The sequence below is a fragment of the Thamnophis elegans genome, chromosome 8 (genome assembly GCF_009769535.1).
Source record: "Thamnophis elegans isolate rThaEle1 chromosome 8, rThaEle1.pri, whole genome shotgun sequence".
Taxonomy (NCBI): domain Eukaryota; kingdom Metazoa; phylum Chordata; class Lepidosauria; order Squamata; family Colubridae; genus Thamnophis; species Thamnophis elegans.
Genome location: NC_045548.1, coordinates 70,876,061 through 71,020,239, shown reverse-complemented (window position 1 = coordinate 71,020,239; position 144,179 = coordinate 70,876,061). Strand labels below are relative to the sequence as shown.

Genomic DNA, 144,179 nt, shown 5'->3' with positions numbered 1-144,179 from the left:
TGTGGAATGTACAGTTTACTAGATATATTAACGGTCGAGGCTTTTGAACTATGGTGCTGGATAAGACTCCTGTGAGTCCCTTGGACTGCAAGGAGATCAAACCGGTCAGTCCTAGAGGAGATCAACCCTGACTGCTCTTTAGAAGGCCAGATCCTGAAGAGGAAACTCAAATATTTTGGCCACATAATGATAAGGAAGGACTCCCTGGAGGAGAGCCTCATGCTGGGAAAGTTTGAGGGCAAAAGAAGAAGGGACAACAGAGAAGGAAGTGGCTGGATGGAGTCACCGAAGCAGTCAGCATGAGCTTAAATGGACTCAGGGGGCGGTAGAGGACAGGAAGGCCTGGAAGAACATTGTCCATGGGTCACAATGGGTCAGACACAACTTCGCAACTAACAACAAATAAATGATTGGGGAATTCTGGGAGTCGAAGTTCATACATCTTGAAGTGGCTGTGTAGTTGAGAAGATGGGGACACACTACCTTAGAGGTGTTCAATGTACAATCGCTCGACATAATCATGACTGGGAAATTATGGGAGTTGAAGTTTACATGTTTTAACATTGCCAAGGTTGAGAAACGCCAATTTGAACAACACAGGGAGCATTTTAACAGAATAACAGAGTTAGAAGTGACCTTGGAAGTCTTCTAGTCTAATGCCCTGCCCAAGCAGGAAACCCTATTCCATTTCAGACAACTAGTTCTCCAATCTCTTCTTAAAACCTTTAGTTTCTCCCCTCTAATTTTCCTCTAATCCAGGATGTTTCCATAATCAAAGAAGTTCCATTTAAAATAGTTTTCTAAAACCTTGCATTCATAAAAGAAGAGGTAGAATTTCCCTGGGTTTCACTTTCCCTTCCTGGATGAAGCCTGTTTGTGCATAGATGCCATGCACTTTGAATGCAGATTTACAGATTGCAGATTAACAGAGTTGGAAGGGACCTTGTAGGTTATCTACTCCAACCCCCCCATCCAAGCAGGAGACCCTACACCATCTCCAACAAACGGCAGTCCAATCTCTTCTTGAAAGCTTCCAGTGATGAAGCTGCCACAACCTCCGAAGGCAACTTCTGTTCCATGGGTTGGTTGCTCTCACTGTCAGAAAATCCCTCCTTATTTCCAGGTTGAATCTCTCCTTATCCAGTTTCCATCCATTATTCCTTGTCCGGCCTTCAGGTGAGACATCTATTTGGAAAATAGCTTGACCCTTCGTCTCTGTGGCACCACCTCAAATATTGGAACCCTGCTGTCATGTCTCCCCTGGTCCTTCCCTTCACTAGGCGAGGAGTCAAATATTTCCCATTTTATTATTTGGTGCCTATACATTGTGGGGTTTCTTCTTGATCACTAGCCAGGAAACAAGGCAGGTCTTAATTTTTCCTTCCCTGGAGTTCATGCACTTGCTTGTAATGAAGTGTAAACTTGACTCAAAGACCAAATGAAGCAGAAATGCAGTTTGCCATTATAACAGCACTGAAAAAAAAAAGTGATACGACCATTTTTCACACAACCGTTGCAAGCATCCCATGGTCACATGATCAAAATCCAGACCCTTGGCAACTGGCGTGTATTTGTGACCGTTGCAATGCCCCGGGGTCGTGTGATCGCCTTTTGTGACTTTCTGACAAGCAAAGTCAATGGGGAAGCCAGATTCACTTAACAACTGGGTTACTATCTTAACAGCCGCAGTGATTTAGTTAACCATTGTGGTAAAATGGGGCCAAACTCATTGAACAACTATCTTGTTTAGCGTCTGAAACTTAAGGCTCAATACAGAGGTGGGTTCCTACCAGTTCGCACCTATTCGGTAGAACCGGTTCATCAAATCTACCGAACCGGTTAGAAGAGGTTCCACCAGTGGACCCGGAAAGCAGGCCACACCTACAGAAGAGCTTCCAAAAATTTCTGAAACCCACCACTGGTCCTTGGATATGATTATTCTACACTATCATGCTCATATTTATAAAACTCAGTGCCTTTGTGAAAGGTATGCATGCCAGTGCTGTGTGTTAGGTAATTTAAGGTGGTTCTGACAAGTGTCGTCGGCATCTTCATATCCGGTCACATGGGTGGCAAGCCACTCCCATCCGGTCACATGGGCGGCAAGCCACTCCCACAAAGAAGGCCACACCCACAGAGTAGGTTCGAACAATTTTTGAAACCCACCACTGGCTCAATAATAGTCATAAGTCAAGGATTGTCTGTGTGTGACGGGTTTCCTTATTTGTTAAGGGAACAAACATTAAATGTGTAGGCTTAGTATAGGGGAATGGATTGCTCAATAATGACAGGGGGTGAAAAAAGATCCTTAAAATTAGCACTCCTCTGCAAATAAAACGTGAAATATATAATTCTTGATTTTTCTATCAAATATGGGCAAAGACAGTTTTAGGCTGCATCAGAAGAAGAAGCCACGATAAAGTCATGTGTGACGTGATATTGTTACAGAAATGATATGAATCATGGATGTGCCCCATTTTGCACCACCTGGACACTTTCAGGTGTGAAAGACATGGTTCACATGTGAAGGTCTCATTAAACTGATGTATTGCTAAATATAGACAGGAATCTTCTCAACTAATGGTTAGCACCTGCTTGAAAGATAGATAAGGATCCATGGAATTCAAGGGAAGTTGGACTTCATCTGCTTGTGGCTATGTGGGGGATTCTAGGCTAATCCCTGTTTTAACTCCATCCCCAGCTTCTGCCATTCCTTCTCCTACAGACATACAATAGCAATAGCAATAGCAGTTAGACTTATATACCGCTTCATAGGGCTTTCAGCCCTCTAAGCGGTTTACAGAGTCAGCATATTGCCCCCAACAACAATCCGGGTGCTCATTTACCCACCTCGGAAGGATGGAAGGCTGAGTCAACCTTGAGCCAGTGAGATTTGAACAGCCGAACTGCAGAACTGCAGTCAGCTGAAGTAGCCTGCAGTGCTGCATTTAACCACTGCGCCTCCTCGGCTCTATACAACAATCACTCCCCATCCTCTGTCAATGCCTCTCCATCAACTGACTGAAGTATATGTTCCAATCCTAGCTGTTGACAGTTGTGTTCTTCTTTGACCCAACTTCTCACTTGAAGGACTTGCCCAATTCTTATCTTATAAATTCTTATGAAGGACTAGCTGATAACCCGCTGTTGCCCTGGTATTTATATATGGGAGAAAAATGTTCAGATTAAACATAATTTCTAATGTTGGATTTTCTCTCTTACCAGAGGGAGCCCCCTTGTGGATTACTATGAAACTGTTACCATGGAAACTCCACTGTACAGTAGAAGCCATTTTATGGCAGTACAGTTAGAAGCCATTTTAAGACACAACAGGCTGTATCTTAACAGAACACAAACCCCACAGTATTTTTTTTTCTGGAGAGTAAAGTCATCTGTGCACCAAGTTTGGTTGAAATTTCTCAAGACATTCCAGAGTTATGATGGAACATACACACACACAGCTCTCTCTCTCTCTTTCTCTTTCTCTTTCTCTCTCTCTCTCTCTCTCTCTCTCTCTCTCTCTACCTACCTACCTACCTACCTACCTACCTACCTACCTACCTACCTACCTACCTACCTACCTACCTATAGATTTAGAGGAAATGAAGAAGGGCAGGCAAGGTCCAGGAGACTAATTCAGGACTAAAAACGAAATGGACATGTTTGTACATGGTGGCTACAAGAACCTTCTAGAGAAGGTCAAAACTTGGTGTCCCTCATCCAAGAATGGAGAAAAAGAAATAATGCATCTAAGTTATAGGAAAGCTGCTCTTGAATGAATACAAGAACAAAATTTCCCACCTATAAGGGAGTTTGAAGCCAATGCCATTGACCCAGAATGTTGCCGGGCAATTCCTTCTCTAAATATCCTAGGAAAAATACATCTGCTTTGTGGCTTTTCAGGGAGGTGCAACATTCACAACTCCCACTTGCTCCGAGATGCCTTTCTGAGCCTGGATTTGAAGTACCCCACAGCCCAAATGGATAAAAACTGTGAGTCAGCTGCGTGCGTCATAGCTGCTAAAAGGAGAAGCGTGTTTTTAGGTTGCATCAAGACAAGGAAGGTTACCAAAGGGAAAAAAAACCCAATTTCACTGGTAGTGAGTAGCATGGGGATGGCAATAATAATATCACTTAAACTTACATGTCGCTTCACAGTACTTTACAGCCTGCTCTAAGCAGTTTACAGAGTCTGCAAGTTGCTCACAACAATCTGGGTCCTCATTTCACAGACCTCGGAAGGATGGAAGGCTGAATCAACCTTGACATGGTCAGGATCGAGCTCCTGGCTGTGAGCAGAGTTGCCTGCAATACTGCATTCTAACCACTGCACCACCAGGGCTATTGATACACAGTACTACTTCCAAGTGTTTGATGGGATTGCCTGACACAAAAAGTTCTTTTTCTCTCAAAGTCCCTACACATCAAGACATCAAAATCATGAAGATGGGTCGGAATCAATAAATAGCATGCCAACGGGTATCGCATATTGGCATTTGTGACATATATTTTGAGTGACAGGGAGCCACAGCAGAGGGATGAAAGAGCCACATGTGGCTCCAGAGCCATGGGCTGCAGAAATTTATATCAATCCATTATATGCAATGGGTGCTTTTTTTCCAGAAATTGGAAGCAAATGATGGTGAAAAATTGTGATTATGAGACTCTGGGCTTCTTGGTTGGTCTTTCTTTTTTTTGGCAGATGTTTCATTAGCCAAGGTAGGTAACACAATCAGTGCTAGAAGGGAGAGGAGCAAGCTATTTGTATACAAACCCAGAGCAAACCCCACTCCCTTCTAGCACTGATAATGTTAACTAGCTGAGTAGTGAAACGTCTTCAAGAAACCAACCAAACTCAGAGAACATCAAGGACCGCACAGATCAACCCTGAGCTTCTATTGGTTACATGATTGTGGGGTACTGCAAATGGCTTTAAACGCGGGCCAGTTGCCAAGATCCCAGAGTGAGATCACCTGATCATGTTGAGGAGGGGGTGTGTGTTGCTGTTGGAAGTTCAAAGCTGGGTTGTAAGTCGCCCTAAGGACATCAGTCTTAACTTCAAATGTTCACAAAGCAGCCGGTCGTAAGTCAAAGACTACCTGTATATTTTGTGTGGATATTATCTCAGACATTAATTTTGGGGGAAATGGAAGGAAAAAAAAGAGAGGATAACCATGGGTGCTCTATGGGGAAGAGGTGAAAAAATCAGTTTGGAGGACAAATTGTCCTGGATAAAATATTTATGTTTGTTAAGAACTGACATCAATTTGATGGCAACCTAATCAAACAAGAAAAAAATCAAATCTATTAGGAACAACTTTTAATAAATATTCAATCTTCGTATTTGATATTTTTTCATCTATTCCAGTTCTTGTTGTGTTCATTTTTCTACTTCCTGCAATCCTCCCTATGCAACCCACATTTGAAACCACCAATTCAATGAAAAATGTATTGTAGTTTTGTAGTGTGTTGTGATAATAAATGTTAGCAGCGAGCAGTAAGACCATAATTGGTTTTCCTTTGTCACGTTGATTTATATGCATTAAGGAACATCGACAAGGAACCGAAGGCAATCTTTATGATAACAATAGTTTGGCAATCTTCTCAATTCCTTCTAAACTGTCAGTCAAAACCATGAAATTATGGGCACTGCCACCATAGTCTATAATCTGTACCATTATGTTTACACCTCATCCTTCTACCTCAACTGTTGAAATGTTAGAATACGGAATATAGAATACACATAGTAAGCATTAATACATTAATAAATTAATAAAGCATTAAGGGAAGAAAGGTTAAGAAATTAGAAAATAATTACAAAATCGCATAAATGAAGAAGATAAAAAATGTAAGATGCATTGTAGATTGATGAAAGAAATGTCCTTCTGGGTTTGGCTCCAAGTGGGGAAAAAGACACTGGAGACATGGAGGCTGCTTGGAAAGATGGTTTATTGGTGGACAGGACCACATGCCTTGAGCCCTGAATAGAAAAGGTGATCACATGCTTCAATGTTGGTGGAGAAGAAGAGAAGGGCTGAAGGAGGGGCTTGCTAGGCTTTTTATAACCTGTTTAGTCCCACCTCTCTGTTTCCTGTTCCTGTGTAAGAAATGTATTCTAATTGGTTGTCAGACTCCCATAGGGCCATGCAAGGGCAACTCTCTGGGCTGTGTTTGAATCCAGGTTTAGTTGAGTTCTCAGATGCCATGTGGTCAGTTGAGTAAAGGGCCAATATTATCATGCCTTTACTCCCATCCCCCCTGGGGCTGCAGTGGAGGAGTCTTATTATGTAAAGGGACTAGCTTGGCCTTCTTAATGGCCCATTAACAGTGGGGATAGGCAGGAAGCTACAGGAAGCTATTCTGTCTTTTAAAACATGTTTCTTTCTTTCATATCCAGAGAAATATTCTGCCTTTTCAATATTTCCTAGGATATTTCATTTTTCTGGGAGAGGGCGGGTGATAATTTCCTACAATATGAAACAGTATACTAAGGGATTACTATGTATATATGTTACACATAGATAGAAAAGATGTATTCTATATAAATTAGTGCATTGATAGAGTAATAAGTATAAAGGAAGTATAAATACATATGTCTGGGCATCAAAGGTATTGTAGGTAAAATAATATATAAATAGACTATCATGTATTAAAACACGTACACATGTAGGATAAAAATGGTACAAGGGAGGTACACTGATGGGGAAACATTGCAAAGATGATAATTGTGTTAAAAAACTGTTCAATAAAAATTTTTTGAAAAAAAAAGAATATAGAATACACACACACACACAGAGAGTTATAAACACAAACGGTTCAGATGAAAACTGAATTTTTTCTCCCCAGTTAAAAAGTCTTCTGTTTTATTTCCAACAAAACGTAACTCTCTGCCGTTCAAGAGCAAATTCATCTAATTTCTCTTTGCTGCTTCACAGAGTATTTCTCTTCTAACCAGCGCACTTTGTTTCCCCCCCCCTTAATAGAAGAACAGTTGGAATCACTTCCTTGATTCCACCATTCTTCCTCTGTAGCATTTGACTGAATCATCCCTTGTCTCTTGAATTTAAAAAGAGGCAAGCTAAAATTATAGCCCTGAGAAAGTGCTCGGCTCGCATTCATTTGAGCTGGGCTGTCATAGAATGTGCACTGTTCATCTCATCATGCTTTGTGGTCCCTGGATGGAATCAAACAATGCTGCAATTTAGCCAAGCATTGTTGAGCGCAAAGAGGAAGCTATCAAGGGCAAAACTGGGAATCCTGCTGAATGTCAGATGATCTCCTCATCCAGACATCAAACCGGTTAGGACAAGGGTCAGAAACCCTTGTCTTGATTATATTTCTCAATTATAAGGATTCATAATTATCCGGCTCATTCCACTGGGAGAGGACAAACAGGCCGCCATGGATAACTGAAACCTTCAAGGGGGTATCTTAACATTTGACAGATTTGGCTTCCAAGGTACATTTTAGACAGATGAAAGTGCTTGATCAAAGAATATTGTTTGGCCTGGGATGGCACCCACCCCACCAACCGAGCAAATGGTGTAAAGAATACGAGCAAAGGATAACAGAGTTGCAACGAGACCTTGGAGGTCTCTAGTCCAACCCTTTGGTCAAGCAGGTGGACCCCTATACCAGTGTTGGCAAACCTTTTTGGCGCTGAGTGCTATCCGTGCCATCCCCAGTTCGGAACACTAGAATTGGGAACTTATTTACGCCAGGAATGCAACAATGGCCTACACTGGTTTTCCATATGTAACAGAATGGAAGGGACCTTTAGAGTTTCTTCTAGTCCAACCCCCTGCTCAGGCAGGAAACCCTGCACCATTCAGACAACTGATTGTACAATCTCTTCTTAAAATCCTTCAGGGTTGGAACACCCCACAATTTTTTGGAGGGAAGCCGTTCCACTGATTAATTGTTCTGTTAGGAAATTCCTCCTCAGTTCTAGTGCTCTCTCCTTGATCGTTTCCACACATTGCTTCTTGTCCTGCCCTCGGGTGCTTTGGAGAATAGCTTGACTCCCTCTTCTTTGGGGCAGCCCCTGAGATATTGGAACATTGCTATCATGTCACCTCTAGTTCTTCCCCCCTCCCCATCAAACTAGACATATCCAGTTCCTGAAACCATTCTTCATATGTTTTGGCCTCCAGTCATGGAATGGAATGGAATGGAATAGAATAGAATAGAATAACAGTTGGACCATGGTGGTCTTCTAGTCCAACCCCCTGCTTAGGCAGGAAACTGTCAGCCTCTGCTTTGCTGCTGCTTCAGCTGCCATTGAAATGGGGTGGGGGGCATGGTATTTGGGAGGGGAATCATTATGTGCTGGAAGAAGATTCTAGATGCTGGCCTGACCATCTCATTGCGCATGTGGAGGAAGGGAGTTTCCCAGCAAGGTTAACTGTCCAGCATTCCATCCTGGTGATGTTTTTTGAAGATATCTCCCACCTGACATTTTGGGTGAATTATAATTGGACTATGGACTGGGGTGCCAAGGGGAGGGGATTGAACTATACATGATATTCTTTGCTTTCGCGCCTAATTAACCAGACTCAGCTTAGCTTTGCTACTATTCTTTTGTAATTAGTAAAAGTACACTTAATTTCTAACAAATGGAGTTGAGTGGTTTCTTTCTTGATTATTAAATGAAGCAGAAACCCTATACTATTTCAGACAAGACTAGAAGACCTTGAAGGTCCCTTCTATTATTCTATATTGACAAATGGCAGCCCAGTCACTTCTTAACCACTTCCACTGTTGAAGAATTCACAACTTTTGGAGGCAAGTTGTTCCACTGATTACTTGTTCTAACTCTCGGGAAATTTCTCCTTAGTGTTAGGTTCTCCCTTCTTTCTCCTCCCTCCTGCCTTCCTTCCCTCCCCCCTCTCCTTTCCTTCCTTCCTTCCTTCCCTTCTTCCTTCCTTCCTTCCTTCCTTCCACCAGACAGATTTTCCTTTCTTGTGGAAGCTGGAGAAGATGGTAGATTGCTGGATTAGGTCTACTTGGAATTATGTCTGCAGAAGGACATAAAGGATGTTTTGGATGCAAAAGAAAGCCATGGCATGGCAAAACTCTTTTTCCCATGGTCACCATCTGGCTCTCCAAAGTGATGACATGCAGGAGACGCTGTCTCTTTAACCAGTGGGGAAAAAGAAGCTACCCAATTCTATTTTTCAGGGAAGGGAATAGCAGCCAAAACCTGGTTTCAGGGTGCCATTAAGAGAGTCAATCAAGTTGGTGCCACAAGCATATTGCTCGCTGGCAGATACCTTTCAAAACTTCTTCTGCATCCTTTTTGGGTGACATGCTGTGCTCAGAAACACCCACTTTTTTTTTCATTTAGAAGATTATCAAACTCACTGGTTTTTAGCCTGGTCCTCTTTCATCCCCTAGTTCTCCTGCTGATATACGACGTGTGCAAGAATTTGTCAACAGCAGTTCACAACCGCAAAGCCAGGTAAGCTGAAACTGAAAAGATTTGGAGATAGGATAGAAGAAAAGGAAGGGGGAAAAAAAGCTCTAAGCCAGCATGATTTCAAATATATGTAACTGTGCCTTGAAAGTTCCCCAGATTCTAAATATATGCCGTGGAGACTATTAAGTATTTATTTATATACATATATATTCCATGCTTCTTAGCAGCCCATCTCCCTTGGAGGGGGGCTCTGGGTGGCATAGAATTTAAACAAATATATCAATTTTAGGTCAATTTTAACGCGACCTCCTTAAATTCTAGGATCTGTTGAGATGAAATAAAATAGAACCATGTTCTAGAAGTTTGTTGGTGATGCTTCTTTCCATCTGCCTTTTTTGAAACAGACCTGAAATGGGGGCAGCTTAATATCAAAACAGGACAGATCAAAATAAGATGGGGAAGTTGGCAGAGAAGATCCTTCTCACTACCGCCTGTAATTTTACTATAGTTTCCTGGCTTGTTATGAGACATACCGTCGCCGCTTCTAACGCGAAGATACCACTGAACACAATTCATGGTTTGTTACACTGATCGGTTTGCTGAGTCACAACGATGAAAAAAGCAATAAATCCCAATTGAAATTAATCCCTGTATCTTAATTCAAACGGCTAAAGAGGTAGCCGAAGGAAATAGAACCAGATTAAACAGAACCATTCCCCGGAGAAGTTAACGGGCAAAAACCGTTGATGCTTAAAAGTGCTGAACTTTCTTTATAACTGGATTAAAGCAGATTCGTTCCTTGAAGAAGTTAATGGGCCAAACTGTTAACACTTTAAAAAGCATTTGGAATTTTTCCAAAAAGTGGGTTAAAACAGATTCTTTCCTTGATGAAATTGAGGGCAAAATTATTATTATTATTATTATTCTTTTTAAAGATTATTTTCTCTTTCAAGTTCATTCACAAGTATACACTCTTATAATTACTATTAACATTTATCTATTCATCATTAATCTTTATCGCTATTTTCTTACAAATTATAGAACACAGTTTGGGTCACTTTCTTGCCACCCCATGGCTCCATCTTATTTTGCAACAACCCTACTTCTCAAGCTATCTTCTCTGCCTTCTTTCCTCTTTTCCTTCCTCCCTTCTTCTTCCCCTCTCTTTCCCCCCTTCCTCTCTTCTCCTCCTTCTTTCCCTCTCTCCTACTCTTATTTCCTTTCCCTTCCTGCCTCTGCTTTACCCTTTCTTCCTTTCCCTCCTCATCCTTCCTCCTTTCTATTGTTAGGGCAAAATTATTGATGCCAAAACTATTGGCGTTTATCTTAAACTGGATTAAAGCAGATTCCTCCCTTGAAGAAGTGAATGGGTAAAAAAACTGTTTAATTCTGAAAAGTATTGAAATTGATTTAAAACGGGGAAGGGAAAAACAGACAAGAGGAGGGTCATCTAGTTTACTTTTTTAAAACTAGAATTCTGGTTTAAACTAACACAACGAATGCAGGAGAAAGTGAGTTGGTAGAGCTGGCTCTAATATACACAGTAACATCTTACAAACTATAGCTGCATACAGAAGTGGAAATTTGATTCTGACTAGGTAGATCCAGGATTCCCTAACAAAAGACATTTTTATTTTTATGTATTTATTTATTTATTTCATCGAGCATGAATTAGATGAGAGATATAAGTAGAAACATGATTATGAATACATGAAATGGATAGAAATACAAGGGAATATTAGTACAGGGACAGTAGGCACACTGGTGCGCTTATGCAGTCTAAAGTTAAAGTTTTGGGGGTTTGGGGAAGAGACTGCAGAGTCAGGTAAAGCATTCCAGGCGTTGACCACTCTGTTACTGAAGTCGTATTTTCTGCAATCAAGTTTGGAGCAGTTTACGTTAAGTTTGTATCTATTGTGTGCTCATGTGTTGTTGTGGTTGAAGCTGAAATAGTCATTGACAGGTAGGACATTGTAGCAGACAATTTTATGTACTACGCTTAGTATAAATACATTCCTTTACACAGAGAAGTAATTTTTAAAAGAAAATCATGCTCTTTTTTTCTTATAATTTTTTTAAAATTTTTGTTACATAGACAACATATACACACACAAAAGAAAAGAAAAAGAAAAAAGAAAAGAGCAAAAAAACACACACAAAGAAAAAAACAAACAAAGCCCATCATCACATTCAGTATGTCGTTTGGTTACAGGTGTTTTAACATTTATCATTCTTGTACATTTATTATTTCATTTAATAGGTTATAATTTAGTATCGTTTCTTATTCCCCTACCTGTGACAATCCATCCCAACTACATTTCCCCCCACATACACCCCATATTTTATATATATTTAATACACACAATAAAAAAAATAAAAAAAAATCATGCTCTTCAAACAAAGAACATTTGAACTAAGTGAATGGCGCATAGCCAGCTCCAGCAGAGTATTTTTCATACTTCATATTCACCATGAATGACTTAAACAGCCACATTGGTTTTCTTAGTAAATAAATGAAACAATATTTTTCCGTTTCCCCTTGGTATATTTCAACTACTGTGAGTTAGAAACTCTAGAAGATTTATTGGAAGTTATGTAGAAATCCTCCAGTATTTTCAGATCGGCTTTTTGGTCATTGCTTCCTTTTCTCCAAGAATATTCATCTTAAAGAAAAATTATAGAATGCCATTGAAATCCAGTGCATAGCAACCAAACCACCTTGGGATATTCCATTTTAACTAGGTTGATTAATTGCTATTCCTGTAAGGAGGTGGGATTTCAAAACCATTTTAAAATAGTACCAATATTGTTTGTTTTCTAATCATCATTACCTATTAAAATACACCTTGAGATGTTTGGTTTGGAAACACGAAACATCTTTTTTTTAAATGTTTTATTTTATTTTATCAATTTCATATATACATTCACAATTATATGATCTCATAACTGTTATTAATAATATGTATTTATAACAATTTTTTCCCTACAGTTGACAATATACTTGAAGATTGCTTTCTTACCATACCATAGATCCATTATCTTACAACGGTCCTACTTCTTCTTCCCTCCCTCCCTCTTTCCTTCCCTCGTTTTTCTCTCCTACTCTCCTTCCTTCCCTCCTTCCTTCCTCCCTCCTTTCCCCTTCCCTCCTTCTCTCCTTCCCTCCTAACTTCCTTCCCTCCTTTCTTCTCTCCTTCTCTCCTTCCTTTCCTCCTTCCTTTCCTCCTTCCTTCCCCCTTCCTTCTCTCCTACATTCCCTCCTTCCTTCCCTCCTTTCTTCTCTCCTTCTCTCCTTCCTTCCCTCCTTGCTTCCCTCCTTGCTTCCCTCTCCTTCCCTCCCTCCTTCCTACCCCCCTTTTTCTCTTTCGTCTCTCCTTCCTTCCTTCCTTCCTTCCTTCCTTCCTTCCTTCCTTCCTTCCTCCTCTCCTTTCCCTTCTCTCCTTCCCCTTCCTCCCCTTTACCCTTCCCCTCTTCTTCCCATTCCTCCCCTCTTTCCTACTCTTACATTCCCTCCCATTCTTCCTCTGCTTTTCCCTTTCTCCTATTCCTCTCTCTTCTCCTAACACGAAGCATCTTACTGATGCTGATTTAAAAAAAAAAAACATGAAAATTGTTACTTTGAAAGGAAATTGGGGACTTTTATGTATAAAGAGCAGTATTATATCTTGATATATTACTTCCTTTCTGTTTCCACTGGTTGCTATTGAGTTAAGTTTGTTAAGGTTTCTATTTAAAGAGAGAAGCATTGGTGGCTAGGATTTTTTTTTAAAAAAATATCACCCATACTTCTAAATCAGTGTTAAAGGTTGATTTGACAAAAGCTAACAAACAAGACTTAAAAAGGAGAAAAGATAAGAGGATTTGGCAGACTTGGGAGTGGATTATCAGCAAAAAATAGTGAAGTTGGAAATAATGGCTGGGTCGAATATATAATATGAAAGATTAGATTAAGACCCAAGGGAGGAGTATGGGAAGCGAGTTAAAGAAAAGACGTAAAAATTCTAAGAGGGAGAGAGACGATGGATAGTAAGGATCTTTTTTTTTGTTAAAACAGACTGGCTGCATTAGGAATTAGAGTAGATTAAGAAATTAGGAAGAGGGGGAATATTGTTATGCATATTTTTGCATAGTACATTTAAAGTGAAAGGTAGAGGTTAAGATCAGATTTTAAAAAAGGTGTTATCAGGTCTGCTGAGGAATATGGGTGTAGCAAATATGAATAACTGAAGAATGAACGATTACCACATTTTTTGGAGTATAAGACGCACCAGAGTATAAGACGCACCAAGATTTTGATGAGGCAAATTTAAAAAAAAAAGGTTTTTGCACTCTGCAGACTTCCCAAAAACAGCCCCCTCCTTTTTTGGTGCAAAAATGGGCCCGTTTTTCATCAAAAAAGGGGCATGCATAGCCTTTAGAAGGCTTATAGAGTGCTCCTGGGATGGGAGGGGGGGGAAATGAGCAAAAAATATCCCATTTTTCAGAAGACGGGCCCGTTTTTGTCAAAAAAAAGGGCATGCATAGCCTTTAGGAGGCTTATAGAATGCTTTGGGGGGGGGAGGGGGAGGGAAATGAGCAAAAAATGGGCAAAAAACAGGAGCCTCTGGAAGCCTCTAAAGGCTATGAACAGCCATTTGGTGAAGAGGGTGGGGTTTCGATGCTGTATTCAGTGTATAAGACACACCCAATAGCAATAATTGCTATTCCTGTAAGGAGGTGGGATTTCAAAACCTTCTTTTTGAGGGAAAAACGTGCATCTTATAGGCCAAAAATATGGTATGTGTTGACATAAATATGTAATAACATTAGAACCACATAAGTTTGATTAATGTATTATTTCATGTGTATCAATATTATTTTGTATCAAAATGAATGACACTAAGATGCCACACTGTCCTTGAATAAGTTGATGTATATTTAAAATATAGGGACGGGGTGGCTCAGTGGCTAAGGCTCTGAGCTTGTCGATCAGAAAGGTTGGCAGTTTGGAGGTTTGTATTTCTGCATCGCATAACGGAGTGAGGTTCTGTTACTTGTCCCAGCTTCTGCCAACCTAGCAGTTCGAAAGCACATAAAAATGCAAGTAGAAAATTGGGATCACCTTTGGTGGGAAGGTAACAGTGTTCCATGCGCCTTCGGCATTTAGTTATGCCGGCCACAGAACCACAGAGACGTCTTCGGACAGCGCTGGCTCTTCGGCTTTGAAATGGAGATGAGCACTGCCCCCTAGAGTCAGAAACGACTAGCACATATGTCCGAGGGGAACCTTACCTATTTAAAATAAAAAAAAACTTTATGCAAAAAAAAAATAAATTAAAAAGGAAACCTTCTGCATCTGAAATAATTCTCTCAAAATAAATAATTTCAGAAATTGAATGGAAAAATGAGTTCAAGAAATAATACTCTTGAAATAAACAATGATCTTGCTTCTTGAAATAATTTCAAACCTACCGTAACTTTTATAAGAAAGGGTTTGAGTGGAAAATAGGAAAACTTTTGAAGTCTTGCAAAAAGCCCCAAGGTGAAATCAATTCTTACTCATTTACAACAGCTATTTTTTTTTATCTAGAAGTTTGGGAAGTATAAATGATTGCTGCCTGCATTTTACAGCTCAAGAACCAATTGTACTCATTTCTGAACAAAGAGTGGGTTTTAATAAAACAAATTCTGTTAGATTCCCTGGAGGGAAATATGGACTGAACGATGGCTTAAAACATTCTTCCTTAACAATAACATAAAAAGAGATGATTTGTGTATCCATCTCTTAAATTTCATTATGTTTACTGGAGGAGCAAAACATGCTGCACTCAACAAGGATGCAAAAGCATCCATTAAAATACCAAATGGGGTTTCTACTTGATAATTTAAATATATTTCTGGGATGGGGGGGGGAAGTGACTGGGGAATTCTGGGAGTTGAAGTCATTGTCAAGATTGAAAATACTAATCTAACTCCGTAAGAAATCTGTATCCTGGTGGCCTCCCATCTTTCTCCCTCATTCTCCAAAACGGCTTATCAGAAGCTCTAACTGAACTCTGAGGACCAGCCATGAATCCCTATCTTCTAACTTTCGATGGTCACTTAATGAATGGTCATCATTCGAGGACTATCTGTATCATAAAAATGATAATACTTTTGAATGATGTTTATGTCATTTCAAGATATATCTATCTGTCTGTCTGTCTGTCTATCGTCTGTCTATCGTCTATCTATCTATCTATATCTATCTATCTATATCTATCTATCTATCATTTCTAACTACAGTACATACCTATTATCTTTTTTCTTTCTTTCTTTCTTTCTTTCTTTCTTTCTTTCTTTCTTTCTTTTTCTTTCTCTTTCTTTTCTTTTCCCTAACTACATCCATCCATCCATCCATCCATCCATCCATCGTCCCCGTCCGTCCGTGTCGTGTCTGTCTGTCTGTCTGTCTGTCTGTCTGTCTATCTTCGGCAGCCGACCCACAACCATAGAGTACACTCGCAGAGTGGCCATTACCGGAAGACTCGGCAGGACCTCCGGGATTTGGAAGGCGGAGAAGAAGCCATGCTGGATGGTGATGGCAGTGGGGGTGTCAGTGGTGGCATCCTGGCCCTGTGGGGGAGCTGGGCCCAGGCATGATGAGGCTGGGAGGCGTGAACAGGCGCACACACAATCCCCTTCTCCAGTCAGGAAGAGTGCCATTCACCAACCTAGGAGTATCCTGAAGGCGCCAAGCTGGGGGAGCTGGGGGGGGGACGGGGAACAGGCGCTCTCGTGGCTTGGCACCTTTGGGATACCCCTAGGTCAGTGAGTGGTGCTCTGCCCGGCTGGAAAGGGAGGTTGCGGGTGGCTGCTTGTGAGCATGGTCACCTCCCATTATAACATCTGTTTGCCCTTGAGGCTGTGCCCGGCTCTTAGGGAGCCACTTGCAAGAGAGCAGCTGCCTGCAACCCCCCTCTCCAGCTGGGCACAGCCACCACTCACCGACCTAGCAATATCCCGAAGGTGCCAAGCAACATTAGCCCTTTGTCCCCCTGGCTCCCGTGGCTTGTCGCCTTCGGAATACGCTAGGTCAGTGAGTGGCGCTGTGCCGGGTGTGTTGTCAAGGGGCTTATTTTCAGGGGGGCTTATACTTTTGCCACCGAAAAATATGGCAAGGCCTTATTTTCAGGACATGTCATATTTTCGGGGAAACACAGTAATAACTTCTTATTTAATACTAATATAAAGTAACCATTGCTATAACAACAAACTTACCTAATCGGTAAAAAAAACCCTCCCAAAGTATTTTTCCCCCACCTCAAGCACAAAGTCCAGAAGACTTGGTAATTTCTTGAAATGACATAAATTTCCCTGGGTAATTTCCAGAGTTCTCTCAGAACTGGTCTGGTCTGTATATCTAATTAAGATCAATAGATATCACCCCTTTTGGCAGAAAGGGGCAGGCAGAAGCTCAGGTGCTAGGATTTATTCGTAGTTCACAGCCCCCCTTTTTGGGGGGGGGGGCTGCGAACGGAGAAGAGATCCAGCGTAACTGAGCTCTTATCTCCAGCCAGTTCCTCGCAGCTGCCTTTTGCAGCCCTAGACAGACGATCCCCCCCCTCAGGACAATGATAAATTGCTTAAAGCAACTTAAGGCTAACACGAGCGGGTCTTACTCCTGTGATGTTCTTTTTATAAACTATCTAAACACCAGCCTTGTTGCCTTTGAAACTTCTTGTTCAACGTGCTACAAGATGGCGTTTTTACTGTGTTGGTGATTGATGACGCAATTAACCGGCTTTATCTCCCCGGAGAGCTACTCATTAACAAGCAAAATCTACATAATTATTGAGAACTGACCAGGTGAAGACACTTTATCTGTTTATTCTCAGCTTTTATCTATAATGCTCCCAGGTCTAAGCAGGCAAAAAAATCCCCCCGCATGTGCTCAAAGAACTGTTAGTAAATCGCTGCCTTTGCCTCCTACACCCTACTGGAGATTCCTTGACACAGGAGCTTCTTTTTCAAATACTCAATGATTTAAACAAGAAATCAAAGAATTTGTGCTGGATCTATGCGACAAAATACAGACTAAATTGCCCAAATAAAGGTGGATATGTTTGAAGCTATGTCTACTTTGACAGATTATATCGAAGAAATGGAGACTAAACTGGAAACTTTGGAGGAGGCTAATTCTAATTTGACTTTCAACATCCAAGCATTACAACAAGAGATTAGAGATACTCAAACACAACTTATAATGATAAATTATAACAGAAAGGCGTTTGCAATAAGAGTCAGAGGACTGCCGAAAAGAAAGGAGAGAACTTGAAACAGACGTTTGTAGAAGCTTTCAGCCAAGCGGTGGGAGGTCCGGGATTCAATTTTGATGGAATATTCGAAAAATCTATACGCCAGAATTCGTGTGTAGCAGAACAACGACAGCTTCCAAGAGACATAATATATACTTTTCACAAGAGAATCCAGAAATGCGATCATCCAAAAGTTTTACAACAAACAGGCTCCGAATCGAGGCCATGATTTGTTGTTAAAGAAATCCCGCTCCAGATGCTGCAAGCAAGGAGGAGGGCTATTCTTTTTAACCCAAGAACTTAGAAATCGTCAAATACAGTATAATGGGAAGCTCCAGTTGGAATCACAGTACACTCGAAAATCAAAGATTCGTCTTAATTCTGTTTCGGAAGCGGGACTTTTATTATAAAACTCTGAAGGCGGGGCTTCTTGACTCACTTGGAAATGCGGAAGGACAAGGTGAAGGAAAGATAAGCAGCAATTCACTTGGTTACAAGATGGAGGGAGTTGTGTTCCCCTACTGGAGAGGCAGAAGAGCCGAAACTGAGGATTTAGCCATATTTTAAAGCAGCGGGACACGTGGTTATGGCAGGCAGAGGGTTGCCTCTCTTCCGGAAGGGCAGAAGCATAAAGAATAAAGATCCAGCGATGTCTTAAAATACTTTCTAAGCTCTTGGACTGATTAAAATTTTAGATTTTGTTTGGTATGAAATGGTAAAGCTGTGTACCGATGAGGAAGGAAGAAGCATTGTTATTTTGGACAGATTGTACGGGACTTTATAAGACTTATTTGAATTTCAATCCAAACTGCGCAGAATGTTTTCTGTGAGGAAGAGCGGGGGGGACTAAGATTTATTTGAATTGCGGTTGGGATGACATGGAGTCGGGAGGAGTGGGGCAGAAGGGAAGGTGGAGCGGGATATGATGAAGGGATCTTGGGACGGAATGAAGTGGTATGGATTTTGGGCACACATTTTACGGATTTACAGCTTGAAGTATAACATAAAAAGCTCAGGATTTTAAAGTGAAGAGCGAGATCCTAATCTTATGGAATTTGGGCTTGGGAGGAATGGAGATGAGAAACGAAGGTAGGAAGATGAGTAGCGAAAGTATGATTAGACTGCTCTGTATTTGAAGATAAATGATTTTTGTATAAACTAATATTTGAATATAAGGTTAAGAAAGGCTATCTGGAGAGTCTACAGGAAGAAGATGGGGGTAAATATCAAAGAAGAAGGGACGAGGACAAAATATAAATGGAATGATTTATACTGTTAAATCTAAGAATGATGGGAGGCTGAGCATAATGCAAAAGTTTTTATTTATTTTATTTTTTTTTTCTTTCGGAGTTCTTATTTTATTTTCATTATTATTGTTAATAAGATTTTAGAAGGTGAATGGTACTGAACTGTGCCGGGTGTGGGACCTGGGAAAGTCGGAGGGGATTAGGGAGGGGGGTTCATTGGGGGTGGGTGGGTGGGTGGAGATATAGTTTCAATATATAGAATAAGAAGAATACACTTGTATACTGTTGTCCTTATCTTTTTTTTTATTTTCTCTTTTTTTTCTTTTTCTTTTTGTTCTTCTTTTTTCTTTTTAGCGTAATTTTTAGTAACTGATAGATTAAGGAATAGAGAAATGCACCAAAGTGAGAAGTATAGGGAAAGGAAGAGGGAGAAGTAAGGAGGGAGGAGAGGGGAATGTAAGGAGGATGAGAGGGGAAGGAGGGTGAGGAAGGCGAGAAAGGAAGATAGGAGGGGAAAGGGAAAGTAAGAGGGGTGATCGTTGGGGGGAGAAAGGAAAGTTGGAGGGGGAGAAGAAGGGGTGTATGAAAGCGATAGGTTGGGTTATGAGAGTTGTGTTTAGGTTGGGGTTTTTCTTTTTTTTATATTATTTATTATTATTGCAAATATTCAGTAATAAGTGAATCCAAAATGAAAATGAAAATGAATAAAACATTAAAAAATGAGTATACATGGCAATCTTAAATCAATGTCCCTGTTGGAGTGATAATGAGATTGTGTGTTTAACCCAAAGTAAAACCATTTACCCAGCATGGGGTAATTTACCCAGAATTTTGAAGAAAATAACAGAACAGAATAACAAGAACTGGAAGGGACCTTGGAGGTCTTCTAGTCCAACCCTTGCTCAAGCAGAAAAAACCCTGTACATTGCAGACAAATGGGTCCAATCTCTTACTAAAAACCTCCTTTGATGACACATCAACAACTTCTGAAGGCAAAGCCGTTCTCCTGGTTAATTGTTCCCACCTGTGTGAAATTTCTCCTTGTTTCTAGATTGGGTATGTATGCTTACAGTTTATATCTCTCTTTATAATATAATAATTCTGACAGTTTGAACAATTAATCAACACTGGCCCAGAAGTGTGAATGCTCCAAACTGGAAGTTTTTAGGAGATGTTGGATAACCATTTGCTGAAGTGGCCAAGCAAGGGGTTGGACTAGAGACCTCCAAGGTCCCTTCCAACTATCCTATCCTATCTATCCTATCCTATCCTATCCTATCCTAGCCTATCCTATCCTATTCCTCCATCCATCCCATCCTATCTATTCCATTCCATCCTATCCCTCCCATCCCATCCCATCCCATTCCAACCTATATTATCCTATCCTCTCCATCCATCCCATCCATCCCATCCCACCATCCCATCATCCCATCCCATCCCATTCCATTCCATCCCATCCCATCCTATCCATTCCATTCCATTCCATCCTATCTATCCCCATCCCATCCAAACCCAACCCATCCCTCCCTCCATCCCAATCCCATCATCCATCCCATCCCATACCTCCCATTCATATCCATTTCTATCCTTTTTTCTCTCTCTTGTATGCCAATCAGGATAGAAAAGAAAGCAGGTATATGGACCGGGCTGATAAGCAATGAAGATATGGATTTAATGAAGAAGTGTTGGGGGAGCCTGACGGGACATAGTTGCAATATCAGAAGATGTGTCTTCATCTAGCTACCATTGCAAAATATAAGAGTGCATAACATGTGGCTGCTTCGCCGCCAGATTGTGGTTATTGCACTAAAAATCTTTTTTGGGGGGAGTATCATTAAGCAATTGTAATGCAAACACTGCAGTTGTTAATCAAATCCTTCATTCGCAAATGAGGCATTTTTTGGGGGCAATAAATGGAGATGAATGCTGGTCCAAAATGTTGTAAATTGTGTTCATTTGGACATAGGGCATTACAAACGACTGTAAATATAGGTTGGTTGTTGCGTATGCTCCAAGTATGGTGATGTGTCAATGGAGGGGATTTGGGATTGCTGTCAGAACTGGATCAGGGGATCTTTTGGGGGATCCTATCTGACACATTCCTTGCATGGGTCCCTTGGAAGGCCAGCGTTGTGTGAGCATCTGTTGCTTGGGAGGAGAAGGTCAAAGAACATGAGGCAGACCCAGAAATAGGTGGAGACACCACATCAAGACAACAATGAACAATGGTGAGGCCACCAAAGGAGAAGGAGGAGAAGGAGGAGGGAGGAAGGCAAAAGGAAGAGTCGAAGGAGGAGGAGAAGGAGAGGGGGAGGAAGGGGAGGAGAGAAGAAGAGGAGGAGGGAGGAGGAAAGACGGAGGGGGAAGAAGAGAAGGAGGAAAAGAAGAAGAGAGGAAAGAGAAGGAAGAAGAGAAGAAGAAGAAGAAGAAGAGAAAAAAGGAGAAAAGACACGCAAGAAAAGAGAAGAAGAAAAGAAAGAAGAAGAAAGGAAAGAAGAGAAGAAAGAGAAGAAGAAGGAAAGGAAGAAAAGAGAAGAGAGAAGAAAGACAAGAGAAGGAAGAAAGAACGGAAGAAGAGAAGAAGAGAAAAAGAGACAGAAAGAGGGAAGAGAATGAGAAGGAAGAAAGAGGAATAAGAGGGCCAGAATGAAGAGAGAGAGACAGAGGAAGAGAGAAGTAGAAGAAAGAGAGAAGAAGAGAGAAGAGAAAAGAAAGAAGAGCAGAAAGACGAGAGAGCAAGAAGAAAGAAGAAGAAGAAGAAGCAGAATGGACAGAAGAGAACCAAGAGAGAAAGAAAGACGAGAGCGAAGAAGCAAGAGATAAGGACAGGAAGAGAAGGAACGAAGGAAAGAAGACGAAGAAGAAGAAGACGAAGAAGAAGAAGAGAAGAAGAAGAAGAAGAAGAACTACTGATGGTTCTATTGCACCTGTCATCACCCTAAAGCTTGCTTTGCAACAATATCTTGCAAGGTCAATTGCTTTGTTTAACATGTCACAGTTAGCCCTGACTTCCCCACAATGCCCCATGCGATCCACCCTTCTCCTTTCTTTATTTTATTCCCATAGAGATTCACATAGTCCTAGAGCATTTTCGTCCGCGTATCAAAGGGGCATCTATGGGATGACAAAAAAGCCAAAGGGCAATGTGACTGTGTATCAAAGCCCTGTCACTTTTGATGTGTGATATATGTATATATATAAAGAGGTCGGGTTTAACTAGTTTCTGGGTCTTTTGGCCTTCCCCACAAGTCCTTTCAGTCTTGGCCAAGAGATTCTCCATTCCTCTTCCTTCCTTCATTCCTTCCTTCCTTCCTTTTCCTTCCTTCCTTCCTACTGTCTTACTCCCTCCTTCCCTCTCCCCCCTCTCCCATCCTTCTTCCGTCCTCTCCTTCCTTCCTTTTTTCCTCCTCCCTCCCCATCCTTCTTCCCGTCCTTCCTTCCTTCCTTTTTTCCTCCCTCCCTCTCATCCTCTTCCCTCTTCTTTTCCTTCCCTTTTCTTTCCTCATCCTCCTATCCTTCTTCCAGCCCTCTTCTTCCTTCCGTTCTTTCCTCCTCCCTCCTCATCCTTCTTCTCTCTCTCTCCGTCCTCTCCCCCCTTTTCCTCCCTCTCCTTCCTTCCTTCTTCCCTCCCTCCCCATCCGTTCTCCTCCCTCTCCTTCCTTCCTTTTTTCCTCCCTCCCTCCTCCCTCTAACCCCCTCTTCCTTCCTTCTTTCCTCCCTCCCTCCCATCCTTCTTCCAGCCTCTTCTTCCTTCCGTTTCTTTCCTCCCTCCCTCCTCATCCTTCTTCCCTCTCTCTCTCCGTCCTTCCTACCCCCTTTTCCTCCCTCTCCTTCCTTCTCTTCCTCCCTCCCCATCCGTCCTCCATCTCCTTCCTTCCCCATCTTCCTCCCTTCCCGCCTTTTCCTTCCTTCTTCCTCTCCCCATCCGTCTTCCCTCCTCCCTCTCCTCCTCCCTCCCTCCCTCTCCTTTGTGTATTATTATCATTTTCTCTGCATTTGATTTATACACTACTTTTGGCCGATGGGATATTTAGGTTAGTGAATGAAATAAAATATGAAATGGATTTTTTGAAAACCCAATAAAGCAGTTGAAAGGCCTCGTCTTAAGTCCTTTCCTGAAAATATAAAAAAAATGCAGATTAACTCTACTTCCCCAGAAAATGCGTTCCTTCTTAAAATGCTTGCAGCCCTGTTTTCATGAACAATTCATAATATTTCAAACTGGGGAAATCGTTCAGGTCAGATCAAAACGCTCAGAAACATGACTTGAACAGACGAGAAACATCTTCTGGACAGACGGATTCATTTTTCCTGGCGACAGAACTTCAAAGGCATTTGCCTTGCCCTTTATCTTTCCTTCATTCATTCCCCCTAATGCCCCAATAATTCAGAGACTAGGATAATTATCCCGCCAAAGAGAGGCTATTTTAGAGCAGCTGGAGAGCAACCTGACCAGGGATTTTATTTTAATCATGCTTTTTGATCTGTGAATGCATTTTGCCCTGATGATAGCTTAAGAACATCTTAGCTTGCCTTTGAATGTCCAGGGATGGAGACGATTGCTTCAGATCTGAAATGGATTCATGCAGAATATCTCTAAAGTGATTATCTTCTTTTTTATGTGCAATTTCCAGCTGTCTTCAACAATCTTTAGCTGTAAAAGGATTATCTTTGGTGTATAATGTAATTAGCAGGACCATAGTGGATATCTAGGGACGTGGTGGCTCAGTGGCTAAGATGCCGAGCTTGTTGATCAGAAAGGTCAGCATTCAGCGGTTTGAATCCTTTGTGCCGTGTAACGGAGTGAGCTCCCGTTACTTGTCCCAGCTTCAGGGTTCCAAATAGCAATCCAAAAGTAAATCAGAATCTGAGGCAAAGGCTTCCTCAAAATAAATTGGGGAATTTATTTCTCATTTATTGAAGTTTGAAAGTTTAATAACATTATATGCCATCCAATCCCGTAGGACTCCGTAATAAATTCCTCAATTTATTAAGAGAGCCATGTCGGCACATCTGGGGAAACCTGAATCAGAAAGCTTCCTGGTTTTCCCACCCAGTTGAAAATTCAAGATCTTGCCCCCACACCCACAAGTCCATCAACATGGTCCAATCTTCCACTGCCATGGCTAGCAGTTCCACCCATGTTATTGCTGTTATTGTCATGTGAAGTTTAGACTTGAGGAACTCCACTGCTTATACAAACAAATAAACAAACAAGCAGAAACATACAAAATTTCATCTGTCTTCTCTCAATCCCTAGACCAGTATACCAAAAGGAAGAAACCGCAGTTTCCCAGTGAATTTGACACATGTGGTCAGCAAATGGTTTGCAGTGTTCCTAACATTATTATTGTAAACCAGAATTGCTGGTTGGGGAATTCTGTCTGCTGAAATCCCACATCTTAAACATTAGCACGTTTGGGGGGTGGGGAACACTAGTGGTATCTCTTTTCATTGCAGGTGGTATTTTTGTTGACTGGAATAATAACAACAGCCATTTTGCTTAAGACCATTTCTGTCGGATTCACTGCGTTTCGCTTTTGTCTCTCTTTCTCCAGATAATTTCTCAGAAAACAGATTCCAAAATGTCATGGTTTTTCCCTCTGGTGGTGATATGAATTTATCCACCATCTTTTTATACTTCTGCTTTGTATCTAGCTTGGTAAGTACAAGCTACAGCTGTGTTTTCACAATAGAGTTATGTTGCCGGCTCACAATATATATATTTCTTTTAACTACCCTGCAATCCTTTGCTTCCCAAAAATATTGAATAATAAACTAGCCAAAAGGGATGGGCTAAACTAACATGCTATATGGGGGGGGGGGAACCAACCAAGATTAATATTATCGGTAATTACATTTGAACATTGGACAAATGTAGTTGCTGAATCTTTCATTTACATGTGGTGTGTTCATTTCCCTCCCCCCCCCAGAAAATTAATGCGTAATTTTGATTCTGCATCTAATAAATTACTGTTTTCAGACCAAGATATTTAAACTTCCCCTCGACATATATGCTAGTTGTTCCCGACTCTAGGGGGCAGTGCTCATCTCCGTTTCAAAGCCGAAGAGCAGCAGCGCTGTCCAAAGACGTCTCCATGGTCATGTGGCTGGCATGATGAAACGCCGAAGGCGCATGGAACGCAGTTAACTTTCTCACCAAAGGTGTTCCCTATTTTTCTACTTGCATTTTTACATGCTTTCAAACGGCTAGGTTGGCAGAAGCTGGGACAAGTAATGGGAGCTCACTCCCTTATGCGGCACTAGGGATTCGAACCAACCTTTCCGATCGACAAGCTCAACTTTTTAACCACTGAGCCATCACATCCCTCTGGATATTTTATACAATGACTATTATTTTTTTTCAATAGAGAGGGACAGAGGGACACCTTTTCCCAGGAGTCTATTTTTGAAATTGATATTATTTTTTTTTGCAGCTGCGAGCACAAAGAGAGAAAATAAGAAAGAAGAGCGAGTGGTTGTAATGGCAACTGCAGGTAAATTCTTCTCGGAGAACTCATTTCCTCTCTGTCTTTCTGCAAACGTGTTCTGAATTAGAAATGGCAGCTTTGTTGCAACGGTGGCAGAATTAGACGATAATCAACAATGGCATTGTAAGATAATAATGATTTCCTTTGACACTGCAAGCAGACTGAAATATTTTTCTATTCAGCTGTTTATCCCTCTCTTTAATTCTTGTCTGGTAGTCATTCAAGGCAATTTAGGATCGGGGTGAGTTTCCCACAAGAGAAACCAAATTTATTCTAACAAACTGATTATGCATTGCATACTGTAAGACTAAGTAGCCAATAAGAAATATGCAGCCAGATTTACAAAATATTTTCCTTTAATGGTCTTTTTTTTTTTTTTTTTTTTTTCTTTTCTGCATGAGCATTTGTACCAGAGGTGGTATTCAGCAGGTTCTGACCAGTTCTGGAGAACCGGTAGCAGAAGCTTTGAGTAGCTTGGAGAACTGGTAAATACCACCTCTGGCTGGCCCCGCCCCTATCTATTCTCTGCCTCCCGAGTCCCAGCTGATCGGGAGGGAATGGGGATTTTGCCGTAACCTTCCCCTGCCGTGCCCACCAAGCCATGCCCATCAAGCCACACCACACCCACAAAGCCACGCCCATAGAAGTGGTAGTAAAAATTTTGAATCCCACCGCTGATTCGTACCTTCATGCAAACATATTTGAACTTCCCTGAGGCTGGTGATTGGAGCTGCTGGCTGGAAGGGGGAAGCAGAGAGAAAAAGAGGGACAGGTAATGGCCCGCGCGCCTAACGGTGTGGGAATCATATGTCCATAAACCAAAATAGTAATAATACATTCTGGATTAGTGTGCTTGAAATTGTGATTTTATTTATTTCAAAATGACCGGTTTAGTTCAATGTAATAGCTGTCTTGCACCTGTCTTTCGCAGTACTCTTTTCAAATTTGGATACTGTCCCCTTTGTAAACAAATTACTAGTCTACATAGACAGATTACCTATTTAGAATCTCTAATCTGTGCTCTTCAAGCAGAAATTAGGGGTCCAATTCGGCCATTCCACTCTACAGAAATGCCATGCTATCAGCCCTCCTTACTGCAAAGATCCCACAGGAGAAGAGCAGTCTGGACAACCGTGGGATCTGGCAGGGTGAGAGCTGTGAACCATAAACACAAAGCTTTTGCTGTGACCCAGCATACAGATATAGCCCCCTTGCTGACTCTAATGGGGACACTAAGAGACAGGTCAAGGTAGTTGTGATAATGATGACTCAAATAAGCGGGGGATCGTGGTCCAAATGAAGAACTTACTTCGGAAAGGCGAAATGGGGAACCAGGTATCACACATCAGTCGCATAAGAAGAGCAAGGTATGCAAAAAGAGAAGTCACTTTCTGGTTGGTGATTCATTCATAAGAGATGTAAATTTAGGCAAGGATATGGAGGTTTTAAAAGAGATCAGATATCTGCCAGATGCTACTGCCAGCAGAGACAAGAGGCATATTCTTAAGATAGTCAAGAATGCAAGTAAGGACTGTGATGTTGATGCTATTATACAACTTGGCACAAATGATCTGTCCCCAAAAATGTACTTTTTGTGAAGAATGATTTCGAGAACTTGGGGTATGATCTTAGTAGTATAGGTTGTAGGCTTATCTTTTCAGAGGTTAGATACAAAATGAGTACAAGTGTATTCCATGAAGGCTAAAACATGTGAAGAATGGTTGCAGGAACTGGGAATGTCTAGTTTAATGAAAAGAAGGACTACGGGAGACATGATAGCAGTGTTCCAATATCTCAGGGATTGCCACAAAGAAGAGGGAGTCAAACTATTTTCCAAGGTATCTGAGGGTAGAACAAGAAGCAATGGGTGGAAACTAATCAAGGAGAGAAGCAACTTAGAACTGAGGAGGAATTTCCTGACAGTTAGAACAATTAATCAGTGGAACAGCTTGCCTCCAGAAGTTGTGAATGCCCCAACAATTGAAGTCTTTAAGAAGATGTTGGATAGCCATTTGTCTGAAATGGTATAGGGTTTCCTGCCTAGGCAGGGGGTTGGACTAGAAGACCTCCAAGGTCCCTTCCAACTCTGCTATTGTATTGTATATGACACTTTTGTGTGTATGAACTTGATAGCTAGGCACTTTGGTGTTTTTGTGTGTGTTTTTGTGTATATAAACTAGATAAAAATAGACAGACAGGCAGATGGACAGGGAGACGTATGATAAGAGAGGATCCAATATGTAAATGACACCTTTGCAATAATTAAAAAGAGAACCAACTTTTCTTGCCACGGTTGTTAAGCGAATCACTAAAATTGCTGAATTAGTAATACAGTTGCTAAGTGAACCTGGCTTCCTCATTGACTTTGTTTGTCAGAGGGTCACAAAAGGTGATCACATGAGCCCGGGACATTGCAACCGTCATAAATAGGAACCCATTGCCAAGCGTCTGGATTTTGATCACATGACCATGGGAATGCTGCAATGGTCGTAAGTGTGAAACATGGCCATAAGTCACCTTTTCCGGTGCCTTTGGAACTTGGAGTGGTCACAGAATGAATGGTTGCCGATCAGGGACTATCTGTACTTTTCTTTTTCAGAACTCCCTGCAAAGTTGGTTGATCTGGCAGCGATGAACCTGACGGGGATGGTGAATGGTATGCTAAATACCGCTCTCAGAGGTAGTTTTTCATTTTGTTGCTTTTTCCCCGCTCTTTGGTAAATCACATTCCACTAACGGACAAAGAAATAGGAAAAGAGAAAGGCCTATGAAGTGAAGCCACTGGCTCAAACCCTGCTCTAACCTCTTGTCCTTACCAAGAAAATATAGCAATAGCTATTAGACTTATATACCACTTCATAATGTTTTGCAGTCCTCTCTAAGTGGTTTACAGAGTCAGCCTTTTGCTGTTGTGGCCAGAGGAGCTGGTGGCAGATTCGGACAGTGAGGAGCAGTTGGTGGGTTTCAAAATTTTTTGGAACCTACTCTGTGGGTGTGGCCTCTTTTGTGGGAGTGGCTTGCTGGCCATGTGACCTGGTGGGAGTGGCTTGCCAGCCATGTGTTCCCCCCCTCTCTCTCCTTCCTTTTGTCTCTCTGTCCCTTTTTTCTTTTTTTCCTTTCATCTCTCTCTCACTTTTTCTTTCTTTTTTCTTTTTTCTTTATTTATTTCTTCATTTCTTTCTCTTTCTGTCTCTCTCTGTGTCAGTCTGTATCTCTCTCTCTCTCTCTCTCTGTGTGTGTGTGTGTGTGTGTGCGCGTGTGTGGCAGTGGTAGGTTTCAAAAAATTTTGGAACCTCTTCTGTAGGTGTGGCCTGCTTTCCGGGTCCAATGGTGGAACCTCTTCTAACCGGTTCGGTTGATTTGACAAACCGGTTCTACCGAATAGGTGCGAACTGGTAGGAACCCTCCTCTGGGCCCATCCCAGATGTGCGTATGCGCAGAGAGGAAAAGAGAGGAGAGCGAAGGAAAGCAGTAAGCCAGCTCTCAGGAAGAGGCAGACGTAGGCGATAGCCAGCCCTTCCTTGGCTGGCAAACAAATAGGAGGGGTTTGGGAGTGGCCGGTTGTCACAGAAAACCGTTAGTTTCTAGTGTACACCAAGCAATTCAGATTCCTTGGCTAACCCCAGGTTTATTGGGACTACTTAACATTTCATTTTTTGTTTATCTATGTGAATAAAAGGCTGTTACTGCCCTGTTATAAAAAGGTGTTTGTTTTACTTGTGAGTAAATGTCTTATCACTATTTGCGAAGGCTGGGTCAGAACATTGGTCAGGATCAAGCTTCTATCTGTGGGCAGAGTTAGCCTGCAATACTGGATTCTAACCACAGCGCCAGCACAGCTTCTATACAATGTGGACGGACTCCCAAATGAATGTAAAATAGCTCTGTTATGCCTTGACGTTTCAAAGTCAGAAATCTGATGGCATTGTTCTGACCGAGGCTTCCCGAGAGCATGAAGCAAACTCCTTGTCCTGACAAAAAACCCTTTTATTCATTTACTGTGAATTCTGCTCATTCACATCCAGCAAAGTCTTTCAAGGGAGGATTTACAGTCACAGACCTTATCTGGCTTGGAGAGCTGCCAGGCCGATATCTGCAAAACTTGGCAAAGAGTTTCGGAGAGTCACAAATCAATTAAGTGAACTAATTGTCTCCTGCAAACTCCACTCCCCTTTCGCTCCTCTTTTATTGCCTCTGGGAGGGGCCATTCATCATCCACCTTTGACCTTGCTCCCAAGTCGACCCCTGTTCTTTAGCTATTCCCTTCACCTGACAACTCTGTGCATGCGCACACTGGAAACAGGCTCCAGCTGTTCGTCTGCCTCACTGATGCCTGACTCTGAAGGCAGCTGATAACTGGCATGCGACTCTGGTTCAAAGGTGTGTTGCTCCCAGTTTTACTACCAATTCACTTTGCATGCGCTTTGCGCCAGACATGCATTGTGTGGCAGATGCGCGCTGTGCGTGCGTGCACAGTTCAATGTAAATTGTTCTTTGTGCATGCACACCTACACCTGCACTACTAAACAACTTGCTGGCAATGGCAGCAGCAACCAGGGAACCAGTTCAGGGGCATGGCCAGCCTGGGTTGCTGCTGGTTCTATGGCCCAGGCTTAAATAGCACTACTGGTTTGGCTGAACTGGACCAAACCAGGAGCAACCCACCTTTGCTCTGGCCCCCTCTCTGCCTCCGACACAGAGCCCTCATCAGAGCCCTCCCCAGACTCCAGGATTGACCCATGTTCCTCCCCAACCTCCTCACTGTCTGAGACTGCTGCCAGCTCTGCTGGCTGCTGGTGGGCCACAACAGGCATCCCCCAGAATGACAACATCTAAAGACTGCACCTGTTCCACCTGCAAGCCGCAGAAATATTTATTCACCAGCATCCTTGTACTCGACGCATTTCCCCCCAATCTACCCAACTCTTGAGTCCTACCTGTCAATTCTCCATCTCTTGCTGGGTTGCTGACACCGCAGCGTCTTTCTTCTCTAGTCCCAGGGAGTCGAGAGAATAAATTTTGTCAGAACCTCAGGGAGTGAAATGTATTATGGATTCCTGTGGTGGCAAAGTATTCATGAGGCATTTTAGCAGCCATAGATAAGAGGGATAGAACACTAGTTTTCTTGCAGCTCTTTTAATTGGGCGTGGGGCGATTGTTTTTAAATTGTATTTCCACAGGAACGAAAGAATTCTTCTCTTTGCTGAGCATTGTATCTTACAGCTCGTATGCCTTCCACAAAGTTTCCATTGTCCTCTACAACAGTGAGTCAATGATCATTGGGACCCAATAGAGTTTTTGTTTGTTTATATCCTGCCTTTATTATTTTTCATAAGTAATTCAAAGGGGTAAAAATCCTAATGCTCTTTCCTCCTCCAATTTTCCCATGACAACACTGGAAAGTGAGTTGGGCTGGTCCAAAGTCACCCACCTCACCTGAGGTGAGACTAGAACTCTCCATCTCCTGGTGATTGGTCCAAAGTTACCCAACTAGCTTTCATGCCTAAGGCAGAACTAGAACTCACTGTCTCCTGGTGATTGGCCCAAAATTGTCCAGTCAGCTTTCAAGTCTGAGGTGGGACTAGAACTCTCCATCTCCTGGTGATTGGCCCAAAGTTACCCAACTAGCTTTCATGCCTAAGGCAGAACTAGAACTCACTGTCTCCTGGTGATTGGCCCAAAATCGTCCAGCCAGTTTCCAAGCCTGAGGTGGGACTAGAACTCTCCATCTCCTGGTGATTGGCCCAAAGTTACCCAACTAGCTTTCATGCCGAAGGCAGGACTAGAACTCACTGTCTCCTGGTGATTGGCCCAAAATCGTCCAGCCAGTTTCCAAGCCTGAGGTGGGACTAGAACTCTCCATCTCCTGGTGATTGGCCCAAAGTTACCCAACTAGCTTTCATGCCTAAGGCAGAACTAGAACTCACTGTCTCCTGGTGATTGGCCCAAAATCGTCCAGCCAGTTTCCAAGCCTGAGGTGGGACTAGAACTCTCCATCTCCTGGTGATTGGCCCAAAGTTACCCAACTAGCTTTCATGCCGAAGGCAGGACTAGAACTCACTGTCTTCTGATGATTGGCACAAAGTCACCCAGCTAGCTTTCATGTCTAAAGTGGGACTAGAAGTCTCCTTGTTTTAGTCCAGCCCCTTATCCATGAGACCAAACTCTCTTATTCTTTTGGTGGACAAGATTTTAATGTTCCATAATGTTTTATTCTTCGCAGTATCCAGTTTTAGGAACATAGATCCCACCAAGTTCTCCACCCGATACTGCTATTGCTTAAACAACGGGACGAACGACTTAACAGGCAAGTTGTAGAATGGGAGAAATTCAAAGGAGATGTAATTTTTCAGTCTGTAGTCTCATGCAGGCCATATATTGCCACTAAGAGGTGGAAAAGTAAAAAGAAAGAAAAAAACGGACGTTCTTCCTAATTGTTTCTTTTGTCTTATATCCTCAGTAAATGTTAGGATTTTTTTCTTGTTAAGAATAGAAGAGATTCCCGAAAACAACATAGATGACCCTTAAAGTTATCAGTATTTCCAGTTCTCTGTCCTAATTACCGGTTGGGTGGGCGTGGCCATGGTGGCCATGGCCAGGGACTTGGATTCCTGCATCCACCTAGAAGCAAAAACAGGCCACGGGGGCGGAGTGCCACAACCCCACGTCCCATTTTGGGCCTGGTAAGCTTCTCTGCAGCCTCTTGGGAGCAGAAATGGGCAGTGGGGGGAGTGCACAGCACCCCCCGTTCCCCATTTTGGGCCTAGTAGGCCTCTCTGCAGCCTCCTGGGCAGTGGTGAGATTCAAATAATTTAACAACCGGTTCTCTGCCCTAATGTCTATCTGGGTAGGTGGGGCTCGGTGGTCATGTGACTGCTTGGGTGTGGCCAACTCAATGTCACTCACGTCAATGGGTGCTTCGCATCAACTGTTACAATATAATAAGGGTTAACCAGAAAGGCAGTTTCTGTAAGCAGGGCAATAAAGATTAGGCTAGAAACATCACCAGAATGTTTCCTTCCTGCCGTCCTTACAGGATTAGCCCTGTAAAGTGGAAAAAAAACAAAAGGAGATTTCTTCCATCAACCGGTTCTCCGAACTGCTTAGAAAGTTAGCAAACAGTTATCCTAAATAGGTGCAAACTGGCTGAATCCCACCACTGCTCCTGGGAGTCAAAATGGGGCACGTGGCGACTCCTGGAAGAGGCGGGGCAGGAAAGGACCAATCAGAAATTTAACAACCTGCTAGCCCGAACCAACTCAAACCAGCTGAATCCCACCACTGACCCTGACCATAACTTCTCCATACAATAGAGATTTTCAAATGATCCTTTTTTGGGGGGGGGGGAATTTAAAGTGATACTGTATGCAAAGACCTTATATGTCAGGATAATCCTACCCTGGATTTAGGAGACCCAATTTATAGCCTGTTATCACAGAAATTAAAAAGGGGACAAAAGTATGGCGCAGCTGGGATTTATTTCCAACAAAGGAATGCCACATGTTTAAACAGTCTGGAAAACTTGAAAACAGATAGAAGGTTCTGAACCATGTAAACCAGTGTTTCTCAACCTTGGCAACTTGAAGATGTCCGGACTTCAACTCCCAGAATTCCCCAGCCAGCGAATGCTGGCTGGGGAATTCTGGGAGTTGAAGTCCGGACATCTTCAAGTTGCCAAGGTTGAGAAACACTGATGTAAACTAATCTTTGTATTCAGTGATCCCACAACAGTCTATTTTCCAAGGTGAAGATAGCAGGCTTTCTAAGGTTCTATGCAATTCTATTTATCCCAACTTGTCTTTTAGGTTTTTGAATCCACACTTTCTCTGCTCTGACAGTAGAAAGAAAACCGTGGAATTCCTAGTGGTCTCTGAGCGTGGCTGTTTCCCTGCAGATGTTTCATTACCTAATTTGGTAACAACATCAACCCCTGATGATATTACCTAGTCGGGTAATGAAATGTCTGCAAGCCAACATCCAAGTTCAGAGACCCTCAAGGATTCCACAGTTCAACCCTGAGCTACCGATAATTGTCTTCCGTGGGAAGAAAAGACAATATCGGAATATCAAAATGCTTCTCTTTACTTTCCTAGATTTTACAGCATTGCTGGTGGACATTGTGGGAAACTCCACCAGTTATCTTACTGAGATTTTCAAGTCAACTTCCATTGTGTCAGGTAAACAATTGTTTCTGTCTCTTTGGCTGATCAATCCGATACCTCGTTTATTCCATATGGCTAGATAAAGAGGAAGAAGGGAATATAGCATTGTTGCCCAGCGGATATGGTGGCAGATTCAGATGATGAGGAGGTTGGGGAGGAACTTAGGCCAATCCTTGAGTCTGGGGAAGGCTCTGATGAATGCTCTGCATTGGAAGCAGAGATACAGCTCGGGACATCTGGCATTTCCCAGCTGCCTTCACAGAAGTGGAGATAAGTGGGGAGGACGAACAGCTGGGGCCTGTTCCAGAACTGTTAGGAGAGGAGAACAACTGAGGACAAGGAGTCGACTCGGGAAGAAAGGCACATGTGGATGCTGAATGGCCCCTCCCTGGCTGGGGAATAAATAGAAGGAAAGTCTTCTTTCATTGGGGGCGTTACTTGGAACCCTGACATTAACCGAAACCTGACACTGTTTTCTTTCAGTGAGCCAGAGCAATGATACGGACTGCATCTACATTTGCGTCATGTCAGGACGAATAGGTAAACTTAAGATTCTTTTTTTTTGTTCAGGAACGTACTGCTTAGAGTTCAACCCCATATATGTGTATAGGTTTCTTCTTTGTCAATTTATCTCTCTTCTGCCACCCAGTTATGTATTCTACCATTTTACCTAAGTGCAGGAACTGGGTGTGTCTGGCTTAATGAAAAGAAGGACTAGGGGAGACCTGATAGCAGTGTTTCAATATCTCAGGAGCTGCCACAAAGAAGAGGGAATCGTTATTCTCCAAGGCATCTGAAGGCAGGACAAGAAGCAATGGGTGGAAACTAATCAAGGAGAGAAGCAACCTAGAACTAAGGAGAAATTTCCTGAAGTTAGAACAATTAATCAGTGGAACAACTTGCCTCCAGAAGCTGTGAATGCCCCAACACTGGAAGTTTTAAGGAAGAGATTGGAGAACCATTTGTCTGAAATGTTACAGAGCTTCCTGCCTGAGCAGGGGGTTGGACTAAAAGATCTCCAAGGGTTCCCTCCAACTCTCTTATTCTGTCAGCTCAATGTAAATAAGTTTTTGAGGGGAGCAGCTTATTTTGCTCCACTTGTGTTGTGGACCAATTACATCCCTTCCTGGATAGAGAGGCCCTTTGCTCGGTCACTCACCCATGGATCATCTCTCATTTGGACTATTGCAAAGAGGCTCCCTTTGAAAAAATATCTGGAAGCTTCAGGGGGTACAGAATGCAGCTGCATGCGCTATCTTGGGTGCTCAAAGGATGGTGCATGGAACACCTCTGCTGCATAAGCTGCATTGGGTGCCAGTTTGCTTCCAAGTCCAATTTAAGGTATTGACAATGACCTTTGAAGTCCTATCTGGCATCGACCAGGTGACCTGCAGAGCTGCCTTTGCCCCATTGCATCAGCCTGTCCCACCCATTCAGGGAGGAAAGGTATGCTGTGGATTCCATCAATGAAAGAACTACAACTGGTAGGGCCGAGGAAGAGACCCCTCTCTGTCATATGCTCCTTTCCTGATGAATATCCTCACCCCAGAAGTGAGATGGGCCCCCAGTGTCCTGGTCTCTCAGAAATGCTTGAAGATCTGGCTCTGCTGACTCACTTGGAGTCCACGGAGCAGCACATCATTTATCTTCTATCTTCTTCTATCTTCTATCTTCTATCTTCTATCCTCTATCCTCTATCCTCTGTCCTCTGTCCTCTGTCCTCTATCCTCTATCCTCTATCCTCTATCCTCTATCCTCTATCCTCTATCCTCTATCCTCTATCCTCTACCCTCTATCCTCTATCCCTCTGTCCACTATCATCTATCATCTTCTATCTTCCATCTTCAATTTGTCTTCACTATCTTCTATCTTCCATCTATCCTCCATCTTCCATAGATGTGTGTGTGTGTGTGTGTGTGTGTGTGTGTGTGTGTGTGCATGTGTGTGTATCTGCCTACTTTGGTGGAGAGGAAGGGAGGGAGGACGGGGGTGGCTTTTAGCGCTGATTTGTTTCCCTCTCTTTTCTCTCTGTCTCATTCTCTCCCTTCAGCTCTCTTTCATTTCTCTCTCCCTCTCCCCCTTCTCTCTCTAATTTGTTTCCCTCTCTTTTCCCTCTCTCCCATCCCTGACTTTATGCAAGTGTACCTATGAGAATTGCTGCTGTTTTGAAGGAAAAGGGTAGTCACACCAAATATTGATTTGATTTAGATTTTTCTTTTGTTTCCTCACTTTGCATTTTGAAAATTGACAGAAATAAACAATCATTATTTATATTTCTGAAAGCATTCTTTGTTTACAGCATTTTCCCACCTGCCTAAAACTTTTGCACAGTACTCTCTGTGTGTGTGTGAGTGTGTAGGAAGGGAGGGAGAGAGACAGAGAGAAAGAGAGAGACACACACACAGAGAGAGACACGGAGAGACAGAGAATGATATGGAGTGGTGTGGTGCAGTGGCGGAGAGGTGGAACTCCCATCTCACAATTCAGAGGCTGTGAGTTTGATCCTCACAGGTAGAGGCAGAGATTTTTCTCTCTGGGCACACTGAGAATATATCTGCTGAACAAAACTCTTCATTGGCGACAGGAAGGGCATCCGGCCATTAAACGTTCTGCTAGCTCCATTTAGTTGCCCAGACTCCGCCCTGCAAAGGATTATGGGGTTGTTAAAAGATGATGATGATAGACATAGATTATAGATATAGATATACTGTGTTAAATTCTGCAAAGTGATATTTTTTGCTCTGAATTGTGGGAGTCAAAAGTTTTTCAACCCTGTCAATGCTCAGGTTCCTGCTACAGACAACCGCAGGGCAGTGATCTAATCACTAGATATAGTAGCCACTGAACCAAAAGCAATGGAATCTTCATCTCCCCATACTTTTTTCCCTCCGTAGGCAGAAATCTTACAGATCTATGGGAAGCAATAGAGAAATCTCCTCTTGTCAACTATACATTTTCTGGTAACATATCAGATTTCCTAGGTGAGTATATGTGGTAGAAGGCATTTTATTTCTTTTCTTTTATTTTATTTAGCTTGTCAAACATGTACAAGATAACAGGTGTAAGTATGAACATGGTCATGAACAAGGGAAATGAGTACAAATAAATGGGGACTGTAGGACAGGGATGGAAGGGACGCTGGTGCGCTTATGCACGCCCCTTTTATGGACCTCTTAGGAATGGGGTGAGGTTCACGATAGACAGTTTAAGGTTGAAGCTGTGAGGATTTGACACAACGGAGTCCGGTAGAGCATTTCAGGCGTTGACCACTTTGTTGCCGAAGTCGTATTTTCTGCAATCGAGTTTGGAGCGGTTTACCTTGAGTTTGTATCTATTGTTTGCCTGAGAATTATTGCGGTTGAAGCTGAAGTAGTTGTTGACAGCTAGGACGTTGTAGCAGACAATTTTGTGTACTACGCTTAGGTCAGACCTTAGCTGGCATAGTTCTAGGTTGTCCAAGCCCAAAATTTCGAGCCTGGTGGCCTAAGGGATTCTATTGCGAGCAGAGGAGTGGAGGACTCTTCTTGTGAAATACCTCTGGACTCGTTTGATTGTATTAATGTCCGATATACAGTGTGGATTCCAGGGAGATGAACTGTATTCGAGAATTGGTCTGGCAAAGGTTTTGTATGCCCTAGTTAGCGGTACTATGTTACCAGAGAAGAAGTCTAGAGTTACAGAGTCTTTTTCCCCAAGAGCAAAGGGACAACAGAGTTTGGAGCAGAGGTGGGTTCCTACCAGTTTGCACCTATTCGGTAGAACCAGTTCGTCAAATCTACCGAACCGGTTAGAAGAGGTTCTACCAGTGGATCCGGAAAGCAGGCCACACCTACAGAAGATGTTCCAAAATTTTTTGAAACCCACCACTGGTTCTTGGATATGATTATTCTACACTATCATGCTCATATTTATAAAACTCAGTGCCTCTGTGAAAGGTAAGGATGGCTACTGCGTTTGTGGTGCAATCAGAACATTGCGTGTGTTGAAGTTGTTTTAACACAAACCAAAGATGCCTTTTAAAAAACAGGTTTACATCATATTCTTATGCATGCCAGTGCTGTGTGTGAGGTAATTTAAGGTGGTTCTGACAAGTGTCGTCAGCATCTTCATATCTGGTCACATGGGCGGCAAGCCACTCCCATCCGGTCACATGGGCGGCAAGCCACTCCCACAAAGGAGGCCACACCCACAGAGTAGGTTCAAACAATTTTTGAAACCCACCACTGGTTTGGAGTGTCTGGTGGGCAGGAAGAGAACAAGATCAGATCCTCCCTAGCAATTCACAAGCATATCAATAGTTATTGTAGATAATCGCTTTAGTCTGGCAAGATTCTGCCTGTAAGCAAACAACTATAAAATATGAATGAAGGCGAATATATGTGTCCCAGGATAATGTTGCAAGATCCAATCTGGATCAGTCACTGGGACCAGAGGTTTTGTCTTGCGAGCTTTTAGACTTGTGCTGGAGCCCATCTTCGGATAATTTCTCTCTAGGCTGGACTCGTGCTAGAGATGTTCTCTTGAGGATGGGCTCCAGCACGCGTATGAAAGCTCGCAAGACGAAACCTCTGGTCCCAGTGACTGATTCAGATTGGATCCTGCAACTGTAAAGCAGCTACTCAAAAGAATCTTAATGTGTCACTCTTAGTTCTTTGGGTCTAACATTATGTCCTGAATTCAGAAGAGAGAGATACTGAGCAATGAAAAGAGGGATTGGAGGAGTCCCCAGCTACATATTCCTTGTAGCCAGTTCTGACATTAGACAGAGTGATATAGCAGTCTCATGTCATAGTTCTTGCATGTCGTAAAAGATTATTGCAGCTATTTCTCTTTTTAAACTACCAGGGATATACAAAAGAACCTTTTCTTTCTCAAAAGTTGAATAAATTTATTTCTGTATTTTAAGTCATTATCTTAAAGTTTATTATAAGATAAAAACAAAAAAAGAAATAGCAGAAAACTAAGAGAAGGAAAAACAAGGGTCAAGAAAGAAAGGAAGGAAGGAAGGAAGGAAAGAAGGAAGGAGACATCTGACATTTTTCAATGCAGTAGATTACAAAAAGAATTAAAACCTCAGTTTTACATTAAAGCTTTACATTTCTCCACATTTTCAAGCCATTTCTAGAAAAACAAAACCATTCCAATCACCCAAACCTCAAATCAAAATTTTCATTCCCCCCACCTCCCCACTAGTTTGAGCAAAAAATTCAGAAGCTCAGTTTTTTTCCGTTTGAGCTGAGTATTTCACAGTTCGACTCAGGTGAAATAAAGTCAGAATTTTACACCAAAGTTTCTATTATTCCTCTTAGAGAGAGAAATAAGAAAATGGAATAAGGAATGAGGACAAGAAATAAGAACAAAAAACAATAAAACTGGTGCCACACTAAAAATGAAAATTCTGGGCTAGACATCCCTAACATTATAAAGATGATTTTTCTGTAGCAGGTTCCTCTATTTTCTCCCAGATTTCTAGAAAGTCCAAGCTTTAAACAGAAGTTCTTTGAGACTGATGGTCAACATTTTTCCCCCACTTTCGGTCAATATTTTGTGCCTTGGTTTCCTCTTGAAGATCTGTTCATATTTTAAAAGAACTTAGGTCCAATAGCAGGAGCTGAAATAATTTGATTGTTGAGTATATGATAGATTGTTGTACATATGACAGACATTTTCTCACTCCTCAGAAAATATATATCCACCTTGATAAGCTGGCTGGCATGTAGCAATAGCACTTAGATTTATATACCGCTTTACAGTGGTTTACAGTTCTCTCTAAGCGGTTTACAGAGTCAGCCAATTGCTGCCAAAATCTGGGTCCTCATTTTACCAACCTCAGAAGGATGGAAGGCTGAGTCAAGCTTGAGCCTAGTGAGATTCGAACTGCCAAATTGCAGTCAGCCGGCAGTCAGCAGAAGTAGCCTGCAGTACTGCACTCTAACCACTGCGCCAGCATGGCTCAATGTAAGTTGATTTGAACCGGCCAGCTGTAAATGCAAGGATTTGTAGCCTCCATACTCACAACATGTTAATATTCCTCACATGCAATCACTGTTGTTCCATACTCGATTTGGTAATAGCCATAAAATTTTATCCCTCCCTTCATCCATCCATCCATCATCCCTCCATCCCTCACTCATGGGCTATGGATGTTGACAAGATTGCCGATCTAATTAAGGTGGCAGGCCAAACCCAAAGGTAGGCCTCAAGCCTGAACCAAACTAAGGCTCCATGATATTAAGCTTGAACTTCTCTAAATATAAACTGCTTAGCTTGCTCTTAGGATGTAGTGCAGTTAAACATGAGTTATAGTGTCAGTAGAAGGTGGATTGTCTGCACTAAAAATATGCTGACGCAAGGAATCTATTTTAACCCATACGCCTGCTTATCTGTTAATTTGTGTATTAGACATATATTGTTAGTTCCTCAAAAGACCAGATGTGCTGTCCGTTGGCTGACCCATGTATTATGACATTCTATAGACTCTATATCTCTGTAACCCAAGGACAACTCTTGAGAGGTGCTTCCAAAACTAACAGATGGTTGATGGCAAGACAGGGAGGATGCGTCATCACCACTATATAAGGAAGTCCCTGAATCCCACTTGGGGTTCAGGCCATTTACTCTTTGCTATGAACCTGCGCAAATAAACCTTTCCGTCTCTAAAGTGCTGGCTTGGGTCCCATTATTTCTACAACATAATGATGGCAGAAGAATGGGAAGAGATACCTCCTCGACACAAGCTAGTGAAACAACAGGCTAATCAATATTACATTTATTAGCAATATTACATTTTGTGGGTTGGGGGGGGGGACTGAATTGTCTGCTTTTCTGTAATTTATCCTATTAACTTTTAGCCTGTTGAGCACATCAAGTGCAGGGGTGAGATTCAAAAATTTTAGCAACTGGTTCTCTGCTCAGTTACTGGGTGGGCGTGGCCATGGTGGGCATGGCCTACTCAGCCTCCTGCGCCATGGCGGGGAGGGGAGAGTTTTTGCCCTCCCCAGGCTCCTTGAGCCTCCAGGTGGGCAAAAATAGCCTCCCCTGGGCTTCGGAGGTCCTCTGGAAGCCGGAAACGGGCCTGTCTCTGGACTTCCAGAACTTCTGGGAGGCCCATTTTTCTCCCTCCCATAGCCTCCATGTGGGCACTGCACTTACCTGGCATCCAAAATGGGCCATGTGGAGACTCCTGGGAAGGGAGGGGTGGGCGGGGCCAGCCAGTCCTTGCAAATACCGCTTCCGTGAATCAGATGTAAAATTAGCATCCGGTTAGCCCGAACCAGTCCTAACCGGCTGAATCCCACCCCGATCAAGTGTTATCCTTAGAGATCTAATAACCATGTACAGCCTTTATATACGATCACGGGGAGTGTATGAGTGTGAATCTGGAACGTATTCCACAAACAATAAACATGTTTGACATCTTTCAGCTCCAAAGTTGCCTACCTGGTCACAGGCTGGTGCCTTGAAGGAAGACCTGTTGTTGACAAAACAGCCAAATTGGCTGAAGCCTGGAAAAGCAGAAGGACCTGAAGTTCCATTCCTACAAGCTTCCTGGTGGCTGAAGACCAATGCTTCCAAAGAATCTGGCCCTCCATCTGCTGAAACCACCTTGGCAAGGTCTTTTCCTGCTTCTGTAGCAATCTCCAGCACTTCATCAAGATTTCTGCCAGCTCATAGTGAGTCTGTATAGACTATATAGTAGGTTGTCTTCTTTTAACAACCCCATAATCCCTTGGAGGGTGGAGTTTGGGCAACTGAATGGAGTGGAGTGTTTACTGGCCGGATGCTCTTCCAGTCGCCAATGTAGAGTTTTGTCCAAAAGATATATTCTCAGTGTGCCCAGAGAGAGAAATCTATGCCTTTACCTAGGATCGAACTCACAGCCTCCTGATTGTGAGGCAAGAGCTCCACCTCTAGGCCACCACACCATTCTTGTATAGGCTATGGAGTTGTGTGGTATGAATTTGATCATTTCAACCAATCAATCATAGACTACTCAAACCATCCCTGACTTCATGTGGTATAACACTATTTATTCTAAGGGATTTTACTTGCTTAAGGGAAATTTTTATTCCAGTCTTCCATTTATCCAAAATACATTTAAAAATGCTTAGAATTAGGATAACAGAGTTGGAAGGGACCTTGGAGGTCTTCTAGTCCAACCCCCTGCTTAGGCAGGAAATCCTACACCACTTCAGAGAAATGACTATCCAACATCTTCTTAAAGACTTCCAGTGTTCAAGGACCTTCCTTCAAGGTCCCTTCCAACTCTGCTATTGTATTGTATTGTATTGTATTGAATAAGATTGGCAGGGAAGTGAAGGTGTATGTTTGATTGCAATAGGACCATGCATTCAAACCAACGAAACCTCTTCCCTCCCAAGAAAGGTATCAAGCATAAAAGCACCACATTTTACTCCAGGAGCTGCAGATCTCTTAAGGTGGATCGTAAATGTTCCACATTAGAAGCTCGGTTGATGTACATACTTTTCTTTCTCTCTTTTTTCCTCCAGCCCCAAGGATACCTTTACAAGCTAAGACCCTTGTTGTGAAAGAGGATGGAACGGTCCCACAACAGGTCACAATATGGCAAAACTCTGCTACTCAGAAAAGTTCTCCTGGTCCTTCTCCCCAGATCTCATCTTGGCTGCAGACAAATGCTTCAACGGGATGGGCCATTTCTCCTACCCAACCATCCCCAGCTCCTTTGATCCAATCAGACTTTCTGTCTGTGACCCAGCCAGCCCCAAGTGAGCATTCAACGACTGGAAATATTCAGCATTTCAGCTCTCTTGTTCCTTTCCTTCTTTCCTTTCCTTTCTCCTTTCCATTTCCTTTCTCCTTTCTCCTTTCCTTTCCATTCCTTTCCTTTTCTTGTCTTCCTTACCTTTTCTTTCCATTTCCTTTCTTTTCCTTTCCTTTCCATTTCCTTTCTTTTCTCCTTTCCATTTCCGTTCTCCGTTCTCCGTTCTCCTTTCTCCTTTCTCCTTTCTCCGTTCTCCTTTCTCCTTTCTCCTTTCTCCTTTCCTTTTCTTCTCTTCCTTTCCTTTCCTTTCCTTCTCTTCCTTTCCTTTTCCTTTCCATTTCCTTTCATTTCCTTTCCATTTCCTTTCTTTTCCTTTCTCTTCCTTTCCTTTTCTTTCAATTTCCTTTCTTTTCTCCTTTCCCTTTCCTTTCCGTTCCTTTCTCCTTTCTCCTTTCTCCTTTCTCCTTTCTCCTTTCTCCTTTCTCCTTTCTCCTTTCTCCTTTCTCCTTTCTCCTTTCTCCTTTCTCCTTTCTCCTTTCTCCTTTCTCCTTTCTCCTTTCTCCTTTCTCCTTTCTCCTCTCCTTTCCCTTTCCTTTCCTTCTTTCCCTTTTTTTGTATCTTTGAGTCATTATTGACCCCTGCCAACTAACTGGACAAGTCCTGTTCTGACCTAGGCTTCCTGAGAAAGCATAAATCACAATCTTGGTCTCCAAAACTCTCTTTTATTTATACGGCTGTGGATTATGGTCCTTCACAGCCCCTAATGATTCACAAACAGTCTGTGAAGAGTCCGAAAGAGATCTGCCACAATCTATCAGGGTAATGCTGATAAGCACCTACCTTTATCTCCCTTGAAAGGCTGCCAGACATCTAATTGCCAAGTAGTTTTGCAAGGCCAAAGGTAGCACAGAGTCAAACAGAACTTCTTAGAACTTGAACTGATCAGATGAACTAATTGCTTCCTGTGAAAGCTCATGTCTGTTTGCTCCTCTTTTATGTCTTTTGCAGCATGTGGGGGGGGGGAAGCATCTCCAAGCCTTATTCCCGAGTCACCCCTTTTTTCTTAATTGTTCTTGCCTTCTGGTGGTTCTGCGCATGTGCACACTGGGAAAAGGCTCCCACTGTTCTTCTGCCTCACTGATGTCAGACTACAGAGGCTCTGGAGACAGCACGTAACTACCAGTTGGCCCTGGCTCCCTCTCTGCCTCTGACACAGAGCCCTCCTCAGAGCCTTCCCCAGACTCCAGGGCTGGCCCATGTTCCTCCCCAACCTCCTCACTATCCGGCTCTGTTGCCAGCTCCACAGATCACCAGTGGACCACAACCAAGTCCCTGAAATTTTCTTAGCAGTATTTTTGGAAGTGGTTTGTCATTGCTTGCTTCCTAGTGTTAAGAGAGAGGGACTGGCCCAAAGTCACTCAGATGGCTTTCATGCCTAAGGCAAGACTACTGTCGCAGAAAATGACAGGCTTTAGACTTCTCAGGATACAGGAAAGGTTTATTTGGCAGCCAGGTTCAGAAAGTTAGCAAAAAGGCTAACATTGCAAATTCTGAACAACCTTCATCATCAAAGCACGCGTTCTTATACATTCTCAAAAGCATTGCAACACGGAAATACTTAACTCATTTCTTATTGGTTATTTTGGGGGGAAAGCCTTATAAGTAGATGAGGGTCTTACTTCTTCTTTTGTTATAAGTATGGACTACATGTCATTAACAAACTTTATCTGAACCTTGTGGTTTGGACTTTTGACATAGGGACGTTGGCTAGAACATCTTGTGGTTAGCGGCTGATGACATTTCTTTTAAACAAGCTTCTTACTATCCTTTTTATGCCATGTCTTCATTCTTATATTTGTAATCCATATTTTATTCTACTTTACTACAACTCACGATCAGCCCAAAGTCATCCAGCTGGCTTTCATGTTTAAGGTGGGACTACAACTCACTGTCTCCTGGTGATTGGCCCAAGGTCATCCAGCTGGCTTTCATGCCTAAGGCAAGACTAGATTTCACAGTTTCCTAGTGATCAGCCCAAAATCACCCAGCTGACTTCATGCCTAAGAGAAACTATAACTCCTGGCCACTTGGTTTCTAGCCTGATGCTTTAACCCCTATACCAAACTGGCATTCTTTCATTTGATTTAATGTCATCCATTCACTTTCCTTCCCAGCCACTGCTGGTTTCTTTTTCCTGAGTATTCATATTTGCAATCCTCAGCTCTTAGGGATCACACAATAAATGGGACGATGTCGCCTGCAGGGGAGACCAAGTTTAGTTATGTGATGACATCTCTCAATTGAAATGGCCCAATTTATGTAGATAAAAAGGGACACCGTAGCTCAGTGGCTAAAACTCTCAGTTGGTCGATCAGAAAGGTCGGCAGTTTGGCAGTTTGAATCTTTAGTGCCACGTAATGGAGTGAGCTCCCGTTACTTGTCCTAGCTTCTGCCAACCTAGCAGTTTGAAAGCACGTAAAAAATGCAAGTAGAAAAATAGGAACCACCTTTGGTGGGAAGGTAACAGTGTTCTGTGCACCTTCGGCATTTAGTCATGCCGGCCACAGGACCACGGAGACGTCTTCGGATATGCTGGCTCTTCGGTTTTGAAACGGAGTTGAGCACTGCCCCCTAGAGTCGAGAATGACTAGCACACATGTGCAAGGGGAACCTTTGCCTTTATCTTATGTAGATAAAACTAGAGGAATTTCATTCCTTGAAAAAAATTGGATATCAAATTAATCTCTTGATAGTATTTATTTTAACAGCAAGCGAAGGATGAAGTAATGAATCCTAGCCTGTGCAAATAAGCTTTCTATTCAGTCAACTGATGTTATTTTTTAAATAAAGCTTTTAAGCCTTTAAGAATATGCACAGAAAGTTTAAAGAAAGAGTCTTTATTTCATGCAGGCGGAAAATCCTTTTAAGGCATCTAAGCTTAAGAGCCACACATTTTTTAAAAAAATCCAGATTCCCCCCTTATTGTAACTAGTCTTCTAGAATTTAAATTTCATTTTGATTAATTGAGATCAGCTGGGAGAGAACTAATGATTTTATTATTCGATATTTATAGCAATGGGTGTTCCTTCTCCATTGGCTTCTCCATCTACAGAGGAAAAACCAGTTGCCTTGAAGACCCATCCATCTTCTAGTAAGTTGAAACTATTATATGCCATACCGTGAAGTGTACTATTTGTCACAACAAATCAGAGGTGGTATTCAGCAGGTTCTGACCAGTTCTGGAGAACCGGTAGTGGAAATTTTGAATACTTCGGAGAACTGGTAAATACAACTTCTGACTGGCCCTGCCCACATCGATTCTCTGCCTCCCAAGTCCCAGCTAATTGGGAGGGAATGGGGATTTTGCAGTAAACTTCCCCTGGAGTGGTGAGGGAATGGGGATTTTGCAGTAAACTTCCACTGAAGTTGATAGGGAATGGGGATTTTGCAGTAATCTCCCACTGAGGATTTTACAGTATCCTTCCCCTGGAGTGGTGAGGGAATGGGGATTTTGCAGTAATCTTCCTCTGGAGTGGGGAGGGAATGAGGATTTTGCAGTAAACTTCCCCTGGAGTGGTCAGGGAATGGGGATTTTGCAGTAGCTTTCCCCTGGAATGGGGAGGGAATGGGGATTTTGCAGTAATCTCCCATTGGAGTAGGGAGGGAATGGGGATTTTGCAGTAACCTTCCCCTGGAATGGAGAGGGAATGGGGATTTTGCAGTAATCTTCCCCTGGAGTGGGGAGGGAATGGGGATTTTGCAATAATCTTCCCCTGGAGTAGTGAGGGAATGGGGATTTTGCAGTAGTCTTCCCCTGGAGTGGTGGGGGAATGGGGATTTTGCAGTAACCTTCTCCTGGAATGGGGAGGGAATGGGGATTTTGCAGTAATCTTCCCCTGGAGTGGTGAGGGAATGGGGATGTTGCAGTAACCTTTCCCTGGAGTGGGGAGAAAATGGGGATTTTACAGTATCCTTCCCTTGCCACACCCACCAAGCCATGCCCACAGAACCAGTAGTAAAAAAAAAAAGAATTCCACCACTGTAACAAATGATAATTCAGTGCTTGAGAAGGTGCAGAAAAAGGCTACTTGAAGAGTCTTGGGAAACTTATTTGTAACCTTAGCGCACTAGTGAGGCCATACCTGGAATACTGCTTATTCTCCAAAGAATTTGAGGGTAGGATAAGAAGTAATGGGTGGATACTCGTTAAAGAGAGATCCAAGTGTTGAGTCCCCCTCCCCCCAAGCAATCAGCAGAGCTGGCAGCAGAGTCGGACAGTGAGGAGTTTGGGGAGGAACATGGGCCAGTCCTGGAGTCTGGGGAAGGCTCTGATGAGGGCTCTCCATCAGAGGCAGAGAGGGGGCTGAGGCTGTTTTGCAGTGATCAGGTCCCTATGGAGCTAGATAGCAGTAAGGCAGAGGAACAGCTGGAGCCTGTTCCCAGTGTGCACATGTGCAGATCTGTCAGAAGAAGAGCACAACTCAGAAATCAGGGTCGACATGCGAGTAAAGTCACAGGTGGACAGTGATGGGCCCCTCCCATAGGAAATAAACGAGAAGCGAAAGGGGAGTGGGCTTTTGCAGGGAACAATTCGTTCATTTGGTTGTTAGATTCATTTCAAGCGTGTGAAGATCTGTCTGTGAATTTCAGAGACTCTGTGCCCAGACTTTCCTTGCACAGCACCTCATTTGGAAAATATTTTCATGGCAGCTTTCCAAGATAGATAAGGTCTGTGGTCATAATTATGCCTTTGAAAGGCTGTTTGCCAGGCCTTGATGAATGTGAATGAAAGGAATTCACATTTGTTTAATAAAAGAGGTTTTGTCGGGACCAGGACTCTGCTTCATGTTTTTTGGGGAAGCCTCGGTCAGAACACTAACCTAGAAGTAAGGAGAAATGTTCAGAGATCAACTAATCAATGGAATAGCTTGGCTCCTGGAATTGTGGGTACTCCATCACTGGAGTTTTCAAAAATAGAATGCATAATCATTTGACCAGGGTGATGTAAGGATGTCTACCTTGTTCTAGGATGGCCAACTTCATACTTCTGGTTCATTTGTTCCAGAAATGAGCCAAAGGCAGAGAGACAGGGGTGGGTTTCTCGCCCCGTTCCAACCAGTTCAGTTGGAACGGGGCCGGCGGCGTCTTCATGCACGCACGCAGTGCACGCATGCGTACTAGCATCTGTGTGATGCTCCAGCTGCTCCTGGAGGATCGCGCAGGCGCTGTATGCGTCCTGCGCATGCGTGGAAGTGCAGAACTTGTCAAAACCGGGTAAGGAGTGCGGGCGGGCGAGCGGGCCCTTCGCTGTTCCTGGAAGTTACTTACTTCCGGGTTCGCCAACCAACCGGTTCGCGGGGACCGCCGTGAACTGGTTGAAACCCACCCCTGCAGAGAGAGACATATACAGAACATGGTTTGGCTCCCTGTGCATGAAGGACAATATTGTGCTAACCCATAAGTGGGAATCTCTGTTAAAGCAATGCAATTCACAATTCATCCTTGCTAATGTGTTATCTTCCGATTCTCCTTTCAGTGACAAGAAACACACCCTTACCTGCCCTTGTGACATTGCCACAAAGGCCCAACAGTGACAGCTTATCAAAGGTGAATTCCAGTAAGTACTTTTCTTTCGAGCAACCAAACATGGCATAGATGTGCAGGACTGTTCTCACAGACTCCACGCACGAAAAATACATCTCGATGCAGAAAAAAATTGCTACAGACATTTTCACCTCTCAATGTCCACATTTCATATTCATCCCTTTTTGTTCTGAGCTTCACCTTCACTCCTGCCTCTTCTCCTTTTTGTTCTGAGTCACCAGGTGGGACTACTAAAAACATTTCAAGCTTCTAGTCCTTAAGCTTATTATCTGCGCCCGTGATATTACTTTTAAATTGAGGAGCTCTGCTTGTTTGAGATTTGGCCTGGCTTTACTGCTTTTCAGTGTCAAAAGAAAAATGAAATTTTGTTCTCTCCGAATATGGGCCTGGAAATAGCTTTTAGTTCCACCTGGTGTTTCCACTTCTTCTGACTGCTAACCTGATCAATGACATGGGAAGAAAACAGATGAAAAACTTGCTTTAAAAAGTTTACAATCCCTTAAAAAGGGCAAAAATGCATGCCTGGCCCATATTACAGGTAGCCCAAAATTTCAGTTGTTGAATGAGACATTTCTTAAATGAATTTTGCCCCATTTTACAAGCCTATTTTTGCCAAGGTTGTTAAGTGAATCATTGCCATTGTTGGATTACCAACTTAGCTATTAAGTGAATCTGGCTTCCCCATTGACTTTGCTTGTCAGAAGGTTGCAAAAGGGAATCACGTGACCCAAGGACACTACAACAGTCATAAATCTGAGTCAGATGGCAAACATCTGAATTTTGATCATATGACCACGGGAATGCCCCAACAGTCGTCTGTGTGAAAAACAGTTATAAGTCACCTCTTTCAGTGCTTTTGTAACTTTGAATATTCAGTAAATGAACTGTTGTAAATTGAGGTCCACCTCAGGGTGTGTCAGCATTCCAAATATCATCCAGAATTAAATCAGAGTCCAAGGCATAGCTTTCATCAAAGTTCCAATTTAGTAAGAGAGACATGTTGGTACAATCTGTGGAAACCCGAATCCGAAAGCTTCCTGGGTTTTCCCACCTAGTTGAAAGTTCAAAACCTTGCCCCCACACCCACAAGTCCATCACATGGTCCAATCTTCTACTGCCACGCTGGCATTTCCACCCATCCAGTTCCGGTCAGGTGCAGAGATGCAAAGACAAAGGATGGCCTTGGGCTTCTAGAAAGGAGTGCTTTATTTTGACAACAACACATTCTGCTCCTTACGATTCCCCCCTCCCTATTCCCCACTAATGAAACAGCATAGTAAAATAAGAGAGAGTGTGGCAGGCCAAAGATCCTAAAAGGAATATGACTGCAGGCCTGACAGGGTGGGCTGCTGGTGGTTATTAGGGGTTCGGGAGAACCTATGGCCAAGGTTCTGTGCAGTTTGGAAAAGCCCCAAATCCTATCCTGGCTGGCCCCGCCCCCCCGCCCCCCCCCATCCAGGAGCCCCCACGCAACCAGTTTTTGGATACAGGTAAGTGCAGGGCGCCCGGGGTGGGTTGCTACCAGCATTATTGCCAGTTTGGCACACAAAACATCTTGGGCACACGAACTCGCTTTGCTCACACGCATGCCAAATGCGTAATCCGCGTGTGTGCACATTTACACCTAAAAAGGTATAAAGAAAAGAGGGAAAATTTACATTTCTGCAATGGAGCTTGTTCTGCGCATGCGCATAAGCAAAAACAAAGATGGCGCCACCGACAATAGAACCAGTTCAGGTGTGTGGACGGATGAGTTACTGCTTACTCGGCCAAACCGGGTCGAACCGCTAGGAACCCACATTTGTACCGCGCACGTGGAGGCTTAGGGAGGGCGATAAATGGGCCCACCAGGCCCATTTCCAGCCTCCAGAAGGCCTTTGGAGCCTAGGGAGGCCATTTCCCCCCTCCCGGAGGCTTGAGGAAAGCCTCTGGAGCCTGGGGAGGACACAAATGCCCCCCTGCCATGGTGCAGGAGGCTGATTAGGCCACATCCATCATGGCCACGCCTATACAGCAACTGGGCAGAGAACCCCTTGCTAAAAATTTTAAATCCCACCCATGGTCCTCCTGTATATCTTTGAAGTATTGGTGAAGGAAACAGATGAAAGAAGATAACATGCTAATAATATTGTAGGAGATTCAGGGCACAAATACGCCCTAGCATAGAGCACGCTCCTGGTCCAGGGTAGCAATAGCAATAGCAATAGCAGTTAGACTTATATATCACTTCATAGGACTTTCAGCCCTCTCTAAGCGGTTTACAGAGTCAGCATATCGCCCCCACAGTCTGGGTCCTCATTTCACCCACCTCGGAAGGATGGAAGGCTGAGTCAACCCTGAGCCGGTGAGATTTGAACAGCCGAACTGCAGATAACAGTCAGCTGAAGTGGCTGCTGTACAGCACTCTGCCCACTGTGCCACCTTGGCTCTGTATCTGCATTGCTGTAGCAGGATACCTCTAGGAAAAGCCGACAGGAGAAACTGCACAAATGCCAAGAAAACCTCTTCCCTGGATACGTCTATGGAGATTCTCAGTCATGGTTGTCCCAAAGGTGCTTCTTTTTTTTCCCCCAAGAGGCAACTGGATTTATTTATTTATTTCGGTTTTTCTTTGAAGACGTTTCGCTCCTCATCCAAGAAGCTTCTTCAGCTCTGCTTAGGCTGAATTTAGTGGAATCGGCTGAATTCTCTGGACCGAAGATTGGAGGTCAAAATGGTTGGGTGTCCGATTCCTTGTCTAATTGCATTCTTCAATCCGCTGACTTTATGAGCTCATATTCCTTTGAGGCTGTCTCTGCAAAATTGGGCCCTTGGAAATGGCCTCTTTGAGGGGCGTCTTCTCCCATCCATCTCTTGATCACAAAGTCACCGAGCACTGGCAGCAAATCTACAGTCTTAACCTGAAAGATTCTATTTCAAGCAACTAATTGACCCGAAAGCTGAGTCTTTGGCTGTCGGCTATTCTTCTTTTTACTTTTCTTGGAATGGGCAAAAGTTACCATCAGCAATTACTTAACAGACAGTCAGGTGGGACAGCTGTCCCCCTCTGCCGCCATAATGGCAATGACTTTTTAAAAATTATTTATTTATTAATTTATATCCTGCCTTTATTATTTTTAGAAATAGCCCAGGGAACGGGCATACCTCATACTCATTTCTCCTCCTATTTTCCCCCTCCCAACTCTACAAGGTGGGTCAGGATGGGACGGGCTGGAGCCAAAGTCACTCAGCTGGCTTTCATGGCTAAGGCGGGAATAGAATTCACAGTCTCTTGGTGATTGGCTCAAATTCACCCAGTGGGCTTTCATGCCTAAGGCAGGAATAGAATTCACAGTCTCCTGGTGGTTGGTTCAAATTCACCCAGTGGGCTTTCATGCCTAAGGCAGGACTAGAATTTACAGTCTCCTTGTGATTGGCCCAAAGTCATCCAGCATGCTTTTATGCCTAAAACAAGACTAGAACTAGAATTTATGCTCTCCCAGTGACTGGCCCAAAGTCATCCAGCTGCCTTTCAGGCCTATGGTGGGACTAGAACTCATCCTCTCCTGGTTTCTAGCCTGATGCCCTAACCTCTAGATCAAACCGAATCACTTGCTAGGAATGTTGACTCCCTACACATGAGTGGATCTTATTTCCCAGAATTCTTGGCAATGTCCATGGCTCAACCATGGTGTTCGTTTCATAACCATCACCAAATTGTAAAATTGATCATGGTCCCATGTTGACCTGCTTAATGATGGCCCTGAGTTACGACTGTAATTCCGGGATCAAATATAATTGTAAGTCAAACTTTACCTGTAACTGTCATGTGTCCTAGGAGTAGCTGATAGGCTGAATTCTCTCCTTTTGCATAATATCAATAATTATAATTCTATAATAGCAATAGCAATAGCAATAGCAGTTAGACTTATATACCGCTTCATACAGCTTTCAGCCCTCTCTAAGCGGTTTACAGAGTCAGCATATTGCCCCCAACAACAATCCGGGTCCTCATTTTACCCACCTCAGAAGGATGGAAGGCTGAGTCGACCCTGAGCCGGTGAGATTTGAACAGCCGAACTGCAGAACTGCAGTCAGCTGAAGTAGCCTGCAGTGCTGCATTTAACCACTGCGCCACCTCGGCTATAAATAATTTGTAAGTTAATTTGTAAGATGTTGAATGCAGATGATGAAGATTTAGGTTGCGGTACATGTCTGCCCTGCTGTAAGCACCCCATATTTCTTTTGCATTGAATGAGCGTCTTGAAAAATTACCTATAGGATTTTGTTAATTTTCCCATGGGTTTTGGCAGGCTGATCAGAAAAAATTAGGAACCAAGCAACCAACCATCATCAAGAGTTAGCTTTTAAAGTGGTCTTTTAAATTCATTCGGAGCTGAATTTCCAATGTGAAATTTGAAAAGTCTTGGGTTGATAAGAGTAAAAAAATCCATCTTTTCTGCCACTACCATATAGGCAGGTTGCCTTTGGAAAACATGGGGCGGGGTGAATTAGTAATATTAAGGTTGTAGTAATATTCCAATTCCCTAAAAATTAGCTCCATCAAGCTTGAACAGAGGTTTTTGAACAGAAGATTCTACTATATTGCAAGATTTAGTTTGACTGGATTGTACCTATCATCCGTGATGGGACTGTTGCATGATTTATAGAGTCAATGTCGTGCTTTATAGATCAGTTCTGTGAGATACCATATTTTTCGGCATATAAGATGCACCTTCCCCCCCCAAAAGAGGATGAAAATCTGGGGGTGTCTTATATACTGAATACAGCATTTTTGGCCTCCCAAAACCCCACCCCCTTTGCAAAAATGGACGTGCAGAGGGTTTGGGAGGCATCCAGAGTGCTCCTGTGGGCTGGGGAGGGAAAAAATGAGCAAAAAACGCCCCCCCTTTTTGCTCGTTTTTGCCCCACCAGACCCCAGGAGCACTCTACCAGCCTCTCAAAGCTCTGCATGACCCCCCCTTTTTTGTGTGTGCAAAAAACGAGGTGTGCAGGGGGTTTGGGAGGCCTGAAGAGTGCAAAAACTTTTTTTTAAAATTACTTCTTCAAAATCATGGTGCGTCTTATACTTTGGTGCGTCTCATAGTCTGAAAAATATGGTAACTAACTTGTGGAGTAGAATGTGTGGCCCACCTTGATAAGAGCAGAAACAACAATTGGAGCAGTGAGATTAATTCTGCCATATTGTCTTATTATTTGCTTTCAAGCTCAATAAGTAAACGTAGTCCTTGGATTTCATCTTGCCCCCAGTTCCTTTCTTCTGACCCCTGGAGCACCTCAAAATTTTAGGTGAAGTTGAACAGGCTAATTCTGCCTCCTTCATTGATGACCAGCCCATGCCTGCTGTGGGTCTGAGACCACTGTTGAGGAAGTTCAACCTTTGATAGAAGTAAGGACACCCATCACTGCAGTACAATAAAAGTCCAAAGATTTGAGATAGAGATAAATTGTTCCTCTCCTTCCGCCAAATCTGGAATTTTACAGAATGTTACAGTCCCAGAATTGGGGGCGCCATTGAGATCACTGAATTCAACTCTTTGTTCAGTGCAAGGATCCAAATGAAAGCATCTCTAAGTGATGTCAGCACATCTGTTGTATGGAGTCCACCAATTCTTTAGGTTGTTGGTTTCACTGCTGAACTTCTGTTAAAGCTAGGAAGCTTTTCAATAGCAATAGCGATAGCAGTTAGACTTATATACCGCTTCATAGGGCTTTCAGCCCTCTCTAAGCGGTTTACAGAGTCAGCATATCGCCCCCACAGTCTGGGTCCTCATTTCACCCACTTTGGAAGGATGGAAGGCTGAGTCAACCTTGAGCCAGTGGGATTTGAACCGCTGAACTGCAGCTAACAGTCAGCTGAAGTGGCTGCAGTACTGCACTCTAACCACTGCGCCACCTCGGCTCTCAAACCACCAATCAAATCTGTTTCCTGTCATTTAAATATGATATGCAGTGTCTTGATCTCTGAAATTGTCAGCTGCTGTCAGCAAGGCATTGTGGGGGTTGTAGTCCTCGCCATAGGGAGAGCAATGGGTTGCCTGCACTTGAGTTGAAAAAATAAGTAGATCCTACTGATTAAGGGGATACTGCTTAAAATAATAGCAAGTCCTCTTCTGTGTATATTGTTTAAAAGTAAGAATGAAGGCATACATGCTGTGATGAAAAGCAAAAAAATAGCCTCAACCCCAAAGGCCAATTGCAAGGAAGTGGTCTTCATAGGTTGACCACATGGAGATGGTCAGGGGATAACAGAAAACAGAGGGAGTTTCCACTTCTGACTTTTGAAGGTGTTTCTCTGAGATGTCCACCAGGACCAAAAGACTGGTCAAATCTTGGAGATGAAAAAAAGAATGGGGAAGTCTTCTTTTGGTGCTTGGACTTCATAGCAGGCATACATTTTCTTCTCAACCATTTCCTTGTTCGTTCTGGCTTTCTTCTCCTGAAGCCTATAACTTGCTCATTGCTGGCACATGACTTTTTAATTTTAAGCAGGCGACGAGGGATGGAGAGCTGGAAAAAGAATAAGGCCATTGTCTCTGGAAGCGGCGCAGCCACACCTGACCATCTCACCCGTAAAGTATGGGGAAATGATATATATACATTTTTTTTCTGCCTGGCTTCGGTTCAAGAATGTGACAGAAAATGGAGTGGCTATGGGAGCGGGCAATCTCCTCACCTACAGGATAAAGCTGTCTATTTTTTTTCTTTTGTCAGGAGAGATTCTTCTACAGGGATGAAGGGATGTTGAAGGCCCCACAAGATATTTCTTCCTCCCCCCCCCCAAGACCTTGGAGGCTTCAGTTCTTTTACTGTGATGATTTCCAAAGCTTGCTTTGTTAAATTGCTCAGTTAAAATATTTTTAAAAAAGGGAAAAGCTTCTGCTTCTGGCTTACTCCTCAGAGCCCAGCTTACTCCCCCGTTTAAATTTTGCAACAAATCTGAGAGAAGTTCATCCAAGAAGTGTTGACCCAACCAAGGTCACAGCGAGGATTCTGTGGGTGACCTGAGTTCCTTCTAGCCCCTTCCCTTGGCAGCGTGTCAAGTCTCATATGGGATTCTTTGTCTTGAATCGAGTTTGCCTCTTCTGCTGTAATTAGATGCCATCTTCTATTAATTTCACAGCTGCTTCTCATAGCTCAGGCATATGTCATCGGCCCTTCATTACTTGGGGGGGGGACACACACTCTTCCACCTCTCTCTGATCGTGTAACTGGTTCAAAGTCATGAAGAATGCTAAACATGATTCCTGAGGGAATCCAATCTCCCGGCCCAAGAGAGAGAGAAAAAAGTTGAGTTTTGATAAGGCTCAACTTCCAAGAGCAGAGAGGGAAGATGTTTGAGTCTGGAGGAAAGTTCGAATTCCTTGTAAATGGAAGGAAACATTACTTGGGTTACCGAAGGCATCAATCATCAGGAAATGATTCTCTTTGAGAAAGATTGGTTACCTTACAAAGCTGAGGAGACTTTGGGCTGTCATCCATTGTATGTTAATTTGGGTCTTCCAAAGGTGCTTTTGCAAAAGGCAACTGGATTTTCTTTTGTTTTTCCTTGGAGATGTTTTGCTTCTCATCAAAGACGCTTCCTTAGTTCTGACTGAATGGTGAAGAATGGAAGGATCTATATTCCTTGAAGTCCTCTGGTCATTGGTCCTCTCTTTGAGAGTTGTTGAGGCCACTTGGAGGTTTATCTGTGCCTTCAGAGTCACCTGAATAATGCAAATGGGAACTGGGAATCTCTATAGATGTTAATTTGGGAGGAAACCCCAGGTTGTTTAAAGAGACTTATTAATTTATGAAATTTAAGATGAAAGGGTGTTGAACTAAATATATGAGGAAAGTGCTTCTAAAGAACAACCCACTGCCACAAATGACTATTTAAAACATTTTTTTAGAATAACAGAGTTGGAAGGGACCTTGGAGGTCTTCTAGTCCAACCCCCTGCCTAGACAGGAAACCCTATACCATTTCAAACAAATGGTTATCCAACATCTTCTTAAAGACTTCCAGTGTTGGGGCATTCACAACTTCTGGAGGCAAGTTGTTCCATTGATTAATTGTTCTGTCAGGAAATTTCTCCTCAGTTCTAAGTTGCTTCTCTCCTTGATTAGTTTCCAGCCATTGCTTCTTGTTCTACCCTCAGGTGCCTTGGAGAATAGCTTGACTTCCTCTTCTTTGTGGCAGCCCCTAAGATATTGGAACACTGCTATCATGTCTCCCCTAGTCCTTCTTTTCATTAAACGAGACATACCCAGTTCCTGCATCCGTTCTTCATGTTTTAGCCTCCAGTCCCCTAATCATCTTTGTTTAAAAATATTTAAAATTGTTTGGAACTAATGAAGAAATATTTCTTTACTGAGATCTCATAGATGCCATAATGAAACATTTTCACAACTTAGTCTCAGAAATTTTCACTTAGACCTTACGTAAAAAGTTGAGCTCCCAGGATGGTTGTGTGGTGTGTCGGCGACTTAAAACAAAACACCAGAACGTTGATTTTCTCTGTGCAAAAACACATCCTTTCTTTAAATAAAAGTACTCTGACGTGCCAACTTATTCCACCGTAATAAATCGTCGATCCCACGGGCTTCTTTGGGATTACGTATTTTTCTTTCTCCAGAATGCACACAGGTCATCCAAAAGGGCAATTTTGTGACTTTGCCACCACCCTTCACGGTTCAAAAGCTGAATCCTTGCGTGATGGAGTTATGCAAGTTTTATCAACGGTGCTTCTGTACCAGAGACCGGAGTTACTCAAGGAATCACGCCATGAGGTAAATCTGAAAAAATGGTCTCATCTAAGTTCTCAGTCAGGAATCTAGATATTACAAATTGCGCAGATTCTCACAAGGGCTTTTTTTTGGTGTGTGTGTGTGTGTGTGAAGAGTTGAGTGATATACACTCCTTCCAAGTTGAAGCAAGCGAGGTTCATACTTTTCAGAAGAAAGCCAATCCCCCATGTTGGTTTCTGGGCCTTTATAGTCCTGTGATGGCGAACCTATGGTATGTGTGCCAGAGGTGGCAGACAGAGCCCTCTCTCTGGGCATGGGTGCTATTGCCAGCTGCTCTTCTGGTTTAAAAAAACAGGCTATTTTGGGGCCATTTTCAGGCTTTTTTCGGGCTGTTTTTCGGGCTGTTTTCAGACTGAAAAACTGCCTGAAAATGCCCTCAAAATGCCCTGAAAAATGGCCTGAAAACAGCCTAAAAATGGTCCAAAACAGCCCCAAATGGCCCCAAAACAGCCTGAAAATGCCCCCCAAAATGGCCTGAAAACAGCCTAAAATGCCCCCCCCCAAATGTCCCCAAAATGGCCTGAAAACAGTCTGAAAATGCCCCCCAAATGCCCTGAAAAATGGCCTGAAAACAGCCTAAAATGCCCCCAGAATGTCCCCAAAATGGCCTGAAACAGCCTAAAATCCCCCCAAATGTCCCAAACATGGCCTGAAAACAGTCTGAAAATGCCCCCCAAATGCCCTGAAAATGGCCTGAAAACAGCCTAAAATGCCCCCAGAATGTCCCAAAAATGGCCTGAAAACAGCCTAAAATGCCCCCCAAATGCCCCCAAAAATGGCCTGAAAACAGCCTAAAATGCCCCCCAAATGTCCCAAAAATGGCCTGAAAACAGCCTGAAAATGCCCCCCAAATGCCCTGAAAAATGGCCCGAAAACAGCCAAAAAATGCCCCCAAAACAGTCATGCCTGCACCAGCCAGCTGGTCTTCAGGTTTCCAACACTCAGGCACATGCACATGCACACATATGTACGCTCATGCACGCATGTTCCAGTTTGGGCACTCGGTGCCGAAAAGGTTCGCCATCCCTGTTATATAGTCTCTCCTAACCTCTACTTCCCCATCTTTTCTTATCAAGCTTTGATGGGCTTGCCACAAAACCAGTGGTGGGATCCTGCCCATTTAACACCTGGTTCGGGGATGACAATCTGCTCTGCCACAAAAATCAGCTGAGAAGATATAGGTTAATAAAGTGCGGGGGGGGGGGGAGGCATGCAGGCCCAGCTGATCGTTGGAGCTACCGGTTCACCCAAACCGATCTGAACCGGTCGAATCCCACCCCTGCACAAAATGTGTCCTTTTCCATCAACTAGTTTTGGCTATCACCATTGGACAACATCTTCTCTTGCATGTTCTCACATCATCATTAGGAAACTTCTAACACCTTCTAGAGTTCCCCAACCATGTTGTTCCAAAGTAGACCAATGAGGCCACCCCTATGTCACTTCAGAAATGGGTGCATGATAGATGAAGTTATCAGAAGTCACTGATGGAGAAATGCGTCCAAAGATGGTTCTGCAGAGGCAAATCCATCCTTCTGGTGAACCCCAGGCTCACAGCCTGTGAGGGAAGGGAATTAAGAATGTTTCTTTGAGTTTACTTCAAAAAATTCTAGGCAAATTGTTAGATATTTCAGCAGCTGAAACTCTGGTTATAGAAACATAAGGAAGAGCATTTGCAACAGCTGCATTGGGCTACTTTAGAGTTGATTTTATGGGCTTCATGCGATGGCCTCCTTAAAAGGGATCTCATCAGATTTAATGAATGGGCATTAATAGAATAAATGTGGTTCATATTTAATAAGTAGGCGTCAAGCTTGAGAGAACCTGGAAGACCAGGCAATTTCTTTGATCTATTTATTCATTCATTTACTTAGCTTTACAGATGTTATTATACCACCCCACTTCAGGGAGGGTGGTTTGTAAAGCAACACAAGCAAAACCAATTAGAATAAAATATATGACGATAGCCCAGCACCTAAGCTGAAAGGAACAGAATGTTATGACCATGCAAATAAGTAAATAGGATGCCTCAAAGGTGCTTCCCCCCCCCCAAGAGGCAACTGGACTTCCCTGTTTTTCTTTGAAGGTGTTTCGCTTCTCATCCAAGGATCTTCTTCAGCTCTGGCTGGATGGTGGGGAATGGAAGGATTTATATTTCTTGCAGACAGCTGGTCATTTGCATTCTTATAGAGAGTCATTGAGGCCACTTGGAGGTTTATCTGTAACCTCATAGTCACCTGAGTGGTGCAATGCGTGTGGAGTCTTCTTGGAATTGCTGTATTGTGGAGCTGTGCTTTATGTAGGATGTTTTCTGCCCTCTCTGTCCTGTCCCTGTTGAAGACAGGTGCAGGCTGCTGGGGATGAGCCTGTCTTGTCTGCATCTCAAACTGAAGAGCAAATGGTTCCTGTAGTCTGCGATTTTTCCGCTCATGTTCCCGCACCATTTGAAGGATGGTCCATCCCAAGGGGGCAAAGCTAAATGTCTATGGAGATTCTCAGTCTTATGACCTGGACAGTCCTTTCAGCAGTTCCATTTGCACTACCCTGCAGACACAGATAAACCTTCAGGTGGTCTCAACAACTCTCTAAAAGGATGCAAATGACCAGCTGTCTGCAAGGAATAGCAATAGCAATAGCAGTTAGACTTATATACCGCTTCATAGGGCTTTCAGCCCTCTCTAAGCGGTTTACAGAGTCAGCATATCGCCCCCACAGTCTGGGTCCTCATTTCACCCACCTCGGAAGGATGGAAGGCTGAGTCAACCCTGAGCCGGTGAGATTTGAACAGCCGAACTGCAGATAACAGTCAGCTGAAGTGGTCTGCAGTACTGCACCCTAACCTTCCCATTCCCCACCATCCAGTCAGAGCTGAAGAAGCTTCTTGGATGAGAAGCCAAATGTCTTCACAGAAAAACCAGAAAGCCCAGTTGCCTCTTGAAAAAAGGCACCTATGGAACAACCATGGCCTGGATGATTGAGAGTCTCCATAGATAATAGGATATCAGGATATAAATATGTGGGAGTTCACAACAAGCTTCCCATATGTTCAAAAGACATGTGATAATATCTACTATGTTCTCCCCTACCTAATATGTCTTTTATCAGCCACCACCAGACACTTTGGTTCTTGTGAGAGAGAACTTTATAGGAAGCAGTCAATGTTGATGTTGTCTGCTCTCCATATTTCCCATTTGAATACACAGCTGAATTTTAGCCTGGTGGAAATAGAACTAAATTTTGTTGCAGGGAGCTGTAAGATTAATGATCCTGTTGGTTATTTTCTTCTTGGATTTTTAAAGGTTTTTTGTTTGTTTTTTGGTCTTTTGGGGGAGTGCAAAACAGGAAGTTTTTTGTTCAGTGTTCAGTGTTTCTTGTTTCTGAATTTATCACCCAATAAATTTATCGTGACCTTAGCAAGGAATTACCATATTGGTTTCCATCTCAGAAGCAATAGAATAGGAGAAATAACAAGGCCTCAGAGAGAATGCAGGAAAAAAATAAAAATTTTAACTCTATTGGAGAGTTAAAAACAAAGGAAGCGTTGAAGCTGTGGTTTCAGTAATCCTGGAATAAGAATTGATTTGGAGAAGCCCTTAAGATTATGTACAGTATTTCTTATTGCTCAGTATTGAAAACAATGTTTTGGAAGTCATTTCTGGAAGTCAAGTATGTTTGTTACTTTGGTTACAGACATCAGCTAAGAACCCCCCTCCCCTAATTACTTGCACAGGGTGTCAGGGTTCCAAATAACACCCAAAAGTGTTGCTGAAGGCAATGTATTGCTTCAAATTCCAATTTATTCAGAGAGCCATGTTGGCACATCTGGGAAAACCCAAATCTGAAAGCTTCCCGGTTTTCCCCACCCAGTTGAAAATTCAGGATTTTGCCCCTCACATTTGCAAGTCCATCACATAATCCAATCTTCCACTGCCATGCTGGCAGTTCCACCATCCAGTTCCGGCCAGGTGCAGAGGTGCAAAGACAAAGGATGACCTTAGCTTTCTAGAAAGAATTTTGTTATGGCTACATAGCATCTAACTCCATACAATCCTTCCTCCCATTTTCCCATCATAGAAAATGCATAGCAGAATAATAGAAAGTGTGGCAGGCCAAAGATCCAAAAGAAAAGATGGCTGCAGGCCTGACATAGTGATTATTCTTTATACTGTTTACTGTATGTTTTTGGTATCTTTTGTCATGGATTGCCCCAGTGAGGCTAAAACCAATTTCATTGTATACATGATGTACAATGACAATGAAGGGTATACTTAGTCTATACTATTTCAATCCATGAATACATGTTTCAACATATATCCTATTCATCTCTTCATTTTGGTTTATGTTTTAGGTACTGTATTGAAAATTATCCCTGGTTCTTTAAAAATGCGGCATTTATTTGTGAAAAGGTCAAGAGATCAACTTATTCTAAGAGTAAGTATACATCCCATCTGGTCTATTTCTGTGGGATTTTGCTCCATGCCCACTGAGTTCAATGTGCCTTGGGTACAGTGGTGGGATTCAATTTTTTTTTTTTACTATCGGTTCTGTGGGCGTGGTTTGGTGGGCGTGGCAGGGGAAGGATATTGTAAAATCTCCCTTTCCTCTCTACTCCAGAGGAAGGATACTGCAAAATCCCCATTCCCTCTTGGGACTCGGGAGGCAGAGAATAGATGAGGGTGGGGCTAGTCAGAAGTGGTATTTAACAGTTCTCTGAACTACTCAAAATTTCCTCTACTGGTTCTCCAACTCGTCAGAACCTGCTGAATAACCACCTCTGCTTGGGCAAGATTGCAACCATAATAGCATTTCCTCCTAAGAAACCTACTATTTAATCAACTATCCCAAACTTTTCTGTAGTTTTCCAACTTTCCACCACCAAGTTTTGGCAGAAGAATGGGAAAATGGGAAGAGGGGAAAACCAATCTTTCCCTGATGATTGTTTATGATTGACTTGACCCCTTGACTGCACTTTTGATGGGTTCAAATCCCTGAAGTCAATTTGTAGAGGGAGACCCACAATAGAGCCAAGAATGATGGATATCATAATGTATTAGGGAAGTTTCATTTGGGCAAGTATGTAGATTGGCTAAATCTGTGGGATCCTTGGTGGTCTTTCAGCTTGTTTTCTTGCAGACATTGCATTACCCAACTAGGTAGCATCACCAGTGTTAGAAGGGAGTGGAATTTGCTCTCTGTTTATCTACCAGTGACTTGCTCTGTCATTGTTGGTGGGAGTGTTCATGGTGGTTCCTTAATTAGGTTATTATTTATTGTTTGATTGTTTGTTTGAGTTGGTATTTCCTTGATTGGGGTGTTGTTTACTGCTTGATTGTTTTTCTGGAATTAATCCTGGTGTTAATCGCTACGTATCTGGGTGTTGATTGCTGGGGTTTGGGTCTTTTGTTTCCTTTTTAAAAAATATTGTCTTTTTTGAATGGCGTGTAGCTATTGTTTATCTCTATGTGCCTGTTGACTGCTGATTTGTTTCAGTATCAGGCTTCCAGGAATTCACTAGCATTTTTGCACCTAGCACCTAGAATTTCCCCTTTGAAATTATGATTAAATCTGTCCATGTCTGGTGCAATTAAGCAGTTTTCAACAAACAAACAATCCAATAGTAAACAGCATCCTAATCACTATCCAAGAACACTCCCACCAATGTTGATAGGGCAAACTATATATATATAAACAGAGTAAACCCCACTCCCTTGTAACACTGATGATGTTACTTAGTTGGATAATGAAACATCTACAAGAAAACAGCCAAGCTCAGTCAGCACCAAGGAACCTGGTTCAACCCTGCGCAGCAAATATTCTCTTCTGTCTAAATATGAATTTCTTTGTCTTCACTGAATTGTCTCTTCTTTTTTTTTTCTAGCATTGAAACAGAAGTGCCTTAAATATATTTGTAAATCCATCTGATTCTCCAAGAGGAGTTGTTGAAAACGAGGCAACATGGAAGAAGTCCATAGGTTTATTCCATCGTCCAGTGCAATAAACCACACACACACACACACACACACACACACCTAACAGAAGAGGAAAAAGAGGATTTTCCTTGGATGGCAGGATTATCTTGCTTGCACGCTGATTCAACCAACTTAATAATGAATAGAAGGCGACATTCAGAAGAAGAAACTTGTCTGAAATGAAAAGTTATAATAATTATTATGTTTTTTTAAAAAAGAATGTTTCCTAGTTTGTTAGTGAATGTAAATCACTGGGCCCTTAATTGTTTAAAACAGCAGTGAACCACATTTGAAATTAAAATGTAAGAATTACATCGCAGTTCTGTCTTCACTTTAAAAAAAGGACTATGTGACCAGGTTACTACCATTCATTCATTCATTCATTCATTCATTCATTCATTCATTCATTCATTCATTCATTTATGTAATTAGTTATTTAGTTATTTAGTTATTTAGTTATTTAGTTATTTAGTTATTTAGTTATTTAGTTATTTAGTTATTTAGTTATTTAGTTATTTAGTTATTTAGTTATTTAGTTATTTAGTTATTTAGTCATTTAGTCATTTAGTCATTTAGTCATTTAGGTATTTAGGTATTTAGGTATTTAGTTATTTAGTTATTTAGTTATTTAGTTATTTAGTCATTTAGTCATTTAGTCATTTAGTCACTTAGTCACTTAGTCAGTCAGTTATTTAGTTATTTAGTTGTTATTTAGTTACTTACTTAGTTACTTAGTTACAGTTACTTAGTTACAGTTACTTAGTTACTTAGTTACTTAGTTACTTAGTTACTTAGTTACTTAGTCACTTAGTCACTTAGTTATGTAGTTATTTAGTTATTTAGTTATTTAGTTATTTAGTCATTTAGTCATTTAGTCATTTAGGTATTTAGTTATTTAGTTATTTAGTTATTTAGTTATTTAGTTATTTAGTCATTTAGTCATTTAGTCACTTAGTCACTTAGTCACTTAGTCACTTAGTTATTTAGTTATTTAGTTATTTAGTTGTTATTTAGTTACTTACTTAGTTACTTAGTTACAGTTACTTAGTTACTTAGTTACTTAGTTACTTAGTTACTTAGTTACTTAGTTACTTAGTTACTTAGTTACTTAGTTACTTAGTTACTTAGTCACTTAGTCACTTAGTTATTTAGTTATTTAGTTGTTATTTAGTTACTTAGTTACTTAGTTACAGTTACTTAGTTACTTAGTTACTTAGTTACTTAGTTACTTAGTTACTTAGTTACTTAGTTACTTAGTTACTTAGTTACTTAGTTAGTTACTTAGTTACTTAGTTACTTAGTTATTTATATTTTGTCTTTGTGATGTCCAAGCTCAATTTAAAGTTATTTCTTATTGATGAGTAAACCAGTTTGACCCTCCGACTTTATAGATCTACACCACAGATTGGTTTTATAAGCTTGGAATGGTCTCTGGTAAGAGCTCATCAGGAGAATTTCCATGCCGAAAAATGGGATGCTTAGATGTGACTTTTGCCTTTTTCATAACCAAAGTGAAAGAAAATCCTGCCCTTTATAGGGTTTCAGAACAGTGGTGAAATTCAATTTTTTTCTCCTGCTGGTTCTGTGGGCGTGGTTTTATGGGCGTGGCTTGGTGGTGGGGGTCATGTGTTTGTGTGGGTGTGGCCAACTTTTTTTTTACTTTTTAAAACATTTTTTAACTACCGGAAGTGGTAGTTAAAATATATTTTAAAAAGTTTTAAAAAAATTCTGATGATCAGCTGTGCAACAATCAGCTGTGCCCCACAATCATCGGAACTTTAAAAAAAAACTTTTTAAAGCATTTTTACTACCGGTTCAGGCGAACCGGCCCGAACCAGTAGCACATTTCACTCCTGTTTCAGAAGTAGTCCTAGACTTACAACAGTTCGTTTAGCGACCATTCAAACTTATGGTGCTAAAAAAAGTAAGTTATGACAGTTTTTCACACTTATGACAATTATGACCATTGCTGCACCTCCATGGTCATGTGATCAAAATTCAAATGCTTGGCAACTGACTCAACTGATATTTATGATAGTTGCAGTTTCCTGGGTGATGTAATTATCTTTTGCGACCTTCTGACAAGCGAAGTCAATGGGGAAGCCAGATTCACTCAACAGCCCTGTCATTAATTTATCAACTGCCATGATTCACTTAACAACCATGGTAAGAAAGGTCAAAAAATGAGGCAAAATTTACTGAACAAATGTCTCACTTAGCAACAGGAATTTCAGGCTCAATCGTGGTCATAAGTTAAGGACTATCAGTATTTCACTTGCATTTTCTTCTCCTTTGAAAGTTTTGAGGAAGCAATTTCTTTTTTATCGCACCTACTAGAAATAATTAAGGTGGGGGGGAACAGTAATTTTTTGGGGTGGATGGAACAGTTCCTAGAAACATTTACCTTGGAATTTGCTCTGAGAAACAAACTTGACAATTTTAGGACAGATGAACTTCAACTCCCAGAATTCCCCAGCTCACTTTGCTATGAAAATTGTCTTTTTCTTCAACATTTGAGAGCCCCTGAGAGGCCCAAAACTTGTGGGCTGCCTTTTGAATATCCTTCCCCACATTATAAACTTTCTCTAAATACCTCTAAAATACTTTGTGTTCTGCAAAAATTACGGGGAACTCAAGTCTGCACACAAGCTTCTGTTTCACTTCCCAAAGGCACTAGAAGGACATGACTTCACTCTTAGTGTATATGCATTTGAGTACACTTCCATGCATCCACTGCTAGTCCTCAACATGAGATTGGTCACCCAGCCATCTAAGAAAAGGGACTTATTCAGGGGTGGGCTGCTGGGGGTTTGGGAGAACCTCTAGCTAAGATTCTGTGAAGTTTGGGGAACCCACAAATTCCACTCCTGGCTGGCCTCGCCCAGCCCTCCCCTCCCAGGAGTCTCTACGCAGCCCGTTTTAGATACAGGTAAGTGCACGGAGGCTCAGGGAGGACTAAAAACAGGCCAGAAGTTTGGGAAGGCTGGAAACGGTCCTGTTTCTGACCTCCAGAGGGCCTCCAGAGCCTGGGGAGGCCATTTTTGCCCTCCTGGAGGCTCAATAAAAGCCTCCGAAGCCCGGGTAGAGCATAAAGCTCCCCCACCCCACCGCGATGGTGCAGCAGGTCAACTAGGCCATGCCCACCATGGCCACACCCAGCAGCCAGACAGAGAACCCCTTGCTAAATCTTTTGAAGCCCACCTCTGCATATGATCCTAATCTAAAATTAATGACTACATATCAGGCATTTGGTAACATGGCCGCATTCAAGGCTCTTTGCAGTATCCTGTGGCCCCGTCACTGTATTTTACAATATTTTTACCGAAAATAGAATAGAATAGATGGGACTTTGGAGGTCTTCTAGTCCAGCCCTCTGTTCAAGCAGGAGAACCTATATCATTTCAGACAAGTGACTGTCCAGTCTCTTCTTAAAAACCTCCAGTGATGGAGCACCCACAATTTTTGGAGGGGAGCCCTTCCACTGGTGAATTGTCCTCATTATTAGAAAGTTTCTCCTTAATTCCAGGTTGCTTCTCTCTTGGATCAGTTTCCAACCATGGTCTCGCCTCCTGGTGCTTTGGAGAATAGGTTGACCCGCCTTTTCTTTGTGGCAGCCCTTCAAATACTGAAATACGGCTATCACATCTCCCCTAATTCTTCTTTTCTTTACACTAGCTAGACCCAAAACCTGCAGTCCTTCTTGATATGGTTTAGTCTCCAGGCCTTTGATCATCTTAGTTGCTCTTCTCTGAACTTTTTCCAAAGTCTCAACATCTTTGTTGTAGTATGATGACTACAATTGGTTGCAGTATTCCAGGTGTGGTTTTGTGAGGGTTGCTTCCAGTTTTTGGCAAAACATGTCATAGCAATCAATAGGCTTGCTTAAACAATCATTTAAGTATTTACTTAATGGATGCCACCCCAAAAAACTCGACATAAAATCAGGCTGACCCATTTAACAACCATAATGACTCAACGATCTCAATGGCGGACCCCATTAAGGTCATAACTTGAGGACGACTTGGCTGCAACTTGTGGGTTCCCATCATTCTCTTGCCTGCCTTTCCGGAAAAAAATCTTCCAGATCGTAAGATCTGATACCACAGTGGAACAATCGACCTATGGAGGGTGTGGGTCCTCCATCTCTGGGGCAAAGAAACTGGACAGGAACCTCGTGAGAATAGTTTTTGTTGGTTTTTCCACAAAGAATTGGTCTAAATCAGTGGTGGGTTTCAAATTTTTTTAGAACCTCTTCTGTAGGTGTGGCCTGCTTTGTGGGAGTGGCTTGCCAGCCATGTGACTGGGTGGGCGTGGCCAACTTGTAAAATGTGGTGAAACTCACTTAACAACACTCTTGCTTAGCAACCAAAATGTTGGCTCAGGAACTCTGGCATTTGAAGCACACAAGTCTTAAAGCTGTCAAGTTACAAGACCCTTGCACCCCTAACCCTTTAGAAAAAAAACCCCCAGGGGTGTTCAAACTTGACAGCTTTAAGACTTGTGGACTTCAACTCCCAGAATTCCTCCTCTCGCTCTTCATCTTGATGATGTGCGGATGGAGGGGGGGGGAGCTGGAACCAGTTCTAAACGGCACTGTAGATTTGTGGAACCTCTTCTATAGAAGAGGTTAGAACTGGCAGGAACCCACCCCTGGTCTAAATCCGTGATCACGAACCTATGGTATGCGTGCCAGAGGTGGCACGCGGAGCCATATTTGCTGGCACAGCAGCCCTCGGCAGCCCTCAGCTCTAGCGCCCTTCCGCCTGCTGGCCAGCTGATTTCCAGCCTTCTGGAGGCCGGGGGAGGCCGTTTTTGCCCTCCCCAGCTTTCAGGAAACCACACTCCCCATGCGGGGGTTGCTCATGCATACGCGGTGGGGAGGTTGTTTGCTCATGCTCAGGTGGGGGGGGGTCGGTCATGCATCTGCAGGGGGGGGCGTGTGCGCGTGAGCGATAGGGCGCGCACACACAATTTTGGTTAGCCATCACTGGTCTAAATGATCTCTGTAGCCCCTTCCAAAACTCCTCAGGTCCGTGATTCCATAATTCTATAGTAAACACTTTCGATGGTTTTTTCCCCCAAGCCCTTCCCCACCCCTGAGCTTTTCAGCACTCAGAAATTTGGGGGGTCTGCCCTATCGTCTAAATTTTCACCTGTCCCTCAACCATGAATGAAGCTGTTTATTAAGTTCTTGCTCACCGCTGTCACCTGACTTAGCAGGACAGGTGATATCAAAGGGGCCATTGTTTCATGACAACAAGGCCTGTATTAGGGTAGCTTTCAGGAGCCCGGTGTGTGTGTGGGGGGGGGTATAAAACCCCCAACTGAATATAACCTTAAGTACATAAATGATCTATAATGTTCACCCTTGCTGCTCTAGGAATTGCGACCTGCCGAAATTTTAATGAAAGGGGCAATTGAGAAAGGTTGAATTTGGGTTGATGAAGAAAGTAGAGTAGTCAGGTGACCAAGGGAGGGCACAGGCAGAGCCAAAGAGGTATAAATCACTACAGCCTAACCTCTTTAAGGCCAAGTTCTTCCTTTTATACCTTCCTTTGAGAAATATCATTCAAGGTAAGCCATATTTCCCATGTTTTAGGGTGGAAGGGCTTCGGAATCGACAGCGAGTGAATTATTAGCCAGTTTTCTGAGCTGAGACATGTTAACCTGGAAGTCAATTTCAGGAGAAAGGAAAACCCAAGGATAGAGCCACCAGCATACTGATCAGGACTGACTGGCAAAATTTCCATGGATGGTGGCAGAGCTAGAGGTTTTTTTCCAATCTCTTTGTTGCCACTTTGTGATGGGTTGGACTTTTGCAGATCCGGAAGTATTCTATAAATACCTGAATAAGTCCAGTTATCCAAAGAGTTTGTTTCCCAGGTAAACACACGTTGACCCTCCGTTTGAAAACTCAGAAGTTGAGTTAGGATCTTAAGCATCCGCCTGAAAACCACCTCATGCTCCGCTGGAAGCATGCCATCCTGTAGATCACTTACAATCTAAGTCAGAAATTGAACTTCTAATTAGAGCACACTACTATAAAGATAGGGCTAAAATCCACGCAGTGTGTACAAAATATGGGTACATTCTAGAGCTGGAATATAGTCTGATGCTTCTGTAGAATGCTTCCAGTTCATCTATTTAAGTATTGGGTTACAGCTCATCTACAAAAGGGTGGAGGACATCCCTTGGTGTCAGCGGGGTACTAAGAGTGGTGATCAGACCAAGGTGGCAGAGGGGACAGGTTCAGATCTGGTCAAGTGTGGTGGCTCAGAGACTTATTTACAAAACAGCGGACTCCCCCTCCCCCCTGTAGTTGGTCATTGTTAAGCTCTGCCCACATAATCCCAGATCTGTCTTGCAATCTGTACATAGTAACAGTACTGTCCAACCGTAAACAGCCCTTCCACATTTTGGTTAGAGGGATGCAAAAACTCCATTGAGTATCCAAATGCGTAAAAACTTATTCAACGATTCCTGTAGCAAAAGCTTTATGTGGCATTAATTGATGCTTTTTGGATTGTGGGCACAGCTTTTCAAACTTGGATTTACTTCTAACTTGCAAATTTTAACTATGTGTTTAGACCATTTTAACTTTGCTTTTTAGTCACATTGTATGTTATTTTATGATGCTGTTTGTCAACCACCCAAAGTTACTTAAGTAAAATGGACAGTGTAGACATTAGATATATAAGCAACTAAAAACAAACACTTTGAGGGATTAAATTTTTTTATACACCAGACAGGATTTGGCTATTCGAAATGTGTATTGCCCCAAATGTCCTGCCTGGTTGAACTCCGTGTGACACTTTTGCAACTCTCCTACACAATTCTGCTTTTTGCAACCACCCGAATATGTGAGAGCTCATCTCAGCTCAATTGAGCAATTTTCCTTTCCCTTCCTTCTAAAAGCTACATGCTAAATTAGTGCAAAGGAACTGAACAAATGAATTTTACACGATGCAAAAATATTCTTTCCCTCTCTCTCTCCCGCAGTTTGCTTTTCTTGAAGTTACTCATCAGTTCACTGAACAATCTGAAATTCTACCAAGAGAAAGGGAGAAGCATCTGCTCTCTCTTTCTCTGCACAGCTGTCTAGTTCCAAAACTCTACCAAGATTCCCGCTTGAATAATTTTGTCTTCTTCTAAATTGGGAAACAGCCAAATGTTTTAATCCTTTTAGGTGTGAGTTGGCACTAGCAAAAAGCAGCTCAAACATTCAACCCAACCTAAATGTGTTAGAATTCAGTTCGCCTAATTTGGTAGGACCAGTTTGGTTCCTTTGGCTAGCCAAAGCTAGCACATCTGGATGGAATCTGATTCTGGGAGATGTTTTACAATAACATCAGCTTTGATAGTCTTTTTGAAGGTGCTTCTTGGAAGGCAACTGGACTTTCTTGAAGTTGTTTCACTTCCCCCTCCGAGAAGCTTCTTCAGTTCTGAGACACAACTGAAGAAGTTTCTTGGAGGAGAAGTGAAATGTCTTTAGGAAAAGAAAAGCCAAGAAAGTGGAAAGGCATTTTTGGGACAACCATGACCAGGATGATTGAGAATCTCCATAGACATCTGTTCAGCCTCCCATCCTTCTGAGGTCAGTAAAATGAGGACCCAGATTGTTGGGGGACGATAGGCTGACTCTGCAACCTGCTTTGAGAGGGCTGTAAAAAGCACTTTGAAGTGGGATATAAGTAAGTGCTATTGCTATTGCTACACATAGGTGTAGCACAAGTAAGTTGATGCTGTACTGGGTAAACCATACTTTATTGTCATAAAGGACATGTATATAAACATTGTATTTAATCCACCAGGCAAGCTTCCTGAAAAATAATGCTGATAATTCTATTGATGACTATATTGATGATTTTACATAATGGTGGTAAGTGAAAAATCATGCTGTTTGTTTTGTTTCTTTCTTCTTCTCTATGTTATTTAGTATAGGCAGTTTGTTCAAATAAGTCCTTGGGGTATATTTCTGTAGGCAGAATAGTTGTTGCTATTGTTATTAATCTTATTGTGTAAAACGAAGGAAAAGTAGATCTACACATTAAATCCCATTGATTTAATTTGATAATAAAGTTGCCTGTTATTTATGTTATGATAATTGGGAGTCAGGTGGGTTATAGATTTAAAGAATGATAATTTAACAACAACAACAACAACAACAATAATAATAGAAGTTGAGCGACTGTGGAAAAAGAAATCATGTGTTGTCCCGATTGTAATTGGAGCCCTTGGAGCAATACCTAAAGGGCTACACTGTTATTTGGAAATTCTAAATTTATCAGACTTGAACATTCTGATTCTACAAAAAAACCACCCTACTTGGAACAGCTTATATCCTCCAACGTTACCTTAACAGTTCCTCGGTCCTTGGTTAGGACTCGAGCTGTTAGGCTACCAACCAGCCCCAAAGGCTGTGAATCTCACCAAAGTTTAACCATATCATCATCATCATCATCATCATCATCATCATCATCATCATCATCAACAACAACAACAACAACATTTGCCGAGGTGGCACAGTGGTTAAATGCAGCACTGCGGGCTACTTCAGCTGACTGCAGTTCTGCAGTTCGGCTGTTCAAATCTCACCGGCTCAGGGTTGACTCAGCCTTCCATCCTTCCGAGGTGGGTAAAATGAGGACCCGGATTGTTGTTGGGGGCAATATGCTCACTCTGTAAACCGCTTAGAGAGGGCTGAAAGCCCTATGAAGCGGTATATAAGTCTAACTGCTATTGCTATTGCTATTTTGAGCACAACATGCCAGATATAACGGTTGTAGAGGGCCAAAGTGTACAGTTTATTGATATCACTGTTCCTGGGGATGCCAGAGTCGAAGAAAAAGAACTAGAAAAAATAATGAAATATCGCAACCTGGGCATCGAAACTACACGGCTATGGATGAAGCATGTAACAGTGATACCCATTGTCATCGGGGCACTTGGCACCATGTCCAAGAATTTTACAAGATACATCCACAAATTGCCTGCAATAACACCAGCGGAACTACAAAAAACTGCGCTATTCGGAACATCTTATATTTTAAGAAGGTCCTTGGTTGATACCTAGGACGCTGGCAGCAACCCGTATCAACCATTAGCACCAGTCACTGGTAGTTGTAATGCATTTTTGAATGTTCAGTTGGCTGAGTTTCATGTTTAATGAACAAAGTATATAATAATAATAACACTAGCAGATTTCTAGAGTGGAATGCTGCAGAGATAGAGACACCGATGGCTGAATAAGCTGTTTTTATTCGGTGTGACTATTAAGCAATAACATGATCAGGTTAACAGTCAAATACTTAATTGTTTTTGAATGATACCCATAATGACTTTCTTGTGGTGCTCACTGTACCCCTTGATTGACGAGTTAGGATTTCTCTGTGGATAGGAATAATTCTTCTCTTATCGAAGAATTATTTTCTAATAATCTGTATAAATAACAAAGATGATCTGGGGCCCAGAATCTATAACATATGAAGAATGATTTAAGGATTGGGTATATTTAGTCTAGTGCAGTGGTGGGATTCAAATAATTTAACAACTGGTTCTCTGCCCTAATGACTATCTGGGTAGGTGGGGCTCGGTGGTCATGTGACTGGGTGGGCTTGGCCAACTCAAGGTCACTCAGGTTGATGGGCGCTTCGCCTTAGCTGTAGCAATGTAATAAGGGTGAACCGGAGAGGCAGTTTCTGTAAGCAGGTCAATAAAGATGAGGCTAGAAACAACACCAGAATGTTTCCTTCCTGCCTTCCTTACAGGATTAGCCCTGTAAAGTGGAAAAAAACAAAGGCGATTTCTTTCAACAACCGGTTCTCCGAACTGCTTAGAAAGTTCTCCCGAATGGGTGCAAACTGGCTGAATCCCACCACTGACCTCTGACAAGGAATCCTTATCTACAAATATTTTCTGCTGTTGGCTATTGGCAATCAAAGCCCCACATCTTTTCAAGAGTATGCAGTACACGTTACAGAGACAAGACGTGATTATTCAAAGAACTGCTAAGAATCCAGTTCTCTGAACTCCTTAGAAAGTTACCAACCGGTTCTCCCGAAAAGGTGCGAACTGGCTGAATCCCACCACTGGTCTAGTGAAAAAGAAGGAAAAGGGGTGACATGATAGTAGTTTTCCTATACTTGAAGGGCTGCCACAAGGAAGCGGGATGGGTGGGCACAACCTATTTACCCAAAGAGCTGAGGGCAAGACAAGATACAATGGATGGAACGAAGGAGAGAAGCAACCTAGAACCAAGGAGAAAATTCCCAACAGTGTGAACAATCAACCAGTGGAACAGAAGTTGCCTTCAGAAGTTGTGGATACTCCATCACTGGAGGCTTTTAAGAAGAGATTGGACAATCATTTGGTGTTGGACTAGATGGCCTCCAAGGTCCCTTCCAACTCTATTACTGTTACTAATTTGGTTAACTAATTACTCTAATCTTAGGCAAAAAGGACTGGTAATTTTAGGAGATTTCTAAACTAGTGGATATAGAATTAGAAACTGGTGCTGACTCCTTAGCAAGGATATTCCTGGGTGTACAGATTATATGTATATGTATGTATGTATGTATGTATGTGTATGTGTATGTGTATGTGTATGTGTATGTGTATGTGTATGTGTATGTGTATGTGTATGTGTATGTGTATGTGTATGTGTATGTGTATGTGTATGTGTATGTGTATGTGTATGTGTATGTGTATGTGTATGTATATGTATATGTATATGTATATGTATATGTATATGTATATGTATATGTATATGTATATGTATATGTATATGTATATGTATATGTATATGTATATGTATATGTATATCAGCGGTGGGTTTCAAAAATTTTAAGAACCTCTTCTGTAGGTGTGTCATGCTTTGTGGGAGTGGCTTGCTGGCCATGTGACCAAGTGGAAGTGGCTTGGCAGTCATGTGACTGGGTGGGCGTGGCCAACTTGTAAAATGTGGTGAAACTCACTTAACAACACTCTTGCTTAGCAACCAAAATGTTGGCTCAGAAACTCTGGCATTTGAAGCATGCAAGTCTTAAAGCTGTCAAGTTACAAGACCCTCGCACCCCTAACCCTTTAGAAAAAAAAACCCAGGCGTGTTCAAACTTGACAGCTTTAAGACTTGTGGACTTCAACTCCCAGAATTCCTCCTCTCTCTCTTCATGTTGATGATGTGCGGACGGGTGGGAGGGTGGGAGGGAGCTGGAACTTGTTCTAAACGGCACTGTAGATTTGTGGAACCTCTTCTATAGATGAGGTTAGAACTGGCAGGAACCCACCCCTGATGTATATGTATATGTATATGTATATGTATATGTATATGTATATGTATATGTATATGTATATGTATATGTATATGTATATGTATATGTATATGTATATGTATATGTATATGTATATGTATATGTATATCTATATGTATATGTATATGTATATGTATATGTATATGTATATGTATATGTATATGTATATGTATATGTATATGTATATGTATATGTATATGTATATGTATATGTATATATAATTTTATTAAGGATGTTAAAAAGGAAGTTAAAAATGAACAAAAAAGTAATGCAAACTAAGAAAGAGAAATCAAAATGTAAGTGAAAAGTCCAAGAGAAGGAAAAAAGCAGAAAAATATAAAAGAAAGAAAAATAATACAAAGAAATAGCTGCTGATCTTTACAGCTTTTTGCCTCTTACTCTACAGCTACAACATGACTCCCTTTTTTCTATAATCTATCCTGTCTAATCATCAAAACCATCAAAATCATAAATTCATTTTTTTCTGCTTCACGAAAAAAACTCCATAAGGGTTTTCAAGCCAGTAATAAATATAGATTTTGATCCTTTCTCTGATCAAAGAAGACAGTTTGAGCCATTGAGTTCTTTCACTTTCAACAGGCATTCTTCTATTGTTGATAATGCTGAATCTTCCACCCTTCTTTGTGCATACAAGAATCCTGCTTCAGTTATCATATATAAAAACATGATTCTGTCACTTTTTTTTGCAACTTCATGTCCATCATTCTTTTGGGAAGGGGGGAGGGGTTCAATCTACGTTTATCTTTTGTCAAGTGTGGAATGGTTTTAGGGATGCTAACCTATCCTCAAGAGCTAATTTGATTTCCCCTTTGAATTCATCTCTCTCTCTCCTCCCTCCTTCTCCCTCCCTCTTTCCCACTCCCTCTCCCTCTCTCCCTATCTCTCTCCTTCCCTCCTTCCCTCCACCTCCCTCCATCTCCATCTATCTCTCTTCCCCCTTTCTCCCTCCCTCCCTCTTCCTCCCTCTTTCCCTCCCCCTCTCCCTCCCTCTCCCTCCCTCCCTCTCTCTCTGTCCTTCCCTTCCCCCTCTCCATCTCCCCCCCTGTCGTGGTTAATGCAGGTACTCAAGGATCAGAAACAGGAGCTACAGGTATTTCTCTGGACCTCCCAAATGCAGCAGAAAGAAATCTAAGTAAGATATACTTTTTAAGACAGTCATTTTTGTCGTTGTTGGTTTTTTTGAGGGGGGGGAGGCAAATAAGGAGCTACAAAGCCCTGGCATCTCAACTCTCCACCTTTTCTCCTAAATTGCCAGCGAATAACTGGAAGCAGCCAGATTAAAGGCAGGGGTAGAGGAAACCCTGGAGAAGATCTGTTGAGACCATTAGCGATACATGAACTTAGCTTGGAAAAACAGAAACGTGTGTGGAAGAAACTCAAGACTGCATTATCGTGACTCACTTAGGTCCAAGAGGAAGGGCAGAGAAATGCTGATAGGGCTGTCAAGAGCCTGTCAATAAAGTAGGCTTCTGGCATTTTGGATGGTCCCTGTTTCCTGACCTGGTCCACCTCAAAAGGCTGACATAAGTGTTTTATACCAAAGTTTACACCAAAGAGAAATCGTTGGACAATTGTAAGTTTCTTTCCTTTTGTTTCTCCAGGATGAATTCTTGGTTTGCTAATAGTGTTCGCAGTTCTTCTCCAAGATCATCCCTGTTATTCTCTACCATAGCTGAGCAATGTAGACTACAAGATTTCAGCTATAGGTTAGGATGTTTCCATGCTATCCATCTTTTGAGACAGCATCTCTCCCGAACTTCATGCAATCTTCACCCTACTGTCACCCAGTTCTTCCCACGGGTCTTGGATCTGTGTAGGGTTGGACCACTTGAAATCGTAAAATGGAATGAGCATTTTTTAAGATTTGCTCCCTCTGAGTGATTGCTGATAACCCGGCATAGCCTTGGTATATATTTATCCCAATCCTGTGTTAAAGGGAGCCCCCTTGTGGAGTACTGCAAAGCCATTACCATGGCAACTCCACTGTGCTGTACAGTAGAAGTCATTTTAAGGCACAACAGGCTGTATCTTAACAGAACTTGAATCCAAATTGTACACTATCACTGTCAAATGTACTGTGACTTGACACTATAGATATAAGCCGAGGTGGCGCAGTGGTTAGAGTGCAGTACTGCAGGCCACTTCAGCTGACTGTTATCTGCACTTTGACGGTTCTAATCTCACCGGCTCAAGGTTGACTCAGCCTTCCATCCTTCCGAGGTGGGTGAAATGAGGACCCAGACTGTGGGGGCAATTTGTTGATTCAATTTGCTAAAAATCTGTAAACCGCTTAGAGAGGGCTGAAAGCCCTATGAAGCGGTATATAAGTCTAATTAATTAATTAATAATAATAATAATAATAATAATAATAATAATAATAAAACTCCGCCATTGCCGGTCCCAAGCCCGGATGAGAAAGGAGGAAGGTTGGGATCAGGTTGGCATCTGGTCCCGTAAAACCCCCCCCGCCAACCCATACAATATGGTGAAAAAAACAAATAAGAATTCCATACCGCATCGGTCGTCGCGCGGGTTAACAAGGGCCGCGGCGGATGTTGGGGTCCCTGGACATCCGTCGACAAGTGGGCTACAAGTGGACCAGCCAACAAAACGACAAAAATATAGTGCAGATGAAAACCGTGCCATAATGGCCTGTTACTACAACTCAGAGCCAGAAAAAAGAGGCTATTTAAAGCGAATGTATGAATTATGGAAACAACAATATCCAGATTCAAATGTTAGTGAACAACGACTAGCAGATCAAAGGCGATTTATTATACGGAATAAAGTGTTTAGTGAAGTTGAACATGAGGAAATTCAGGCAAATTGCAAAACCCAAAAAACAATATCACAAGCGGAAATAACTGATATTCAAGACACAACTAAAGACATTATAGTAGAACTCCCAGAAGAAGCTCTTGGGGAGGAAATAACATCACCACCACTAGAACCAGTTATCACTGAACCAACTGATGAACTAACTCAAAAACAAAAAGAATTGAAGGATAAGATCATGGAGCATTTTCTGCTTAATGAGGAAAGGCAACGTTTACCATCACTAAAAACTGTGCCGAAGAAAATTTTGGCCCCTATCATGAAAATGGTTAATGCAGTGTTTTCAACAATTGAACCGGGATCCATTTTGGAAACAAACCAGTTAATGTACAGCGCAGCTGTAATAGTCACTAATGAACTAGGCATTAAAATTAAAGTACCTAGTCATACAACAGAAAAAGCATCAAAGCCAAAGTGGAAAATCCGTTTAGAACAAAAAATAAAAAAATTAAGGGCAGATGCTAGTAACTTAAAGAACATGCATGAGCAACGGCTTAAAAACAACAAAATCATAGATCGGCTAATCAGGAGATATAGATTGGATACAAGAAACATCAATGAAGCTGTAGAGATTGTAAAACAGCAGATAACAGCAACAGCTAGAAAAATTGAAAGATATGAGGCACGAATCATCCAATATAAACAAAATCAGCAATTTCGATCAGACCAACGGCGTTTTTATCAAAGTCTTAATGTAAATGGTGACACCAAAAGTGAAAAACCAGAAAAACAGGCCACAGTTGAATTCTGGAAAGAATTGTGGGAAAATGCAAAGGACTACAACAAGGAGGCAAAGTGGATACATGACTTTGAGAAAAGCATTGGCAACAAACAAATGCAAGTATTAGAAATAACAACTGAGATGGTCAAAAATCGAGTTAAAAAGGTAAAGAATTGGACATCACCTGGAAAGGACCAATTACATGGATTCTGGCTCAAATATCTGACCAGTTTACATGCAATATTGGCCAGGCAACTGAATGAAATTTTACAAAAGGGCCAAATTGATGAATGGTTGACAACTGGAAAAACATACTTGATTCAGAAAGATCCAACTAAAGGAACAACACCTGAAAACTATAGACCAATAACATGCTTGCCAACAACCTTCAAGTTACTCACAGGCATTATTGCAGATAACATGATGGATTATTTGGAAACAAACAACATCTTGCCAGTAGAGCAAAAAGGCAACAAAAGAAGGAGCAGGGGCACAAAAGATCAGCTTCTAATTGATAAAATGATATTAGAAAATTGTAAGAACAGAAAAACGAACTTGAATATGGTCTGGATTGATTACAAAAAGGCATTTGACTCACTGCCACATAGTTGGATCATAAAATGCTTAGAAACAACTGGCATTAGCAAAAATATTACATCCTTTACTGAAAAGGCAATGAAACAATGGAGAACTGAGTTGGCAGTAGGGAATGAGAGCTACGGAATGGTTAATATCAAGCGAGGAATTTTCCAGGGTGATTCACTTTCACCTCTTCTCTTCATCATCGCAATGATCCCACTATCAGTAATCTTTAAAAAAATGAAATTAGGCTACCAAACAGCCAAAAAAGCTGAAAAAATTTCGCATTTACTATATATGGATGATTTGAAACTCTATGGAAAGTCAGAAATAGAAATCCAATCATTGACAAATACAGTCCGAGTATTCAGCACCGATATTTCAATGCAGTTTGGCATGGAAAAATGCGCCACTGTATCCATAAAAAGGGGCAAAATCACTGCATCTGAGGGAATTGAAATGCCCAATGGCCAACTAATTAAATGCAAAGAAAATGAAGCCTACAAATACTTAGGCATTCTGCAGTTGGATAACATCAAGCATGGAGAAGTAAAAACTATTGTCAGACGAGAGTACACCAACAGAGTTAGGAAAATTTTGAAATCTAAATTGAATGGTGGAAATACAATCAAGGCCATAAATACCTGGGCAATACCAGTTATAAGATACACAGCTGGCATAGTTAACTGGACACAAACTGATTTGGACCTTTTGGACCGAAAAACCAGGAAACTAATGACAATGCACTACAGTTTACATCCACGTGGTGATACTGATAGACTATATCTGCCCCGAAAATCAGGTGGCAGAGGATTATTACAAGTGAAGCAAACAGTTGAAGAAGAAAAACATGCACTGGCTGATTATTTAAAAGAAAGTCAAGAACATCTATTAATCGAAGTAAAGAACAAAAATCTACTGAAGGCCCAACAGACGAAACAAGAATACAGAAAAGATGTGATAAAATCAAGAATGGAGAGTTGGCAGAACAAAGCACTGCATGGTCAATTTCTGGAAAAAATAAAAGATAAAGTGGACAGTGAACAAACTTGGTTATGGTTAAAAACAGGTACATTAAAGAAAGAAACAGAGTCACTAATCCTGGCTGCGCAAGAACAAGCTATCCGCACAAATGCCATTAAGACCAAAATCGAAAAATCCTCTGATGATGCCAAATGCAGACTTTGCAAAGAAGCTGATGAAACTGTTGATCACATACTCAGCTGCTGTAAAAAAATCGCGCAGACTGATTATAAATTGCGGCACAATTCAGTAGCACAAATGATCCATTGGAATTTGTGCAAAAATTATAATATTAAAACAGCAACAAACTGGTGGGAACATCAGCCTGAAAAAGTCACCGAAAATCAGATGGTCAAGATCTTGTGGGATTTCCGTATACAAACCGACAAAATACTGGCGCATAATACACCAGACATCACACTGGTTGAGAAAAATAAGGTCACAATCATAGACATCGCAATACCAGGTGATAGCAGGGTCGCCGAGAAGGAACATGAAAAAATCGCAAGATACCAGGACTTAAAAATCGAAATTCAACGACTATGGCACAAACCAGCAGTGGTAATTCCAGTGGTAATTGGCACACTGGGTGCTATTCCAAAAGCACTGGAATTACATTTAAAACAGTTAAAAATTGACAAAATCACCATCAGTCAAATGCAAAAAGCCGCACTGCTTGGATCTGCACGCATATTACGAAAATACGTTACGACGTCCTAGGCCCCTGGGTGGGGCCCGACTAGTAACCAATGCCAAATCCGGCGAAACAACTGGCCGCTGTGATACAATTGTATAATAATAATAATAATAATAATTCAGCCTTTTTCATTTCAGCAGCCCAGACATTCTGGAGTTATGCTGGAACACATCCACACATCTACACAGACACACAGATACACACTGAAGGGTGATAGGGCTGTCATAACCCTACAGTATTTTTTTCCAGAGAGTAAGTCATCTCTGTGTTGTGGTCTGCTGGCAGCCCATGGAGCTGGCAGCAGAGTCAGACAGTGGGGAGATTGGGGAGGAACACGGGCCAGTCCTTGAGTCTGGGGAAGGCTTGGGCAAGGGCTCTGTGTCGGAGGCATCTGGGAGTTATGTGCTGCCTCTGGAGCCTCCAGAGTTGGACAGCAGTGAGGCAGAGGAACAGGCGCCCCCTGTTCCCAATGCGGGCATGCGCAGAGCTGCCAGAAGGCAAGAACAGTTAAGACAGAAGAGACGACTCGGAAGTAAGGCTTGGAGGTTATTAATCCTCCCATAGGACATAAAGGAGGAGCAAAGGCACGTGAGCCTTTGTGGAAGGTAACTTGGTTTATGCTGTTCAGTTTAGCTTCTGACGCTCCGTTTTGACTCTTTGCTCTGTATGGCCTTGCCAAGCCAATTACCAATTAAGTCTTTGGCAGTGTTTCAAGGAAGATAAAGGTGGGTGCTTATCAGCCTTATCCTGAAGGACTTTGGCAGCCTGCTGTAGGACTCTTTACAACTATTTGGGACTCATTACGGGCTGTGAATGAATATAATTAACAGCCTTTGAAATAAAAAGAGGGTTTTGGGGACTAAGTGTGTGCTTTTTACTGTATCAGGAAGCCTAGGTTAGAACACTGTGTACCAAGTTTGGTTAAATTGCTCGAGGCATTCCAGAGTTATGTTGGAACATACACACACAACCATTTATATATATATAGAGAGAGAGATTGCTGCTATTTTTTTTTAATTGCAAAGCCATCCAGAGTTGGTTTTGGAGTGGGACAACTAAGACATGTGACAATTAAAAAAAAAACTTAAATAAATAACTTTATCCTCTGGCTTGGCTCTCCACTGAGATGTTCAGAACTGGAAATAACAGGAAAGGAAATTTCAGAATCCTTCTGCATTCTAAGCCTGACCTCTTGTTTCTGAGAGGTTTTAAGGCATTAATAGATAATGAAAACATTAAATTATAATCTTCCCTTGAAGGATTGAATTACTCCCTTCAACAAATCAGAGGCAGGATTTGAAGCAGTCTTAAAGTGCATTAATGTTGGCCTTTACCAAAGAGGAAGAAAAAAAGTAATTAAAAGGCTTCTTAGCTGCAGAAATATGAGATTGTGCGGAATGGTACCAATTCACATTAAAGGGAGGGGAAACTGCCATATGTTTCACTTCTCTCTTCATATTAAACCACTTTTTTGCCAAATTTTGCCAATCTGATTTGCAGAATAAAGGAATTTCTCCATAGTTCTTGCATTTACTTATGCTACATTGGGACAAGATAAAGGTAAAGGTTCCCCTTGCACATATGTGCTTGTCGTTCCCGACTCGGAGGAGCGGGGTGTCATCTCCGTTTCAAAGCCGAAGAGCCAGCGCTGTCTGAAGACGTCTCTGTGGTCATGTGGCCGGCATGACTAAATGCCAAAGGCGAACGGAACACTGTTATCTTCCCACCAAAGGTGGTTCCTATTTTTCTACTTGCATTTTTTACGTGCTTTCGAACTGCTAGGTTGACAGAAGCTGGGACAAGTAACGGGAGCTCCCTCCATTACGCGGTGCTAGGGATTCGAACGGCCGATTTTTCTGATCGACAAGCTCAGCATCTTAGCCACTGAGCAACCATATCCCAACTACATTGGGAAATAGCCCAATGATTTGAGCAACACCAGTAACAAAACAGTCACCTTAAATTACACTACCGAAATAAAACTGGCAAAAATGGAGACACCAAATGTATATTTGTACATGTTTGTATGGACACATTGTGAACTCTATTCTGTTCTGCTTTTACAAACATACTCATTTTTTAAAAACAGCTTCTGTTTGGGACTAAGAGATTAAGAGACAGATGGTGGATCTTGGATTTTTATCTTGTAAAGGTGAAATTTGCCTCCTGTTGCTTTAAGATGTGGTATAATTGCTGTGATTTTTGTAATGTTCTTCCGATATATCAGGACAGTGGAGTCCTTAGTGCTCGCAGAGCTTGGTTGTTTTCTTGCAGACATTTCATTACCCAACTAGGTAATGTCTTCAGGGCATTGGTGATTTTACCTAGTCGATTAATGAAACCTCTGCAAGAAAACAACCCCAGCTCAGAGAACACCAGCTACGAATAGTCTCTTCAACAGGACACTGTTCCTCAAATCTGGCAAGTTTAGGTTGTGTGGACTTCAACTCCAGAAGTCCCAAGGTTGCTTGGCTGAGAAATCTTGCATTATGAGAATGCAGAATCTCCTATTTTTCATGTTGAGATAATTGCAAGATAGCTCTCAATCAGATAGTATGAGTTTCAGAATTCCTAAACCAATGGAGATTGTAACCCATTTCATAACCCATACCATAAAGTGGTAGACTTTAGGAGAAACCCTCCTTACCACCTCTTATAATACTAAACAACACAGTACCAACAGCAGAGAGCTTCAAATTTCTAGGTTCTATCACATCTCAAGACCTAAAATGGACACCTAGCATCAAAAATGTCATCAAAAAAGCACAACAAAGAATGTTCTTTCTGCACCAACTCAGAACGTTCAAACTGCCCCAGGAGCTGCTGATTCAGTTCTACAGAGGAATTATTGAGTCTGTCTTCTACACCTCTATAACTGTTTGGTTTGGTTCTGCAACCCAACAAGACAGACACAGACTTCAAAGGATAATTAAAACTGCAGAAAAAATAATTACTACCAACCTCCCTTCCATTGACGACTTGTGTACTGCACGAGTCAAAAAGAGGGCTGTGAAAATATTTACAGATCCCTCACATCCTGGACATGTTTCAATGTTTACCCTCAAAACATGCAATAGGGCATTGCACACCAAGACAAGTTGACACAAGAATAGTCCCCTCCCCCCCCCCCCGGAATGCTATCACTCTGCTAAACAAATAATTCCCTCACCACCGTCAAACTATTCACTAAGGCTGCATTGCTATTACTATTAATCTTCTCATCGTTCCTATCACCCATCTCCTCCCACTTACGTCTGCAGGACTGTAACAGTTTGATACTGATTGTTTTCCTGATTGCTTATTTGTACCTTATGACTATCATTAAGTGTTGCACCTTATGATTCTTGACCAATGTATCTTGTCTTTTTATATATACTGAGAGTGTATGCACCAAAGTCAATTTTTTTGCGTGTCCAATCACACTTGGCCAATAAATTATTCTATTCTGTTCTGTTCTGTTCTGTTCTGTTCTATCCTATCCTATCCTATCCTATCCTATCCTATCCTATCCTATCCTATCCTATCCTATCCTATCCTATCCTATCCTATCCTATCCTATTCCTATTCCTATTCCTATTCCTATTCCTATTCCACTCTACCCTACCCTACCTACCCTACCCTACCCTACCCTACCCTACCCTATTCCTATTCCTATTCCACTCTACCCTACCCTACCCTACCCTACCTACCCTACCCTACCCTACCCTACTCTATTCCTATTCCTATTCCACTCTACCCTACCCTACCCTACCCTACCTACCCTACCCTACCCTACCCTACTCTATTCCTATTCCTATTCCACTCTACCCTACCCTACCCTACCCTACCCTACCCTACCCTACCCTATTCCTATTCCTATTCCTATTCCACTCTACCCTACCCTACCTACCCTACCTACCCTACCTACCCTACCCTACCCTACCCTATTCTATTCTATTCTATCCTATCCTATCTTATCCTATCCTATCCTATCTTATTCCTATTCCTATTCCACTCTACCCTACCCTACCTACCCTACCTACCCTACCCTACCCTACCCTACCCTACCCTACCCTACCCTACTCTACTCTATTCTATTCTATTCTATTCTATTCTATTCTATTCTATTCTATTCTATTCTATTCTGTCTCGCTTTAGATTCCACTCCACACACACTTAAGTTTTCTTAAGTTCTGAAAAAGGTTCATGATGGGGGTGGGTGGGAAGGAAAGATTTCAGCTCAACTCTTCATAGCAGTCAAGAATTGCTGTTCCACTGCCTTCTTCTGGGGTGGGTTTTCAAATTCCCAGGCTAGCTTACAATTTGGGAAACTCCACATTGTCTCCCATCCTAATAATAACCAAGTCCGGCTCTTTTCTCTTCTGAAATCAAGGCTGTATCTGTATATTTGGAAACTATTTATGTTTTAATAGTTTATGCTTCCCCTCAGATAACATCACCTTCTTCAACGGAGTCTTTGAAAATGTGGAAAGTGTTGCTTTGTTCTTTGGTAAGTAGGTTTTTATTTGCTTGTTGGTTTCTATTGGATTAAAGGATTCCTTTATCTGTATTAATAACAAATAACAAAGTTGGAAAGGACCTTGGAGGTCTTCTAGTCCAACCCCCTGCTCAAGCAGGAAACCCATAGCATTTCAGGCAAATGGGTGTCCAATCTCTTCTTAAAAGCCTCCAGTGTTGGAGCACCCACCATTTCTGGAGGCTTGTTCCATTGTTCTAACTTTTTCCATGAATGATGAAGAAATGTGGATGCCTCTGAATGCAGCTAGATGCAAACTTAGCAAGAGCCAATTGGCTGCATATCGTGAATGTAAGGTGCAGCAAAGCACAATTTGTCAGAACTCTTCTGGTCTTTGCTTTGAAATACAAAAATAAAATTGATAAGAGTACATGGCTAAGCAGATATAGGTGATCAACTGGCCCATTCCTCTGTCTGTATGAGATCCACATCATTTTTTTTCAGCAGTGGTCTTCTACGACACCTCGGTGCTCACTCAAAACACTTCACCAGCTTCAAAGAAAACAAGGCAGATGCATTTCCTCAACCAGCTCAATTTCATTAGTGATAGCTTTAGTTGTTTTTTGATGCTTTAATTATGGTTCCAGGTGTTGCTTAAGAAGATTAATAGATTACATTTGAGCTGTAATTGAGAAACTAGCCATAATGAGCCACAGTGGCGCAGTGGTTAAAGTGCAGTACTGCAGGCTACTTCTGCTGACTGCCGGCTGCCTGCAGTTTGGCAGATTGAATCTCATCAGGCTCAAGGTTGACTCAGCCTTCCATCTTTCCAAGGTGGGTAAAATGAGGACCCAGATTGTTGGGGGCAATATGCTGACTTTGTAAACCACTTAGAGAGGACTCTAAAAGCACTGTGAAGCAGTATAGTGCTATTGCTATTTATTGTGCAAAGCTTCTTAGAAACCAGAGGAAAAAGGAAATCACTTTACCAAAATTTTGGGTGACCACCAACTTATATATTGAAGCTTTGCATCAGAAGAGATGAGTAATACTGTGATATTAACATTAACGAATGTCTTTGATGCAGCAAATTTGACATTCACAGTGTAGTTTCAGCCTTTTGAATTAGTCTCAAAGCTCCGACAAAGTTCAGATGAAATTTAATATACACCTTAATCAACTCACAAGTGGCTTATCAGTAAGGTAAAATTTTAAAGCAAATCTAGTCAAAAATCTTGAATTCATTTATTGGAGTAACCTCATTTACATCGTAGTATGAATTGATTCAAGCGGCGTAGTAAAGAAACTAAAAGGACAAGTCAAATACAAGTTATATGGGCTTTAAAGGTGATAACCAGCACCTTGAAGCGCATTCAGAGACCAATGGGGAGCCAGTGCAGCTCGCGGAGGATGGGTGTAATATGGGTGTATCTCGGTACACCCAGTATCGCTTGCGCGGCTGCATTCTGGACCAATTGTAGTCTCCGAACACTCTTCAGGGGCATTGAGTAGAGAGTTTCCAGCTAGGTGTTGTGTTGCCCGAAGACATTCACAACAAGGGCTACAAGGTTTACCTAAACTTGCATTTCCTACTTCTACTCACCAGTTCCTCCTTGCTTTGCTTGGGAATTAAGAGATTTGCAAGACAGCCCTCCGCGGAGAGTCCCACTGCATCTTTTTTTTTAACGTGAAGGATGAGCCAAACCTGAGATCCTCACGGATTCTGCAGATGTCAAACTCATCCTTGCTTTTGCTTGGATGTCAGTTTGACCATTGGCTTCTTCCCATCTTTGCAGATTGTTTGGGCTCTCACTTCACTTGGCTTCAGTCCGTGTTCACCAGCTTTCCGCCGTTGCTCAACTTCGTGAGCAGAATGAAGTGTGTGACTGGCGTTTGCCCAAGAGACTTTGAAGACTACGGCTGTGCCTGCCGATTCGAGATGGAGGGCTTCCCCGTGGATGAAGTAGATGGGTAAGATTTGGACCTAAGAGGCGTAGAAGTCTTCCTGGGGAGGGCTATCACTCTACTCGTGTCTAAAGAGATTCTCAATCATCTAGGTCAGGGCTGCCCCAAGGCGCTTTTTCCAAAAGACAACTGGATTTTCAAAGGTGCTGGCTGGAGAATTCTGGGAGTTGAAGTCTACAAGTCTTAAAGTTCCCACCTTTGAACTTAACCGCTACCTTATGTATTCCAAGGGAAAAGCTAAGTTAGAAAAAGAAATGCTAATCCTTGAAGCAATTAGTTTGAAACCAGACCAGTTCAATTCTTGATAAGTCTTTCCAGGTCAGCAACGGGTTCTCTGCCCGGTTGCTGGATGGGCATGGCCATGGTGGGTGTGGCCTAGTTGGCCTCCTGCACCACAGCGGGGGTGGGGAGGCGTTTTCACCTTCCCCAGACTCCGGAAGCTTTCCTTGAGCCTCTGGGAGGGCAAAAATTGCCTCCACCAGGCTCCGGAGGCCGGAAATGAGCCCATTTCCCACATTCTGAAACTTCCAGAAGGCCCATTTTTTCCTCCCTCCCTGAGCCTCCACATGGGTCCTGCACTTGCCTCGCATCCCAAAAGGGTGAAGTGGAGATTCCTGGGAGAAGGGGCTGGGAGGCGGGGTGGGTGGGGCCAGCCAGGGCTGGGATTTGCAGGTTCTCCGAACTGGCCATAATGTTAGCTACGGGTTCTCCTGAACCCAGGCGAACCTGTAGCAGTCCACCCCTGAGTCTTTCCATTTTTCAGTTTTGTGGTTTTTCAGAAATGCTCAAAGGTGAATTAATTGCTTAAATGAATGCTTAAAACAATGGAGTCAGCCGAGACCGAACTGATGAAAGAAATGTCCTTCTGGGTTCGGCTCCAAGTGGGCAAAAAGACACTGGAGACATGGAGGCTGATTGGAAAGATGGTTTATTGGTGGACAGGGCCACATGGCTTGAGTCCTGAACAGAAAAGGTGATCACATGCTTCAGTGTTGGTGGAGAAGAAGAGAAGGGCTGAAGGAGGGGCTTGCAGGGCTTTTTATAACCTGTTCAGCCCCACCTCTCTGTTTCCTGTTCCTGTGTAAGAAATGTATTCTGATTGGTTGTCAGACTCCCATGGGGCCATGCAGGGGCAACTCTCTATGCTGTGTTTTGAATCCAGGTATGGATGACTTCTCAGATGCCATGTGGTCAGTTGAGTAAAGTTCCAACATTCCTTCCCCTTGCAGCTGCAGTGGAGAAGTCTTTATTATGTAAAAGGGACTAGCCTGGCCTTCTCAATGGTCCATTAACAGTGGGGATGGGCAGGAAGCTACAGGCAACTATTCTGTCTATCAAAACATGTATCTTTTTTTTCACATCCAGAGAACTATTCTGCATTTTCAATATTTCCTAGGATATTTCATTTTTCTGGGAGAGGGCTGGATGATAACTTCCCACAGAACCTTGATGCCTCCAATATGTTCACAAACCGTCTCTCCTAATGATGCTTTCATTTCTTCCTCTCTTCTTCTGGAATCAGTTGCTGTTTTCAACATCGGAAATGCTACGAAGAGGCAACGGAGGAAGATTGCACCTGGGATCCTACCAAAATCATCATGAACGTCAGTTGCCTCACTAAAAACATCACTTGTGGTGAGGATGAAGTAGCAAAGCCCTACAAAACACCTTTTTTATTCTGCTACTAGCCGATAACCTGGCGTTGCCTGGGTATTTATTTACAGGAGCAAAATGCCCAGACCAAACGTAATTTCTAATGTTGGATTTTCCCCCTTACCAGAGGGAGCCCCCTTGTGGAGTACTGTGAAGCCGTTACCATGTCAACTCCACTGCGCTGTACAGTAGAAGCCATTTTAAGTGCCCTAACAAATGGCTCCACATGCTACATGTGGCACACATACTATAGGTTTGCCATCAAAGAGCCGAGGTGGCGCAGTGGTTAGAGTGCAGTACTGCAGCCACTTCAGCTGACTGCTAAGCTGCAGTTTGGCGGTTCAAATCTCACCGGCTCAAGGTTGACTCAGCCTTCCATCCTTCCGAGGTGGGTAAAATGAGGACCCGGATTGTTGGGGGCGATATGCTGACTCTGTAAACCGCTTAGAGAGGGCTGAAAGCCCTATGAAGCGGTATATAAGTCTAACTGCTATTGCTATTGCTATCACTGGTATAGGGTCTCCTGCTTGAGCAGAGGGTTGGACTAGAAGTTCTCCAAGGTCCCTTCCAACTCTGTTACTCTGTTATGCTTATCCCAGCCAATTAACCCATGTGGCAGATTATTATTATTATTTTATTATTTATTAGTTTTGTATGCCACCCACTCTCGGAAGACTCCGGGCGGCTTACAATAAGAAGGGAGGGGGGATATAAAAAAAAATAAAACAACAGTTTAAAATTGCAACAACATTCACAACCTAGAATGGGGCTGGACAATTCAACAGCCCCAGGCCTGCCGGAACAGCCAGGTCTTCGTCGCTTTACGGAAGGCCGGAAGGGTAGTAAGGGTCCGGATCTCAACGGGGAGATCGTTCCAGAGGGCCGGAGCAGCTACAGAGAAGGCCCTCCCCCGGGGGGGGGTCGCCAGCCAACATTGACCAGCCAATGGAATCCGGAGGAGGCCTAATCTGTGCGATCCAATTGGTCTGTGGGAGGTAATTGGCAGGAGGCGGTCTCTCAGATTATATTTTCAGAGAAGTTGCTGAATCGTATTAGTGCCATTCTAGAATGAACATTCTTCCCAACAGTTTTCAAATCTTGTTGTGGGAGAAAAGCATTTTACAAAATATATTAACGTTCTACTGTGTTCCAATGGCTTCTTGCTGTGAAATGAACTCCCTCCTGTTTCCCTCCTGCAATGATGAATTGCGTCTGGGCCCAGAATATAAAATGCATCTCTCTGGATCAAAACCTTACAGAGAGTCAGCAAATTACAGCGAAAAACATCTCAATCCAACTTTGCAAACGGGCTTTTCGCTCTCTATTTTTTTACATGCTGTTTTCTCCCTTTTTCCCCCCACCCAGGGTCTGAGGATTCTTGCGAGCATTTGCTCTGCGATTGTGACAGAGAAGCTATTGAATGTTTCTTGCATTCTCCCATTAACTCTTCCTTGAATAATTTTGATGCTTCCCTCTGCTCCTCTCTGGTGACAGGTGAGAAAATTGGGGGAAATATTTCAGTTCTTCATTCCCTTTCAGATCCTTATTTCCTTGTTCGGTAAATTCCTCTTATTCCTTTGAAGGTGCCACCAGTGGTGAGATTCAATTTTTTTACTACCAGTTCTGTGGGCGTGGCTTGGCTTAGGGGGCGTGATGTGGCAGGGGTGGCGGTGGAAGCATACTGCAAAATCCCCATTCCCTCCTCACTCCAGGGCAAGGATAATGTAAAATCTCCATTCCCTCCCCATCCCACTAACCTGCTTTCCAGCTCCGTTGTCCTGTACAGGGCGACAGAAGAAGACTCAGGAGGCAGCGAATAGATGGGGGCATGGCCAGCCAGAGGTGGTATTTGCTGGTTCTCTGAACTACTCAAAATTTCTGCTACCGGTTCGCCAGAACTGGCTGAATACCACCTCTGGGTGCCACACGTTGAAATCAATTATTGTCACCTGATTTTATCTCATGCAAGAGTTATCCTAAGGCAGGGTGTGCCAATCTTGGCAACTTCAAGACATGTGGACTTCAACTCACAGAATTCCCCAGCCATATTGACTGGAGAATTCTGGGAGTTGGAGTCCATATGTCTTAAACTTGTCAAGATTGGGAAACCCTTGCCTAAGGGGAGATTTTGACATTCTTTTCTGGAAAGTTTATATAGCACATTGTGCTTGCTCACAATAAATTTTGGTTTCCAAAGTACTAAAAAAAATGGCTTAATGTTCAGTATAGGCCAGGGGTGAAATTCGATTGGATCAGGCCAGATCAGGTGACATGGTAGGGAAGATTTGAATTGGTTCCCAGAACAGGTAGAAATTACCCCTGGTTGGCCCCGCCCACACCCACCTGGTCGCCTGCTCGGTTTTCCAGTCTCCATTCACCTTGGCCATTCCAGCAACTTGACCTGCCCACCCAAACTGAATGTTTCTCCCTCCATTCACAGAGGAGTTGCTGCTCCCTTTATGGTCCCCCTCAGCCTCCTCCCTCCCGGGGGTCAAAATACCTTAAAGGGACAGGCTGTAGCAACTCTTCTGTGAATGGAGGGAAAAACGTTCGGGTTCTCTCTGCTGCATTTAACGTTGAGTTCTGTGACAGAGGGAATCTGAATGCTTCTCCTTCCATTCACAGCAGAGTTGCTGCAGCCTGTCCCTTTAAGGTACTTTGACTGCTGGGGACCTGGGGAGAACCATAAAGGGAGCAGCAGCTTCACTGTGAAGGGAGGGATAAAAGTTTGGCTTTCTCTCTGCCGCAGCATTCACTATGAGCCCTTCTTGTGCTCATACACACATTTTTTCCTACCGAGTTCAGTGGGCGTGGCTTGGAGGGGGCTGTGACTGAGTGGGCATGGCCGTGAGTGACATTGAGTTGGCTATGCCCACTCAGTCACAGGAACAGCCCCCATACCAAGCCATGCCAACAGAACCGGTAGGGAAAAAAATTTGAATGTCACCTCTGGTATAGGCCCCATACCACAAAGAGCACCAATCCTTCCCTTATGACGGTTTACAATGCAAAGCACGTAAATCGGTACCCACCCCTGTTTCCGAGATGGGTAAAATGAGGACCCAGATTGTTGGGCAAAATAGACTGACTCTGTAAACCGCTTAGAGAGGGCTGTAAAGCACTCTGAAGCGGTATATAAGTCTAAGTGCTATTGTTATCGCTATGCTACACCTGCTCTATGTACATGCAATAACTTCCTGTGATATAAAATCATATTATGCATTTATATTACTGGCCACCTGTTACTTCTCTTTTCAGAAACATCTAGTGTGAAAGTTCACACCACAGTTCCTGCTTCAGGTATGCTTCATACAGTGGTGGGTTTCAAATATTGTTCGAACCTACTCTGTGGGTGTGGCCTCCTTTGTGGGAGTGGCTTGCCGCCCATGTGACCGGATATGAAGATGCCGACGACACTTGTCAGAACCACCTTAAATTACCTCGCACACAGCACTGGCATGCATAAGAATAGGATGTAAACTTGTTTTTTAAAAGGCATCTTTGGTTTGCGTTAAAACAACTTCAACACACGCAATGTTCTGATTGTACCACAAACGCAGTAGTCATCCTTACCTTTCACAGAGGCACTGAGTTTTATAAATATGAGCATGATAGTGTAGAATAATCATATCCAAGGACCAGTGGTGGGTTTCAAAAATTTTTTGGAACCTCTTCTGTAGGTGTGGCCTGCTTTCCGGGTCCACTGGTGGAACCTCTTCTAACCGGTTTGGTAGATTTGATGAAGCGGTTCTACCGAATAGGTGCGAACTGGTAGGAACCCACCTCTGGCTTCATACCTACAGTATATTCATTTATTAAACCTGTTTGTGATTTTTTTCCTCCAATTTATAGAGCCAGTTTATTCAAAATGACCCCGGGCAGCTTGGGACAAATTTAAAGTCTGGTAAAAATGACAAAAACAAAACAATTGGCAGTTGTGCCCCCAACACACTCTAAAACTCTTGAAACTTCTCACCCTGGGCTTACTGCCCATGTGAAGAGACTGGTCCTCAGTCCCTTTCAAAGGATTAGGTGGCCACCATGAAGGAAAATGTCTTCTTCTTGGATCCTGCCAGGTGACATTGACATTAATAACTTTCCTGAAAAATAGTTTGTCCGTACACAGATTTTTGTAAAAAGTTTTATTTTTATTTCTCATATATACATTCACAAATACATTCTCATTTTTCTTCTTCCCCTCCCTCTCCCCACTCCTTCCCTCTTCTTCCCCTTCCTACGCGCTCTCCTACTCTTACTCCTCTTCCCTTAGTTCCTCTCCTTTCCCCTTTCTTCTTTCCATCTCCTTTCTCCTCTCCTCTTCCTCTTTCCCTCTCCTCCTCTCTTCCTCCCCTCCTTCTGTTGTTGTATTTACTTATTTTCTTCTTCACTCTGACGTATTTTCGGGGTGGAATTCAAGCAAACTCCGTTCTATATTTACATAAAAAATAGTTTCTCTCTTCCACATTTACACAGATTTTTGTCCTTTAGACGAGGGGTGTCAAACTCAAGGCTCGTGGGCCAGATCCGGCCTGCGGGGTGCTTAGATCTGCCCTCTGGGGCCACCATGGAAACATCAAAGGGGCAGCCTGCAGTGCTTCTGCCAACAAAAATGGAGCTTGGGAGTGCCACGTGCCCTCCCAATCTCTGTTTTCACTGGCAGAAGGTTGCAGGAGGCCGCCGCAACTGAAAACAGAGCTCGGGAGTCTGTTTTTGCTGGCAAAGCACTCGGGCCACCACAGGGGCTGCCGACATGAGTGATGTTGAGCTGGCCACACCCACATTGGCCACACCCACCCCAGCTGCCAAAGTCAAACAGAACCCTGATGTGGCCCTCAATGAAATCGAGTTTGACACCCCTGCTTTAGATGTTCTTTGGAGATTAGCTGATCTGGTTAAGAATTTTGAAGGCCAGTTTTATTTTATTTTTTAAAACAGAAAGAATAAAGTGTATCTTTGCCATGTCTGTTTTAGCAGAGCAGTGTTGATTTCTGGGCTGCAGAAAGAACCAAAGAAAACCCCAAACTTAAAAAAAAAGATACAGCTCTTTTAATTTTGTTTTCTGCAGAGCTTCAACACCCGAGGACCAAAGAGATTCAGTTCACAGAAAGGACTCTGGCAGATGGTTGGTGCCCGTCCTTCTCCTTTCCTTGTTTCATGTTTCTCTCCTGGGAACGGATGCTATTCTCTCAAGTTAAGAGATTGTTCAGCCTGGAAACAACAGGGGTCTATAATACTATCAATTAAGGAAATGCATGTAGATTTTCAAATCGTTCCTTTTTCAAAAGACTTGGCAGAATTCCTCTTCTCTAGAAGCAATGAAGCTGCTAACATTGAAGTTCAGGATGAAGAAGCAGAATAAATGTTGACCAAGTTTATAGATGGCTGCCAACCTGGGCAAGATAAACAAGGCCTTATGAACAGATGCAAAATGTCATTTTAAATGAACAGATGATCCCCACAGCTTAACATTTTGACTCAAAACGAGTCAAAAAGAACAGAATGAAACCTTACAGGGACAAATACAAAGTTATGTATGCAAGTAAATTATGCATTAATGGTGGATTGGTTTTAATACGTTATATTTCTTTATCATTCCCTATCCAACTCGATGGCAACAATTTACATGGATTATTTCAAAGTTGTCTTATTGATTTTTTTTTCATTGTCAAACTCCTTCGAATATTTTACAGAAAGAAAGAAATGTACAGAGAAGTCAAATGCATTGGTGTAGCATGGGGAATACGGCATATGGGTTATTCATAATACATGTGAAAAAGTTTTGGATCACAACGTGACATGAGTCCGCAGGGGCAGATATTGTGACCCAGTTTAGGGAAGTGGTGAAGGTGCTGACCTAGAAACCAGGAGACTGTAAATTCTAGTCCATCTTAAGCATGGAAGCCAGTTGGTGACTTTGGGCCAGTGACCAGGAGACTGTGAGTTCTAGTCCCACCTTAGCCATGAAAGCCAGCTGGATGACTTTGGGATAATCACCAGGAGACTGTGAGTTCTAGTCCTGCCTTAGGCATGAAAGCCGGCTGGTTGACTTTGCCAATCACCAGGAGACTGTGAATTCTAGTCCTGCCTTAGGCACGAAAACTAACTAGATAGCTTTGGACCAATCACCAGGAGACTGTGAGTTCTAGTCCTGCCTTAGGCATGAAAGCCGGCTGGTTGACTTTGCCAATCACCAGGAGACTGTGAATTTTAGTCCTGCCTTAGGCACGAAAACTAACTAGATAGCTTTGGACCAATCACCAGGAGACTGTGAGTTCTAGTCCTGCCTTAGGCATGAAAGCCGGCTGGTTGACTTTGCCAATCACCAGGAGACTGTGAATTTTAGTCCTGCCTTAGGCACGAAAACTAACTAGATAGCTTTGGACCAATCACCAGGAGACTGTGAGTTCTAGTCCTGCCTTAGGCATGAAAGCCGGCTGGTTGACTTTGCCAATCACCAGGAGACTGTGAATTTTAGTCCTGCCTTAGGCATGAAAACTAACTAGATAGCTTTGGACCAATCACCAGGAGACTGTGAGTTCTAGTCCTGCCTTAGGCATGAAAGCCGGCTGGTTGACTTTGCCAATCACCAGGAGACTGTGAATTTTAGTCCTGCCTTAGGCACGAAAATTAACTAGATAGCTTTGGACCAATCACCAGGAGACTGTGAGTTCTAGTCCTGCCTTAGGCATGAAAGCCAGCTGGTTGACTTTGTGAATTCTAGTCCTGCCTTAGGCACGAAAACTAACTAGATGGCTTTGGGCCAATCACCAGGAGACTGGGAGCTCTAGTTCTGCCTTAGGCATGACAGCCAACTAGATGGTTTTGGGCCAATCACCTGGAGACCATGAATTCTAGTCCTGTCTTAGGCATGAAAGCCAACATTTGTTGATGCAACAACATGTTACAACAACATGCAGCAGATGGCGATGCAACATGTCACAAACTAGGAAGACAATTGCTTTTTTGGACCGACACATCACATGAAGTTTCGGAACAATTGGATCATTTATTCCCTCAAACGATTTTATTCAGTTCCTTTTGGGCGTCTGATACGCCTGCTAGACAGTGATGGAGAGAGTTGAGTAGATATGTGTTGCAAAATTTCGGATAGCACACAGCTTTTCATCTAGCTTGAGAGCAAAAATAGCTTGTTGCCAGGAGAAACCCCCCCCCCTTTTTTAAAAAAGAAAAAAGGGTTTATAGTTGGTGAGGATTCAGGCAGAGAAAGTACAGAGGTCAAAGTTTTGAAATGTTTCTGTAGGTGGCTGATCTGATTATACTGGAAACTCAGATGCTTCTATCTGGGCAAAAGCTGTAATTGTCATGGCTGACATTTTCATTAAAATGTCGTTAAGAATCAGGGGCATTCAGCTCGCCCGATCTCACAAGGATACCCTGTTTTATCATCCATCTTCTAGTTATTCCCCAAACCACCATTGGCCCAGCTGTAATGATTCCGGGAGCTGAGCATAAGTCCATCAGTACTGCAATTATTATTATTGAATCTGACTTGTTTAATAAAGCCAATACATTTGAAACGCTATTTGGGATAAGCAGAATTGGGGGTTGTTTTGTGATCAAGTCTACATTCCTGTATTGATAGTCTTTTTTATTCTGAATAGTTACTGCAGAAGTGGAAAGCAACGGAAATATCAATTCCCAGAGAGGAAGAGAAGGAGGAGGAGGAGGTGCATTTTTGATATTTGTAAAAGTTCAGGCATTTGCATGAAAATATAAACTCAATAATATATCCTATAACAGTGTTGGTGAACCTGTTCATTTTCATGCAAATGAATATATAAACTCAATAATATATCCTATAACAGTTTGGGCGAACCTTTTCGGCACCAAGTGCTTAAACGGGAGCATGCATATCCGTGTGCTGGAAACCCTATGCACATGCGCATGCTAGGTGGCTGCTCTTCCATTTTCCGATGCCTGCGTGCGCATTTACCGCCTGGTCTTCTGGTTTCTGGCGTGCATGGATGTGTGGAGAGCAGCTCCACACACCAGAAACCAGAAGATCATCTTCCCAGTCCGCGCATGCGCACCAGGAGGCTGCTCTTCTGATTTCCCGTGCTCCCGCGTGCGTGAAGACCAGCTAGCTGCTGCGCCCGAACTTCGAAGAGCAATGGGCAATGGCCTGCGTGCCCGAGAGATTGGTCTGCATGCCACTTCCGGGACACATGGTATTGGTTCGCCATCACGGTCCTATAACTTTACTTAAAGAAAGACTTTCAATACCCCCAAAAAATATACATTATGATAATTCCATTGCCACTTTGGTGTAGTGGTTAAGATACTAGCCTAGAAACCAGGAGACTGCGAGTTCTAGTCCCGATTTAAACCTGAAATCTGGCTCAGTGACTTGGGCCAATCGTCAGGAAATTGTGAATTCTAGTACCAACTTAGGCAGGAAAGTCATCTAGGTGACTTTGAGCCAAACACTAGGTAACAGCAAGTTCTAGTCCCGGCTTAGGTATGAAAGCCAGCTTGGTGACTTTGGAGCAATTACCAGGAGATGGTGAGTTCTAATCTTGTCTTGGATAGGAAAAGCTGATTAGGCGACTCTGAACCAGTCACTTTCTCTCAGCCCAGCCAATTTCACAAAGTTGAAAAATAGAAGGAGAAAGGAGTATTATTATATAGGTAACTGCCTTGAGTTGCCTTTATAATAAAGGCATAATAAAATCTAATAAATATTTATTATAATTGCCATATTGATTTTTGTTTATCTCTACACAAAAAAATCCCCCATATTTATTATTTTTGCTATCCTAAGTCATAACTTATAGAGGAAAAAGTATATGGGGTTTTTTTTCTACCTTCAAAACTATGCTTATAGGGCACTGCACATTAGAACAACTAGACACATGGACAATTTTTCCCCTATGCCATCACTCTGCTAAACAACTAATCCCCACAACACTGTCAAATTATCTAGTAAGACTGTATTCTATTCTTCTTATTTTTCCTATTATCCATCTCCTTATCTATCTTTTGACTATAACTTTGTTGCTTGAAGCTTATGATTTATATTGTTTTACTTAGTATCCTAGTATGAGTTATATTGATTGCGTATTTTTAGTATCCTATGTCTATCATTGTGTTGTATTTTATGATTGAGGATGGATGTACTTTTATGATGACAATGATAATGATTTATCATTTATTGCTTGTATGTATACTGAGAGCTTATGCACTGGATACAAATTCCTTGTGTGTCCAATCATATTTGGCCAATAAAGTCATTGTCTCCTCCTCCTCCTCCTCCTCCTCCTCCTCCTCCTCCTCCTCCTCCCCCTCCTCCTCCCCTCCTCCCCTCTTCCTCCTCCTCCTCCTCCTCCTCCTCCTCTTCTTCTTCTTCATCCTATTCCTATTCCTATTCCTATTCCTATTCCTATTCCTATTCCTATTCCTATTCCTATTCCTATTCCTCCTCTCCTCCTCCTCCTCCTCCTCCTCCTCTTCTTCTTCTTCTTCTTCTTCATCCTATTCCTATTCCTCCTCCTCCTCCTCCTCCTCCTCCTCATCATCATCATCCTTAATTCTTTATTTAAAAAATCACTTGTGTTGATTCTTGGAGTAAATTACAAAACAGGATTTGTCACAGAATCTATTTTTTTTCTTTGACAGATGTTCCTCAAGAGTTCAATGACCTGACCCTGAATAACCATGAAAGATGTAAGTTAATACATTCTTCTGGACAGGTGCAACTGTTGTCTCCTTGAAATTCTTAGATTTCCAGAATAACCAAAGACATGATGGATAACAAATAATTCAATTCACTTTTTCTTCTTTACATTGGCACAGTGAGATGCAGACGGCTGAGCTGCACTTGAATGTAGATTTTTCCACCCTCAATCCCTCCCTCAATAGACCAGGACATCTCAGTGATCTTAGCTAATACAGATTGTCCTCAACTTACAACAGTTTACTTAGTGACTGTAAGAAGTTACAACAGCACTGAAAAAGTGACTTATGACCATTTGTCACAGTTCATAGCTAAATGACCATAACTAGAAACTGACGCAGCTTGATCCATGATTGAGATTCATACTGAAGCAACGTTTTCATCATTTGATTCCTGACAGACCTGTTATGGCCTTTGGTCTATGTTAGAAGTACATGGAAGTTCCAATTTTTCGGCATCTGCTCCGAAATCCAAATTCTCTAAGACTGTGGTTCTCCACCTGTGATCTGCAGAACCTTGGGCTGCCCCAGTGGTGGGTTGCAGGCAGTACGCCCCTGTATGGGCATACCAGAGCCTGCCCGGAGCACCGGGTACCGTTCTGGTACAGTGCTCCGGAGGGCCCCCCTGCCCGCCTGAACTCCTTACCTGTCCTTGAAGCCTTTGGTGCTTTCGTGCACATGCATGGTGTGTATGGTGCCTGCACGATGCTCTGCCGAGCAGCTGGAGTGTCGCGGAGGCTTGCTGAAGCATCACAAGCAAGTATGACACATGCGTGCATGGCGCATGTGTGTGTGCGCGCCGTGTGTGTCCGTGTGGGTGACGCCGAGGCTGTTCCAACCGTACCAGTTGGAACAGAATCTGGAACCCACCACTGGGCGGCCCCCAATGTCATCACAGGAAGTCGACGAATGCTTGAAGAAATGTTGTGATTTAAATCTTGAGTTAAGTCTCAGTGACCCATGGCCACACAAGGTATTTAAAGAGGTTCCGTGGTGAAGAAAAGGTTGAGAATCACTGCCCTAAGAAATTTCATCTTGAGATAGATTTCACTCCTCCTAGGGCTTCCTTCAAGTCAACATCTTTTTCTTATAAATTGTTTGATGTTTGGATGCTTGTTTGTTAGGAGGAATCCATGCACATTTTTTACCCCCAACACATCTGTTTTTCTTTCAGTTTCTTCAGACATTGAAAGCAGTGGAGTCCTTGAAAACTTCAGAGGAGGGGGTACTGTATGGGTCTTTATATTTCATTATGAAACATGTAGAAAATGTATTTCAACATACGTCAACATGGGGTGAACCATATAAGCCATTTCAGGAAGCACCAATTTTTTTCAAACGCCCAAATGATCCTAGCATTGTGTAAGGGACAAATGTAGTTCAAAACAAATTCAAATATAAGAAATTATTGTAATTAGCAAGAGCTCATGGGGGACATCCTTCTTTCTTTCTTTCTTTCTTTCTTTCTTTCTTTCTTTCTTTCTTTCTTTCTTTCTTTCTTTCTTTCTTTCCTTCCTTCCTTCCTTCCTTCCTTCCTCCCTCCCTCCCTCCCTCCCTGTTCTCTCCTTCCTTCCTCTCTCCCTTTCTCTCTCCCTTCCTCCCTTCCTTCCTCCCCCTCCCTTTCCCCTCTTCTCCTCCCTCCCTTCCTTCCTTCCCTCCATCTCTCCCTCCCTCCCTGTTCTCTCCTTCTTTCCTCTCTCCCTTTCTCTCTCCCGTCCTCCCTTCCTTCTCCCCCTCTTTTCTCTCTTCTCCTTCCTTCCTTCCTTCCCTCCCTCCCTCCCTCTCTCCCTCCTTCCCTCCCTTCCTTTTCCTTTCTTTCTCCCCTGTAGTTTTCTTGGCTATTTCTGCAAGTGATAGAAGTTTGCTTCAGCTCATTCAGTTAAGCATCAAACTTCTGTTTTCATCATCTGCAAAAAGGAAGCAATAGAAAAGATATTTGATTGCTTAGAGAGGCATGTTTTGAAATGTTCCTGATCAAGGAAATTACAAAAACCATAAACATTATCTGATCTAGTAACACAAACTTTCCTTGTGTATGTTGCTTTGTAGCTGTGACCCAGAAAGAGGCAACTGTTGCTTTTGATAATTCAGAACTAAGAGGTAAGTTGGTACTTGCAGTTTGTTCCTGGGGTGAAAAAGTCTTCAATCCTGCTGTGGAAAGTGTTTGCTTAATTTACATTTATTAGAAACACGTATCTTCCTTTTATGCTGGCTTTCACTGTGTTTTCCCAAAAATAAAACAGGGTCTTATTTTCTTTTGACCCCCAAAATAAGCACTTGGCCTTATTTTTGGGGAGGTCTTATTATTTTTGAGGTGCAGGGTACGGTTCCACCACAAATCCGCGAAGCCCTTATCTGCGGAGACATAAGCGCGAAGACTAATTCGCGTCGTTCTAAGTGCTAAGGAAAAACGCGACCCTACCGCGATGACATAATCGCGGAGGGCAAATTTGCGCATTCCCAAGCACTCAGTACCCTAAACCTAACCCTAACCCTAACCCTAACCCTAACCCTAACCCTAACCCTAACCCTAACCCTAACCCTAACCCTAACCCTAACCCTAACCCTAACCCTAACCCTAACCCTAACCCTAACCCTAACCCTAACGCTAAACCTAACGCTAAACCTAACGCTAAACCTAATGCTAAACCTAACCCTAACCCTAACCCTAACCCTAACCCTAACCCTAACGCTAAACCTAACCCTAAACCTAACCCTAAACCTAACCCTAAACCTAACCCTAAACCTAACCCTAAAACAAACCCCTAAACCTAATACTAACGCTTACCTTAACTGAAGTCGGCTTTCTGCCGTGGTGCCGTTTTAAAGCGCCCTTCTGTTGCCACGCTGTTGTCGTGGCGGTGATGACGCGCGGTGATGACGCTTTAGCACCGCGATTTTATCACCGCGATTTTGACCAGCACGGTTTTGTCGTGCCACGGCAGGGTACGGCAAGTATGATCACCTCATGGCTGCTGCGGTGTTGCAATATTTTCTGGGGAGGGCTTATTTTAGTGCATGCGCTCAAAAGCCCGATTGGGCTTATTATCCAGGGAGGTCTTATTTTGGGGGAAACAGGGTAGAAAAGGTGAGAGTAACCTGGCTTGCAAAGACTTTCATGCCTTGAATGACCTTGCTACGAGTATATACATATCTTACATCCAACATTTCCTCCTCCTACCAGGTGTATCCCCTCCCCGTGAAAACTCCCAATATAGCAAGACTTGGGAGATTGGGTGGGGTGAGGTGGGGGAAAGGTATTTATACTTGACTTAAATTAATATAAAGTTGAATGTCCTATTAAGACGCAAAGGAGCTAATCCTGCATCTTTTCCCAGGATTGTCAGAGAGCTCCTTCGCTACAATAAAAACTACAACCACTTCACCTGGGATTAGCACACCAGAAGCAGAAGCCATGCCAACTTCAGAATTTCCAAGACCGGCAAACACTGGCAAGTCAAATTCCTGTGGCCATAGGATTCATTAGAAAAAAAGGCAGTGCAGGGACATCTGTGGCTGTATGTTTAAACTGCACCTCTACTTATTTATCATCGTTATCATTCTAGCCCTGTGATGACGAACCTATGGCACACGGGCCACAGCTGGCATGCTGAGCCATATCTGTGCACATGCAAGCGCCAGCTGATTTTTGGCCTTTCAGAGGGCCAGGGGAGGCCGTTTTCACTCTCCTCAAGCTTCAGGAAAGCCTACGGAGCCTGGGGCGGGAGAAAAACAGGCCCAATGAGGCTACCGGAAGTTCAGAAACGATTTGTTTCCAGTTTCCGGAGGGCATCCAGGGGGCCGGGGGGGGGGCCCTTTTCATCCACTTATCCTCCAAGAAAACAGACTGTGTGGGTAGATCTGAATGCTTTATAGCAGTTAGACTTATATACCGCTTCATAGGGCTTTCAGCCCTCTCTAAGCGGTTTACAGAGTCAGCATATTGCCCCCAACAACAATCTGGGTCCTCATTTTACCCACCTCAGAAGGATGGAAGGCTGAGTCAACCTTATTGAAAGAACAGGATATGGTGAAACTGGGGAAAATAGGAATACATACAATGAGAACCAAATAGTGTTGACTTACTGCTGAACATAACAATGAATAAATATAAGCAATCATAATCTCACTAGTGACGCTCTGAGTATGGGATGTGGGTTTGTCCTTAGATGACTGTTCTGACCCCCTCCTCCGTCCAATAACAACTGCCGAGACAAGCTTAACTGGAATGTACTTTAATAGCAAGTAACCAAAATCTCGGTGGCTGAAAGCCAAGCATAACAAACAGATAAGGATCTTGGCAGCAACTCAGACAAACTCGGGCAGCAATAAACACAGATAAGGCTTGGCAGCAATCCAGCCAGCCAGAGGGCATCCAGGGGGCTGAGGGAGGCCTCAAGAAAGCCTCCAGAGGCGGGAGAGAGTGAAAAACAGGTCCAATGGCTCTACCGGAAGTTCTGGTAGCCCCGTTGGGCCTGTTTTTTGCCCTCCCCAGGCTCCGGAGGCTTTTCTGGAACTTGAGGAGGGCGAAAATGGCCTCCCTGACTCCCCAGAGGAAATAACAAGCTCAGCTTGCAGGCGAGCAGTGCGGCCCGCATGGGGGGAGCATGAGGGGGGGTTGCATTATGGATGCCAGCACGGACATGCTGTTGTGAATGTGCACTCGCATTTTTTGGCACTCAACAACAAAAAGGTTAGCCATCACTGTTCTCGCCTTCGTCTATCCCCAGCAGGATGAAGGCCTCTTCCGTACCAATACTTTTAATATATAAGACACTTATTTAAAGTGAGATTCATGGAAGGATGCCACAGGATGGGGTTTTTTTCCTCATTCAAAAACACTACAGGAGCCTGCTTTGTTCTTGTTACTTCTTTAATAGATCTTAGTTCCCCGCAGTGGTGAGTTGCAGGCGGTATGCATACCGGAGCCTGCCTGGAGCACCGTTTCGGTATGGTGCTCTGGAGGGCCGACCTGCCCGCCCGAGCTCCTTACTGGTCTTTTAAGCCTTTGGCGCTTCTGCACACGCACACAGAATGGACAGCGCCTGTGCAATGCTCCGCAGAGCAGCTGGCACTAGTAGAGGCACTAAGACACATGTGCGCACTGCGCACATGTGCACGCACGCTGCACATGTCCATTTGGATGCCGCCGGGCCCGTTCCAACTGTACCGGTTGGAATAGGATCCGGAACCCACCACTGGTTCCACGGAATCTTAAAAAGGCATCTTTTTAACCCCAAATCCAGGACATGTCTTCAAGATAGTTGGGGAGGAACCTGTGACATTGTCTACGATGACTCCAGAAGCGTCACCATCTCCTGAAGAATATTTTAGGGAAGGTATGAAATGCTTTCACTCAATCCAATAATTTAACTAGAGGAAAAGAGAGGAGACCTACAAAACAGTTAGTTTGAACGTTAGTTGTGTGTTGTACATGAAAGAAAATGTAAATAGAAAAGAAATGATCCACCAGTGTATTAATTCTTCAGGAGATACATAAAAAACATCTCTTTCATTATTCTGGAATCCCTTAATTCAGGGTAGAGTTGCAATGATTGGGTGGAGCTGAGCATTTACTGGCTGGATGCCCTTCCTGACACCATGCAGAGTTCACAGCAGATATTTTCTATTTGTGCCCTAACAGAGAAACTTCCTCTATGATCTAGGATTGAACTCTCAACTTTCTGAGTGGGAGGCGAGCGCCTTCACCACTAGGCCACCATGCTGCTCCTTTAGGAAATATCTTGGGTTTAGTTATTTTTTTATTAGCACATTAGTTACATTGACAATTGCCATTTGCTACTGGAATGGACAGTCCCAGAAAAATGGTTTTTTTATCCCAATTCAGCCTTATCTTTCTGATGCCCAGATCTTCTCTAGAAGGTTGAAAGATAAAGGGGAGAAAATATGAGGAATATGAGATATGCAGCAGAAAAGAGAATTCCGTAGTCATCCATACGTTCTACAACTAAGGTTCTACATTTAGGCAAGAAAAACAAAATGCACGGGTACAGTATAGGTGGTACCTTGCTCAATAGTAGTAACGGTGAGAGGGATCTTGGAGTCCTAGTGAACAACCATTTAAATAGGAGCCAGCAGTGTGCAGCAGCTGCCAAAAAAAGCCAACACAATTCTAGAGTACATAAACAGAGGGGTAGAATCAAGATCCTGTGAAGTGTTAATACTACTTTATAATGCCTTGGTAAGGCCACACTTGGAATACTGCATCCAATTTTAGTCGCCACGATGTAAAAAAGAGGTTGAGATTCTAGAAAGAGTGCAGAGAAGAGCAACAAAGATGATTAGGGGTCTTGAGGCTAAAACATATGAAGAACGGTTGCAGGAACTGGATATGTCTGGTTTAATGAAAAGAAGGACTAGGGGAGACATGATAGCAGTGTTCCAATATCTCAGGGGCTGCCACAAAGAAGAGAGACTCAAACTATTCTCCAACCACCTGTGAGTAGAACAAGAAGCAATGTGTGGAAACTAATCATGGAGAGAAACAACTTAGAACTAGAAATTTCCTGACCACTAGAACAATTAATCAGTGGAACAATTTGCCTCCAGAAGTTGTGAATGCTCCAAAACTGGAAGTTTATAAGAAGATGTTGGATTACTATTTTCTGAAGTGGTATAGGGTTTCCTGCCTAAGCAGGGGGCTGGACTAGAAGATCTCCAACGTCCCTTCCAACTCTATTCTATTCTATTCTATTCTATTCTGTATACGTACTCAAAGAATAAAACTGTGAAATGCATATTTCCTTTCCACAGTGTGTGATCGTTTCTCTTTTCTGCAACGGGGCGAGAATGGAAAACTCAACCGCGAGTTTCCACAGTTGGGTGAGATGCTCTACTGCTTGACCGACCGGTGTCCAGAGGAGTTCGAATTATATGGCTGCTTTTGTGGTCAAGAGGGAAGAGGACATCCGACTGATGAACTGGACAGGTGGCTAACATTAAAAGCAAAACGAAAGAATCACATATGCTCCTAGGGCAGCATGCATTTTGCTAACTTAAATCTTCTATCTAGGCATGTGGGTCCTAAATAAATATTTACAGTTAACAATAGAAACAGAAAGAGAGAAAAATTTTTCCCCATTTCTGCTCAGCCAGAGATATTGGGCAGGATATGAGATATTATGTACCACATTGATGCACTCAATTTGATCAATATGTAGCATATTGATCTATTTCATGTGTTACATTGATGTATTCCTATTGTGTTCTTTTTCCACTGTTGATTTTATTGTACTATTATTGTTATACTACTGTTCTGCCCTTCTTTCCTCCCTCCCTCCCTTCTCTCCTCCCTCCCTCCCCTTTCTCTCCTTCCTCTCTTCTCTCCTTCCTTCCAATCTTCTCTCTTTCTCTCCTTCCTTCCTTCTTTCCTCCCTACCCACTTCTTTCTCTCCTCCCTCTCTTCTCTCTTTCTAGCCTTCCTTCCTTTCTTCCTCCTCCCTCTTCTTTCTCTCCTTCCTTCTTCCCTCCCTCCCTTCTCCCTTCTCTCATTCTCTCCTTTCTTCCTTCCTTCCTTCCCTCCCTCCTCCCTTGCTCCCTCCCTTCTGTTTCTCTCCTCTCTCCTCCCTCTCTTCTCTTTCCTTCCTTTCTTCCTCCTTCCCTCCCACCCTTAAATAAATAAATACAGCTTTCTATGTTCTACCAGTTGTGTTGCTGAAGCAACAGGACTCAGATAGTATTAACTCTATCAGATCTTGAACAATGGGCAGAAATCATAGAGAGGTGAGGTCTTTGCCCCTCACCTTCACTTGTGGCTGGCTCTGCCCATGTCCCATCTTTGACCTGAACTAGGCGATATGATAAAGCAAGAGAGAAAAAAATATTTTTCAAAATATGATACCTGCTAGGTTTATACCAACGTAAGGGACGCTGCAGTCCATGTAGATAGAAAATTGTTTTGAAACGTTAATTCTGTTATCCTTTCCATCTAACAGATGTTGTTTCTCCCATCAATGTTGCCTGGAACAAGTTAAAAGGCTGGGATGTCAGCCAGAAAAAACGTCAAGATCTGAAGTTGTGTGTTTTGATCACACACCAACGTGTAAGTTTTGAGATAGCGGGGTCCGAGAATCACCTCTTTCTTAAGTGAAACATTTTGAAAAGGAAGAAAAAAATCACTTTTCTCTGGTTAACATAGAAAAGTCTTCAAGGAAAGGATTTTAACAGAGTTAGAACTTCATCAGTTCTTTAGAAAATTCATCTCCCAAACCCACAAAGAAGGTATACCTTGGTGTGTGTGTGTGTGTGTGTGTGTGTGTGTATCAAATTTGTAAAAATAATAGATATGACCAGAGGTGGTATTCAGCCGGTTCAAACCAGGTGAACTGGTAACGGAAATTTTGTGTAGTTCAGAGAACCCACCAATACCACCTCTGCTTGGACCCTCCCTCCCATCCAGTGGTGGGATTCAGCCAGTTCGCACCTATTCGGGGAGAACGGTTGTTAACTTTCTAAGCAGTTCGGAGAACCCATTGTTGGAAGAAATCTCCTTTTGGTTTTTCCCACTTTACAGGGCTAATCCTGTAAGGAAGGCAGGAAGGAAACATTCTGGTGTTGTTTCTAGCCTCATCTTTATTGCCCTGTTTACAGAAACTGCCTCTCTGGTTAACTCTTATTATGTTGTAACAGCTAAGGCAAAGTGCCCATCGACGTGAGTGACCTTGAGTTGGCCACACCCACCCAGTCACATGACCACCGAGCCAACCCTCCCCCCAGCTGGTCATTAGGGCAGAGAACTGGTTGTTAAATTATTTGAATCCCACCACTGTCAGAGGTGGGATTCTGCCAGTTCAGACCAATTTGCTCAAACCGGTAGCGGAAATCGCTGGTGGCCCCCCCTCCCACCCCTGCTCTATGGCATCCCATTTAGGCTCCTTTCTTAGTCCAAAGTGCATGCGCGTGCGCTCACATTTGCGAACCAGTAGGGAAGGTAAGTGAATACCGCCCTAGTCCTTGGTGCTCTCTGGGCTTGGTGGTTTTCTTGCAGATGCTCCATTACCACACTAGATAGTGATAATGTTAATGATTCTGGCACTGATAATGTTACCTAGTTGGGTAATGAAATGTCTGCAAGAAAACAATGAAGCTTAGAGCTCATCAAAGATCTCGTCTAGGTTCCAAATAACACAACCCCAAACCAAAGAACTTCGAGGCATGAGATCTCCTTCAAAGAACATTTTATTCAGGCATGTCATATTGGCACAATGTGTTCTGACCAAGGCTTCCCCAGAAGCACGAAGCCAAGTCCTCGTCTCAATAAATGCCTTTTATTTAATTTACAGTGAATTCCTCTGCAGTAAAGTCTTTCCTCTCCCACAGTCTTTCAAGATAGTTCATAATTACCGACCTTTATCAGGCTTGGAGAGTGGCCAGGCTGATATCTTTCAGACGCCACAATACTTGGCAAGAATGCAGGAATGAACTAATTGTCTCCTGCAAACTCCCCTCCCCTTTCGCTCCTCTTTTATTTCCTTTGGGAGGAGCCATTCACCGTCCACCTGTGGTCTTACTTCCAAGTTGACCCTTGTTCTTCAGCTGTTCCCTTCGTCTGGCTGTTCCCTTGTCATTGTATGTAAATACACAGTTTACACGTACAATGAAATTCACATAACACTCAGAGATCAGACCCAACACACTTAACAATTCCCAAACACCCACCCACCCACCCCAAAAAATTCCCCGCCCCTAAACCACCCAAGCATCCACACAACAGACCAAGTAGTGCTGTCCAATAGTTTGGTGTCCCTTTAGATCATTGTTGAGTGCAATTATACCTCTGGGATAAAAGCCATTCAGAAGACGTGTGGTCCTAGTTTTAATTGTTCTGCATCTTCTGCCAGAAGGCAACAATCTAAAAAGATTGTAAGCAGGATGGGAAGAGTCTCTGAGAATGTTATGCAACTTCAACCTCAAACAGCGAGATGCGAAGATGTCATCCAGGGCTGGTTGGCGGTAGATAAGAGCCAGTGGGATTAAAGGAGGGTGGGACTTAGATTTCTTGCAGGCACAAACGGACTCCGAGATGATGACACCTTGACACCTTTCTTGGGCTCAACCTGGTCATCTACGTTGCTATGATGGCAAACACTTCCTGCCATCATGGCCTTATTGTAGCCGCTGTGAGATTTGATTCAGAAGCTCCTCTCCACCATCTTCCCTTCTCCCAGGTGTTGGATGGACCCTGTGCGAAAACCTCCTGTGTTCCTGCGATAAAGCTGCGGCCGAATGCATGGCTGCAGCCCCATTCAACGAAACCCGGAGGCTGCCCAGCAGACAGGATTGCCGAGAGGACAAACTGGCTTGCCGCTGGTCAGGACGCGAGAGGCCTCCAAGCAGCCCTCCAAGAGGTTCCAGAACATCTAGTGAAGAAGAAGAAGAGAGTAGCAGCGAGGAGGCAGGTCCAGCTCAGCCCCCCTTGAGACGTGGGAAAAGAGCAATACGGAATGGCAGATGGAGATCCAGAATAGTCCCATTGCAAACAAGATAAATCTCCACTTCTCTGCCCAGCTGCAGATCTATCGGCTACATTTTTCAAGAGGCAGCCAGTAGTGTATCTTATATGGCTGTCCAGTCTTTTCTTAAAAGCCTCCAGAGATGAAGCACCCACAACTCCTGAAGGCAAATTGTTCCAGGGATGAATTTGTTTTCAAAGTTAGGAAATTTATCCTCGGTTCTAGCAACTGTGTGGGTCATCCATCAATGGAGGCGTTTAAGAAGAGACTGGACAGTTGCTTGTCTGGAAAGGTATAGGGTCTCTGGCTTGAGCAGGGGTTGGACTAGAAGACCTCCAAGGTCCCTTCCAACTCTGTTATTCTGTTATGCTATCTTAGAACTCAACAGGATGTAAAAGTGGGAGATCTTCTACTTATTGGGTGATCCCTAAATATATATATTTCAGTGGTGAGGAATAGAATAGAGTAACAGACTTGGAAGAGACCTTGAAGGTCTTCTAGTCCAACCCCCAGCTTAGGCAAGAAACCCTACACCACTTCAGACCAATGGATATCCAGCATCTTCTTAAAAAGATACAGTGTTGGAGCATTCACAACTTCTGGAGGCAACTTCTGTTCCACTGATTAATTGTTCTAATTGTCATGGAATTTCTCCTTAGTTCTAAGTTGCTCCTCTCCTCAATGAGTTTCCACCCATTGCTTCTTGTCCTGCCCTCATGTGCTTTGGAGAATAGCTTGACTGCCTCTTCTTTGTGGCAACCCCTGAGATATTGGAACACTGCTATCATGTCTCCCCTAGTCCTTCTTTTCATTAAACTAGACATACCCAGTTCCTGCTTTAGAGTAGAACTTTAACATACCTGGTTATATAGCCATAACACCTATATAGCCATAATACCTATGTAGCCATAATACCTATTTCATTTTTAATCTCTCCTGGGTAGAATGATGGTTGTACAAAGATCAGGAGGAGTAGAGATGAAATGTTCTAAGTTGCTTTCAATACCATCACAGGTTTTCTAAATCTCTGTTTCCGGAACAAGCCATCATGAATTGGTTCTTGTCCCTAATCCTTAATGAATAACTCTGCGCACAATGCTAAACCAAAATAAACAACGCCTACTTGATATTATGGCTTATCATACCATGTAAATGAAAGTTCCTATTAAAAGCTTGACCCTGCTTCTTCCTTTGTCCTTATTTTTAGGAACAATTTGACATTATAGAAACAAGTTAAGTATGCTAACAATTCTTCTTCAGGATTTGCTTTAATACTGGAGGGGCTGAAGCCATGGATATGAAACCGATTTTTTAAAAAAAGAGAATGACAAAGTAATCACACCTGAAATTTTCTTGACTTAATTTCTGGTGTGTCCAATCATATGTTTGTAGCTTTAGATGTTTGGATTGTCTCAGAATCCTTAAAGGTAAAGATTCTCCTCACACATATGTGCTAGTTGTTCCTGACTCTGGGGGGCGGTGCTCATCTCCATTTCAAAGCCGAAGAGTCAGTGCTGTCCAAAGACGTCTCCGTGGTCATGTGGCCGGCATGACTAAATGCCAAAAGCGCACAGAACATTGTTACCTTCCACCCAAAGTGATCCCTATTTTTCTACTTGAATTTTTATGTGCTTTTGAACTGCTAGGTTGGCAGAAGCTGGGAGAAGTAAAGGGAGCTCATTCTGTTACGCAGCACTAGAGATTCAAACCGCCGAACTGCTGACCTTTCTGATCGACAAGCTCAGCGTCTTATCCACTGGGCCACCATGTCACCATCCTTACAATAAACTTAAATGGAGACGTAATTGCCAAGAATACAAAGCGGTCTTCTTCCTGAGCAGGGGGTTGGACTAGAAGACCTCCAAAGTCCCTTCCAACTCTGTTATTCGGTTAATTCCTGCTAATTCAAGGAAGAACAGTTAATACAAGAGTTTGCTTAATGTGCCCATATACTCAGTGGAATTTGAGATAGCAGAGATCTTGATGTGAACTGGGCTAATTTTATTTTTCTGCGGGAGAGAATAGAAGTCTGATTCTCTGGGGCTATTTACAACATGTAGAAAAAATGGCTATGACCCCCACGGAGCCTAATCCTAGTTGAGAATTGTGTTTTAGAAAGTTTCTAAGAACTGGTTTCTAATTTTGTGCTTCTTCAAAATGCAGACTGCACCTTCGGGTTTTCCAGATTATCATCGGAGAGCCTGAACAGATTTACTGCTCCAAAGGAGAATTAATACCAATCTTTTTGTTTGTTTGTTTTTGAAACTCTAAAGCTTTGGGAAGCTTATGGTTGTGGTGATTTCCAATTGGCGGAAACTCTCACATCCTTCCACCTGCAAACTCCTGGGATCCATTCAGTTACTTTCCACTCGGCCTAGATGTTCAACTGCTGTGTCATCACTCAGAGATGCTCTCTTTCAAATTTGAGAGAGAGAATCAAAGAGGCAGGCAGGGAGGGAGGTTTTAACAATTGATGAGGCCTTGTCCTCTAGAAGAAACTGCTCAGGCCTTTTATGAACAGGAAGTGTTCTGACCTGACTCCTGAAATACAACGAACTCCCTGTAGTTTAAATAAATGTTCCCTTTATTAGGAACACCAGCAGCCCTGGCAAAAAGTCTCTCTCTCTCTCTGTCTCTGTCTCTCTCTCTCTCTCTCTCACACACACACACATACACACTCACACTCACACTCACACTGCAGGCTAACAAGTCTGTCCTGCAGGGGAGATGAATAGTTGTCTGCCACACCTATTCGTCTCTGCCCCCTGCCTTTTATCCCCCGAGCCAGGGTGACGCTTTGCTAGCGGAAGTGTCTCATCCAGCCTAATGACTGGCCCATAGATTTCCACTGCTCTCCTCTCCTCTGCCTTCTGAGCATCCATGCATCAGGCACGGGACCCAGCTGCTCCTCCTCTTCCTCATCAACCACTTCCAAGATCTGGAGACTGTTGACTTTCCATCTGAGGGCTGATGGACGGCCCAGGCTCCATCTCTGTCTCTATCTCCGATAGCACCATTCCCTCTTCCTCCTCGGAGCTCTCTGATTGCCTTAATGCTGACCCTGACTCCCACACCACCTCCGGAACTCCGTGACCCGTCAAAAGCGCGAACGTCATAAGCGCGCAGACAACACCGCGGCGCTAAAACCGCAATTTCAAAAGCGCGCTGACAACAGCGCGCTGACAACAGCGCGCCAACAACAGCGCGCCAACAACAGCGCGCCGACAACAGCGCGCCGACAGAAGCGCGATTTCATTTAAGGTAAGATTTACAGTTAGGTTTAGGGTTAGGTTTAGGGTTAGGTTTAGGGTTAGGGTTAGGTTTAGGGTTAGGTTTAGGGTTACGGTACAGCGCGCTTCTGTTGGTGCGCTTTTGTCGGCGCGCTTTAGGGCTAATTAGTCATTCATTCATCGCGCGGTTTTGTCACCGCGCTTTAGACACCGCGCTTTAGTCAGGCACGCTTTTGTTGTGCGTGCATTTGTGGTGGAACCCCGGAACTCATCTTCACTTAGAGCCACAGCAGGTAGATTTCAATTTATAGTCATTTATTTAGTGACTGTTCAAAGCTACAAATGACTGTTTTTCACCGTGATCATGATTTATGATGGTTTTTCACCCGTATGACCGTGATCATGATTTATGACTGTTTTTCACACGTATGATTGTGATCAAAATTTGCTTGGCAACTGGCATGTATTTATGATGCTTGCAGGATCCCTGGGTCATGTGATCCCTTTTTGCTGACTTTCTGATAAGCAAATATCTATGGAGATTCTCAATCATCCATGTCATGGTTGTCTGAAGGGTGTTTTTTCAAGAGGAGACGGGACTTTCTCTGTGTGGTGTTTGTTCTTTGAAGACGTTTCATTTCTCCTTACTTATGATCACAACTGAGCCCAAAATTTCCATAGCTAAACAAGACGTTTAGTGACTTTTGGCCCATTTTAAGACCTTTCACTTAAAGTGGGGGAAAAAAAAAGCTTCCAATGACGCAACCTGCGATAAATGTATTTCGTGGCACGACAAAACCGCGGTCCACTAAAGCGCGCCCGATTAAAGCGCGTCACTGACATCAGCAGCAGCGCGACAACAGCGACCGCGGAGAAAAAAGGGCGCTTTAAAAAGCGCTTTGAAAGCAAGCCGATTCAAGTTAAGGTAAGGGTTAGGTTTAGGGTTAGGGTTAGGGTTAGGTTAAGGGTTAGGTTTAGGTTTAGCGTTAGGTTTCGGGGGGTTAGGTTTAGGTTTAGGGGTTAATTTTAGCTTTAGCGCTCACAGTGTGCTTTTTTCGTCGTGCTGTGATGACGTCAGGTACGCGGTTTCGTCGAGCCGCTTTAGTCGAACACGGTTTTGTGGTGGAACCAATGTATTTGACCTCAAATAAGAATGAATGGAACTTACATTGGTCTTCAGGACCTCCCAGCCTTCTTCCACTGTTCAACTGTTTAATTATATTTGTTGGCTACTGCACCATATATTTGCAATATCTAAAGTATTTTTTGTGACCATGAAGCAACATAGTTGTTAAGTGAACCTGGCTTCTTCAATGACTTTGCTTATCGGAAGGTCCCAAAGGTGCTTTTTCAAGAGGCAACTGGACTTTCTGGTTGTTGTTGAGGTTGCTTTTGGAAGATCTTTCACTTCTCATCCAAGAAGCTTCTTCAGCTCTGACTGGATGGTGGGGAAAGGAAGGATTGATACCACTTGCAGACAGCTGGTCATTTGCATCCTTTTAGAGAGTCATTGAGGCCACCTGGAGGTTTATCTGTGTGGTCAGAGTCACCCGAGTAGTGCAAATGGGTGTGGAGCCTCCTTTCAACAGTTCCAAGAACACCTATTTGTACTACTCGGGTGACTCTGGCCAGAGTCTCTGGCTATCCAACATCTTCTTAAAGACTTCCAGTGTTGGGGCATTCACAACTTCTGGAGGCAAGTCCATAGCAAACAAGACACATAATTGCTAAACCTTATATATTAATTGTGCTACTGGTACTAAATGTAGATATTTTATCTATTTTTCATATTACTTCGCACGTATCAACAGTGGAGACAGTTAAAAGAACCGCCTAAGCAGGCAAATCTTTCCATTCTTTTTCTCTTCTGTTCTCACCTGTTCATTTTCTTTGGAATACAATAATACAATACAATGGCAGAGTTGGAAGGGACCTTGGAGGTCTTCTAGTCCAACGCCCTGCCTAGGCAGGAAACCTTATACCGTTTCAGACAAATGGCTATCCAACATCTTCTTGAAGACTTCCAGTGTTGGGGCATTCAAAACATCTGGAGGCAATTTCTGTTCCACTGATTAATTGTTCTAACTGTCAGGAAATTTCTCCTCAGTTCTAAGTTGCTTCTCTCCTTGATTAGTTTCCACCCATTGCTTCTTGTTCTACCCTCAGGTGCTTTCCAGAACAGTTTGACTCCCTCTTCTTTGTGGCAACCCCTAAGATATTGGAACACTGCTATCATGTCTCCCCTAGTCCTTCTTTTCATTAAACTAGACATACCCAGTTCCTGGAACTATTCTTCATATGTTTTAGCCTCCAGTCCCCTAATCATCTTTGTTGCTCTTCTCTGCACTCTTTCTAGAGTCTCCACATCTTTTCTACATCGTGGCGACCAAAACTGAATGCAGTATTCCAAGTGTGGCCTTACCCAGGCATTATAAATTGGTACTAAATTTGGCCCACCCTGCTTTAGCTTCCTAAAACCAGCCAAGTTCAGAAGACTAGTTGTTAACCATTTAGCTAAGTTTAGAATTATGTACCAGCTACAGAGGTGGGTTCCTACCAGTTCACACTTATTCAGTAAAACCGGTTCATCAAATCTACCGAACTGGTTAGAAGAGGTTCCACCAGTGGACCCGGAAAGCAGGCCACACCTACAGAAGAGATTCCAAAATTTTTTGAAACCCACCACTGGTCCTACACTATCATGCTCATATTTATAAAACTCAGTGCCTCTGTGAAAGGTAAGGAGGACTTCTGCGTTTGTGGTGCAATCAGAACATTGTGTGTGTTGAAGTTGTTTTAACGCAAACCAAAGATGCCTTTTAAAAAACAAGTTTACATCATATTCTTCTGCATGCCAGTGCTGTGTGTGAGGTCATTTAAGGTGGTTCTGACAAGTGTCGTCGGCATCTTCATATCCGGTCACATGGGCGGCAAGCCACTCCCATCTAGTCACATGGGCGGCAAGCCACTCCCACAAAGGAGGCCACACCCACAGAGTAGGTTTGAACAATTTTTGAAACCCACCACTGACCAGCTAGCAATTAAAAAGAAAAAAGCAAAGCAAAGCAAAAAGAGTAGGAAAATCACTAGTTTTTCCTCGCCAGCATCCATGTTTTTCTGAGGATGAAAAGTTCTGGGAGAAACTTTGGACTTTAGTTTGTTTTTGCTCTGATCTGGCATGCATTTGAAATGCTGGATGCCTTGTGAAAAGGGGCAAGGGTGGAGGATGAAAGAAAGGAAAGATTTCAGAAAGAAAAATCAAAGTCCCGAAGGCAATATCTCAGGCCGCTGCGAGCCTTTGCAATTCTCCAACCTTGAAAGCAATGGAAAGCTATCCCTGCCAGCCAGGCCTTCATCCGTTCCATGGGGGCTCCAGGATCAATGGGAACCAATCCAATCAAAACGGGCAACAGAGCTAAAATAAAAGGCTTCTGAAAGAAGCAGTAGAAACACAGCAGGAGATATAACTGTTTTTTTCTTCTTCTTATGAACATATGATAAGAGTCCTATCACAAGGCAAATAATTGCTTTCCTTGTTACCAAGACTAATTGGAGCAGTTTTCTTCATGGCCTCAGTTATAATAGTTGGATCCAGCACCACTGGAGTGTTATAGGCAGGGGTGAAATGGTGAAATGCTACTGGTTTGGACCGGTTCACCTGAACTGGTAGTAAAAATGCTACCCATTTGCCTGAACTGGTAGTAAAAAAAATGCAAGGATTTCCTGCTTTCTAGCTACCATATTTTTCGGAGTATAAGACACACCTTTTCCCCTCAAAAAAGAGGCTGAAAATCTGGGTGCGTCTTATACACTGAATACAGCATTTTTGGTTTCCCAAAACCCTGTCCTCTTCGCCAAAATGGCCCTGAAGAGCCTTTAGGAGGCTTTCAGAGTGCTCCTGGGGGCTGGGGAGGGCAGAAATGAGCAAAAAGGGCAAAAACCAGTAGCGGAAAATTTGAGTAGTTTGGAGAACCGGCAAATACTATCTCTGGTTGGGCCCACCCTCCTGCTCCCATCGTTCCCTGTCCTACATTCCCTTGTTTTTTAGCTCAGCTGATTTGAACAGCAGAGAGAATTCCCGCGTCTCAGCTGAGCTAAAAAAACAACAACAGCTCAGTTCACCAGCGCTGACACCCAGGGCGGTCTTTGAGTGCTGTGCATGCGTGTAAAGCGCTCTCTCATAGAACCGGTAGGAAAAGATTTGGAATCCCACCACTGTATGAAATATATTTAAACAATGTAGATATCTAAGAAGCCATTTCCAGTTTAATTACACCCACGTTTAACAATGCTAATCAATTTTCTGGAGGCAATCAAATGTAATTATGAATTAGGAATAGGAATATTCCATTTTTATGTTTTTCATAAACCTTTTTGTACAAAACAAAAATATAATTATAAGCGCAATTAAAGCAGGAGTGATTTGGAAGAACTATTTAACATCCAGGGCAATTGAGATGGAAAACAAATCCATCCAGCATTTTCAAATGGTTACATTCTTGTAACTTTTTTCTTCACCTACAAATTTTAAAAGCGCTTAAAAAGAACAGTGGGAACAGGGAAACAGATTGATTGTGGCCAAGTTTCCAGGTTAGAGTTAGACTCTGAATCATGGCTTATGACACTGTAGATCCTAGCACCTACTTCAGAAAAGCAGGAAATAAAATATTCAGATCAATCATTTGAATATAAAGGAATCAGCAATCATATGAGGAGATCCAAACTGATTGGCGGCCTCACATTTTAACAAACAAGGACATGCATTCTATTCTGCAGCTACTAAGATTGTTGGCCGAGCAGGGACAAAAATAGCCAGGGAAATTATTGAAGTCTGGGAAACGGGCCCCTTGTCAGACAACCGGAGTACTGATTTACCATCAGCTTATCAAGTACTTAGGACTGAGGGCTTGACAGCACGAAGAAACAACAACCCAACAATTTAATAGCAGGCCATCAACACCCAATTAACAGCTAAACAAAAATTACACCCAACCAGGCACTACATAAATACTACACATAGAATAGCTCAAAGCACACATTCTGCTAGACATATGTTCCCTGAGGATGGGCTCCAGCAGTCAGAAGACTAAACCTCTGGTACCAGTGATCGACCAAGACTGGATCTTGCAACATCATGGGACATGTATATTTGTCTTCATTTGTGAGGTTTTACTCCCCTGTAAGTTTGCCTGGCTGACTTAGTTTTAAACAAAGTCACGCCCATGGAGGTTTGCTGTAATCTTCCTTTATCGCTTGATCTGGAAATTGATTTTCCCAGCTCGAAGCTTACCAATTCTGAATTATTCATTTGCTTGATCAGACGCGTCTAACATATAGTTCTGACCCAGCTCCCCAAACATGACAAACCCTTTGTATTAAATCAACGATTCCTTTATTAGGAGTGCCAGCAGCCCCGACAAAATGCTTCTCTCTCACCACAGGCTAACAAGTCTGTCCGGCAGGGAGATGAATAGCTGTCTGCCACATCTATTCATCTTCACCTCCTGCCTTTTTATCCCTAGAGCTAGGGTGGGGCTTTGCTAGCAGAGGTGGCTCTTCCATCCCAAGGATCAGCCCATGGATTTCCACTGCTCTCCTCTCCTCTGACTTCTGTGCATTCACATGTCAGGCACTGGACCCAGCTGTTCCTCCTCTTTCTCATCAGCCACCTCCAGACCTGGGGGCTGTTGACTGTCCATCTGAGGGCTGACAGACAGCCCAGGCTCTGCCTCTCTCTCTCTCTTTCTCTGACAGCTCCATTCCCTCTTCCCCCTTGGAGCTCTCAGGTTGCCTTGATGCTGACCTGAACTCCCACGCCTCCTCCTCCTCCTCCGATTTGGCTGCTGGAAGGGCAGGCGGCCGACAAGCCGCGACACATACATTTGTGTGGTTCTTTTTAAGGAATGTTGTATTTTCCTGGGGTTGAGACCAAACAAGTTTGTTATCTGCTGAGGCAGCTGGAGGGTTAAATCTTTACAGAAAAGTTGAGGCTTTTCCAGTCAACCAGAAAAGGTTGCACAGCCTCTTTCTACATTTCTTCACAAACAGCAATGAGAACAAATTAATGAAGCTGTTGCTAAGGCCTAACCTAAGAATGGCTCTAAGAGTCCTAATAAATCACCCAGTTCGCCCATAAAAGTAATGTTTTTACCCCGATGTAAAAATAGGCTATTATTCTATAATTAAAACATCCTTTATGGATACTCTCAAACATTTATTTCCAGCTGAATGAAAAGGCCGGTTCGACAGGTTAGGTGTCAAATGACACTCTTGGAAAAAAATAACTGTGCTTGCTGTCTTTCAAATAAGTTTGCAAAAGTTAATAGGCTGTGATTTCCTTTAATTGCCTGCCTACTCTAATTTAAAATAGGTTATAAATCTTTTTAATTGCCTTTTGGTCTGTATCTAAAATGCCCATCACACAAGAAGAGGGGATACACACACACACACACACCAGATTTATTTTTTCTTCATGTTTTATTTGTTTTATTTATATTATATACATCCAATTTTCATCAAACAGTGTGTGTTCTGAGTACAATTATGCTTAAATAATCATATTATACATCATTGTTGTTATAATTCCTCACCATCATATTAATAATATAATGATGTAATGATATAATAATATTAATATTTAACATTTGACATCATCTTTAACAACTCTCCTCTTTACCATTTCCTCCAATTGTATCTCCTCCTTTCTAACTTCTATCTATATGTCCCATATCAAGAAGTATTTCTTCTAAAGTTTCTTCTTTATCTTTAATAGCAAGGGTTAATCTATCCATTTCTGTGCAGTCTAAATTTTTCTTGATCACATTTCCCTCAAACGGGATCTCATCCTCTTTCCATTGTTGCGCAAATACAATTCTAGTTGCAGTTAAAATATGCATATTTTAAATGTACCCTAACCCTAACCCATCACACAAGAAGAGGAGATATATATTATGTTATGTTATGTTATGTTATGTTATGTTATGTTATGTTATGTTATGTTATGTTATGTTATGTTATGTTATATTATATTATATTATACAATCATGTTAGCAGTGAGAAATAACTACCGTATATACTCGAGTATAGGCCGACCCGAATATAAGCCGAGGCACCTAATTTTACCACAAAAAAACTGGAAAAGTTATTGACTCGAGTATAAGCCTAGGGTGGGAAATGCAGCAGCTACCGGTAAATTTCAAAAATAAAAATAGATACCAATAATGTTTTTGAATATTTATTTCAAAGAAAAACAGTAAACTAGCGGTGTATTCAATGAAATACTTCACTCACCTCATGATGCTGATGTCCCGCTGTGATGATGATGTCCCGTGCAGCCGCGGGAGCGATGTCCCGCCTCCTATGACACACGGCACAGTGATTCCTATCATTGGATCACTGTACCAGAGGAGGTGGGACATCGCTATGTGGCTGCTTGCCATAACAAGGAGGAGGTGGGACATCGTTGCAGAGCGGCAGGAGGGGGAGGAAGGGGAATCGTAAGACAGCCCTGCATTACATTAGAACGTGAGGAGGGGGGATGGTGCGGTGCGCGCTGCGCGGCAAACTGACACAGAGGGAGGGGAAACTCACAGGGGCACTGGGCCATTCACGAGTGTCACCCAGCGGCATGGCCCCGCCCCTTTTTCTCCTCCATTTCGGGCAAATTTTTCACTGACTCGAGTATAAGCCGAGGCGGCTTTTTTCAGCCCAAAAAGTGGGCTGAAAAACTAGGCTTATACTCGAGTATATACAGTAGTTACAAATCTATTTTGATACATGTACTGTATAGATGGGCCTATATTTTATTTATTTATGATATTTCTATACTGTCCATTACACCTGCCCTCTCTGGGAGGTCGATACAAAGAAACAGGAAAACGATAGAAAAGCTAGAGATGAAAACAAGTCAAAAACCATCTTAAAACAAACCATCACTTGGAATTGAATAGAAGCATTGGAAGCATCCATTTGTTTGTTTGTTTGTTTGTTAAATTTATTTGCCATTGTAAGAAGTTAGCAACCACCCCCCTCCTAAAAGAATGAAATATTCTAGGAAATATTAAAAAGGCAGATTATTATGTTTCCTTGGATGAGAAAAGGAGAAACATATTTTTAAAGACAAAGACACTTCTGCTTTCTCCAAATGCTAAAGGAAATGAATTCTGGCTTCCCAGCATGCACTTGTTTTGAGAGTGCAGGCCAGGGGTGAGTTCCGGCAGCCACTACTGCTGGTTTGCTTATGCCCGTGCAGCACTGGGCGCGTATGCTGAGTACAATAAAAATTGTTCTGCACATGCGCAGGATAAATGGTTCAGGGGCATAGCAGGCCTAGGCCGCTGCCAGTTCCAGTGACGCAGGCCACCAAACCACTACCGGTTTGGCCAAACTGGTTTGAACTCACCATTGGTGCAGACTGATGGGTAAAGAGGTTGGGTCAGCTTCAAACATTTTATTTGGTATTTGTCTCTTCAGCCACTAGATGGGTCTAGAGAGCAATAACATTATATAAAGATCGTATGTTGGGGCATATTTGTCCCTCTGGCCACTAGATGGGGATAGAGAGCAACAACAGTATATCAAAGTTATATGCTGGGGCATGACAGAAGCATTGGGAATATTTATTTATTTGTTTGTTAAATTTATTTGCCCCCTTTCTTGTATCCAATGGCTCTGGTGGTATAGGAGTTGCTCTCCATAGAAGATCAATTACTCACAAATCAAGGAGAGAAGCAACTTAGAACTAAGGGAAAATTTCCCTGACAGTGAGATGAATTAATCAGTGGAACAACTTGCCACCAGAAATTGTGAGTGTTCCAACACTGGGGTTTTTTAACAGGAGATTGGGCAGCCGTTTGTCTGAACTGGCGTAGAGTCTCCTGCTTGAGCAGCGGGTTGGACTAGAAGACCTCTAAGGTCCCTCCCAACTCTGTTATTCTGTACATATCCCACTGAATTCAGTGACTCTCCAGTCTGACGTATTCCCAAGGAAATGTGTTCAGTGCTACAGTCAGAAACATGCTGTTTTTGTGCATCTGTGTGGCCCACATACGTTCAACAAAGGGAAGTTCGTGCTTTTGCAACAACAACAAAAAAAACCAATTTCTGGTAGGCGGTGGGGGACAATCAAAACATCATCTGCCTTTCACTTTCTCCCATACTCTAAAAACATTGATTTACATTTTCATTTTGCCATGACTGAGGTCAGAATGCCTAGCGCATTTCTGAGCCCTTAAAACTTTTTTTGAACAAACAATAATTATAACGTCAAATGTCAAGAAACGAAACAGAATGAAATAAAAATGACAACGTCGTGCCTTCCCAGGGGCTAGAAGAAGCTTTTAACAGCCAGCTACTTCCCAAAATTACAATATTAAATCTACGTGTCTTCGTGCAAGGTCAGATCGTTTTAAAAACTATGCGGGCAAGTCCATCCTATAGCAATTCCATTTTATAGTACAAGAGATTACATTAACCGCTTGGTCCTCGTCCGCGATTAGAAAAGTTTGGTAGGAACCAAGAGTGGGCTTCAAACATTTCAGCAATGGGTGTGGCCAGGGTGGGCGTGGCCATGCCTGCCTCCTGCACCACGGCGTGGGGCGTGGGCGTTTTTGCCTTCCCCAGGATCTGGAGGCTTTCCTTGAACCTCTGGGAGGATGAAAACTGCTTCTCCTAGGTTCACCGACAAAAGGGCAAACGACTAAACCGCGGTGACAAAACCGCGAGTTCTAAAGTGTGCCGACGAATGAACACTGAAGCACGGCGACAACAGCACGGCGACAGAAGCGTTCTGTAAACCTAACCCTAACCCTAACCCTAACCCTAACCCTAACCCTAACCCTAACCCTAACCCTAACCCTAACCCTAACCCTAACCCTAACCCTAACCCTAACCCTAACCCTAACCCTAACCCTAACCCTAAACCTTACCTTAACTTAAATCGTGCTTCTGTTGGCGCGCTGTTGTGCCACGTTGATTATGTTGCGTTGATGATGTCGCAGTTTTAGCGCCGTGGTTTTGTTGCTGTGCTTTTGTCATGCGCGCATTTGTCGGGTCACGCTTCTCCTAGGCTCCAGAGGCCCTCTGGAGGCTGAAAACCTTCTGGAACTTCTGGGAGACCCATTTTTCCCCTCCCTGAGCCTCCGTGTGGGCCCTCCACTTACCTCATGTCCAAAATGGGCCAAGTGGAAACTCCTGGGAGGGGTGGGGCAGGGTGGGTGGGGCCAGCTAGGGGTGGGATATGGAGGTTCTCCAAACTGCCCATAACGTTAGTTACAGGTTCTCCTGAACCTGGACGAACCTGTGGCAGCCCACCTTTAGCAGGCTTTAGTTCATAGCTAAGTCATGTCCAACTCTTGGCAACCTTATGGACCATAGCACACCAGGCAGTCCTATCCTTCACTGTCTCCTGGAAAATGCTCAGATCAAATTCACTTAACAGCGCTCTTGCTTAGCAACCAAAATGTTGGCTCAGAAACTCTGGCATTTGAAGCACGCAAGTCTTAAAGCTGTCACGTTACAAGACCCTTGCACCCTTAACCCTTTAGAAAAAAACAACCCCGAGGGTGTTCAAACTTGATAGCTTTAAGACTTGTGGACTTCAACTCCCAGAATTCCTCCTCTCGCTCTTCATCTTGATGATGTGTGGACGGGCGCGGGGAGGGAGCTGGAACGGTTTTAAACAGCACTGTAGATTTGTGGAACCTCTTCTATAGAAGAGGTTAGAACTGGCAGGAACCCACCCCTGGTGCTCCAACACTGGACATTTTTAAGAAGAGATTGGACAGCCAGTTGTCTGACTTGAGGAAGTTTCTCCTGCTTGAGCTCGACTAGAAGACCTCCAAAGTTCCTTCAAACTCTGTTCTTCTGTTAAGAGTGAAAGACGAGGATTTCACGCCCAGCCATTGGCTGCTTTTTTAAGCAAATAAATTCAGGAACAGCTCGAGCATTTCACTGAAATCATTGTTGCCTCTGAAAGAAGGTCCAAAATCAATTCTTTTCCAACAATTCGAAGGAGAAGTGGTATGAAGCAACTGCGGCATTTCTCTGCATGGCACTAATTATGACTAAGGCATTGACTCAAAACAGGCTCCGCAGAAACTTTAAGTGGTTAAGAAGACACATAGCAACTTATTGCTATTGGCAGAGAAACAGTGTCCTTCTCGCTTGAGTTGGGCGGGCTCCTCTCTATCCTCAATGTTTTCTCCTACGCGCAGCCATCTGTCTGAACCATATGTGTCTTCCACCCACTCCTCAGCGCTAAGTCCATATGAGAAGAGTCACAATATCTACAAGGAAAATAAGATGAGAAACTTATTGCCTGAACTCCCTGAGACCAACAGAGCAACAACTCATAAATCACGTCTCCAAGCTCAACTTCATCTGTGCATCCAGAGGGTAGAAATGTTTGTCTCGGGGAGTAAATGTTCTCTTGCAATTTGAATCTTATTTGAAAGCGACTTCTGGTATCTCCCAGATGCTTAATTGCAACGGGACTGATACTCAGATAAAAAAGAATGAGCTGTCTGTCTATATATATCTATATATCTATCTATATCTATATCTATATCTATATCTATATCTATATCTATATCTATATCTATATCTATATCTATATCTATATCTATATCTATATCTATATCTATATCTATATCTATATCTATATCTATATCTATATCTATATCTATATCTATCTATATCTATATCTATATCTATATCTATATCTATATCTATATCTATATCTATATCTATATCTATATCTATCTATCTATCTATCTATCTATCTATCTATCTATCATCTATCTATCTATCTATCTATCTATCTATCTATCTATCTATCTATCTATCTATCTATCTATATATATATATATATATATATATATATATATATATATATTAATTAAACAGAATCACCATTTCACCAGAAGCTTTGTGGGGATTTGCATGGGACTAAAATAACAGTTATAAAGAAACAAGAAGCGTGCATCTTTTCATATTTAGTTCAGCTCTGGAGCAAATTTGGTTTGCAGAAGTTACTGATTGATAACATCCAGCACTTTAAACCAATACAGTGAAAAAAAAACAAAGACTTCTGGGGGTTGTAGTTCAATAACCATCAAAGAACCACAAATGCCCCAAATTACCTTAAAGAAAGAGAAAAGCCTCAGTTGACGTTTATGAATATTTTGCTCCAGTTGAATGCAACTAGTGCCTACACTTGTGATGGCGAACCTATACCACGCGTACCACAGGTGGCACACACAGCCTTCTCTGCAGGCACGCCAGCTGCCACCCAGCTCAGCTCCACTGCACATGCGCATGTGCATGCACCTCCCACCAGCCAGCTGGTTTTGAGTCTCTGCTGCACATGTGTGTGTGTGTGTGGGGGCGAAGGACATATGTACAGGGAGTGCTCGTATAGCATTTTGTGGATTCACATGCGTGTATGCACTTCCCCTGCAACCAGGGGTGGGTTCCTGCCAGTTCTACCCTCTTCTATAGAAGAGGTTCCACAAATCTACAGTGCTGTTTAGAACCGGTTCCAGCTCCCTCCCCCCACCCGTCTGCACATCATCAAGATGAAGAGTGAGAGGAGGAATTCTGGGAGTTGAAGTCCACAAGTCTTAAAGCTGTCAAGTTTGAACACCCTTGGGTTTTTTTTTTCTAAAGGGTTAGGGGTGCAAGAATCTTATAACTTGGCAGCTTTAAGGTGGGTTTCAGGGGGTACTCCCCGGTATGCGCGTACCCATTTGTCAAATTTAGCATGTCTTACGGTACCTGTTCTTCTGGAGGCCGTGTACCGGAATGCTCCCTCCCATGGCCAGCTCCCTTGCTCACTCCCCTGCCCACCCAGTCACCGCTCACTTGCCTCGCCTGTCCGCACCAGCTTGCCCCGCCAACAGCTGCCTCGTTACCAATAGGGGGTGGGAAATCCATGCAGAGGGAGAAAGACACATGCATTCCCCAACCCCTCCATTGGAAACAAGGCGGCTGTCAGAAAGAAGAGGGCAGTGCACGCCACGTGGGTTTGTGCAGCAGCCAAAGAAGGAACAGGAGGCGAGGATTCGGCTGTTGCACAAGCCCATGGGCACACTGCCCTCTTCTCTCTGACAGTCACCTTGTTAAAAAGCCATCCCCCATGGCATTTTTCCCTGGTGGGCCTTCGCAGAACATCCCAAGACTGATGCCACCACATCTGCCCTCTTCGGGGACAGGTCCTCTTCAGAAGGACAAGACCCCACTGGTCCCCCTCGCATTCCTCATCTTCTGGCCACACCCCCATGCTGTGGAAAACATAGGCACATGTTCACCCCGCACAATTACAGCCCCAGCGAGGGAAGCCTCTGCAGAAACCTGGGTGAGTGAGAACAAGTTCTCGCCGTTACGAAGGCTCCAGGATGAGGGACGGAATCTTTGCCGCGGGACAGTAAAACCTGTCTGCAAGAGGCAGCAGGACCAAAGCCCCTCTCCCAACTGGCCCTTCCACCCTCTGATGGGGAGGGACCCGGCTGCCCTGCAGCCTCTGGCTTCTTTCCGAGAGTCTCTGAGACTGTAATTGTGCGGGGTGTGTGCACTGGCCTATGTTTTCCATGGCGCGGAGCCGCGGCGAAGCTCTGTGCAGCCAGTGATGACTCCAGAGCCCATCTGCAGGGGGTGGGGTCCCGCTTGCATTCCTCGTCTTCCCGGATGGGCTCCGGAGTCATCGCCTGCCGCCCAGAGCCTCGCCATGGCTCTATGGTATGGAAAACATCGGCGTGTATGCACACTCTGCACAACTGTTCCTGTCTGAAATGGTATAGGGCAGTGTTTCTCAACCTTGGAGACTTGAAGTCCTGTGGACTTCAACTCCCAGAATCCCCCAGCCAGCACTTCAAGTCTCCAAGGTTGAGAAACACTGGTATAGCATCTCCAGCTTGAGCAGGGGGTTGGACTAGAAGATCTTGAAGGTCCCTTCCAGCTGTATTCTGATTGATATGAGCCTCAGTCGAGCCATTCTTCTTAATTCTCCGAAAGCTTTTATACAAGTTTATCTGTTCACTAGAGGGTGCTAAAGACCAGAATGCATATTATTAGAACCAGACACATATAAAAATAGTCTGGATTTTTTTTTTATCCCATCAAATATTTGTTTGCAGCTATTTAATTTCAATTTAGTGCATCATGCAGTATTTGTTTCATGGGCTTAAAAAAAAAGGTTTATCTATGACCGATCAACTTGTAAAACAAAAAATAATTCATTGAAATACATCCAAAATGGAAGGAGAGTTCTGATGCAATATTCAGGATTTGTGACTGCGGTGATTTTGTATTGGAAACACATATGTACCGGTACCTCTAAGAGGTAAACATTTAAAAGGGTGCCTTCATACTTAAGACTTTCCAGAATAAAACATACATAGTTAATGCTACCTTATTTGGGAATTGTTTCATCCAGAAAACCAGCCGGCACAGCAATTGGAGATAGTTAACATTTTTGCTTTTATTGTTAGCACTGTCTGCGTTCTGGAGGCAGATTTATGATTCAGGCCCCAGAGATTAAAACAGAGACATTTGACCTTCAAGGGTTGCCTTGGAAAATAGTTTTTACTCCCTCTTCTTTGTGGCAACCCCTGAGATATTGGAACACTGCTATCATGTCTCCCCTAGTCCTTCTTTTCATTAAACTAGACATACCCAGTTCCTGCAACCGTTCTTCATACATTTTAGCCTCCAGTCCCCTAATCATCTTTGTTGCTCTTCTCTGCACTCTTTCTAGAGTCGCCACATTTTTTCTACATCGTGGCGACCAAAACTGAATGCAGGATTCCAAGTGTGGCCTTACCAAGGCATTATAAAATGGCGTGACCCAACAAATGCGCGAACGACAAAAGCGCGCCGACAAAACCACGGCGCTAAAACCGCGATGTCAAAAGCGCGCCGATAACAGCACGCCGACAACAGCGTGCCGACAGAAGCGTGATTTAAGTTAAGGTAAGGTTTAGGGTTAGGTTTAGGGTTAGGTTTAGGGTTAGGTTTAGGGTTAGGTTTAGGGTTAGGTTTAGGTTTAGGGTTAGGTTTAGGGTTAGGTTTAGGGTTAGGTTTAGGGTTAGGTTTAAGGTTAGGTTTAGGGTTAGGTTTAGGGTTAGGTTTAGGGTTAGGTTTAGGGTTAGGTTTAGGGTTAGGTTTAGGGTTAGGTTTAGGGTTAGGTTTAGGGTTAGGTTACAACACGCTTCTGTCGGCGCGCTTCAGCGCTCATTCGTCAGCGCAGTTTTGTCGGCGTGGTTTTGTCACCACGGTTTAGTCAGGCGCGCTTTTGTCGTTCGCGCATTTGTGGTGGAACCATAAAATGGTATTAACACTTCACGTGATCTTGATTCTATCCCTCTGTTTATGCAGACTAGAACTGTGTTGGCTTTTTTGGCAGCTGCTGCACATGGCTGGTTCATATTTAAACGGTCGTCCACTAGGACTCCAAGATCCCACTCTCTCCTCGTTTCTCTGACCTCGCTTTTAATCGCCATCTACTCCGGCGCACTTGGTCAAAACTGTACAAGGAAAAGGTCTCTCAGCATCCTTCTTTGGCCTTAACTGAAGTGTGCTCTAAGGGGTGCTGGTGTGGGATCCTTCAGGCATCGTGCAGGCCACACAGTCTGCCAACTCTTGATGCAAATTTAATGGGCTGCAGATAATCCACCCACTTGCTGACAGAATGTCCCCAAAAGAGTGGATGACGAGATAAAGCACTGGCACAGCACAGGAATGAAAAAAAGAGGTGTGTGTGTGTGGGGGGGGAGGAGATCTGTTCACCCACAATTCCTTATGGCTAGTAGTAGAAACCTCAAGGGGAGCTTTACAGACTTGTCCAAACGCCAGTTTTCTTGAAGAAATCCTCCCCGCGGCTTAATAATGATTTTTCCGTGACCTCCGGCAAGCACCGTTTGAACCCAAGTCTCCCTGGATCGATTTGTTACAGGAAGAATAGACGTAGAAGAGGCTCTGCTGTGTATTAAGGTAGGTTGTGGCGGCCGGCAGTCAAACTGCTTCTAAAAGATTTCTCTCCTGAACCGTGGATAATACTCGATTTGGGTTGATTTCTTGGTGGGTTTTGTCGTTGGTTTATTTTATTGCTCCTCTTTTCTCTCACGAGATGACAAATCGAACATTTAAATTGAATGTCACTGAAAGCCACCGGCTGTAATAGATAGCAATTTGCCTTTTGCCATAGTGACCTACAGGGTACTTGACCTCAACCGTACAATCTTGTGGTCATTTCCCTGACCAAGAAGAGGAACTGTTTGGACTGTTGTGTCCTGCCAGGAACTGACAGCTGGTGAAAAAGTTGCCTTTGCCATGCCAGTTTCTTGTAGCCAACGCCCTTCTTGCCATCAACATCCTTGGCCTCAAAGGGTTACATTTTGCCAAGTAACATTGTGACCTCATATGAGTCAATAGGGTTAAATATTACAACTTCAGCTTGGATGGGGTGCGGACAATTAGATCTTAAGAGATCCAGAAGCTTTAAGCAGTCCATTCCCTCCAAATGAAAACCAATAACTCCGGGGTTGTGTGGTGTTTTGTAAGTTGTTGTAGAAGAGGGATCCATAAAATTCAAGATGGCAGAAGGGCATTGATCATATAATCATGGATATCCACTTGTCTTCTTGGTTCCTACCTTCTGACTCTTCTGAGTAGCTCTTGGAAGGTATAAGACAGTGGCTCCCAAACTTGGCAACTTTAAGACTTGTGGACTTCAATTCCCAGAATTGAAGAGAGAGAGAGAGAGAGAGAGAGAGAGAGGGAGGGAGGGAGGGAGGGAGGGAGGGAGGGAGGGAGAGGGAGAGGGAGAGGGAGAGCCAAAGTCATCCAAAAGGCAGGAATAGAACTCATCATCTCCTGGAAATTGGTCAGTCACCTAGCTAGCTTTCCTGCCTAAGGTAGAACTAGAACTCACAATCTCCCGATTTCTAGGCCAGCACCTTAACCACTACACGAAACTGTCTCTTTCTTTAGTCATTTACCTCAGGGATGTAAAATTAAGTGAGCCCTCTAAAATTCATTCCCAAATCAATGTGAGGTGATGCCACTTATTTGTGGGTCTCTCTTTGCCCCCAACTTGGTCTGTCTCTGATTTAGACTTCCAGACAAGTTAGGGAATATTCAATTTTATATAATTTATGAGTTTTGAAACTCAGTGGATTATTTTGATAGAGCTGATATTAAACAGGATTTTTTTGGGGGGGGGCAGGAAGAGTGTAGGAAACTATATGCATACCATATCCCATCTTGATCTATTGGCAGGAAAGGCAGATATAAATACTTTATGGGTATTTTTCTATAAAATTCATTATTGTGGAGAAATGAAATGCATTTGCGGTGCTGATTTCTGATAGAACTAAACATTCTAGTCCAACGAAGCTTTAATTAAAACCACAAAAACAACAAAGCTATTCCCAGTGGGCAAAGTTAAATTGTGAAAAGACGTATGAATATTATCACAACTGAAAACCACCTTTAGGTAGAGTTTTTCTGAGAACCTGAATGAGTCATTAGGAAGGCAAGGGGAAAAAAAAACGAATGAGAATTTCAGCATCTCCCTGGGCCAACAGAAAATACATGCATATTTATAAGGTGTGTGACCTTCCCTTAAAAAAATATTTACCCCAGCTTACTAAGAAAAAAACGACTAGAGCACATAACCAATGATGTCTAATTAAAGGAGAAGGAACTAAAAGTATAAGACAGAATGTTGAACTTATGAAATAGATTTGGAAATGCCACTTTCAAAAGTGCTCAGTCAACCTTCCTTCCTTCCTTCCTTCCTTCCTTCCTTCCTTCCTTCCTTCCTTCCTTCCTTCCTTCCTTCCTTCCTTCCTTCCTTCCTTCCACCTTTCTCCCTTCCTCCCTTCCTCATTTCTCTCCTTTGTACTTTTTCTTTCCCTCCCTCCCTCCATTCATTCATTCATTCTTTCCACATCCTCCCTTCCTTTCTTCCTAACCTTCTCCTCGCTATCTTTTTTCCTTCCCCCATTCTCTCTTCTCTCTCTCTCCCTCCTTCCCTTCCTTCCTTCTTTCCTTCCTTCCACCTTTCCTCCTTCCCTCCCTCCATACCTCCTTCCCTCCTTCCGCCCTTCCTTCCTTCCTTTCATCTTTCTTTCTTTCTTTCTTTCTTTCTTTCTTTCTTTCTTTCTTTCTTTCTTCTTTTTTCCCCTTCCCCTTTCTCTCTGTCCCTAATTTCTTCTCCTCCCTATCTTTTTTCTTCCCCCTTCTCTCTTCTTCCTCCCTCCCTCCCTGCCTTCCTTCCGCCTTTCCTCACTTCCTCCTGTCTCCCTTCCTCATTTCCTCTCCTTCATACTTTTTTCTTCCCCTCCTCCTTCCCTCTCTTCTTTCTTTCTTTCTTTCTTTCTTTCTTTCTTTCCCCTCCCTCCCTGTTCCTAACTTCTTCTCCTCTCTATTTTTTCCTTTCCCCTTCTCTCTTCTACCTCCCTCCCTCCTTTCCCCCTTTCCTCTCCTCCCTACCTTTTTTTCCTTTCCCTCCCTCCCTCCTGTAATATAAATTTAAACATTCTGAAACACTGACATTTTCAAAGATTGCTGTTCTTTCCTCCCAAGGACTTCTTAAAAAACAATCAGTCGCAACCGGGGGCAACAGAGCCTGTAGAAATCAAGATTGGGGGCTTCAGTTTTTGAAAGGTTTTTCGGAACGAACATTTTCCCGTGTGACATTTTCCATCTGGGCTGCAATCAAAGGCGCTTGGCAGGAGCTCCTGCGGTTTGAGCTCCTGGACGCCGCTGGCGCATGGTGATGGGCGTATTCAGACATCAAGGCAGGCAAAATAACTCCAGAAGTGGATCTACGGACAATCACTTCCTCTTCCTTAAGTACATTTAGCAATAGGAAGAGACACAAAGAAGAGAGCAGAGCCATGTCTTAGCTTGAGGGACAGGATACTCTCCAGCCCATTCACTTTTAAAATCTATTTCCCATTTGAAACGTCCTGAAAAGAAGACTTCCATCTGTATTAGATGTCAGGGTTCCAAATAGCATCCAAAATTAAATCAGAGTCCAAGGCAAAGTATTGCTCAAAGTTCCAATTTATTAAGAGAGCCATGTCGGCACATGTGGGAAAACCCGAATCTGAAAGCTTCCTCGTTTTCTCCATCCAGTTGAAAGTTCAAGATCTTGCCCCCACACCCACAAGTCCATTACATAGTCCAATCAAATTTTTTTTAGAACCTCTTCTGTAGGTGTGGTCTGCTTTGTGGGAGTGGCTTGCCATCCATGTGACTTGGTGGGCGTGGCCAACTTGTAAAATGTGGTGAAACTCATTTAACAACGCTCTTGCTTAGCAACCAAAATGTTGGCTCAGAAACTCTGGCATTTGAAGCACGCAAGTCTTAAAGCTGTCAAGTTACAAGACCCTTGCATCCCTAACCCTTTAGGAAAAAAAACCCCAGGGGTGTTCAAACTTGACAGCTTTAAGACTTGTGGACTTCAATTCCCAGAATTCCTCCTCTCGCTCTTCATCTTGATGATGTGCAAACGGGTGAGGGGAGGGAGCTGGAACCGGTTCTAAACGGCACTGTAGATTTGTGGAACCTCTTCTATAGAAGAGGTTAGAACTGGCAGGAACCCACCCCTGTTCCCTTCCATCTCTACGACAGAAATCCAAAATATGTTTTTGTAGTCCTTGCGCTCTCAAAGAAACTCTTTCCTTATTTAAAAGTCTGTAGAGATTCTCAGTCATCCAGGTTACGGCTGTCCCAAAAGTGCTTTTTTCAGGAGGCAACTGAGCTTCCTTGTTTTTTTCTTTTGAAGATATTTCGCTTCTCTTCCAAGAAGCTTCTTCAGCTGCATCACAGACCCAGAAGACTGACTTCTCATCAGAGTATTTTTGTGTCTTTCAGAATTCAGTTTTAATGTATTCTCCTCCATTCATCTCAATCACATCTGTCAGAATGACTGAAGCAATTTTTTTTCCAGATTTTTTATTTTATTTTTTGTTCTCTTGCATACCATTTTAAGTATACGTTCACATAATTGTTATTCTTCTTTACATTTATCATTCGTATACATTTATTATTTCATTTAATAGGTTATAATATACAGTTAGGTTGCTTTATTTACCATCCCTTCCTCCTGTTGTAACACCACCTAATTTTCCCTTTCTTTTCTCCCTCCCTCCTCTACTTCCTTCCTTCCTCCTCTCCTTTCCCTTCCTTCTTCCCTTCCCTTTCTCCTACTCCTACTCTTTCTCTTCCCCTTCCTACCCTCTCTCCTTCTCTTCCTCTCCCTTCGTGGCTCAAATGTTTGTGGAGCAAAGCCCAAGGAAGGGTATAAATTCCTATGTCTTTCAACTCCATGTGTTCAGCTGCCCAAGACCTCAAACCCATGTCTTGTCCACCAAGAAACCATATTTCCAATCACCCTCCATGTTTCCAGTGTCTTTCTCCCCACTTGGAACTGAACCCAGATGGATATTTCTTCCAGCAAAGCCAATGATGGCATTCACAATTGTGTGGTGTGAATTGTATGCAGCCTACTGCTTTTATTACGTGGTGCCTCACACTGAGGTTGCATACAGAGGCAGCTGCCATTTTGACTATTTTTAAACCTCTGCTTACAGACCCCTTGATTCCTAAATATACCCATTTTTAATGAAGTCCTGAAAGGAACTCAAAGTTCCTTTTTACGTAAGTTTTAAAAAAAGGAACAAGGAAAGTCCCTAAATAGAGAGAAAGGTTAAACCTCAAGCACTACTAATTTAAGCTTGAACTTTAAAGGCAATTGATTCTTTGGGTGGCCAGGAATAATTTAAAACAAGTATATAGAACAACGAATTACAATAGGCCAAAATACAGGGCACCAGATGAAAGTCATGATGAGTTAGTACATAGTTACTGGAACTAATGGTACGTGCAGCAAAATCATAGAAAGAGAGAGAGGGAAAGAAAGGGGAAGGCAGGCAGGCAGGCAGGAAGGTTGGTTGCTTCATTTTAAGGCTCATTTAAAGGTAAGTAAGATTGATGAGGCTATGAACACATCTCTAACTGGAATTAAAAACCTACTTCTATAGAGATCTGAATAAATCATGAAAAGCATATATCTAGTTGTCATTGATCAGTTGGAATCAATGGTTGGCCACGATATTTAGTCTGATAATCTTCATTTATATTATTATTCTTTAAAAGAAGTATCTAAAACTAATGCAGCCATGAGATATGAAGCCAGGTAGAGATAGTTAGAAGATGGAGATAGACAGATAGGCAAACAGACAGACAGACAGACAGACAGACAGACACTGATAGATAGATAGATAGATAGATAGATAGATAGATAGATAGGTAGGTAGGTAGGTAGGTAGGTAGGTAGGTAGGTAGGTAGGTAGGTAGATAGATAGATAGATAGATAGATAGATAGATAGATAGATAGATAGATAGATAGATAGATAGATAGATAGATAGACAGAGACAGACAGACAGATAATCAACAGGTAGGTAGGTAGGTAGGTAGGTAGGTAGGTAGATAGATAGATAGATAGATAGATAGATAGATAGATAGATAGATAGATGATAGATGATAGATAGATGATAGATGATAGATAGATAGATAGATAGATAGATAGATAGATAGACAGACAGACAGACAGACAGACAGACAGACAGACAGACAGACAGACAGACAGATACAGGTAGGTAGGTAGGTAGGTAGGTAGATAGATAGATAGATAGATGATAGATGATAGATAGATGATAGATGATAGATGATAGATAGATAGATAGATAGATGATAGATAGATAGACAGACAGACAGACAGACAGACAGACAGATACAGGTAGGTAGGTAGGTAGGTAAGTAGGTAGAGAGAGACTGGTAGATAGATAGATAGATAGATAGATAGATAGATAGATAGATAGATAGATAGATAGATAGATAGATAGATAGATAGATAGTATAAAGTAGTAAAATGAAACATTTGTCCTTTAATGGTTGCAGAGAAAAATCTGTCTCCTTTGAGGAATACGTTGGGGAGTTATATGGATCTGACAAGTCAGCCTTCAATCCTATTCTGACCAAGGCTTCCCCAACAGCACAAGATAGATACAATAATACAATAGCAGAGTTGGAAGGGACCTTGGAGGTTTTCTAGTCCAAAACCCTGCCTAGGTAGGAAACCCTATGCCATTTCAGACAGATGGCTATCCAACATCTTCTTAAAGACTTCCAGTGTTGGGGCATTCACAACTTTTGGAGGCAAGCTGTTCCAATGATTAATTGTTCTAACTGTCAGGAAATTTCTCCTCAGTTGCTTCTCTCCTTGATCAGTCCCCCCGCCCCTTTGCTTTTTGTTCTGCCCTCAAGTGCCTTGGAAAATAGTTTGACTCCCTCTTCTTTGTGGCAACCCCTGAGATATTGGAACACTGCTATCTCCCCTAGTCCTTCTTTTCATTAAACTAGACATACCCAGTTCCTGGAACTGTTCTTCATATGTTTTAGCCCCAGTCCTCTAATCACCTTTGTTGCTCTTTTCTGCACTGTTTCTAAGAATAGATAGATGATAGATAGATAGATAGATAGATAGATAGATAGATAGATAGATAGATAGATAGATAGATAGATAGATAGATACCAGTACATAGATAGATAGATAGATAGATAGATAGATACCAGTACATAGATAGATAGATAGATAGATAGATAGATACCAGTACATAGATAGATAGATAGATAGATAGATAGATAGATAGATACCAGTACATAGATAGATAGATAGATAGATAGATAGATAGATAGATAGATAGATAGATAGATACCAGTACATAGATAGATAGATAGATAGATACCAGTACATAGATAGATAGATAGATAGATAGATAGATAGATAGATAGATAGATAGATAGATAGATACCAGTACATAGATAGATAGATAGATAGATAGATAGATAGATAGATACCAGTACATAGATAGATAGATAGATAGATAGATAGATAGATAGATAGATACCAGTACATAGATAGATAGATAGATAGATAGATAGATAGATAGATAGATAGATAGAGACAGAGAGAGACACAACTGGTCCACTCTTCCTCAACCTACCATCTTATTAAACTAATAGCCAGCTAATTACTGCTAATGACTCAGGCCAAACCTGTGTGTCTTCTGCAAAACCCAAATGCAAATAGGAAATATAAGGCTCATGGATTTTAATTGATTTAATCATGGTATGGTACGATTAAACAAGTTGGCAGCAACTGTTTTATTTTTTTAAAGAAATGTATTTGGGACCAAAGGTAAATGAGGAAACATTTCTCAGTTTCAAAGACGGTTCGGTCTCCAAAGTTTGCAATGCATGGCTGCACTTGAAAATGAGATGAAATATTAATGGCAGGTTGAAAAAAAGAGGAGAGAGAGCTGTCTTCAGCTGTAGTTTTATGCTGCTTTCAGTAGCTGCAAACAGGAACCAACACTGTGATTGTAATAATATTCATGCTATGTACAAACAGCCAGTTAACCACTTAATTGCCAGGAAGTGGGTGCTTAATCAACCAAAAATACTTCCATCCACTGAGGGCCCTACAAATAGGCAGATGTTTTTTAATGTAATAGGCTTATTTTTAAATTTCTCCATGAAGTGCATCAAATCCTTCACGCTCACCTTTCTAAATCCTGAAACAGCTGCAAATAGAAGACACTTTGGTTAAATAAAATCCAGAATCTGAGTATAGGTTATTTATTGCGCCTCTGGGGAACAAAATAACAATAACAGAAATATATCAAAGAAAATGTTGGAAAAATATTACAGTGGTGTGTGGCAGGCTCCCAGTGGTGTGTGGCGGGCTCCCAGTTGGAGCAGAAAGGAAGATCTGCAGAACTTCTGGCTGGTGGAATTCCATGGCTGGTATGATTCTGGTTTTTTTCAATATAGACACATCCCATTGGAACATCTTTTCCAAGGTCTTCGTGGCTACTCTACTAAGTCCTAGTCTGTGGTCTATTTTTTGGTTGCTTGTTCAATTACTATTGATGATTGATCTTAAAAGGTAGAAGTTATTCTTCACTTCAATAGCTTCTTTGTCGATTCTAAGTCAAGATGGATGAATATGGTCTAGGAGCTGCATCATTAGGCTAGAAACTGGTCAGGAAATTGTGAGTTCTAGTATAACCATAGACGTGAAAGCCAACTGAGGATTTTGAGCCAATCACCAGGAGACTGTGAGTTCTACTTTTGCCTCAGGCATGAAAGTCGGTTGCATTGCTTTAGGCCAATCACCAGGAAACTGTGAACTCTAGTTTTGTCTTAGGCATGAAAGCCAGGTGAGTGACTTTGAGATAGCTGGTCTTAACCCAACCCACCTTACAGGGTTGTTGTTGTAAGAAAAATAGGAGGACAGAGGTGTTTGGACCCTGGTAAAAGTCATACTTGAGGAATTAAAGTTTCCCTTCAATTGTGATAAAGCCTTTTTTCCTTCCTTCCTTCCTTCCTTCCTTCCTTCCTTCCTTCCTTCCTTCCTTCCTTCCTTCTCTCCCTCCCTCCCTCTTTTTTCCTTCCCACCTTCCTTCCCTCCCTCCTTCTTTCCTTTCCTCCTCCCTTCTTCCTTCCTTCCTTTCCTCCTTCCTTCCTCTGTTCCTTCCTTCCCTCCCTCCCTCTTTCCTTCCTTCCTTCTTTCCTTCCTTCCCTCCCTCCTCTCTTCTTCCTTCCTTCCCTCCTTCCTTCCTCCCTCCATTCCTTCCTCTCCTTCCTTTTTCATTCCCTGCCTCCTTCTCTCTCCTTCCTTCCCTCCCCTCCCTTCCCTTCCTGGAAAACCTCTCTAGACATGATCTGAAATGCTTGGCTTGAAGCTTCTCATGACAGTATGAACCCATTAAATGGATTAAGGGCTGAGCATTTTCCCATAAATAGACATTACTGGATAAACCCAGGGACAGCAGGCAAACAGTCTTGTATGGAATCTTGTCTGCCCAAATTGATGATCTCATAGACAAGTGAGAAGGCTCCTCATCAATCCCCATTATCCCCTGCCAGCCTGTTCTTGAGAGGCTTTTCCCTCTTTTTATGAGAAGAACTTGCTCATAAAAAAATAACAATTTCTCCCAGAGATAAGAGAACTTGTACTGGTATTGTAATTAACAGCCTGAAAATGAAGAATGTGACATCTAGAAAAAAAACCCACAATAAATAATGATATTGTGAGTCTGATCAAAGTCATGGTAACAAGATGGCTATTTTGCTCTATTTCCCAAAACTTCTGAAATTTCTACAAAGTGCTTCAGCAACTTTTATCCTTGAAAATGAGACGTTTCTTTCTCCTTTCTCATTCCCCATAAATTCCTTTCCTCATGCATTTACCTTCTAACTACATACAGTAATGTGAACACATCTTTAGAGAAATCATTCAAGGTGGTCACCAGGATGGATAGCTATAGTGCTCATCCAACTATCTATCTATCTATCTATCTATCTATCTATCTATCTATCTATCTATCTATCTATCTATCTATCTATCTATCTATCTATCTATCTTCTACCATCTATCTCTATCTATCTATCTATCTATCTATCTATCTATCTATCTATCTATCTATCTATCTATCTATCTATCTATCTATCTATCATCTATCTATCTATCTATCTATCTATCTATCTATCTATCTATCTATCTATCTATCTAGGAATGTTTTATGGCCACCCAACTCACACACAGGTGACTCAGGCAGCTTACAACATTAAAAACTCACAACATAAACCCCCATAAAATCTCACTTCACCATGATGGCAGAGACAACACAATCAAATCAACCACTTAACTCACAAAGTAGAATAACAGAGTTGGAAGGCACCTTGTGGGTCATCTAATCCATCCCCCCACACCCAAGCAGAAGACCCTATATAATTTCAGACAGATGGCTGTCCACTCTCTTCATGAAATCTTCCCGTGATGAAGCTCCCACAACCTCTGAAGGCAACTTCTGTTCCGTTGGTTGATTGTTCTCACTGTCAAAAACATTTCTCCTTATTTCTAGGTTAATCTCTCCTTGATCAGTTTCCATCCATTATTTCTTGTCTGGCCTTTGAGTGCTTTGGAAAATATCTTGACCCCCTCCTCTCTGTGACAGCCCCTCAACTATTGGAACACTGCTATCATGTCTCCCCTGGTCCTTCTCTTCACTAGACTAGCTATGGCCAGTTCCTGCAACCGTTCTTCATATGTTTTAGCCTCCAGTCCCCTAACCACCTTGGTTGCTCTTCTCTGCACTCTTTCTAGAGTCTCAACATCTTTTTTTTAGTGTGGTGACCAAAACTGAATGCAGTACTCTAGGTGTGGCCTTGCTAAGGCTTTATAGAGTGATATTAGTACCTCATGTGATCTTGATTGAATCCCTTGATTGAATCAGCTCTATCTCTATTTGGCCTGCTGCCAAAACTACATCTTCACGGCGACAAGGTGGGACTCAATCATACCTCAGAGGGAATAATGTTTTATAGAAAGGGACCACTACCAAGAAAATCTCAAGTTGGTCAGTGGTCCAGCCCTTGAAGAAGCAGCTTCATTTCACCCAACCTTAAGGCTGACCTTGCTTCTCTTGCTTCTTCTTTTTCTTCTCACCAGAAGGGAACAAGGAAGGGACTACAAAGTCAGACATGGGCAAGGAACTCCAGGAGTCACTGACTGTCCTATAGTCAGTGGTAGGATTCAGCCAGTTTGTGCCTATTCGGGAGAACCGGAATTTTGAGTAGTTTGGAAATCTGTAAATACCACCTCTGGCTGGCCCCGCCCCCATCTATCTCTTCCTGACTCCCAGCTGATCAGGAGGAAATGGGGATTTTGCAGTAACCTTCCACTGGAATGGGGAGGGAATGAAGATATTACAGCAGTGGTGGGCTTCAGCCAGTTCGCACGTATTTGGGAGAACTGGTTGGTAACTTTCTAAGCAGTTTGGAGAACCGGTTGTTGGAAGAAATATTTTGGTTTTTCCCACTTTACAGGGCTAATCCTGTAAGGAAGGCAGGAAGGAAACATTATGGTGTTATTTCTAGCCTCATCTTTATTGCCCTGCTTACAGAAACTGCCTCTCCGGTTAACCCTTATGACATTGTAACAGCTAAGGTGAAGCGCCCATCGACGTGAGTGACATTGAGTTGACCACACCCACATAGTCACATGACCACTGAGCCCCGCCTACCCAGCTGGTCATTGGGGCAGAGAACTGGTTGTTAAATTATTTGAATCCCACCAGTGCCTATAGTGCTGTGGAGTGGTGATAGACCTTATTAGATAAACTTTATTAGATGTCCAAGGCTATCAAGCCTTCAATCCTGGCTCTAACTGTATGATGATCTTTTGGTTATCCTACTGCCTTGTGTATCCCCTGCCTCCATCCAGCCAATAATTACCATGGAAATTATTTTCTCATTTTCATTCTTCCCCGCCCAACAACTGTTTGTCATACATCAGCATAAATGGATAATAAACAGACATCAGCAGAGACCAGCCTTAAAAAAACAACAACCCAAAATCAATTGCCTGCAACAGATTGTCAATAGGCCGGACTCAATATTTTCTTCGGTTACATAAAAATGACATAAGCTTTGGGGAAGGAAATACAAAGAATTTTTCCCTCTCTTTTTTCTATTTTGTCTCCCAAAATGTATTATTGGACTTGCGGAAGATTGCCTTCAACAGCTGTCACGCACCAGCTTTTACAACCTACACTGAATTCCAATTCAACGATTAAAATACAATATCGTTTTTAAAGCAATCTGTCAAAACATTTGAATTAGTTCAAGGATGGGTTTTATGCAATCTAAGCACCCAGGCAGAGGAGGAGAAATTCTTGGGAGTCTGTATTGTTTTCCAGCCTCAGACAACGAAAACATGATGGCAAAAAGAAGATGATTTGAGGGGCAACGGAGACCAAATCTGTAGCTGGAACTCTGCATTCCAGGGATAATTTTATCCCTGAGGGGGGTGGGAGGGGAAAAGAGGCAGGAGAATGAATCAGCCATGACTTTCCCTCAATACACCAGCCTCTTTGGCTTTTTAGATGTCGAAAAACCTGAGTTGCAGCCCTCAGCACTTTGCTTAAGCCATGAGGACTAGCAGTTTTTTTAAGATATGAGAATTGAAATTGTTTCAAGATCTGTGGTGGAATGTAATTCAAATTCCCAGGAGGGGGAATGTTCCAAAGGATCAAAAGACTGTGAGGTTTAGATATTTTGTATGGACAAAAGAGAGTTCAGAATAGAATAGAATAGAATAGAATAGAATAGGAAGGTACCTTGGAGGTCTTCTAGTCTAGCCCCCTGCATAGGCAGGAAACCCTACACCACTTCAGACAAATGGTTATCCAACAGCTTTTTTAAAATGTCCAGTGTTGGAGCATTCACAATTTCTGGAGGCAAGTTGTTCCACTGATTAATTTTTCTGTCTGGAAATTTCTCTTCAGTTCTAAGTTACTTCTCTCCTTCATTAGTTTCCACCCATTGCTTCTTGTCCTGCCCTCAGGTGCTTTGGAGAATAGTTTGACTCCCTCTTCTTTGTGGCAGCCCCTGAGATATTGGAACACTGCTATCATGTCTCCCCTAGTCCTTCTTTTCATCACCAAAAGAGGTTTTGGGGGACTAAGGATGTGATTTTTACTGTCTCAGGAAGCCTAGGTTAAAACAACTTTTCCCTCTCTTACAGCTATGAACTTCAGCCTGACCTTCTGTACTTTTTACAATTTTACACCCATTATCGAGTGAGACTAGAGGGACACGTGGATATATAGAGGCCTTGGCCACATTCCTTGGGCCAAGTGCTTGTAAAATCAACCGCTCACTTCTGCGTACTTCACCGACAAATGCAACTATTTATATCTGCCTTCATAACGGAGAGAAAGAAAAAGAGGGGGGGTGTTTATTTTATGCTCTGATATTTATACCCATATAGAAAATGTCAAGTTCAAAACCACCCACAGCATTCAGCAAACAGCAACTGCTTCATTTGGGCACAATCCTTAGCGAAATGTCTCTGCGTGGGCACGGGATTAATGAATTTTGGACCTACCAGATGCAATCCAACTTACAGCAGGTGGCAGCACCGCTTCACTTCGGAAGAGCTCAAAAGACAAAAGCAGCATCCAGCCTGGTTACTATTTTAGCGGAGAGGAGACCACCAAGAAAGCCCAGGAATGTGGGCTAGACTGGGAAGCTGAACAAATCCTAGAAGATAATGTCATTTTTGCACTGTTTAGGAAATTCAGAAGAGATCATTGGGGCGGGGTGCGGGGAGTTTCACCTAGATGAAAAGCATTCAAACCTCACAGATTACCGCCTATCAGATGTTCAAACTAGTGTCAAGCAGAAAAATTCTCCTATATTTAACAAAAACTGCATATATCCTGTTTTCCCCAAAATAAGACCTCCCTGGATAATAAGCCCAATTGGGCTATTAAGCACATGTGCTAAAATAAGTCCTCCCCTGAAAATAAGCCCTCCCTAAAATTATTGCAGCACAGCAGCAGCCATGAGGTGACCACGCTCGCCGCCTCCTGTACCTCACAAATAATAAGACCTCCCAAAAAATAAGGCCAAGCACTTATTTCGGGGGTCAAAAGAAAATAAGACACTGTCTTATTTTCGGGGAAACACGGTATTTAAGAATAAGATATAAATTTTAGGTGCCTAGCCCCTTCCCCCAAATTGATTTTGGGTTGTAGGAATACAGAATAATGGAGTTGAAAGGGATCTTGGAAGTCTTCTAGTCCAACCTCTTGCTCGGGCATGAGCTGGGGGTTGTATTAGAAGACTCCAAGGTCCCTTCTAACTCTATCATCCTGTTGTCAGGCCTGCAATTATATCCCTTTTAGAATTTTGGCCTGCCACACTTTCTCTTATTTCATTATGCTGCTTCATTAGTATAGTTGATGGGAGGGGAAAATAGAAACGAGTAGGATTGTGGAATGTGTTGTTGTCATTCTTTTCTAGAAGACCAAGGTCATCTTTTGTCTCTGCACTTTTACACCTGACTGGAAGCAGCTGGGTGGAGATGACAGCATGGAAGAAGAAAATTGGACCATGTGATGGATTTGTGGGTGTGGGGACAAGATCATGAACTTTTAACTGGATGGAATTCTGATGTAATTTCCAGAATTGGGATTACACAGATGTGCTAAGATGTCTAATTTATTAAATTGGAACTTTAAGGATTGTTTTGCCTTGGACTCTGATTTAATTCTACATGATACTTGGAACCCTGACACCTGCTACATACAGATGGGTTTATCCAGAGGTGTATATGGTAATTATTTTTCCCAAATTCAAGAATACTGTATATACTGATGCAGAAGCTCTCCTCACATTTTTAACCAAAATGCCATGAAAAATGGATAATCTGTAGGAATAACCTACAGACAATTGTGAAAATTAAAACATGGAAATTTTGAGGGTTGGCTTATCGTCAGGTGGCACATTTTTTATTTGAAAACCCCTGCTGTAGAGAGCCATGTCTCTCTCTCACCATCTGCGATCCTATTGTCATACTGTAGTCTTAGATGTGTGGACTTCAACTTAACAGAATAACAGAATAACGGGGACCTTGGGGGTCTTCTAGTCCAACCCCTTGCTCAAACAGGAAACTATACCATTTCAGACAAATGACTGGACAATCTCATCTTAAAAATCTCCAGGGTTGGAACATCCACAGCTTCTGGAGGCAAGTCAATAATTGTCCTAAGTCTCAGAACATTTTTTCCTTGGTTCTAAATTGGTTTCCTCCTTGATTATTTCCAGTCATGCTTCTTGTCTTGCCTTCTGGTGTTTTTGGAGAATAGGTTGACTTGACTCCCTCTTCTTTGTGGTAGCCCCTCAAGTATTGGAACTGTCAACTTGTAAAACATCCCTGGCCTGCTCTTGAGTTGCCATAGGAGGGGGAAAAACTGATGGAGCAGCATGGCAACTATAACCACAAGCACATTCCATGCATACCTTTCTCAAGGCTGTATCCCAGGCTATCTGCAACAGCCAGAGGGACGTAGTCTCTAAAACCCTGCAAAAGTGCTCCATTGGAGAATGTGATTTATGACACACCCTGGGAGGAGAGGGAAAAACAGGGTCATAATTGGGCTGTAAATTATGTGGGGTCAGAGCTGGCTTCACTTGGTCATATTGCTCCTAATAAATAATTGGATTTTGTTTGAAGCTTGGCTTGAGGCTCATGATTTAATTAGGGCTTCTGTCAGAACGCTGACAGGAACACTACTATCATGTCTCCCCTAATCCTTCTTTCATAACTTTTCATAACTTCCACCATTCTTGTCAGAGTTTGTTGCATAGATTCAATTCCAGAAGCACACACAGATAACTGATGCAGCAAGATTCATTAACTTCAATAACTAAGAATAGACGAATAAATGTACAATACCAACAAGTGGTTCTTCCATGTAAACACAAGACAGGAGAGTTACAGGCAAACACAAGCAGTTAGTTTCATTTCAGCAGACAAGCCCAGACAGACTGCTAGTTTACTTATTAGAGCAGCAGACTGCTTAAGTTTCTGTTTCAATTCTTTGCACAGACTCAGATCTGTTTACGTTCCCATTGGCTGACTTGGTTGCTATGCCTATTCATTGGCTGACCTTGTTCCAATGTCTCTCCCAGTCATGAATATTTTAACAATGCTGGCTCCGGAATTCTGGGAAATGAAGTCCGTGCATCTTAAAATTGGCAACTTTGAAAAAACACTGCTGTAGAGAATCACAGATCTCTCTCACCCTCTCCTTTAAAATCTAAATGTAGAATGTCATCCTGTAGGCTTAATATTTTACCTTGTCAGGAAGAGCTCTTCCAGATTTTATGAGCATTTTTATGAGATTTTTTTTCAGCATGGAAATTTTCTTTTAATCTCTAACTACCTTATAATCAATACGTTTATTCCCCAGGAGCAATTCCATAATAATGGTTTCTACAAGCTGCAGCATTGCGGCTAAATTCATAGGCCTGGAATGGCTTGGTATTTCACACACCCCACCCCTGAGCAATTAAATAGCTCTATATTATTATATTTAATATCCCAAACACGCTGTGGTATTGCCATTTCCTCTCACAGAGATTGCCTTTCATGACATTTTTTTAAAAAAAGTAGCTGCTCAAAACCAGAATCAGCTCTCTCTGAAATTAGGCCAGATTAGTTTCATCACTAAGGATAGTTCTGTTGCTCAAATGGATATTTTAATGATTAATAAAAAACAACTGTCATAACACTCGGGCTGATGATTACTTGATGCTTTATTTAAATGCCACACAAACTTGGAAAATGTCAGCCAAGGCCAGGCTGGATCATTAAAAAGATTTTCTCCCTTGTTTAACTTCCTGTTAACATTTATATTAAAGTTAAGAATTGTCAAAACAATATAGCTTAGATTAGAAAGCCGTGGGCAAGCTGCAGCCCCCTCGGTGTGTGCTTACAGCTTTGAATCTCCCCCAACCAGTTCCCATGAAGACCCTCCCAATCCAACGAAAATAAGTTACAAAATCCTCACCCTGCCCACATATGCGTAGTTCTCCTCCTTCAACAGTTCGTTTAGTGAATGAAAGCAAATATATGAATATGTCCCAGGATAATGTTGTAGGATCCAGTGTCAGGGTTCCAAATAGCGTCCAAAAGTAAATCAGAATCCAAGGCATGCTCAAAGTTCCAATTGATTAAGAGAGTCATGTTGGCACATCTGGGAAAACCCGAATCTGAAAGCTTCCTGGTTTTCCCCATCTAGTTGAAAGTTCAAGATCTTGCCCCCATATCCACAAGTCCATCACATGGTACAATCTTCCACTGCCATGCTGGCAGTTCCACCCATCCAGTTCCAGTC

At 42.6% G+C, this 144,179-nt stretch overlaps 1 protein-coding gene across 1 annotated transcript; it reads left to right on the top strand.

Moving 5' to 3' along the window:
• Positions 1 to 28,063: 28,063 nt before the first annotated feature.
• On the top strand, positions 28,064 to 109,341 carry LOC116512024 (otoconin-90-like). The gene is made up of 19 exons (XM_032222298.1): positions 28,064 to 28,088; positions 30,613 to 30,696; positions 31,656 to 31,739; positions 33,526 to 33,609; positions 34,078 to 34,134; positions 36,489 to 36,575; positions 84,314 to 84,373; positions 86,137 to 86,311; positions 87,828 to 87,940; positions 89,324 to 89,452; positions 89,542 to 89,553; positions 91,217 to 91,258; positions 97,595 to 97,642; positions 98,826 to 98,876; positions 99,701 to 99,751; positions 104,426 to 104,600; positions 105,607 to 105,713; positions 107,839 to 108,069; positions 109,331 to 109,341. Exons 1-19 carry the CDS (start codon positions 28,064 to 28,066, stop codon positions 109,339 to 109,341), a joined length of 1,626 nt encoding a protein of 541 aa, XP_032078189.1.
• The last annotated feature ends 34,838 nt before the right edge of the window (positions 109,342 to 144,179 follow it).

What these genes read in the sequence shown, in the direction of transcription:
- LOC116512024 (XM_032222298.1), top strand. Translation starts at nt 28,064, where the DNA reads ATGAACCTGACGGGGATGGTGAATG. An exon ending in CGGGACGAACGACTTAACAG is followed by an intron (nt 31,740 to 33,525) that starts GCAAGTTGTAGA and finishes TTACTTTCCTAG; the next exon opens with ATTTTACAGCATTGCTGGTG. An exon ending in GTCAACTTCCATTGTGTCAG is followed by an intron (nt 33,610 to 34,077) that starts GTAAACAATTGT and finishes GTTTTCTTTCAG; the next exon opens with TGAGCCAGAGCAATGATACG.